This window comes from Pteronotus mesoamericanus, unplaced genomic scaffold (assembly GCF_021234165.1).
Source record: "Pteronotus mesoamericanus isolate MK-2021 breed Mesoamerican mustached bat unplaced genomic scaffold, CSHL_Meso_final contig_169, whole genome shotgun sequence".
NCBI lineage: Eukaryota > Metazoa > Chordata > Mammalia > Chiroptera > Mormoopidae > Pteronotus > Pteronotus mesoamericanus.
Window position 1 is genome coordinate 24,046,879 of NW_026555068.1, and position 144,179 is coordinate 24,191,057.

Sequence of the window (144,179 nt, forward strand, 5' to 3'; positions counted from 1 at the left end):
TTTACAGAATATCTTACTTAGATAGTAGAAGAACACTCTTTACAAGGCTTAATACAATTTGCTTTAAAGGGGCTAAATAATAGCGTGGCTAGACGTGAAACATTATTTACTTGTTTTTTGACAATGCTCTTTTATTTCAAATAAAATGATTTCTCATATTAATTGGCTAGATGGTAGTATAATTATTATTCTGCAATTGTGTATAAAGAATATATCAATTAGTAATTTAATAGGATTATTTTGAAAATAAATGAAATCTAATCAAATTGCTTATTTTGATATATAGTGACCTTTATGAGTATTTTTTTTTAAAAAAGGTGTATGAATCTACTTTCATCAAGAAAAGAGGCATTATAAATAAAAATACAAAAAAGTTCTCTTTGGTAATAAACACAAAATGAACCACTTTTGCACATACCATTTCATCAGTTTTCATGGGCCTCCGATTAGAGGAAAATATACATCTCACCTCTAAAAACACTATTTTCCCAACAGTCCCAATCAGGCTTCACCCCGTGCCCTATGCCCCGGCCTTGACCCCCAAACAGATAATTCCACTCCAGGTGGGCGAACCCTTTGAGAGGCAACAGGGAGCAGAGCTCAGCACAAAATAAGCTCCACGAGATCCATGTAAGGCCTCCTGCCCGCTTGTCACAAAGAGCGAAATGTGAACCCCGCAGTGGCTTGCCGGCGACCTTGGAGTACCCAGGACCTCCGGATGTGGCTCTACGGCTCGGAAATTACCGCCCCCGGGCATTTAGAGCCTTGGGCCGCGTGGGGGGGCGGGGCCGGGGGGGCGGGGAGCAAGGTCGGGGGGGCGGGGCCTCTCAAAAACGCTTGAAGTCCATCACAGGAGGGCGCTGGCGGACCGTGCAACTCGGACCGGCAGGCCTGTGCTTTCTGCTGCCTGTTCCTCTCTCCAAAGGAGGGAAGGGAAAGATCGAGGAAGACAGAGCTGACAGCGGTTTAAAAGAAAACGGCATTGACAAATCATGGGTGTGGGGAAAGCCTCGGCTGTCCCTTCACACACGTTCGCAGCGAGGTAAGGAAACCTCGAAATCACGGACGTCGCCCCTGAGAAGGAACTCGGGTGTGGCTCTGCCTTTCGGGCAGGAGACGCACGGAACTTTGGAAACGGTCCTTTCACACGGAAAACCCCGCTTTACTACGCCTTCACGGGGAGAGCAACGGGTCCGCCCTCTCGATTTAACACCGGCCTCGCGGCCTCGCGGATCCACCTGCTCCTGCCTCGCGGACAAACTCGCACGCTGTGCAAACTGCTCCCCTCTCTCCGTCCCTTCGCTTGGCAGTTACGAAGGAGCGATGTGTCTTCAGGTCCCTGTTACCTGTGGTCTAAGAAAAACAGAAGAAAAAGCTTCCGATGAATTGAATAATGGCTTTTCCACCCAGAGGTTAGACAAGCCAAGGCCTGAGATGTCACTCAGCTCTTCCCATCACGTTGCTTCTCTTGACCCGTATTTACTAGATCGTGGAAAGGCGCCTTTGTGCTGAAGTGCTGGTTTGTGTGTGTCGTATTTAAAGCACAGATAACAGACCCTGAATATCTGTCGCCGACAATGTAAGTCCTTCCTTTCTCTCTTCATAGGGTATGTATGTAATGTATAATATAGATGTAAAATGCTAAAAGCAAGTTTTCACTGACCTCACGCAAACCGCTCATTTCTTCCTCTCTTCTCAGTGCATCATGGACGTTATATCTGTGCTTTAGCAGAATGTCCTGAGTTTTGCACCGCAGCATTGGGAAGGACGCTTTGTTCTTCAGCCCCTGTCCTTTGTAGGCCACCCTTCCTGTGCCCCGATACCCCACAGTCTGTCGGACCCCCCAAAAGCAACCGGCCTGCGGACTGAAACACAGGTCATTTTTCTGGGTGCTGACGTTGATCAGAATTGCACATGAAGAATGTTTTTCTTTTTCTTCCTTATCTTAGAGCAAAATGGCAAAGAGTCGAAATTCTGTAGTAAGACCACGTTTGAGTCCATGTACCACACTTCAGCAGCTATGGTTTCAGACAAGTAACATGACCTCTTGAGGTGATTTTAGCACTGACGCTATTGTGATTGGATGTGATTTCCCATGTAAAGGGCTTAGCACCTGCTTGGCAGATCATAAGAGCTCAAGAAGTATTAGCTTTTATTACTAAGAATATTTCACTGAAGTTTATCCAACTAGGAAATAATCCTCTCGCAAACTTTATTGAGAAATAAGTTTGTCCTTGTTTTCTCTCAGAGCCTAGATTCCCTTATTCATAAATATAGCTCGTGAGAACATAGAATGAAGGAAAACAGAATGCTCTATTAGATTATTAATCCCGATTCCTGTAGAAAGTCTCAAAAGCTAAGTGAGAAGACAGAATGTCTTCACCCTCTGCAGAGAATGTAGCGCCTTTTCTTTTTACAAAACTAATTACTTTTTCAACAACCTGAAACTTTCAGACACAAGTGTGAATATTAGGTAACACAGGATGACAGTTATAATCATGTTCTCAAAACACACAGGAGCAACATGGAGAAGAAATCACTCAGCTGCGTGGGCAACCCTCACGGAGGAGGGGTGTTAGAGCTTGGCCTGGGGGACAGAGCGTGAGCACGTGGCTGCAGTGGGAACAGTGAGAACAGAGAACAGGAGCTGACTGGGAGCAGGACGTGTCCCGGAACGCGCTCCCAGCTGTGAGTCGATCGCGAGCACACGTGGAGGAGGTGGACCCGCACGATGAAGATGAGGATGTACACACACAGCTCGGCCCTGTACGCCCTCAGTTGTATGAAAGCAGACAGGGGCTACCTGAGGAAGAACTTTCCTGCTGTGCCAAAAAGTGTTCTCACAACGGTTAACCCCCAGCCCTCAGTTTCTGTCGGCCGCCCTACCCTTTTCCTTGCCTCCTTTGACAATGGTTTTAAAAAATGATTATTGTTGTCCCTCCCTCTTCTTTGCCTCTCCCCCTCGTGCTCACCAAGGATACCAGCCCTTCCCTCATGTACAGGCCACAGGCACGAGGCTGTGAGTGTGGGCTCAGAAGACAGGCCACCGTGACAAAGGAGCTCGGTGGCCGAAGGCAAGGCACTTAACTTTTCCCTGGCTTTATTTCCTCATATGTGATGGGGCAGTCACAATACCTCCCTAATAGGGTCATTATGAGAGTTATAGACAAAGAAATGATGGCATGTAGCGGATGTTATAGAGCTATTTTGTGAATTATAAAGAGATTACTGTATTTCCTTCTCAGACCAGATTAAGGTAACTAAATCGATTCTGTGAAGACTAACCTGAACCCATTATTTTTACTTTCTTCTGAATGTATGTTCACAGCCTATCATGCGAAATCTTATAAATTTTCTACCTGTGAAATCTCCTCGTTAAGTTTAACTCAATAATTGTGGATAAGTGACTCTGGCTCTTTCATCTGCCTCTTCACTCAGTGAGTGTCTGTGAAAGTCTCCTACACGCGCTAGCCTGAGCGATGCATAGAAAGGGATCCAAAAAGACAGTCCTGGCCGCGATACGGCTGACAAACTTCTCCTTCAGTTTATAAAGCCCCTCCTCTTATATTTACTAAATTGATACTTTCACTATCATAAAGTCAAAAAGGTTATAATAATAATTATTATTATTATCATCATAGTACACAGAGGAGAAAATTGAACCTTTCAACAGTGATTTTCCTCAACTGCACAAATCTATCTTGAGACTTTGGGTTCTTTCACTCCTAATACAAGACTCTTTCCACTGTACTCCTACATGGTCTGTCTGATTTCTACAACTAGTTAGTACGTTCCTGGGGGTTAAAGAAAATACATTCTTCTTGTTGTTAATAATATGTAACATTTAGCACATTACTGAGCACATCCTAAAGTTATATGTAAAATGAACAAATACATCATTGGATCTATTCGGTCAAGCTTGGTAGACGTATATTTGGGTTTCAACACATTCCTCCTACGCTCTGCACATTCACAGGGCTGGAGGCAAGTCCAGATGTGAAGACAAGACAGCAGGGCCCTCGTGTGTACTATGCAGCCAGTCTTCGTCCCTAACGGTGAGCTCTTTCCACGAGTACTACTGATGCAGGTGAGACTAGAGTGCAGGGGAGACACAGGAGGTGACCGATGTGAACAAATGAGCAGCAACAACCACATGATTTATCTTAAGTCAAAGTGTATTTACTGAAGAATCTAAATATGCACTATGTTACACGAATTGCTGCTTTACTGGAACAGGAGGACACCAGGTTGATGAACACATACTATATTCAATATTAATTGATAGATAATTACAAAGTTATCTCATTGATCACCCACCACAACCTTAGGAGGCTGGAATTATTACCCCTATTTTCCCTACGGGTTAAGTAACTTGTCCAAGACGTTATAACTAGTGGCTGACTTCCACAATATAACCACTGCTCATTGAAATCGTCACAGTTAATCCTGTATTACTTAACATGGCACCCAATTAGCCCAACATATGCATCTCCGTATTGCAAAAACAAACGGGGCTAAAGAAGAAGTTTAAAATGGCCGTTTTAAAGTTACAGGTGCAAACTACATTGATCAATTGCATTTTGGAGTGCCACCCATTTAGTGCAATTGTCACTGTCGCGGCATGCAAGGCTTTTCTTTGTCGGTAGCATATGATATTCCTGTGAATCCACGAGCCCTTCAAGCCTCTCAGCACCAAAGGCTACACAAAGCCTGCGGGTCCGCTTCTTTCGACTTTAAGATTCAGAATGCTGATTTTTTTTTTTTTTTTTTTTTTGCATACCATCACCATGTTGGCATTTGTTTCAGAGATTACAGAAAGAGAAATGGAGCACAGCATGGAGACTGGGAAAGGTCCCCCAAAGCAGCTGCTAGCCACTGAGCAGCTGTTGAACAGGGGCCTGAAGTATTGTTCTTCTCCGCTTCGCTGGCAGACACCTTCCCTTGAATAGCAAGTAGCATGGGAGCAGCAGAGGATCTGACAAATATCCCAGGCGCCGGACACAACCCGTCCTGGCTAACAGGGCGTGCACCTCCGAGGGAGGCAGCCAAACAAGGCCAAGCACCCCGGCGCAGGCTTCAGGGTGGATCTTACAACATGTCCGTGCAAAGGCCGCCGGCTGTCTTTGGCAAACATGGGAGAGGAGGTAGATACTCATCTGATTCATATCCTAAAAGGAGGGGGCCTCCGCTCCTTTTATATTTGACCCGCACAAAAGCAGCCAGTGGTATAATGAAGCTAATCACAGGGAACGAGCCTGGCTTTCTGCAAGGCGGCTGATTCGTGTGGTGGCAAATTTTCCATAAAGAGTTACTTACATCTCTCTAACCGCTAGGCTCGCACCTGAGGCTGCCAACGCCTTGCAGCGTTCTTAATGAGTTCACCACTGTTTCCAAAGAAAATGCTGACATTAATAATTGTAATGTTACATTTATTGCAAGGAAAGTACAAACAGGAATGTGCTGCATTAGGAAAGGTCACTGCCATTGAACTCCTTTCGGTGCTAATGCGGCTTGACAGTGTTTGCCAGGCAAGAGGGAGGCCGAGAAAGGGCGTCCCGTGATAGCGAGATCTTCGTGGCCCTGCCTGATCGCAGGGAGGCACCTGCGCAGGCGAGTTTGCCCTCAACAGTGCTTTTCATATTTTCCAAAATGGCACTGGAGTTTCTGTCATCTTCCATCCAGTCGGTCACTAAATTCTATCAACGTTTTTCTCCATATTTCTCAAGCCAGTCCCTCAATTTCCACATCCATGGTCTGGCAGTACCGCGGCCTGGCCTTGCTGCATTAATTACTGCACCTGCCTCCAAGACAGGGAAGCAAATAAGCACAAGTGACCGTCCTTGCAGGGTGTGGTGACTCACCCTGCAAGCCACAAACGATTAGAGAGCACCAGTCAGGTACCGGGCCCAGGGCTTGGTGCCTTGGGAGCTGGCAAGGAATAGCGGACACTTTCTACAAGTTCATACCTCACAAGGAGGTGCTGAAAGTCAAATAGTCGTATTGAGCAAAGGCCATTCTTGGCAGGTATGAAATAAATTGCTTAGATAACACAGGGCACGTGATTTCAAAGCAGAGCAAGGTCATTGCTGGGTTTTTAGGTGAATTGCAAATGTCTTGGCCTTCTCAGCTGTTCATCTCACAGGTTCGCTCAGATACACGCAAACGCACATCTCAGTTTCAGAAAGGAGCCCTCCTCCCCCATCCTGGGCAAGCACCCGCTGCTTATCCCAGCACATGCAGCCCTCCTTGAGTGCGAGCCCCTCCCCCGGCTGGGCTTCCTCACCTGGCGACTGCCGTTCTTCACATCCACTCAGGAACTTCGTGTGTTTTATAGCATTGTCATGCTCCTGCTTACGTCTATTCTAACTAGCTATTAAACTTTGCAATTGTTTTGTTAATTGAACAAAGGTAAGTGTGCCAGCGCTGGGTCTGTGTGTGTCTTGCCTTCGTGCATGAAGCTGGTGCCGCAGGTGGGCAGGAAAGCCTCCATCCATCATGCCCCACCGCCTTTCATAGAGTCGTTCCCCTCTCCCCATGCCCCGCGCACTGTCGCGGGTCCTAACCACCGCGCACGAGTGAGAACGGGAGAGGAGTGCCTGCGGCGTGGAAAGCGGGCTGGTGCAGAAGAGCCCCCTCCACTGCTCCTACTTGGCTACTCCCGCGTCCCCCACAGCCCCTTTTGATGGGAGCATGTGGCCTTCGGCGGAATATTTCTTGAACGGGGCCCTTTTAGAATAACCCAAATCAACATTTTTACTGATAGTATTGCATTCGGTCCCCAGGAATTCCTGTACCTTTGAGCTGATGTGAATGGAAGCAACTCTTTCTCACTGGGCCCTTTGCATTAAGCCACCAGCCACAGTCTCTGACCTTCAGGCTAGACTAGAGGACACAGGCCAAGTTCTCCGAGTGCCCAGAGGTCACCCGGGAGGCTCTTTGTTTTAGGCCAGAAGTGAGGGGTGGCAACCCCTTCCTCCTCCTTTGCTAAGCAGGTTGGACTCTTATCACAGCTACATCTGTCTGCCAAAACATTCTGCATTTTGGTCTGTCTTATGTCTCTTCAGTATCTATTATACCTTTGGTACCTCAATTGAAACTTCCAACCTAGAATCCTGGTGCCACTGCTTCCTGGAAATGGCAATGTGTTTAAACATGATTCAGAGAGCAGCAGGAAGCCATGAACAAAAGCTTAGGAAACGCATACCTGTGTCAAATATGGGCTGAGATAAGGGCGGTCGATGGTTTTAACACAAAGGCTGGGTGAATCTTACAAAGTGCTAGACGCACGCGTATATCCTCTGCATGAATAGCATGAGCAGCCTGAGCAGGTTGGGCAAACACATTGTACACACTGGAATAGAACCCAGCCCCTCCTTTTCCAGGGTGGGAGAGAGGACTGGACAGCACCCTGCAACCCCAGTGAGCGCCCCGGGTTCACCCGGCAAACGTATAAGAGCCCCTCCCCTTGCTCATCACCCCAGGCCTTTACATAACATTTCAGTGGCACAGGGGACAGACAGCTCCTCATCAAAAACCTTCTCTGGGGGCAGCAGTTCTAGTGAAGAGCCTCCACGCCTTCCTTATGGAAAAGTGCAGTTTGGAGTTTTATCTTCTAGTGTGAATAATTCAAACACTTTCCTTATTAAAATAGTGATATCTCAGGACAGAACGAATCAACGTTTGGCAACAACTGATTGGAACCGAGAACTAAGGAAAACTGACACTATCTGCCCAAAATCACGAGCACTGAATAAACATCATTAGCTCTAATAATCCAACAATTCCTACAAACTACTTCAAAGCTGACATGTTTTTTGCCATAATTGGTTTATAGAATGCATGTGTGACATTAATTCCCTCTTTTAATAACTTTTGAAGCTGTTATAGAATAACCATAACCACTGGGTATTAATTTTTAACACGGTATCTATAGTCACCTATTTATCATTTCTAACATGGATGGTAAAAGCGTTATCAAACATTTATTAAGCATTTATAAATAATTTTATTCTACTTCTAGCATGTTATAAATATATTATTAATTCTTTCTAAATTATTGATAAGAAATCATTGAAACTGAATATGAGAGTAACATTTATTAGCAGATGACATTTTGTCACCCTTGAGTCCCCATCTTACGTTAACTAGGCAAACATCAGTGGAAACCGTAAGCGGGGCGAGGAAATAATATTTCTTGTGCAAAAATAAAATATTTAAGTTAGCATTTGACAAGGCAGGCCCATTTAATATACATTTCATTGAACCGGATCTCTTCAAAATTAAAATTCAATTAATTGGCCAGATGCTTTGATACTAACTGGATTCTTTCAGATCACTAAGTAATGCTGCATGAGCCATAGAGATAGTATGGGGGGGACCCTGTTCAAAATGGAATTTATAAAAAAATTTGTATTTATTCTTCCATGTTTAAATTTTGGTCACCTTCGAACACTCTCCATTTGATGCAATACACCTATTGAGGCATTTTTTTTCCGACTGCTCAAAAGTTTTTGAACTCGTCGATTTGGATGCCTTTTAGTACCTCTGCCATTTTTTGTTTCACCTTTTCCACATCAGCAAAAAGTTTCCTTTCGAGGACTTTCTTTTCCAGGGAAACAAAATAAAGTGCCTGGATGAAAAAAGTTCCTCAGGGTGAGAACAGGTAAATAGGGAGGGTGGGGCATGGCAGTTTTGCCATTTGTGGTCAAAAACCGCGGAACACTCAGCGCACAGCGTGAGCAGGTGCGCTCCTAAATCACCCATCGTGAAATGGGCAAATGCGTTGAAAGAGTCTTCAAACACTGGATGCAGTTTTTGCAGCTGGATGCAGCCTCTCACACCAATGCCAGATGGTCCACTGATATGGAGGGGTTCCTAGAGCACCCCCCTTAGTGGAGGAAGTCTGCACTACAACAAGGCTGCCCTCCAGGAGATACTTCTTGTTTTTTGGGGTCCCCCCTCATATAATGCACTGTCTTTATCTATTTTGCTTATTTGCTGCATATGTCATATTCCCACACAAGAGAGAATACCCATCGCACCAAAGCAGATAGTAATGCATGTTAAATCTTCCAAGGTGTATGAGCATTCCTAGTCCATAAAAGAGACAATACACTTTCAGGACATCAATTGAAATACCAAAGACATTTGGGGGAACTGGCTTGGCATTTCTTCTCCTTGGCTATAGAAAGTATCAGAAGGATCACATGAAAAGCCATCATACCTACTGAGATCTAAGCTAACGTGTTCTATTACAAGGTGAGGTTAGAGAAACATGGCCACCAAATTCCCAAACACAAATGTGAGAGTCATCAAATTGAAAATGAAATGGTTGAGTTCTAGGGTAGCTTTTATGATCTCTGACCACTCGAAGCAGCTTCTGACCACGTTTCCTTGCCTGACTCCTGCTCTAGGGTCTCCGGAAAACCATCCGGAGGTTCCCAGGCAGGGAACGTCCCTGTGCTGCCCAGAAACACAAGACATCCTACAGATTTTAGAACCTCACACTGCATATTTACACCAGAGCAAAAGGATTCCTTTTCTGAATCAAGTTTTAAAAGAATGCACTTACTTTCATGACTTTCAAGAAGTGCAACTTCTCAGGAAATTTTAAAATTTTTCTCATTGTTATTGATTTATTTCTGTAAATAATACACTTCAGTTTCTCATTGGTACATTAATGCCTTCAGCCATTTTACACAGAAGCTGTGAGAAGTCTGGGTGGAATGATATAAAGTTGTTGGAGCAAAGGCGGTTAGAGTAACTAATGTGAAGACAGCAAAAAAGTCACCAGCTAATCTCAAGACTAAACAACACTAATTATGCAATACAATAACCTGAAAATTCCGGCAAAAGTTTAGAAATATAGCTCCCTGAAAATATAAATGCCAAAAAGCTACATAGCTCTTTGCTTCCTAGTTGAAGTTCCTTTTTTTTCAATGAAACATTTAATGATATAGTTTACCCAGGTAACAACAAAGGATTAGAAAAACAAACACAAGTTAGCTCTTATCATTGAGAAGACCAAGTTGTCTTATGTAATCCAAGGCCTGATTAAGACATTATAATTTGCTTTCTCAAAAAATGACTCCAAAAGTATTTTTTAGGATACAACCATACTGGTCCTGCTACTCAGTTTTTATCTGCTTGTATCAAGACTTTTTTTTTTTTTTTTTTTTTTAATTTTGGGCTGTGCTAATGGAGTTGAGGACACGCTAAAATTCAGTGCTCTTCCTTACCACTCCACACAACACCTAGAGCAGGACATTTGTGGTAGTGTCACTGTTTGCTGAATAGTGGAGAATATTTGATGAGTTTGAACTAAAAAACTTCCCAAATTCCCACATGAAAGGACTATAATAAGCTTTCTTTCAGTATCCTAACTATACTTATTTTATATCACCGTGAGTATGCCTTTATTCTTTTTCTTGCAAAGCCTGGACGATTTGAGATAGTTCAAAAGATAATTTGAGTGCTATGAAACCATGCAGAGGACTGAGAAAAGCAGAGATTTCAAAGCTATGTGATAGTGTTCTGACATTTCAGAGCCAGAAAAAAAATTAGAATATTTTCATTTTAATTAATCTGATATTGCATTTTCTTTGCAAATTTTTCTCTGTACTGCTTGATATGTAGTAATTGATACTTACAATATTCCCAACATTGTAAAAGCAAGCATACCTTAATAGAAATATATGAAATTCTAGTTTGATGAAGTTAGTATCTTTTTCCCTAGTTGAACAATAAAGGCTAATCTTTGCATCTTATAAGGATAACACGGTCTTGAAGTGCGTGAGGGCAGGTGGGAAAGTAAAGGCAGGGCACCGTTCGTAATTGTGCCAGAGGAGACCCATGGTGCTAATTCATTTGGGGAAGAACGCAGCCAGGTGATAGTTACGGGAAACAAACCTCGGAAAGGCTAGCCGGTAGATGACAAAGGTCTTCCAATCAATGCTGATAAATAATGAACGTCTTTAGAAAAAGCCAAACTGTGACAAGCGAGAGGATGGGCCTGTCATTCAATTTGGGGAATTTAAATATTGAAAAGTCAATTGTTTGGGCATTAAATTTACATGCCTAGTGCGATGAACTATGCGGATGAGAGAAAAATCTATGTGTTCCTCGGCACTGCATGCCAGATTCCCCAGGACCTATATTGCTCTCTAGGAGAAAATTATACATTCTGGTGGGCACATGACCTCTGTCACAGCCTCATGAGTCCAGAAGGAACATCACAGAGAAGGCAGAGCTGCAGCAGCGAACTCACCCCGTGTCCTGCCTCCCGGCTGACAGCAGGGTCAGCGGTTGGGGACAGCCAAGTAGCCGCTATGCGTGAGGCTCACCCTTCCAGGCCGCCTCTGCCTCCCTCATGCCTGGTGGAGGGACTGAGGCAGGAGTTGAAGGATGAATTTCATTGTTTGTAGAAGTATGAAACATACTCTGGTAAAAGCCATCTCCAAAGCAACTGGGTAAAAATGATTAAAACAGGTCATGAGGTATATTCGCATATACAGAGCACCAATGAGGTCTTTCTCTTCTACCACCCAGGGCCCCTGAGCAACAACGAAGCCCTATGTTCCAGCAGGGCGGGCAGGAAGGGAGGGCGGGAGGGCGGGCACAAAAGATGAAAAGGGACGTCTGAGAATTTATAAAGCCTAGAAGAAGGTCATCGCTTCACTTCAAAAAGGGCCCATCAAGGAAAAGCTCTATCTTTCTAAATTTAACAGATTATTATACACTCTTTTCACATTATTGTGAAATGCTTGTAGCCTATCACTGTTGGTCCCAATAGAACTAAAATACTCTAGTCAGCACCCAAAATAAGTGGCCTTCTCGCTTTTGCCCATGGACCTCCTCTGCACCTCCATTCTCCATTCTGCACCTGGTGGGGCGGGAGTTCCTTAGGGAAGAGAACAGAGCTCATGTTAGCCATGTGGGCGGGATGGTCCACACACTGTACAAGCTCCGGGCAAGGAGGCTGTGAGCCTGGGGAATCAGTGGGGAACGTGGGGTCTTTCCTTACCAAAAAGGTGTGAACATGCCCTGGCTGGTGTGGCTCCGTGGATTGAGCGCTGGCCTGCGAACCAAAGGGTCTCTAGTTTGATTCCCAGTCAGGGCACAGGCCTGGGTTGTGGGCCAGGCCCCCGATTAGTGGTGAGCGAGAGGCAACCACACATTGATGCTCCTCTCTCTCTTTCTCCCTCCATTCCCCTCTCTCTAAAGATAAGTAAATAAAATCTTTTTTGAAAAGTTGTGAACATTTTGTTCCTTTTCTGACTTATGCAACTGAACGTTTCTAACGAGTTTTCTCTGGACCAGATTCTCTTGAAAGAATCGGAGTAAAAATACAGCAGCAGCCAAATAAATAAGAATGTTTACATTAGACATCTGCAAAAAAGTTTAATGAGATGTTTACCTATTTGGGCCTGAATTTTATTTTCTTTTATGTCAGGACAATGAAGTGATGAGAAGCAGGAAATACTTTTATTGATTTTTCTCTCTCTGAAGTTCAGATTTGCACTTTGTGTGTCTAAGAAGGTGATAAAGACAGCCTGGAACACGGAGGTCTGCCAAAAAATGCATAAATGGTAGAGAACCACTAAATTCTCTGCCTAGGAATTCTCTGCCTAGAGTCTACACCAACAGTTAAGAAATCAGGATAATTCTAGAAGAAACTTTATAATAACCTACATAAATTATTCATAACCACACTAAAAGTGTAAGAGCAAACAAATGTATCCTTTGAAACATAATTATTCCTGGAAATTCTAATGTAGAAAATATTTTAAATACCTGCATTAAATAATTCACACAATGAGGCTCTCGATGATACTCCAAGAATTATATATGCTCAACTACTCTTGAAATTTTTTGAGACACATTTAAACTTTGTTTATTTTTGTGAGTTTCACATACATTTTAAACAATAAAAATCTCTCAAGTTCTTCATTTTTATATCCTTATAAAAATGTTTTCCTTTTAAATAAAGTTCAGCTGAAGAGCTGTGTGGTAACTAGTCCTCCTGTGTAGAAACATCTGTCCAAGTGTTCCCTCTGAAAATAAAAGCAAACACAAGTGGAAGCTTCTGAGTGTGATGTGCAGAGTGAATGACTTGGTACAGATCTGCCGCCCTGTGAATAAAGGAGACAGGAGCAGTTGGATGCTCAGAATCCTGACCCTGAAGCCTGGAGCTTTCCGTTCTGGAGCCGGCGCCTGAGTAGCCCTCAGCGTGTGCCTACACTACCACCTAGTGGTGCGAAGAACCAGCCTTCTAATAGAGATGGATGACTTCCAGGTCAGTGGCGATGGTGAGAAAGATTTCAAACGAAATGGCTAAAAAGACTTAGTAAGAGGTGTTATCTGTCTTCTTCTATGCTTTCTGTTGCCAAAGCTGCCTTGTTCTCACAAACAAAATCCTCAGGTGTCTTCGGAGGAGTTCTGCAAACTCAGCGCCCAAGGCGCATACGAATGTACACAAGCGCCAATTGTCTTTGAATAATAATATTGTGGTATCTTATTGCTTGAAAGAAGCCTGTCTTTTATAGAGTCTGTTCTCGTTTAAAATCCTTCTTTTCCTTTTCTGGCTGAAAGCCAGAACCCAAAACCAAGTGAACAGAACCCTTCGAGAATGTTTCCAGTGCTTCCTCCTAAAATGACCCACGTGATGATCAACCCAGGAGGCAAACTGTCGAAGGTGCGCCTCCTGACAGGGACATTTCTGTCCCTGGGCAACAATGCCAGGTCACGCCTGCAGAGTCGGGTCATTCGAAGGCTGGGGGATGAAGAAAGCACCCGCGAGGCAACGCCTTCTTCTCTGAGAGGGGGCGCACAGAACGACAGCTATTGACTCATTTGGGGGGCACATCGTTATTACAGCAGGTGCCACCCTGTGGGGAGGAGAAAAGCTGCAAACACAATTTCAAGGAAAATAGCCACAATAAAAAATAAATGGCAGGCGCCGAGTTTACGAGCCTGGTGTGAACCTAAGGGCCGCAGGCTCACACATCCCCCTTCCCGAAGAGGTTCTGAGAGATACCAAGGCCGTTTTGCCTTCTGCAGCGAGTACAGCTCTTTCCTCCAGCAGCACGCGTTAGACTGGCCCGGAACAGGGATTAAAGTTCGAGCTCAGGGAAAGGCTTTACTGACCTGTCAACATATATGGGGGCACGAAATGCCTCGTTAAAAATAAGTTTTCAAAAGACGTTTCCTAAATAGAATAGTGCTTATTCTGATGATAATATCTGGTTGGTACCAGGCATTGATTTCACTCCATATGCATCTTCTCTATTCTCTCATGAAGATGCTCTGTTGAAAATTCCATTTATAGCCATTTAATGTAATTCCTAACTTTATGGATGAGGTGACAAGACCAAAGAAGTACAGGCAGGGCCAGTGGGCAGGGGCAGGCAAGGGTCCAATTCTCTTACGTCCTGGTCACTCAATTCCCATGTATCCTATAGTCTCTTTGTAAAAGTCTCATGTATCTTACGCTTTTCTTACGTCTGGCAGATAATCTCAACAGTCACTACTGCACAGCCTATAGGAGAGGATGGTGTTCCAAGTGCTGGGAAGCTGAAGTATCCGCTATTCTTCAACACTATTTTAATAAATATAAAAAGAATGTTTACTCACTTTGAAGTCATGGCATCTGTGAAGTTAAAGGTTTTCAGAGCAATGAGCAATTAGTTAAATATCACACATAGAAGCAAAACAGCAATTTGTAGACTTGTGTTGCTCAGCGCCTTAATTACTTACATCGCAACCTGTTTCAGACCACGAAAGACGGGGCTGTCTAAAACTCCTCAGGCAATTAAGGACAAAGCATGTTCAGACATGAACAGCCCTTGAAGAAATAAATGGAAAGACCAGGTTTTATCTATAATGTTATTAGGTAGATAAATCACTGAGAAGAACAAACCAGTGGCGGGGGGGGGGGGGGGGGGGAATAAAATACCAACGAAGATTAGTTCTTTAAAAATCTCCTTGGAGATTATGCAATTTTCCTCACAAAATCAATATCAGTTCAACTGAAGATAAATTACAAGAGAAATCAAAAGTGGACACTTCATGAGTAAGTAATGATAGTATCGTTTCCTTCAGTACCTAGTGGGATCTGATCACAAAACAATGGAGGGGAGGGGACTGGTTTATATTTGTTAGCTGTTTGCTCACTAAATGACACTTGATATTGGGGACATTGTTGTCAGATGCTTAGTTGGCACTGGATTGAGGTTTTTTGTTTCCTTTTTTTAAAACAAATCTCTAAATTTCCCATAGCCAAAAAGAGACTAGGTATTTCATTATGTTCTACTTCTCTCCATCTGAAACATGCAGATCGTATGATATTCATATTGAACATTCACAGAACATTAAAATTTGTTAGTGTCTAAATAAAAATATTTAGAAATTTAAAATCTTCTATTTCTTATTTTTAACATATAGCTATTAAAAATAAGCCACCAAACCAATAATCCATGATTCCACCCACCAGACAATGAAATGGCCTCTATGCACGCAAGTACATAAAATAACACCTCTACACAATCAATTTGCCGCTTGTGATAGAAACCAACTTAGAAATGAATCAAAGCAAGATTTAGGTAATATAGATTTTAATATAATCACATATTATATTCTAATACTACCATTAATTGGTCTTTGATACTGTGTTTCTTTCACAGGCACCGTATGATATATTTTGTGTTCTTTCAGCCTGTTAATTGCATCATTCTGAGTAAGTCTTATTAACACGATGTTCCCAAGTGTTAGAAGAAAATGACTGCCAAGCAAATTTTGACTTGAACAGTGAAAAGTACCTATATAGCATTTGGTTGCATGTGTTTTTCAATTATAAATAATGAACCAACGTTTTAGAAATGAGAGCTCATGTCAAGAAACTTAAAATATCTATGGAAATGTCACAATGAATTTATCTTTCCCATTTCCTTTTAATATGTATCAATTTGTAATATCAGAGAAAATATAAAATCAGTCCTAGAAGTGGCCTTTGAGTCTGTGTCATAAACATATGACTTATAATTGAGAAAATGGAGACATGAGGAACATTTATAATAACATTTCTGCAGAAAATCAGAGATGTCTATATTTACCTCCTGGTCTTTGTCTGGATTGACTGTCAACTTGCAAAAAAGAGATCAATATAGCTACCAAGTTTTAGGTATGAAATTGAGAGGACTCATCAAATCGACACAGTATGAACTTTTTTGTGTGTGAACATGGACTAATTAGTAGAGCCTTTTGAATGGAGAACAAAAGAGTATAAAAACACAAAGCTGGATCGAGAAATGAGTGGATCAAGTATGTCTAGGACAGGGCTTCTGGTTTTAAATCTTATAAAAACGATTCTAGTCTTTGAAGAGCTTAGGCTATCCAAACAAGAGGGCACCCCTCAGAGGCAATTTTCGGGCCATGCCCCCCCGGCTATGTGTGGAGGGCGACAGGCTCCTCTGTGTGCACACGGGCAGCCCCAGGTCGCGAGCTGGCATGCTTGATCGGGGAGAGCAAGCCCATATACACATTTTGAAGGGAATGCTGATTAATACACACTTTCCACCATACTATAACAACTACATAATCAAGGAAGTTACACGCTAATATTTATCATTTCTCTTCAGAATCTACATATGTCTTTAGGCCATTGTTCTGTACACACCAGACAGGTAGATAATACATTCGAGGAGGCCTTACACCAATGAAAGTCAAAAAGGTGAAAGAAAAGAAGGCAGAGATTTATAGAGGTCATTCCTGGGCATGTGCAAGCAGGTGAGAGGAAAGAAGAACTAGGGATATCTCTGTGGGGTTCCCTTTTTTTCAGATCTTCAGAAATAGAATAAGAGAAACATCACCAAAACCATGTCTTTTTGGTGAAAAGCAAAATACGGCCCGTTGACTAATGGACAAACTATTGAAAATGTAAGCACTGAAAGTCTTATAAAATATACAGAACCGAGGAGTGGAAAATGCCTCATGGGGATCGAGGAATATTTGGTGTTGACATTAGGCCGAATCCCCTCTGAATAAGGAGAGAAGGAGGAGATGCATGTACGTTCTTTGGCTAATCTCTCTCAGTTCCCTCCTCCCCTCTGAGATCTGTCCATCTGTTCCATGCACCCACGTCGCTGGTCCTATTTTGCTTGTCAGTTTACTTTGTTCATTAGATTCCACACACAAGTGAGACACATGCACAGCCTATGGATGCAGATGACAATGTGGGGAAGGCAAGGGGAAGGGGCAGGGGCCGGGTGGATATGTGCAAAGGTAGGGGGAGGGGGCCTCTGTAATAGTGTCAACAATACAAAAAGAAGATGCACCAGAAAGAAAGAAGAGGAAAGGCGAATGAGAAGGGTTTCGCATCTTTCACTAGTATTCACTGGTCATTCCAAAGCCAAGGACTTGAGAGCCAGGGGATCCAATTTGACAAGAATTGCATCTTCTTTCCAAACATTTTATGCATCCTGTACCTGACTTTCTAAGGCTTCCGGTTGAACTCAAGGAAATCGCCTCCCATGACATCACCCAAATGTGGGGCTGGAATTCCTCAACTAACAAATCCTCCACATGTGAAATCTCTAAGTAATTGAAATCTGGTTGGGACCCTGTTCAGCCCTCTGATTTGAAAGTAGTTCCTGCATAATCCTGAGAAAACGACTCAAGCTGAGAACCCAGGGACCAATGGCCAAGTGTGCACAGAAAATGCTACCAACTTTCCGTGGCTCTGCTGCCACACCAGTAGCCATCTAGAAAAGATACCACTCTCTTGTCAGTCCTTTAGGAATCTGGGCCCATCCATGTACCTCCTTTCATAAACCTCATCCAGTCAATTGCTAAAGCTTGCTCACTGTTCCCTCCCGCTATCTCTGGACACTGCCCACTTGGTACAATGTCAACTACCAATGCCTTAGCCCAGTCTACATCATGCCTTGCAATGACTTTTATAGCAGCCTCCTAACTAGTTGTCTTTAATCACCTGTAATCACCTCTTTACAGTCAGGAAGATTTATTTAAAATACAGATCTTGGTACCTGTTAATACCCTGAGATCCCTCTCTTTTGCTGCTTCTAAACGCCTCCAACCATCCTGCTAGACCTTGCTTGATTTGGCTTGGGCTCATCTCTCTACCAACATCTAGGCCAATTTTCTGTTCCTATTTCAACACCTCAAGCTCACTGGTATTATTTTCATTTTCTGAATCATCATGAACACATTCCTACCTTGTGAAATTAGTTCACAGTGCTCATACTTAGGCAGTTTTCCTAACATTGACTTCCGTTTAATCACTTCTCTGCCAAAGTAAAATACCCTTTTCCCTAGAGTATCATTCCCGGACCCCAAAATCTAGATTGGTTCCCCCAATCAGGCAGAAAAATGTCACTATATACTTGTTCATTGGCTTGATTAGGTTTCTATTTGTCTAAATCTGTATTCCCTCCTTCCTTTTGGACCCTAATGAAGAACACCCCAAGTCTGTTGCTACCGCTCCATCCCTCACACATAGCATATTTCCTGGTCTAGTGAAGGTGCTTAACAAATGGATTTTAAATGGACAAAATTATTAATATCATATGTCATGATGCGAAAATAATATTACATTTTAAAGTGATGTTCATCTTCTGTCCAATTTCTCATAGGAGAGAACAAGCCACCACTAAAAGGCTGGGTGTGGGAGCCTAAGCTTATGGGCTGGGGTAGGATTTCTTCTGTGGTAGTTCTGTGGGACATTGGCAATACATGGCAACATTGATACTTACAAGGATCTTAAAATACATGAAAGAGCCAACACCGGCAGCTTCCACAGTTGCTAGGTGACCTAACATGCATGACAATATTAATTTGCCATGGACATTGTTGAGTAGACTGATAGCACAACATTCAGCCAACTCCTAATGGAACTATGGTTCAGGACTATCTGAGCCTCATGGGTAGGAGGATATCACTAAGTTATTGAGCATGACCAGTCAATACAGCAACCATCATCTGTATTCCAATCAGAACTTGAGACTTTGTGAAGGTGCCAGCAATTCTGTTCAAATAACAAGAGTATAATGGCGTTGGGGAAACAGATGAAATGATTGATATGGAAGAAACTCCCTTACCTGATTATTCTCTTTCTCTGTTTTACATTCCTTCCCAGGGGTTAACATGCGTTTATTTGCTTCCTCTATCCATGGCTACAATGAAGACAATTGTAGTGATGGCTCATTCAGTTCTGTCTCCCCAGTGCCTTGAAAAGTGCTTGCACAAAAGATGTACTGAATAGATAAAAGAAACTGAGTGAATCTGCAAGGAGATGAGTGTTTAATACAGGAAGTGCGGACCCCTCATGCCTCAGTTGTTGGAAAGTTGGGCTGAGATATTTGGAAGGACGTTCCTAAAGCCGACCCATGACGGTGACGAGCAGGAACAATTCAGGGGGCGGGCAACATATATCTCACTATACTCACACTCCGCCACTACCCCCCGAACCACGTGAACCCTCCGTGGTCAGGAGAAGGGGTAGCAGACTGGGTGACGTGAAGCAGGCGAGAAGAAATGAACCAGACTGGCCATTTCACTGGCTCCACGGAAGTTCACTCCATGGTGGCCATCGGAGCCGTTGTGTGGGGTTATACAGAGGATTTGCAGGGTTTGATTTTTTCCCCCCTTTTTCTGGCATAGAATTTTTTTGTTCTCCATTAAGGCTAGACCTATACTAAGGTAAGCAAAGCACTTGTCTTGGACATAAAATGCAACATGTATGTACACACCCACACCCCCCCCCCTTAGTGAACAGGATCCATTATATTTTAGCATAATTTAGAAATTCAAAGTGATGGCACCATTTTTCAATATTTTGTATCCTAGATGTTTTGCATTTATTGTGTTTATGGGAGTCTGCATCATAACATTATTGTAGTGATAGCTGGTGTTCATTTTTTTTTTATCTTTTGGTGCCCTTCGAAGTTCGCACCTCCCTCCGCTGTGGCCCAGGCTGGCTCCGGTGACAGTGCTCCGGGAGCCGGGGAGCCGGTGACAGCAGCTCCCAAAGCACAGCGCTGGGGGAGGCCCCCCTAGACATGATTCTGGGAACACACACACGCATGCGCGCGGTGAGGAGCTCCTATCCATCGTCCGAGCCAGGTGAGATACAGTCCGCTCAACCACCGACTATACGAGCTCACTGAGTGTTTGTAAGCAAAAGGCTGGTGTGAGGCGACTGACTTGGAATCAGCCCAGGTGCACCTGGAATTCCATGGAAATCAAATGAAAGAGTACAACTTGTGGCATTGGTTTGACACATTTATTCTGAAGAAAGTAAACAACATGTTCTCCGTGGTGGCTGATCCCCAGTGAATGAACTCTGTTTTATTAAGTTATAGCCTCACGTTCGCGTATGAACGGTGGGCTTTGCGATCTTCTTCCAGGAATTTTTCTTCCCTTAAATAGGCTGTAATGCAAATATTTGTGCTCCTGTTTGGCTTGGAGCAGCTAGATTTAAGAACTTTGTGGTATGGCACCCTTTCTTGTTTCCAAAATAAAAAAAATGAAAGAAGGGCTTCACCTTTTGCATCCTTCTTTGAAAACACGCCATTTAGTCACATAACCAAGATAATATTCCCCTCCCCTGGAAATCCTAGTAGCGACAGATTATATTGTATGACAGATCATATGAATGTGAGAGAAATAATATTATGCATATAAATTCCTCTAAGCTGCTGTGGAGCTGAACCCAGGAACAAGTACCACAGCAGGCAGATGTCTGCTGATAAAGTGTGGTCACAGAAAATAACTGCTGTTAATAATTCACTAAGAACTATTCCTGCCTCTTTCAGCAAACTTATTCACCACTTCAACCATTCTCATCAGGCTTTATAACTGGATGCGGAGAAAGGGCACACGTGATTTTATGATTATATAACAATGAACATTTGTACAGTGTTATACGCCCTGCGAAGCGGTTTTCATAAACATAATTCACTCCTTGCAGCCACAGGAGTCGTTGGGTGCTATTAAGATCATCTACATTTTACTAATGAGGAGCCAGAGTTGGCAAGAGCATCCATTTGGAACATGGCCCCCTCTGTTGGCCCGGCCAGAGGCCCAGAGAGTGCGGAGGTGGAGTGCAGCCCAGAGTTCGGCAGAGGCCGGTGCTGGCTTACCGTTCAGTCACATCAGCACAAAGTCTCAGAAATTCCTTCTTTTCTGCACGGCTACAGGATGGCTACCTCCCAGCCATAAGGAGGTGGGAGAGAAAGAAAAAGAAGCGATGTTGAATAAGAGACACAAAACCCCGGGCCACGTGGCAGACCTTAGCCAGTCTCATTCAGACAAAGCACCAACTGCTTCAACTAGAAACCGCTGCGTCCTCCTGTGGGGTGAAGAATTAACTTCAGTTACAGAAGGTCTGAGTGTCACCCTCCCTCCGCCCCTGGAGTGCCCTGCCTGGCAGGAGTGTCTTTATTTGCTCTAAGGTTTGGACACAGGTCAGGGCAACGATGTGACTTATAACAGGGGCTCTGGGACATGCCATCTAGGTTCCAACATCTAAAGGAACTGGAGACTCAAGGTGTCAGCTCCAGTCTCCAGGAAGGGCTGGCAGCCAGAGGTCAGCCTTGTAAGCAGCATGAGATGAAGCCCCAGTCAAAACTAAGACGCCGGAGGCTTGGTTCGGCAGTCCCTTCGGCGCCTTGTCACGCCGAGCGGCCTGGAGGGGGCCGTGCCTTCCACAGCTCTGAGGAAAGAGGGCGGGAAGCCAGCTCAGCATCTCAGTCCCTCCCAGGCTTAGCCCTGTGTGACTTTTTCTTTGGATTGATGGTAATTTTTACCCTTTCTCTGTAATAAACCTTCCCATATACACAATGGCTGCAGGGACTTCTGTGAGGCTTTTCAGTGAGTTATCGAATCTGAAGGTGGCCTTGGGGACCGCTGACTTTGCTGCCGCCCACTCCGAAGCCAGGGTGGTCCTCAGAGCCACGGGCCTTCAGGCTGGTGTGGGAAGGAAGGACAGTCTTATGGGGACTTTTGCCTCTGGCTGTGCGGTCTTCCCAACTCATTGCTCATCCCTTTCCATCCCAGGCTCACGGGCTCCATGCTTTAGCCCTGCCTTCGTGCTTGACTGCTTGCCCCTTGTCTGGATTATTTTTGACCATCTTTCTCTTCACATCTGTCCAGCCAAGTTTCTTTTCTTTTCTTTTTTTTTTTTTTTTTAACAAAAGCTATGTTTTTCTCTTTTAGAAAACATGTCTAATTATTTACAGTCACATTGAATTCATGATCAAGCTCCATTGCTCAATTAGTCATTTCAGAAAGTAAGTTATAGAGCCAGTCATGTGAGCAGGTATTGATTAAAAAAAAAAAAATTGACGTGCTAGAACTTAGAAGGCATGGGGAAGTTTTTACAGCCCACCTTAAAACCCACGCCAAAATGAAAACACGTCTCTTTCACAATAGAAACCCCGTTTATAAAAGTAGCCCCTTGCATTGAGGAAGTTCTCTCTTCACGGTGTGTTCTTTAAATTTTCATTTCAAAAATCTGCTACAGAGGTCTGGATTATTGGCTGCTCAAGAGCAATTAACTTGAAAGCTCACCACTGTGTGTGACGGGAAGGCCCCATGCCAGAGAATTTGGTGGCTTGAGAGACATGGCGTGATTGTCGTGGCATGAGACTAGAAATATTGTGTTTGAGAGTAATGTATGTATTTTTTCTGTGCTCCAATAATTGCATTCTTGTCATTTGAAATCCAGTCAATTCTGTAAGAACTCACAAATAATTCAAAATTAAATCAAGAATTGTTGTTAAATCCAAAAAAATGGAGGACTTGGTCTTTTTGAACAACACACAATTTTCACAGAAAGGAAAATACCTCAGAAGGGGGCCTTTTCTCCACCTCCAAGCTGAGCCTGGATTTGGTAACTCTCAATGGCCCCGTGACATTACATATGTCTCCATTTTGTGGGGCGACACTTGGTGTCAAAATCCCATGTGGGCATGCACAAATTCATTTCTGTGGTTCACTCTGGGCCCAAAGTTGGGAATTTGTTTTCCACCCAGGGCGGCGGATGCCCGGAGGAAGATGGATCACAGGCTCACAGGGACAGAGGCGCGGTCCACTCCAGGGTGAAAAAGAGTCCAAGGGGACAGGCCGGCCCTGTGGCCCGTGCAGGCACCTCGGAGCCCAGTCCTGCGGCCGCCTCCGTGACTCCTGCCCTGGGCTTCTTGGAACAGTGTGGTCCATTACTGGCCCAACGCAGTTCTCATTTGAATATTTGTCCTTTAGTTGGTTTGTTTACTGAATAAATGCTTTCATCATTCTCAAACATGTGGCAAACCTCTGTTGCAGTCCGTGGTGGCTGTTGCTTTAGTTAGCACTTTGTAACTGCAGAGGGGAGGGTGTATAAGGGGACTAAATGGTAATGGAAAAAAATACAATAAAGATTAAATTTTTTAAAAGAGAGAGAGAAGACATTTAAGTCAGGGAAATATTTTTTCTGTGTAACATCTTGCCAAACAAGGACAATTTTGTTAATCATTTATCATTACTGCTGTTTAAATATTAGTTATAAAAACATTTGCCTTCAAAAATAATTTTGTCTGTTTACTGTGAAAGTATTTTCCAGAAAGTGTTAGAAAGAAATGTCTTGTTACTGTAGCTGTAACATATTTTTAATTTTAATAGAATATTAGAATAGCAGTGGAATTTTAGTGTAACACATTTTATTCACAGCCCTTTTGGTTAAAAAAGTCTAAATTCTCTACTTCTTCATCTCAGAATAATTCTTGATTTGATTTTGAATTATTTGTGCATTCTTATAGAATTAACTGAATTGCAAATGCCAAGAAAGCAACTGTTGACAAAAAATATAAAACATACAAAATTTTCAAATACAGTATTTCTATAATGATGACAAAATTGATAGTCATTACTCCAGTAGTGCCACATATTGGCAAATATTAGCAAAATTCTAGGCTTTCCTTGTTATTTAAGTCATGAAATTGACATAATATTGACTTGGTATCTGTTCTATTTACTGATATTTATCATCTGTTTTCCATGTTGTTCCTCATGTTCTTATTATATCTGCATCATATCATGACTATGGAAGGAAGAACCTTTTTTCTTTAAATTCAAGTATTCTGGGCCCTGGCCAGTGTGGCTCAGTTGGTTAGAGCGTTGCCCTGTAGCGCTGTGTGTTCGATTCCTGGTCAGGGCACAAACCCAGGTTGTGGGTTCAATCCCTGGTTGAGGCGTGTATGGGGGGCAACAACTGATGTTCCTCTATCTCTCTCTGCCCCCTCTTCTCTCTCTATAAGCAATGAATAAATATCCTTGTGTGATGATTAAAAAATAAATTAAGTATATGGGGCAAATGCTATAGACAATATAGATAATATATAATTAATTTTAATAACACCAATTAATATGTAAACATTTTTGTATCTTCAAAAGTGTGATTACCTCCATCTTATTGATGGGAAACCTATGCAATCTACAAAGATTATAATTTCCCTCTTTTAAACAAAGATGTAACATTTTTCCTCTTTTAGAATTTACCGTGGTGATACTAGTTAACAAAGTTATACAGGGTTCAGGTGTACAATTCTACAGCACATCATCTGCACACTGTATTGTGTGCTCAGCACCCAAGTCAAGTCTCTGTCCATCAGTACTTATCTTCCCTTTACCCTTCTCCACCTCCCCGCCCCCGCCCCCGCCATCACCACGCTATTATCCACGGCTGTAAGCCCTCCTTCCTTCCCTCCCTCCCTCCCTCCCTCCCTCCCTTTTTCTTTCTTGTTTTGCTCAATCCCTCCAATCCCAGCACCCCCTCCACTGACACACACACACACACACAGCTGCCAGCCTGTACTTTTTAAAAAAGCCACAATAGACCCTGGCCAGGTAGCTCCATTGAGTAGAGCATCACCCCGACATGCCAAGGTTGCAGATTTGAGCCCTGGATAGGGCACTTACAAGAACCAGCCAATGAGTGTATCAATAAGTGGGGCAACTAACAATGCATCTCTCCCCGCTTCTTCCCCTGGCTCCCTTCTCTCTCTAAAACTAATAAATTTTAAAAAAAACTATAGGAAGTAGAGAATGCTTATTTTTTTAGCACTTTATCCTCCAAGATCCCTTGGAAAACAAGAAATATGCCCACATGGGAAAGATATCAACAGATTTCACTTATGATTAGAGTGACTTCAAACACCCCAGAATATTCTAACACATAGCATTCACCAATTTATATTAAACACAACTTAAAGTCCAAGTAAAATTATAAAAATAGTTTTAAGCCAATCTTTACTAATTCTTATATTAAGATTAATTTAGATCCCAATTAAAAACCAATTGAATTTTATGATTGCCATTCACAATAATTTATACAACTTAGTAATAATTTTTCATAAACAGTAATATGTTGTGCTTTAAAAAAAGATATTAAAATGGAGTAACTGCCCTGACTGGTGTGGCTCAGTGGATTGAGTACCAGCCTGAGAACCAAAGCGTGGTCAGTTCGGTTCCCACTCAGGGCACATGCCTGGGTTGCAGGCCAGGTCCCCAAGTAAGGGGTGTGTGAGAGGCAACCACACAGTGAGGTTTCTCTCCCTCTCTCTCTCCCTTCCGCTCTCTCTTAAAAATATTTAAAATAAATAAATAAAATCTTTAAAAAATTTTTAAAAATACGTTTTAAAAAAATGGAGTAACAATTACCATTTTTGAAAGGAAGAAGGAACACTTAACTGATTATATACCTTTACCACAAAGAAGTAATATTCTATTGCATGCTTTTCTTCCCCAGAAATTATGTCTGGTCATTTTTACTGTATATACAAAAGCCTAATGTAAATAGTAAAAAAGAAAAGAAAAAAAAATTATGTAAGAATATAGTCTCTTTCCTTTTTCCCACATAAACTGGTATTTATTTCAACACGTTAAAATTTTCTTGTGTTCACAAATAAGCTTAGATTCTTCATCCTTAGTTAATTCAATAAAGAATGCCTAACTCTTCCATCAATCCCCTAATTTATTTGAAAACAAAAACTTCTCGTAAGAAACAAAAATGATTGTATTACACGTGCTTTATTCAGCAGAGGCAATTTTAAACTTAACGCAATTAAAGGTGAAAGAAGAGCGATTTTCCATAAACTCTCTGAGGTGCCTTTCTCAACAGAATTCTGAAACCTCAAACACCTTCATGGTACCTATTTGAACATTTACCACTCACAGGTTTTAAGACGGCATTCTTTCCTTTAATAACCATAATGACTTAATCAAAGATTCTTCTGTCACAGACGTATGGGAAGGTTACGCTTTATATATGAAAGATTTTATATTAAAATTATAAATAAAACTCATTAATTAAAAACTCAAAAGCAATATTCAATATGTGTGTATAACATGTTTTTGTATTTGGTGTGCACCTATCACTAAAAAATTTGAGAAAAAGCTTCCTACATGATTAATTAGTGCTTCCTCTTCAAGACACCTTATAAAGAGAGAGAGAGAGAGAAAGAGGGAGAGAGACAGAATTGTAATGAATATTTGGGATCATAGAGGAGTCGTCAAAAAAAAAGTAAATTGGAAACATGCTGTTTGCTTTAACTAAAATCTAGCTTATTATTGAATAAAGGGTTTTTAAATGGAGAGTCATTACTTCTTGTGATTTTTATTAAAAAACAGTGAATGATAAATGACAATGATGACATGGACCTGCCCAACAGCAGAGGACTGACTTAGTCCTCCCCTCTGGTTCTATTTTCTAAGGTTTCTGAAGTCATAAAATGCACAAAACTCTATGGGACGACTGAACGCTCTGCGACACGCCCAAATGCCCAGGGAGGATTAAAGGCAAATTTGCTCTAATCGTGTGTCTGCATTTATCAGCCTGGAGTCGGGACAACATGCAGCGTTTCTTGACCAGAAAACAAACATGAAAAGCTCGACTACACTCTGTGGCCAGTGATATTTTCTGAGTGGTAATTCTGCTATTTGATGTAGATTCTTTATTCTTTCAAGTAACTTTGATTCTGTGCCAGCCAAGACACAGTCCTGAAAAAAGAAAGGGAAAAAAAAAAAAAAAAAACTTCAAAGCACTAAAAATGCGAAAGAATCTCGAGTGTCAAGTTGAAAAGAAAATTGTGCCCATGTGCCTTAACAGAGAGTTTTTATTTCAGTTCCATGGAAAACAAAGTCACAGTCTCGTTAAACTCGCGAGGGGTACAGTGGTTTGTTGGTGTTTCTGGCTATACATGTACTGCTAATTGATAGCACGTGATTCACTGTCAAAACAATTTTTATGCTCAAATGGATATTAGTCATAGAAAGATCATCCATTGAAATCATGGTTTTCTTTTTTCCAAAATTTATTTAGCTTAAAAATAATTACCCTTGAAATGGAGAAAAAGTCTTTGAAAAGGGTGTAAGAAAAATCATTGTTTTGGTTACATTTTAGAGACAGGTACATTTTATGTATTTAATTGACTCCAGAAGAGATGAGAAATTATTGAGAGAATCCATGTGAAATAAATACTTCAGTTTACTAGTAGTTTCTGGCAAACATATAAGGATCTAAATCTTTTGAAAATTATAGCTCCTATTTTATACTTTTTGAGGCAAAACCTCATGTGAGCTTTAAAATTTGAACTCTGAATGTTGTATGCTATAATCTGTATTATAATTTGGCATCCACTGCCTGACCATTTTAGAATACCTATATAAATAACATGGAATCATTCTTCCAATTGAAATTATTGCAACAGTTTTCTTTAATCTTCAATATACCCATAAAGATATAATCATGGTTCTATAATCTGAACAATTTTACCAATAATTCCTAAAATACAGCATGTCAGGTTATAAAATACACCTTTAAAATGTATTTTTCTCCATAGCTTCTTGTGCTGCTTGGCCAAAGGGTTAATGTTATAACCACAGTCATGCAGGATTGTTGGCCAAATACAATAATTCCGTGATACCATTAGCTGTTAACAATTTCAGTGTGGTTTATGGCCTAGTGTAAGATCAAAGGGGAAAAAAAACGCACGTGCTTGGAGGGAGCTGTGAGCCAGCAAAGGAAAAAGAAGGAGAAAGAGTATGGATCTAATTGTAATCCAGGTTCAACCTGCCCTTTCCTACACCCGCTGCGGCCGGGGTTTGTCCACTGGCTCCGCCCAGCCACCCAAGGCCAGGAGAAGTCCTGCAGCTGAGGCTCCTCCCACCTCGGTACACAGAAGAAACAGGGACAGAATCTTTGACAAGAAGCCAACGCCACTTGGCCTGTCAATGGTTTCTTGTAAGACAGTCTGCTCTACAGGCTCCACGATTCTCTCCTTGGATGACGATAAAGGGATATACAAAAAAAGTGTAGCTTCGAGGTTCTAGTCAAATGATTTGGGATTTGTTCTTTGATTGTGACTTGTTTCTGAAAGGGCCAACGGCAGTGGACAAAGTAGGCACACTTCAAAGTCTGGAGCACCTCGTGACTACAATATTAAAACATAATCCAAAAAAGATGAGAACAAAATAATTCCAGGTGCTTTTTGTTGGCACAGTGTTTCTTGGAAACTATGTGAATCTATGTTAGTATTTCCACTTTGAAGTGCCACGTTCGGCCTTATAAAATGTGGAGTGTGCGCACAGCACTGCCTCTTCCGTTCCTGCCTCACACTCTGATAAAAATGAGGATAAGTATGAAAAAATGACCTTCAAATGGGCCAAGTGCTGTTAGCACTTAAGCACTAAAACAGTCTTCAAATGTATAGCGAGGCTCACTGCCACCCCTCCCCCATCTCAATAGGCTTTTGATGATAAACAAATCATTATTACACTTAGCTCACAAATTTTCACATGTCATCAATTTATGGTAGACTCCACACTAAAAGTAACTCGTAGCCATCCTCTCTAAAACAAATGGCGACATCAATTTCTGCTAATTCTTTGAATTTCTTTGTAAGAAAAACAACAGGGAATGCACAAAGAATACTTTCGGGTGATTCATTAATCCAGGTGCCTACTCTCAAAACGAGCAAAGTCAGCCAAAAACAAAAAGACAAAGAGACTTTTTTGTGCTACTAATATACACCGATGCAAGAAAAAGTTGCAAAATTATTTAAGATAAGCAGTATACGTGTGTTTCCAAAATCTGTGGACAGCTCCTATGTATAATCTATTTCATGATACACATTTCACATATATTCAGGGTCTTTTTATTACTTACTTGAAATAAGTCTGTGTGGTAATCATCATTTAACTGATAATTTAAAAGTTTAAAATAGCTATAAACACTGTTATAAAAGTGTTTATAACAGGTCTAGAGAGTTGCTAAAGCAAGTATAAAAATACTATCAACATTTAGTATTTTATATTTATGCTGATTAAAATTTAGAAGAAAATCTTGTTTTTTTCAATAAAAAAATTCCTATGATTTGGAAGGAATTCAAATCTAGCCTTAATCTTATTTTTATTTAACTCCTTTATTCTAAGGTGGTGTTTTTTTTTCCAATTTCACTTTCTTCATTGTTATGCTATTCCATTACTGACTGAAGAGCTGCAACCAGACAAATTGTACCCAGTGCATAGCAGGGCACTTTCATCCCAAAATATCATATTCAACAACAAAGAAACTGTGTGTCACCCTTCTCTAAAGGTGAACTCTTCAGAGGATCCTGCCGATCTCATGGACTCAGACAGTGTGAGGGTTTACAAAGTTCCCATCCAATCTGGGTACCAAACGCCATGCCCGGCTGCATTTCTGCCGACAGCATGCATACGTGAAAACAAAAAGAGCTCTGTTATTTCAAATTTGAATCCTTCTTACTGAGGATTTAGCAACAGTAATTAATATTTTAATAACAAAATGATCTAGAGATCAAACAAAACACTGCAACTCTATCATTTTATGTTTCAAAGTAATCAGATAGTACTGTTTTAGTTTCCAGAAATCACATATGCTTTCCAACCACTAAGACGTGCTTCATATGTTTTCTAGAAACAACATATCTCAAATGGAATTTGTTAAATTAGTTGCATGCACAGCCTAAAACACCCTACATGTGTTGTAATACATCATACATCTATCTTAAGGTCAAAAATTCTTTATTTAGGGTCTGTCTTCATCAAACGCCATCTCGATGGCCTGAAGACATGGTACAACTTCCAGGTGATAAGAAGAGAACAGACTGTTCTACCTTCCTGACTGATGCGATGTTATAATTTTGCTGTTAACCGAATGGTATGTGTGAGGTTATTCTAAATTCTGCAGCTAAAATTATGGCATCTTTCGCAAAGATTGGAGAACTGTATCTAGTCACAGCCGAGTTATTTGTTCCTCTGCAGCAATGTTAATTTGATCTAGACTCTGCTAATTTCGTATGATAGTTCTCAAAAGTACATTCAGATGGTCTTTCACAGATGAGGAACAATTCCAGGGAATTTATTCATTGCTCAGCACAATTCTAATATTTCTTCTTTAAGATGGAGCTTATTTACTCCATCAATATAACACATTAAGTTGATAGGTCCAGGGGAACTAAATTACATCTTATTATATGTTGGAACTTTTCAGTAACTACTATTGTCAGCTTTAAATATCAGAGAGACATAACGTTTACCTGAAAACATATGTCAAAACTTACATCAGCATTCCTTTAAATAATGTTTAGAGCCTGTGCCCACTAAGCTAAGGGCAAAGCTTTCGGTTCTTTTGGAGATGTGAATCAGAGAACTTGGAAGTAAAAAAAAGAATTGAAAGAAAACCTGAAATTAAGAGAACATGTAGTTTTCCAAATTCACTCTTGCTTTGGGGATCATTTGAAATCTAGTAGCAATAGCTGCACGTTCATAAGTAACAAGGGGCAGAGAAACTGGATGGAAGAAGATGGCAGTAGTTCGGGAAAATTAAAGTTTCCCCCAAACACCTTTTACTTCGTGGGGCCTCGGACCCCCTCCGCTCCCCCACCCAGGAGGCCCAGGTGCAGAGGACAGTACCTCCTCCTCAGGGGCAGCAGGCAGCAATGCAAGAAAACCTTTATAGGAGGAGTGAGTGCAATTTGGGGATTTTACCACAAGATAAAAACCAGTGAGAACACACCCTCACAGATCTGATTTTGAGTTAACCTAGAGCTTCTCAACCAGGAGACTGTGGCCCCCCAAAAGGAAAATATTTATCCCTAGAATACTGTGCTGGTTGAACACATGTCTGGAGCTCCTCTTGGGGAACAGGCTTCAGGGCCCGCTTCAGGGACCCGTGAGCAAAGCGGGTCTCACTATCCTCAGACCCAGCCTCACAGGAGGCAGAAAGTGCGGCCTCATAGGTTCTGTCAGCTTAGACATGAGGCAATGCCCCACAGCACAGAGTGTCCTGGGCCCTGTTTTTCTTGGTCAGAAATTAGCATGTGAAACAACCCTTAGTGGTCAGGTAAGCAAAAACCTCTCCTTCGTCTTACAACCAAGCTTCTAAGCTTCAAATGGAAATGTGATTCCTAACATTTAAAATGTATGGATTTGTACGTCATAATTTTATGCATAAATTGAGCCATGATTAAAAAGTAATCATTTCTAGTTTTAAATAATAAATTATTACATCATGCAAAGAACTTCCCTATTATATTGATGTGAAAATTAGCAATCATTATTTGCAGCTCCATAATTTCACCAAACAGTGGCACGTGCACCGTGTTTTCTTTAGACTGAAACTGTGAATTTCATTCCCAATATAACTTGCTTTAGCTATTTGGGTGGGTGTTTTAATATTCCTTTGCATTGATAAAGTCAAACAATGATTAAAGTATTAGTCTAATCGATAGAGATATTTGAACTTCTCTAAAGTTTTCAACATCAAATTGTAAATTTTAATCATCAGTGGCTGTCTAGTTGTCATCTTTATTTGAATTTTATAACAAGTTTTGAATTTTATACAAGAGTATCTGTACAGTATCAGCAAAAACATGTCAGCCTTTTTTGAAGAGTAATGAACTTGAAAGATTAGTATTTTCTGAGTTGCAATGATACTACATTATCTCTTAATTTACTCAGCATTCATTGACTCATCCAATATTTATCGAACACGTACAGTATGCCACACAGCATGCACAGCTGTGGGAATAAAACTTCGAACCAGACAGACGTGCCCACTGTTACGTGGACCTCGGGAAAGGCAGGCTGGACACCTAATGTTAAGCGGTGGGAGCGCGAGAGTCGACGGGGGAATATAATCGGGGCTTTGCATCAAAAGCCAGCTTCTAGCTGTGACCAGGAAGGACCATGGCACCTGTTCTGCTTCTGAGGTGTTTTGAGAATCACCCAGGAGATGTGATGTCTCTTACACATGAGGCTATTTTTACTTTTCTAACCAGCTGACCTTTGCTCTTTCATTTGTGGGTAGGTTAGAGGTCAAACGCTATAGCTTAACGGCTTCCCACAGTCACTCTATTAATAATCAATGTTGGTGGAGTGCGTTCTCCTGTTCAGACCTCTTCTGTGTATGTTTCTACATTATCAGTCTCACCCTGGAACCAGGAGGTGCATCCTATTTTACTGATGAGGAAACTGAGACTTAGAAAACTTATATGCCAAAGATCAAAGACCTCAACACAACCAGGCAGGATCACTCCACCTTTTTCTTCCTATGCCCCATTAATCATTAAATCAGAGGTCACAAAATTTAGAAAATGAAGCAACATGTACTTCCAGATAAATAAAGGTATGTCAAAGGTCTCCTTAGTCTCAACCCAGTGGCTGGACATAGATTTCAATAGTTTATTTTTACTTCAATAATGCATTAGAAACACCATCTGTAGACAATAGTCATTCATCTTGTGAATTCAACTTAATTTTTTTTCCCTCTATTGCTACTCCACAGAAGTCTTTGGCTGGTTTGTGGCAGCAGGGACAGGCACACACAGGCTCAGTCAACTAGCCCAAAAAGGAGTGAACTGGAAGTTTCCGACCTCACCTGATCCCTACCTTACCTGAAGGTAGGGAGGCTACAGGGTGAGAGGTGAAACCCCTCTACCCACCTCAGCCTTTGTGCTTCTCATTTCTTTCGTTGCATTTTCTCCCTAGTAATTTTGGATAAATAAGCATGGAATCCATTGCTCAAAGGTAGCAGCTAACATCTTCAGAAACTATTTTTAACACATAAATAATGAAGCGTGAAAAGGAGGTAATAACCGGTTTTGGGTCCCTGGATGTGGCTGGAGGCAAGTTGTCTGAACTCACAACTTCAGTATTCTCATTTATAAAATACTGGTGCAAGCAACTACTCCATACATTGTTACGACGATTACAACAGCAATGTGTCAAACAACTATTGAGGCATGTGACATCCAGTGGGCACTCAATAAAGGCTACCTTAACAACTCCATTGCCACGGGCCCCTCCCTTGCCCTGCCCAGAAGTACAGCACCTAACTCCTCGCTTCACTCAAGAGGTTCTTCAAAGCTGACCGTGAAACCAGGAGCTCAGCTGTGTGGAAGGAAGGCCATGCCCACGATTGTGAGAGCCTACAGTGGCTATTGATAGGGAATCATCAAAAATATTTTAAAAATACTGTCAATGCTTATAGGCTAACTCAAATCCTCACTACTTAATTTAGGTGACAGTTCAGTCTTGGGAAAGTCTTCACTGGGAGACGTCTAAGCACATTCTAAGGATGGCGATTGTATCTAACTGTATCTATATATCTATGTCTACATAGATCCGTACATTTTGGACCAAAATATTTTTTAAATTACAGGTGTACTTGACATGTATATTGCCATTCATTTTCCATACATAATCATGTGGAAAATTTTTTGAGAATTAATATAATCATGTCTGATCTTGCCTAGTGTCTGATGTTAGTAAGAGAACCTAATCACACTTTTCCTAAAATGTCTCTTCTGCCATCTCTCTTACTTGCCAACGATATACTCACATATTTAGCATACATAGAGGATGTCAATATTTTACCTAGGTGAATTTCTAGGTTGCCCTGGTGCTCAAGAATGGGCAAAAGCAACCAGGAAATTTAAGTTATTTTTCTCATAATTTGGTGAATTGGGAAGAGATCAACAAAAAGCAATGTCCACCAGAGGGACCTGCCGCGAGCTTTCAGACAGTATCAGGTCAGTGGTCCTTCCAAGGACTACCTGCCTTCACAGTTTCCCAAAGCCTTGACTCCTTCTGGTCCCATTACCTTTATAAAACATTTTGCCGTTCTTTTGTTTCTCTGTTGGACCTGGTGTTACGAGGAGCAAACACTATAGGTGAACACCGAGTGCACACAAGGGCTATCTTAGCGTGTTCTGGCGGCTGTAACATAGTACCACAGATGGGTGGCTTAGGAACAACAGAAGTTCATGTGTTCTGGGGACTGGAAGTTCAAGATGAAGTACCAGCCCAGGAGGACCTCAATGAGAACCATCTTCTGGGTTTTGGAGGCTAGTTTCTCATCCTGTCCTCATGCGGCAGAGAGAGGGAGGCAGAGAGCTCCTGAGGTCCCTAATTATAAAGACGGTAGTCCTATTCGTGAGGGATCCACGGTCCAGACCTAACCACCTCCCAGAGGCCCCGCCTCCAAATGCCATCACATCTGGGGTTAGGACTTCAGCATGATTTCTGGTGGGACACCGCCCTTCACAGGCCTAGAGAGGATGCATCTCTGCAAGCGATACCCAGCCTGCATGCCTGGGGCCAAGAACTGCTGCATCAGGGCCTGCACCCAGCATATCCCTCTTTATCACAGTAGCAGCAACTTACCATCATGGACATGTAGCATTGCCGTATTCAAGGTCTCAGACCACTATTTCTCATTGCCTCCTTCAGTTCCATGATGTCTTTGTCAAGATAAAAGTTGCTTTCTAGTTTATTAATAACCACCTTAGACCTTGCAATATAGATCTTGCACGTAGTATATATATATTTTCTACTTAGAATATGTGTGTGTGTGTGTGTGTGTGTATCCTACTTGATTTAAATTATCCTTAGAGAATTGTCTCACTTCTTTATAGTTTTAATAAATAAATTATGTAAAGCTAGGGTTGCTGCTGTTTTTTGTACCCTTCCAGGGGCAACTTTTTTTTCTTTTACAATTAAAATACTGCTTCTTTCTCCCTCAGTGACAGAGCACTGCAGGACTCAGGGGTTAGGAAAGTACCTAAGTATTAAAATCCAGGAAAATTACACCAAGGATTGCAAAAATAAAATACTTGCTAATACAGCGTGAAAAAGAAAAATGGAGTCTGCGCATAGCCTTGGTTTTGGTTGTGACAAATTTCAGGAAGCTCACTGTTCCGCCGTGGGGAGCGTTTTCCTGAGAAGCTCTGCTGTCTGTTTCTAAATCATCCCCTATGTCAAGATAAGCTTATCTATACATCACAGCACCTCTCTGAAATACAGCTTACTCAGGGGGAAAAAAAAACACATTCTTAATGCATTATGTTATAATTAATCATACACATTTCAGAAAGATGAAGACATTTTTGCAAAACATGGGAAATAAAATAAAGGGGTTAAGATCAAATAATAATTGGTCCTCTGGATGGGTTTAGAGCCTTTGTTTTTCTGTTGCTTCTCGGTCTAGAAGGTTAGAGGACAGTGCTGTAATCACTAAAGGAATTTTATTCTTTTAGAGCTACTAGAGCTCTTTCTCCCCAGCGAAACAATTAGGTGATTAAAGAGGTTTACACAGTGCATCGCGGTGGCCAAATAAGAATTTGTACTTGACATTACCAGTAAATGAAATTCACAGGGGAAAATCTGACTCATATAGGCTTTTATATAAAGGCAAAACAATCAGTCAATTAGTGTGGGGGAGAGGGTAAGAGAAAGAGTGAAGGGGTTGTACCAGATATTGACAAGCCAAATTACCCAGCTGATGGATTTTTTTCCCCCCAATGGTTACTTGACAAACAATCACATGCCTTATTGTCCGAAGAAAATGGACTTTAATCTGCTTCTCAATGGCCCTTCTAATCTCCAGAGGAATAGTAGGCTCCATGAACAGAAACAACCACTACAGTAAAAACCCAAAAACAAACAAAAAAAAAACAAAACAAACCAAAAAACCCTTCAATCTAATGATTTTTCAGGATAACGATTTATATTTATCATACTTAAATTGTATCAATACTTTACAGTCTTAAAGTTGTGTGGGCATTAACTCATTTTACTTCTTCAAAACCTTACAATTCTTTTCTTACCGTTGGCATCACACCTTCCTTTGCAGGCCTACAAAGGGATCATGGCGGCTAATATGAGTGGGGTTCACACCGCCCCCGAGGTCTCATCTCGGCTCAACTCTCACCGACCCTGCTCCTCCCTATTTACTCTGCCCCTCTACTATTGCTCGCATTCAGTATATATAATCATCATTTTCACTTTTCCCTTACACCGTAAAGCTTTGAGGGAACATCTGTAACCACGAGCACGGGTCCTTCGACATACCAGGTACTAGTTGCTTGTTGAAAATAATAAATGAATAGCCTGATTATGCTCAATCAAAAGAGCAAAAGTGGACTTCTCTGTGATGAAAAGCAGGGTTCATTTAGTTGGCATCACTGTCCCTTAATTCTGCGCAACGCGGCAATTTCTAAAGGCTGCCGTTGTTAAGGGCTTGTCATTCAACGTGTACTTCCCAGAATATTCTCCAGGTAGTGTTCCAATTTCCAGTCACACAGCGTATTACTCAGGATGTCATTTGTGCTCCTAGTTAAATGCAATTTGTAACCTAATGAGCTGATATCAGGCATCGCAGTTAATATATTCATCAATATGTTGAGAAGTAAAGAAGTTCCTAATTTATTAACTAAGTTACACATTAAAGAAGGCTGTCAGCTTTTCAACAAATTAAACTAACTTCTGTGTGACACTTCTTGCATTTCAGGTACAGTCGAGCTGGGCATGAGACATCCTGTTGAGTTACAAAAGGTGCCCTGACAAGCTCTAAGACCCTCGGAGACAGTCAGTCCTCCGGCTTCGCGGGGCAGACGCCCGGCTCGCTCCCGGGGCCCTGCATAGTCAGTCCCGCCCCGCAGCGCCTCAGATCCCGGGCTGATGCCGAAATGTGTGGGCTGCGCCGGGAGCAGAGAGCCATGCACCGGAGCCTGCATGCCGTTGTCGGTGTGGGGGGAGGGCAGCGAGTGTACGCGTGGGCTCCGTGGCCCGCCTGCCTCCTGCCGCAGGTGGAGATCACAGGCCCCGCGCCCTCTGTGGATGGCACCCGCGTGCTGGGCAAGTCAGAGGGTGGCGCTGGTGGTGTGGCCGGTTAAAGACGATAGGGGCTTGGGAAGCACTAACGCAGAAGGGAGGGGTGTTCAATCTGCTCTGCAGCTTAAACACGAATTTGGTAACCTAACTCGGCCAGTTAACAAACTGACCCAGGAGTAAGGAGGTTGTATTGGTAGAGGTTACTTGGTTCGACTCAGCTGCCTGGATTCAAATCCCAACTCTGTCCCTTGTGAGCTGTGTGGCCAGAGAAGTCAACCTCTTCACGCAACACTTCTTTGCATCTGTACAGTGGAAACAATAGAACCTGCCTTCTGGCGCTGTTGTGTAAAGTCAGTCAAAATTAACAAACTGCTCAGAAGAATCCCTGGCCTGTTGTGACAGTTACATAAGCCATTTCACCACCATCCCTGCTTTTGCAGGAGCAATGGGAAGAGAGGAGGTCACCGTGAGCATGGTCCAGGTTCCAGGTAAAGGACCCTGACGGCAGCAAACATTTCCAGGTTCCCCACGTGTTAAAACCACGGCCAAGGATTTTCCCAATGCTGTGCCTGGCGCGATTTTTTGGACATCCCCAAAGACATGTGACAAAATCTCTGAGCATCGCTCTGCCCACCTACAGGAAGAAATAGTCGCTGGAGGGGGTTGGAAGGAGAAGCAGGCGCTGATTCACAACAGACCTGGTAGATAAAAGGTTGAATCCAAGGGCACATAGTGCACACGTCCTTCTAATGAGACTTGGGGATCATGCCCGCAGAGCCCCGGGTGACAGGAAATCAGGCCGGCAGCCCATCCCAGGCTCCTCTGGTGGGGTCGCTCCTGGCCCCTCTTGTTCTCCTTCAACCGTGTCTCCTTCTCCTTTCTAGGAGACTCCTTTCAGTACATATTCCCCGGAAAAAAGCTCTCAGAAATATGAACACATTACCATTCAAACCACCACAGTGAACAATTACTGATAGTACCATACATCTAGGGATGTTTTTAAAAATTATATATTTTTAAATGGGAAGCATGAAGTGGCTCCTGACCCTGTGTTCCCTTAAAAGTTACACTTCACCGGGCGACTTATTAAGCTCCTGCTGTTTTCTAATGTGTGGAGGATGTTAGCCTATGTTAAATAATATAAATTATTTGATCAAGTTAACTCATAATCTCCTTGGAAGAAACAGAGAGGGTAGGTCTAAAAGGAGAGCAGTGCAAACAGCACAATCTAATAGCGGCCAGAGAAAGCAAGTGGGCAGGGAGGGAAGAAGCGTGGACGTGTGGCAGAGACGGGCCTGCAGGCGCCCCCGCCCGGCTCAATGACCCGCACAGCTGCGGTGGGGCTGGCCCCAGGAGAGATCCATGGGCCAGAATTGCCGGGGCAACAGGGCAGGGGATTTTATTATGGCTTCTCAGGGGAAAAAATTACAGCAACAAAAATGGTATGTCACCACCAAAGTTTAAACTATATAAATTTTTTTTTAACTAGAGGAGTTATTAGGGAATAAACCAGCATTGCATTATATACAGAATGATGACAGATTAGGTTATTGATATAATTTTGCATATGTGTGTATTTATAAACATTTCCAAGTATTTGTATATGGTATAAACCACAGTATATAAGTATACCTATAAATAGCTATATATTATATACTTATATATTATTATAGAGCTATATATTATATGTTTATATTATAGCAATTATATGTATGTCAGTATTTATATTGAGGTATAACTGACATGTAATATTAGTTTCATGTATACAACATAATGTGTTAGTATATGTAGATATTGTGTCCACCGCCATAATTCTAAGTAACATCTGTCCCCATATGTAGTTACAGAGTAATTCCTACTTGTGATGAGCACATTTAAGATCTACTCTCAGCAGCTTTCAAGTGTGCAGTAAAATATTACTGTGTTTTCCATGCTGTCCCTTACATCCCCATGGCTTTTTCTTTTAATATTTGAAAGTCTGTACCATTTGAGCCCCTTCCCCCATTTCGCCCAGGCAGATATTATGCAGCCATAAGCCACATAGAAATGTTTGTAAATACACACCCAGGTGGCATTAAACACACTTGATTTTGAGATCCATCTTCCTGAATGGCTGAAGGGCCCTCAGCAAGTGACCTCCCCTCACTGGGCCTCGTTCTCACCACTGAAAACATGAACAGTCGCAGCTATTCTACAAGGTGGCTGCTGGGCTGAAGTGAGGAACAAACAAGTGAAGCGCTCGGTTCACTGCCCAGCCTGGTACAAACTGAAAGGCATCTACTCATCACACAACAGCGGCACTATTAGGGGTAGAGGGGTGGTCGTAGGAACCTGCCACTGGGGCCCTCGCAGGAGAGAGCAGTGGGTGAAGCCCGCGGGGAGGGAGAGAGCACACAAATAATGACCAGCTAGACAGAGAAGGCGCTGGGACCTGGGGCAACAGCCTGGCAGGAACAAGGGGATGGGGCCTTTATGTGGGTATCGTCCTTCCATTGGTGCTTACCCTCATGCCTTTAGAGAAAAAAAAATAAGGAAAAGACTGTATAAAAGACTACATGCGACTACATAAAGATATATGTTTAAACAGAATGCCCCATGATGTAGGTTTGGAGGAAAGAGCAGACCAAAGGAAACGGCAGGCATGAGCTTTGTTTACATCGCCCTTCGCTAAAGTCGTCTCCAAAACTAGGTTTGGGAGGAAATGTCACCCAGAGGCGGGGATAGGCGATTAGTTGAGCATGCTCTTTATTTAGGCAAATAGTAATGCAACTGTAAATAACTGACTCAAATAAAACAACTCATGCTTTCCAACTTCAGTCAATCAACCGTCATATGATGCTGTCACAGCGAAACTTATGAAAGGTGGGCCAACGTGAAGTGTTCGTGATTGCAGGGTGGCCCAGTGCAGCTACTTCTTTTTGCTTATAATATTGTTCTTATTTAGAAAAGGGATTCATTTCAAAAAATCTGGACAGCGGGCCATGCAAAAGGATGCTTTTTGCAGAGGTTCCATTTATAACCTGTTAAACTTTCGAGAGAGACCCACATAATAGATGGGAAAATATCATGACCAAGCCTAATAGTTCACTTAAGCTCTGGGACTGGTCTAGGGATCTAGTCCTATCATAGTACCCATAAAGCCAAGCAGTGGGAAGGGAAAACATGCAATGACCTTGAAAAACCTCAGGTAAATTGAGTCTATAATCTTTGATGTCTCCTTCATGGAGATTGCAACACATTCATTATTCTCATTTTTCTTTCTTTTTAATACATGGCCTGAGCTGGGAAGAAACCCAGAAGTGGTGGTTTTATCATACTTTTGAAGGGAGAGTGAATCCTGCAGTGGAAAAAGTTCAACGTAATGCATATAGACTAAATATTAAGTATTAATTTTATGCAAAATGCCTTGCCAAATTAATTACTGGTGAGCTGTTTTGGTGGAAAAATGCCAGGATCCAGATTGTTTTGGGCAGAGTGGTTGCGTAATAAATAGTTAACACTGTGGGATAGTCTGGTTGCCCTGGTCAGTCATTTAGATCCTTTGATCCCTGGACACTAATTTGTGTTTGCCATCAACTGTACCTGATTGCAGACAAGTTGTTGCTGTTATTGTTAACCAAGTGCCTAATGTACATTTTCCCATTTGCTTTTCATCTGATTGTACCTCTACAACAGAGAGCAGTAAGACATAATACTTGTGTTCATTGCCAAGCTGCTATCTGCTAACCATGTAATGCTTTCGATTTTAACCTAATCTGCCTGATGTTTCTGTTTACTTAAAATAAGACATTTCTATAGTGAAAAATCACTTTGCATCTAGTCTAAAAGCAATGCTATGATACTCACATTTCCCCCCATTAACAGCAAAGTTGTTCCATTCAAGTACAGTATTGTATAAACCAGTAACAATTGTTTTCATGAAGTCTTACCCTAAAGTGCTTTTTTCCCCCCACTCACAATCTTGAATTTCAGAGTAATATAAGCTGAATATGTTATGAATTCTAGTATGACTCATAGTTTATCAGTTTAAATAATAATTATTTAAAATATGTATCTATACATAATATTATTAGTTTAGCATGTCATTTTGGGATGTATTTTTAAAATAGAATCCCTATTACAGTGGTCTTTAAGACCAAATAGCAAATCATTTAGAATGTTTTCTTATATATAAAATACCATGAATTATAAAATTATACCACATAATCTACTTCCAAGAACAAATTCAAACTAACTTCAATAATGCTTACAATAATGCATATAAAATGTTTAATTTTTATGAATTAAAATGAAATGAGTATCTTCTAAAGAGAGCTTTCACAGAATCTTGTAGAATTGCATTATCCAGTGGGAGTCACTAGCTCTCTATGGCTACTTAATTTAAAATGTAGATTAATTGAATTAAATAAAAAACCATTCTTTGGTTGTTCTAGTTGCATTTAAATGGTCAACAATCACGTGTGTTGGTTACTGGCCAGGACAGTTTGAATTTAGAGGACATTTCTAACATCACAGAAAGTTCTATGAGACGACCCTGTCCCAGCACACTATTTTGTTTTTCTGGCATTTGAATTTTAATACACACTAATCTGACAAATGTGGATGGCAAAAAGTAAAAATTGCCATTTATTGAGGACATTTCTGCCAAGCACTGTACTCGGTGATAGTACTGATATAAAACTCAAGTTATGGCCAATGTGACAATTCACCTGCTTAAAACCAATACTAAAAAATAAATTTTAAAAAAATCCCATTTTAATACTTTTCTTTGGTAACCTTTATGAAGAATTTATTTTAAAACAGAATTTTCAGTATCAAATAAAGTGATATTATTCTCTTATCCATAAATATATTTAATCCAAATGCTAATAAAAATTTCAGATACCGCAACTAGAAAATAAAAAGAATGGGTTAATAATGAGATGAAGTGATTATAATACCCTCCATGGATAAGTTATATATATATATATATATATATATATATATATATATAAATAATTTATATGTAGCAATATACCATTATAGATAAATTATATATATGATTATATGGTTTTCTGCTGTATTTCAACTTACATTTTTACAAATGTATTCCTTAGAACTAGTTTATTTGCACTTGAGTATTGTTGCATTAAATATTCTTTTCCTTTCCTTTATCTCTACATCTTTCTTGCTCTATGTACCATAAAAACAATAAACATATTGAACAGTATTTTCAAGGCAAAATTATAAATGGTATTAATTCTCATATTTTATTACTCAGAATGTTATAATAAACACCTTATAGTTTCTTAAACATTTAAGTATGTTCAATTTATAAGAATCTATTACTTTTTATGAAAGAGTGTGTATTTTTTAATGTGCTTCTTTAAAAAATTTAATTTCCGTGCAAGAAAGTTAACACTGTTTACTTGATCAGGACCACTGCGTTGCTCACGTTGTCGTTGTGAATGGCACCACCTGGAGACAGGCAATGCATGGCCCTGCCTTGGGAAGCACGCCAGTTTTTCCTTTGATTTTTGTTAGTTGACCCTTTTGGAAGATTCTGGCACACTCTGTACCACGTGTCAGTAACAGAACATGCTCACTAGGGCAGCGATCCCAGTCTTTGGTTCTCATGCTGAAAGTGTTTGACAGATGCAGTTCCATGCCTAGGACCCCACTACTCGTAACTGAATATTCTGGAACATCTAAGAGCAACCTCGTTTATTTCTTCATTAATTTACTCAATTAAAAGGTGTCTGAGTACATATCGTATACCAGGCCTTGGCCCAAGAATATAAAGAATAAAACAGTTCTCTCCTGAAGATTCAGAGTACAGGATAACAAAGATACAGAAAGAGATAATTAAAATGCATTATCACAACTATAACCAAATGGACATGCCCAGGCTAATAAGGAAGCGCAGTGACTGGTTCTCTAAGCATCACTAGAAGTTCCTTAGTGAAATACTGGTACCTTGGAGATATACCAAAGGCAGGGCAGGAATTAGCCAGGTAAAGGGGAACTAATTAAAAGCATTCTGGACAGACACCTAGGAATAGAAATAGAAGGGAAACTCAGCGCTAAGGTCACTCTAGACTATAATAAATTATGACATTATTTATACTTAAGTCTAGCTTGTTTGGCAGAAAGCTCTGGTGTCCCCTCAACGTCCATTTTTCCCTTTCTTTCTTTCAAAATGGAATCCTGGAATTTTTGCTGGCTGCTTGCTTGGCTGTCCACCTAAAGACTGCATTTCCCAGCCCCCCTGCAACCAGGCGTGGGCATGCCGCTGCGTCCAGGCCAGCGGTGCACGAGCGTTAAGTGCAAAGTGTCATCTCCGCGCTACGTTTCAAAGGGGCAGGGCATACCTTCTGTTCCCTTTCTCGCTGTAACGCTGGCTGGAGCCTGGATGGATGGTCGACACCAGAGCAGCTCTCTTAGTAGCACGAGATTAACGGCACAGGCCGAGGACGACGGAGCAGCCAGAGGCCCGATCCTAGGTCCCTCCCCCTGCATCACGCCTGGGCTGTCACGGCAGACAAAACACGAGTTTCCATCTTTTTTGACCCCTGTTATTCTGAGGTCTCTGCTAGAACAGGCTTTCTTGACACCTAATTCATACACTCAAAATATTTTTTCCACATTTTAAACAACATTCTCCATTTATTGGCACCCTATTGCTGTTACTGGACTAGAACTTTGAATGTACCTCTGGACAAGAATCTTTATTAGCAATCACGTGACTTTGGGGATTGTAAAGTGACCCTAAATAAATGTTACTTTTAATGCCAACATGTGATCTTATTTTATAATAAACTTGATAATTATTGATTTCTTCTTGTGTCGATACATCCTTGTGTAATTATACACTATTTACATACATGATATTATTATACTTTTTTCTTAGAAACAATTTAAAATTATTTGGGTCCTGGTAAGTCCATGTTGACTATAAGATATACCTTTTGGACACTGTCCATAGATTGTGGGACATAAAGCAGTTAACTTTATGAATCTTCATAAAAAAATAACTTGGTAGCGGAAATTAATTTAGTGACTTCATTCAGCCATATTTTTATTATATATCTTAAACCTATTTGCATGCATGATCTTGAAATATACTATGGAAACATTTTATAAAGGCACTATTTGATAGAATTTTCTTCCTTTTTGTTGTAAACTTACAAAATTTATATGTTGTCCAATATTCTTGGAAAATGAAAAAGATATATATGTCGCAGATAAAGAATACTGCAGTACAACTAAAAACACTGACTGCAAAGTTAAGCACTTATAATTTATAGTTAATTAGGAATGCAATACATTTTCATGACATAAATGCCTCATTTGCTGTTGCAAATACAATTGTGTCTGATTTATTACTAATTTTGCTGGAATAAATTAAGACAGCAAACTTTATGACTCCATGCAAAACTATGCTGAACATTATACAAAATCAAAATAATTCAATCTAATACATGAACAAATTTAGTTCTTTACTAGAGGCAGAGTTTTTAATAGTCATGATTCAAAAGCAATTAAGTAGCTGTCGGCTTTAAAGAGATGGTGCTGGCCCGGCCTGTAACCCCGGTAGTTAGAGCATCGGCCCAATGCACCCGGGTTGCCTGGTCAGGGCACATACAGGAATCAATCAATGATGCATCAATAAGTGGAAAAACAAATCGATGTTTCTCTCTCGCCCTTCCTCTCTCTCTCTGAAAAATCAATAGTAATAATAATAATATTAATAAAAGACTGTGCCGGCTTTATCATGGAGCAATGGAAAACAAATCACTGTTTTGAATTTTAAATAAGGAGGTGTTCCCTATCCCCTATCGAGAAAACATTGTACTTCAATAAATGGTACTTCTAATACCAAAACTTGGCCTTATTTTACAACAAAATTGATAATAATAGGTTATTTCCTCTTTTATTTTGATACATCCTTACATAATTACACACTTTATACACCCTTATTTTACAACAAAATTGATAATAATAGGTTATTTCCTCTTTTATTTTGATGCATCCTTACATAATTACACACTTTATACACATGACGTTATAAATCTTTTTTCCCTAGAAACAAATATTCTGGTATGTCAACTATCTCACCTTAATCACAGAAGCAAAACTAGGGCCCATTTGGTAAAATATCACCAAATCAGCACAAGCTGTGTTGCTTACACCGGTAAGGGGACCGTACTTTAACGTTAGTGAGACGCCACTTTCCAGATCAAACTGCAATCCTGGATGATGAGAGTTTTGTCTAAATGTAACATATATTTAAATGTTTTTTCCATTTCAATAGTTTTGTGATGAGAGAAAGGGCAAAGAGGGAAAAGCTGATAAGGCTGTTTGGGTCCTAAAAACCTTAATTAAATGGCTGAAATAGTAGGTACTCTCTAACTGATGGCTGAACAATAGAGTAAACTCATTCCTTGAAAGAAGGTCCCAGCCACTCACACAAAGGAAACCTGATCCTCCCCGATGCCCCAGGGGATCCCATTGTACCCACATCTTCCTCCCGAAGTGGAATAATATTCACAGCATCTTTTTATTTATCTTTCCCTACTTGGGGATGTTTCGGAGGTCTGGTGCTGAGCCAAGAGCTATAAATGCAGGACTTGCCAAAGACTTTCTGCATGCTCACTGGATTTTTAAATTCAGAGTCATTTCTAAAGCAAACGCAACCCTGAGCGACGAGCCAAAATGGTCCACTCCTGCCCGTAACAAATTCAGCCTTCCAGCCCAGAAGCCTGTCATGCTGCAGCACAGAAGTTTCACAGTGGCTGTATCTTAAGTAGAGAGGACAGTGTGATACCTAATCAAGCATTCTGGGTGAGCTGCAGGACAACTGTAAACAGGCCGGGCTCCAGAAACGCTATAAAGCACAAATTCAAATATGACATGGCAGAGCTATAAAGTGCTAGCAATCAACCATGGCAGTCAGCCGACTGCTCTCCTGATGAGGGTGGAGATCTCCCAGACAAAGTCACAAACGGTTACGGGTCCTGCAACTCTGGCTGCGGCCGGCCGTGATAAGCATCAAGGAGACGTGGACACCACCGCAAGGCACGTTAGGTCAACCTAACAGCATTTCCAGAAGCAGTCCTTACAAATTGGGAGCAGAGAGAAGAAGAGGCTTGATTTCCTGTGTGAATGTTAAATGATCACTTTGACTTGATACACTGCCAGTGTAATCAATGTGCATCACTGGCTGCTACTTGGAAGCAGAGTGAACTGACGGTTGTCTAAATTGAAATAAATTCCACATTCATACTGCGTCACAGAGACCCTTGGGTCACGGCTGAAAGACGCTTGTTTGTTGAAATCCCCCCTCACCTTGTTTATTAAAGAAAAATAAAATAAAAATATTTCAACAAATGATCCTATAGTGAAGAAATATTAAACCCTTCTGCAACTTCGCAATAGCAATTAGTTTGGCTGTTAAAAATAGTAAGTTAGGCAATGGAAGTCAAGGATTAGGACATATTTTTAAACAGTTAAGAGCCCTTAATTCCGGTCTTGTTCACTAGAGTAAGTGATGTTAGCTTAGTACCTTAACGTAATTCAGTTCAGCACATACTTACTGCGCCACTACTCTTTGCCAGGCATTGCATTAGACACTGGTCATGTGGAGATGGATTATACACTGTGTTAGTTTATTCGAAACATCTTCTGACTCAGTCTAATAACTTAGCATAAACTTTATTTCAGTGTAATTAAAACCCTCCCACAAGTGTATTGAAATATTCAACAATGGAATCAATCCAAAGCTAAGTTACGTGCATATGTATTGGTATACCTGTATAGTTATATTTTTAATTGTATGTTCGTGTGTGTTCACCTAGTTGTAGTCACAGTGCTTTGCAGGATGCGTGAACAGGTGTAAGGATCCTCCTGTCATTTAAACCAAGGCATCTTCCCTGCTCCAAGTATTTTCACCACCCTGTGCTACACTTGAGTTTTTAAGGGGTTATGAGAAATGATATTTGGGTCTCTAGTGTTATAAAAAGAAGGGCTTTCTTAGAGCTGTTTGTGAATGAGGTGTTATAGGCAGACTGCTGTGGAGGGCATCAGGGGGAAAAAGTAAAGAAAACGGGGAGGCTCCCAAGCGAACCCAATTATTCGGGCCTCGTGATCCCCAGACCCCCTCTCTTCCTTCCTCTGTCCCATCCCCGCCTAAGCTCTTCCTGTCCAGGGCCAGAATTGGGTTCTGCTCCACAATTTACTATTTGCACGCTCTTGGGCAATGTCCTGACTTTTCTCACCTTAAGCTGTCTTGTCTTATGTCCTTCTATGTTGGTTTCTCCTACTGGTTTTGCCATGAAAACCCAGGCTACGTTCATGGTCATAAAGCTGTGTTATTTTGTGTTTACTCGGGTATTCATTTCTCTCTGGCAAACTGTGACGGTGCTTTCTATTACTGAGTGAATAAATAAGATGAATGGGGAAAAAAACCCACCTGTGAGACACTACCCATATATTTTCTTCAGAAGTCAGCACACACTTCAGGAGGCAAGCGAGCTCAGCACCCAGCACAGGCTCCACCTGTGCAGCAAACGGTGGGGGAAAACAACAAAATAGATCGGTGAGCCTGCGCAAGCGTGAAGACAGGATTTTGAGGTGGAAGTACTTGTGAGGATGTCAGAGGAAGCCTAGCTCCAGAAATAGCTGAATGGTTTAGCTTGTTTTATTCCTTATGCCTCAGACATTTTATAATGGATCCTTTCATTTGGGTCCTTATGTTGTTCTATAATAGTGAAATGGTCCTTATTTGAGTATAATATTCTCCTGCTGTTCTTTAATGCGAGTAAAAAAGATTTTGCTTACTCATCACTGGGAGCATTATCATACTACACTCGGGCCAATCTTATTTCTCCCGGGATAGAAACATAGAATACACGGGATTCTACTACTTAATAACATGCTAACATTATTTTCTTTCAGCTATCCATTGCTACACACAGGAACGCCTTGCAACTTAAAAATAAAAGCCCCACATAAATTAAAAGTAAAAATTGCATAAAATGTATTGATTAATAAAATTGCTAGTAGAATTTACTTGTTAATATGAACATAAAGGTGTTTATTGCTTTATAATTATTTAACTATGAATTTCTTACCTAAGAGACAACGACCCATTGAGGACAAGGGGTTATCGCATTCGTTTTTTGTCTTATCCTGAGTACCTAACATAGTTCATAGTACAATTCTTAAGATATGTTTAAAATATAAATAAGTATTTAATATATTAAACGTAAAATATGTTGAAAGATATTTTGTGTGTGTGTGTGTGTGTGTGTATATATATATATATAAACAAATGAGTGAAAAAGACACGTGTTTAATGATTAAAAATTAATAGTCCAGGTAAATGACATCCCAGGGACATGTGTAGACTTTATGTTCAGAGAAGAATGAGGCTGGTTCTCTGACGTGCCTGTCCCCCACCTTTGATGCAATGGCTGAATCGCCCACATTAATCACCCTTTGTTTAAGGCATTGAAGGCACAGGTTAAGTGAGATCTGATGGCACGTGAGATCTGATGGTAGTAAATCCCAAACCATCATTAAGTGTTAGAATTTTAATCCCATTAAGTAAATGAATTGATGTAAGAGTGAGCAAGTGACCATGAAAGAATGTTCCCGGCAGCACTGTATCATTAACTAATTACTTACATGGCGTGTACAAATTCTAAAGAAATTAACATTGCTATAAATTGAACTGAGTCCCTCCAAAATTCATATGCTGAAGCTCTAACCCCAAAGTGATGGTGTCTAGAGATGGTGTCCATGGGAACTGATTAAAGTCATGGGAGGGAGCCTTCAGGAAAGGATTAATGTCCTCTTGAGAAGACACACAAAGGCCTGTCTCTTGCTCTGCCACGTGAGGACAAAGCAAGAAGGCAGCTGCCTATAGCCAGAAAGAGGGATTCGCCAGAAATCAAACTGACCCACACCTCGATCTTGGACTTCCCAGCCTCCAGAGATGTGAGAAATAAATGCCTGTTGTCTAAAGCACCCAGTCTACATGATTTTGTTATAATAGCTCAACCTGATTAAGACAGATACGTATGAAAATAGAGAGAGAACGGTTAGCTTCACAGAAGACGCAGTTAGGGAGGTAGGGCCTGGAGGGAGGAAGATGAAGATGACTTTGGTAGGCTCTGAGCTCTGCAATGGAAGAGCGACATGAGATATTAAAGAGGAACTCTGCCTGACTTTAGGAAACAACCTCTCAATCCTGAAGGAGAAAAACTTTATACATAAGGTTAGATTGTATTTGTGTTTGATACAAAAGGAAAAAAGTAAGTTCATAAGGCTGTTAAATAAATGTGGGCTCAGGCTATAAACATATGCACACAGAAAAGAATGATGATAACGGACCTCATAGATTTAAGTACAATGTAGGGAAAAACACAATGTAAAAATTTAACTGGGTATTGGACAGCCCCTTAAAGTATACCATGTCTAATTTTTGGTTTTATAGCCTGATGCCTGAAAATTCACACTTTCCCATGCATAGGAGATATGTGTGACCCATAGACAGTAACGATACACTTTTTTCAAGATGATGACTAAAATATTGAAGATGGTAAGCATTCTGAGCAGAGAATAAGGATCTTATTTTCTTACGTGTTACAAAGACTGGAAAGCCATTATTCGTTTCTTTGTTTTTTGAACCATGGGCTGTCCTTTAAACCATAGATTTTGGAAAATATTGCAGACTTTTAAACTAGAAAATACTTTTATTATTTAGAATACTGGAGCTTCATCTACGTGTACAAGATGCATGTAGCTTCCTATGATGAGGGAGAGAGGGCCATACAAATGCTTTGCCACCTGCAGAAATGTTGGCCTTCAGCCTCTGGAAGAACGTCTTGGGAAGGAGGGAGTTTGGAGAGCTTTGGCCACTTCTCTAACATGAGGCAACCTGGGACCTGAAAGCAAATGATGCACATGCACTTCAAAGCAGAAGGATTTTCCTTTTTTTTTTTTTTAATTAGAAAAATAAAGAATTATTGTCAATAGAAAAATAGTCAAAGAAATAGAGATTCCCAAAGAAAAGTGATTATAAAGTTGAGAGTCTGAAGGTCACATCACAGTATTGTGAACTGTTGAAATATGAAGTTTGTTTTCTTCACCAAATGAAATACTTGCGCATTTAATTTTATTTTCAAGAGTAATTGGGGTGTAAATATAGGTAAACAAAGATGAAGGCAGACTCAGCATCTTAGGGAAATGTCATTTTCACTTGGTTTGACTAATGTCCGGAGTCAAGCGAGAAAAGCATTAATTTTAAACTATCACTATGAAAAAGGACAGGGTGACAATGGGAAAATAAGAGTTGTTCCCACAGTCTCTTTGGAAATGCTTTTTGTAATATAGACGGCAAGTGTGAAATCAGTCCAATGATGTAGAACTCATTGAACAATGGTAAACTCTTAGATTCTGAATTTGAGGAAGATAACATTTTCTCCCATATAAGCATAGGCATATTTTTTTAACATGGGGATTGGAAAAGGGCATTTGCAAATAATTATACAGAGTCTATAATGGCAAACTGTCTTTAGGAAGGAATAAACCAGGTCATATGGAAATAGTTTAGCTAAAATTTAAATGATCTCACATACCCACGCCCCACGCCCCACCCCCGGCCACGCACATAAAGTATTATCACTGCCAAGGTAAAATTTTTTTCAGAAAATTTTCCATAGGAATAGAGTCAACATAGTTGTAGAGAATGTTTATCTTTGTCATGTAGGTGTTCAACATGATTGTAAAGGAAGATAACAGTTATGAGCTGTTTACTGTGGTTTCTTAACTAAATTCATTTTCTCCATCAGTATTACTTAGTATTTATTGGAAAAAAAGAATTAATAAATTCTAGACCATTAACAACTGATTTACACAGCTAGTGTTATTGTTAGAAATAGTGATGAGAAAGCGCTACGTGGTCCTGTGAATGAATCTCCGAAGGTATCTGACTTCTCAGTCCTAGTTCACTCCCTCTACCCTGAAGTCTTACATTACTAAGGAGACATCCTGGTCTCCTACAAGGTTCACGTTTGAACAACATCTACCCAGATCCTTAAAGGGCAAGGTCTTTTTCAGGACAGCCAGGGGCCTCCTCTGATCCAGTGAGTGGGCTATGGGCCTTCTTGATTTACAGCTCACCTCCTTGTCTACCTTCTCAGTAACTGTACCCAAGCAAGCACTGCAACTGTCCTCTCTTCTATTCATTAAGCAAACATTCACTTCACATTGCTGGGAAAACAAAGATGAACGCAGTATGTCCTAGTCTCGAAGGAGATGGCAGTTGGGTAGAGTCAGCTGTGACTATACAGTACACCAGTGGCAGTGACGAATGCTTTCTACTTCGTTCATTTGAAAAACTCGCAGTGACATCATGCAAACTATAAACACCATTCCCTTTTGTATGCCATCCCTAGTCCTCTGCCATCCGTACTTCTACGATGGCCTTCTACCACACACACGACTTGAATTTTGGGCAGGTGGGAGATAGGAGCATGTTATTTTCTAAATCTCTGAAAATACTTCTGACCTTTTCATAACTCTATGGCTTACTGAGATGTAATCATTTCTCAAAATCCAGTTTTATGCCCTCTGGTATCAAAATGCCTTTTTGACTTTTATAGTTAATACCATCAATTACATACTTAATACCATATACAATCCCTGTACATAATACTAAACTCAATTTTTCCTATGTAATAAATAAGGCACATTGCTTAATAGTCTTTCTACCCATCTCCCTTCTGAAGGTAGAAAAAATGATTTGACCTTAATGATTGTTTCTTAATAACCACTTACCCCTTCTTCTGTGTTTGTAGAACATAATTTTCTTCTGTATTCTCCCTCTCAGGAACAGTTACTATAAAACCTAACTCAGGGGAACATCCTGAGTTAATGAATGAATGATCCTAATGAATCAAAAATCTTGATTTTTAACACAGTTCCCAAGAGTGACATGCTGATTTTAGGAAGAGATTAAATTTAACTACATGCTACTGATTAAACAAAAAGGTGACTTTATATGGTATACATTAATTTTTATCAGATAAATATAACTTTAAATGAGACTCATTTTAAGGTAAAATTGCAAAATTATCATTTTTATATTTCCTATTAACTTGTTCCTTTTCTTCTTATTGTTATCAAACAATCCATTGTGCATATATATGAAATGGGATACCTCTAAAAAGTAAACTATTTCAAATTCAATAACTTCCTAAGCCATAAATTAAGTAAAATCCTGCTTACTTGTGAATCCTGAATTTTACTTGTGAAGTGACCTATCAGTGAAGTTAAACACATTTAAATGATTATTTTCTGTACTAGTTTTTTAAAGAATGCAAAATAATACCCATTTAACAATGTATATATAAATTATATATATATTTATTGTGGGAGAAATATAAAATATATATATAATCCCCCCCACAATATCTCTCCCACTTTACACACCCACGGGGAGCCGTCTGCCGGGCCCACGGGGAGCCTGGGGACACATGCTGCCGTGGGCCATCTGCCACACCCTCAGGTGCTGAGGTCCTCCTGGCCAGAGGCCGCTGGGAACAGCAGACACTTCAGCAGCATGGCTGGTAGACTCGCCTTCTTCCCTGGCCCTAGTATCTCTGGATGTCTCTGCTCTGCCGGACTCTGGGTGCAGGGACACTAAAGCCTGTCCTCCTGCAGTACGCTGAAAGGTGGCATCATCTGGTCGCCAACCCTGCTCTTCTGTTCCCAGGGCAAAACTCGCTCACGCTGAGCACTCTGGCCCGTGGGCGGGATCGGGGAGGCAAAACTGAAGCCAGTTCTCCTACCATTGGGGGGTGGTTATTCTCAGTGTTTTTGTTCGTGAACAGCCGACTGTTGATGGTTCTTCATGTGGGGACAGGGGCTGACGCCTCCGACCATGCCATCTTCCAATTATCACTGGTTGGGAGGTTTCCATCTATGTAAATGCACATTTTGAAGTATGACAAAATGAATCACTGGATAGGCAGAGCTTATTCCTTTATTTTTTAATTCTGGAGGGCTGTGAGGACTGATGTTAGTGAACTAGGTGAGGGAGATAACAAACTTTTATTTTTTTAAAGAGAAGCGTCATCATATAAGTTCAGAATTGATTTTTTAAATCTCTTCCCTGTTCTTTGCAGGATAAATTCTATATCAAAGTACAAAATATCTCTTACTCTCTTTAAATGCTGTGCATTTTAAACTACCACCTGAGGTCGCTGCAAAGGATTTGCATACACCAGTTCCCAATGAATGAAGGGCAGGCGACTAGTAGAATTGTCTCTTCCTTCAGGCTTCTGGGCTGGTAGGTAACACTCTATTAGAAGAGAGATTGTCTGCATCTGCCAAGCTCATTGGAGGAGCTGGCTGTGTTTTTGCTACTGGAGGACTCGGTTTTGAAAAAAGGATTACATTTACATGGGGAAACATCAATCAGCACCGTTAGCCGAACAGGGATGGATTAGAAACCCCTTCTATGCCTTACAACTCAGTTCTTTCCAGCCCTTTTGTGTTCGCAGTTTGAAGTGCCTGCCATTTCAATGTCATCTCATTGTGCCCTAGAAAACCTCTGCTTCATCATTTCCTCCTTTCTTCTTTTATGATAATGCGCCTGGAGACAGGAAAGGGTTCTTTTTAAAATGATATTTAATGACATGAGTTCTCAACCTCGGTATCTCAGAAGACAGGGTAACATAATACCTTTTCAAAAATAAAATAAAAGGGATAATTGCAAGAGTAAAAAAGATGTTTCCTATGTAATATAATAGTGAAAACAAAGATCGAATTTTAAAAGCTCATGCACTGAAAGAAGACAGGTAAGTGGTCACAGTGCACCAGGAGGTCTAACCAGTGTTGTAGAAATGCTTCCCACTGAGTGCACATGCACGGCATTCAGGTCCAGGGCAGCCCCCAGGATTCCTGACCTTCCCGGGTCTGGGTTGTCCAAATATGCATCAAGCTCTAGAGACTTTAGTTGGATCCCACTAGGTGAGATCGCCCAGCACATCCAAACATCATAAGCACTCACATTTATTGAGTACTTACCATGACCCAGAGAGTATGTATTCTAAGTATTTACACATGATCATCTCCTTCAATCGTACAGCAACTCCATGAGAGGGTCCTACTCTTGCCCAATTTTACGGATGAGGAAACCGAGGCACAAAAGATACGTGAGTAGACATGCTCACACCCCTAGCTCATGGTAGAGCAAAAGGGCAAACTCAGGCGGTCTGGCTCCTGGGCTCTGGTCTTCCTCATTCCACTCTGCTCCACTCCCTAGGCCAGAGGCTGCCTCTCCCCCTAGGAGGGCAGGTACCCTGCCTGCAGCGGGATAGAGGTCAGGGATTTTTAGCAAGGTCCTCCAGGCGATGCCGCAGGGATCTGACTGTTGCTAGTGGTTACGATGGGTTGGGTGAGCAGGGAGACGGGGACGTGAGTTCTGTCTGGGGTGACTGGGGAGCCAACTCATTCATTCTTTACCAGCATAACAAAGGCTGCTTCTGACACCACTCATAACCCCTTCTGCCAAATTTATGAAGCATCACTATTCAGCTTGGCCAGGGGGGAAAAAAGGAGCCAATTTTGATTGTTTTTGTTTGCTTCCTTAATTGGCAATTTAATCCAAAAATTTTACATACACATACACACACCCCTACTTTAAGTTTTCTCTGCTGTTTTTATAATTATGCATAACTGAAAGTGTAATTTGAGGCAGAGGCAAATTGGTATGTTGTGCAAAGGCAAATAGCGTTAGTTTCTGAATGTGAAAAATGGTTGTGTTCATCTAATTATTTGCTCATACCTATTGAAAGCAGCTTTTGTAGGGAATTTTTGCATTTATTTATTTATTCTGGTCTCTATTTATTTTTGAACTGAGGGAGCTTCCAGTGGGGAAGGGGAATAAAGGATTTCATTGCAGCGTCCATGGTCTAAATGCCAGCAGAGCTATTATTTTGTTTGTTTAGATGTTCTCTCCACATATATTTTGCTATACATGTAGGAAAAATATTTGAAGGCAAATAAGACAACTCAGTTCAGACATAGCTTTATTTTCAAGACCCAGTTCCAATAGCAATGAAAGTACACTGCCCTGAAAATGATGTTTTATATGCAGGCATGATTAGATGGACGATTATAGGACTCATTGGCATTGTTTAATGGATAAGTCAATGTTTTTTTTAACTGACTATGTGAACATGGCACCTGCTTATCCAATACATAGACAAGATTTATAACTACAGCGATTGACAGGACGTATCTTGATGTGATTCCTATACTATTTGATTTTTCCGGTTCTTTTTACTCTTATTTAATAGTAGGTAACTAAATTTAAAATATTTCCCTCCAAAAATAAAATTATTTAGAAGATGGTCCCTTCAGCAAACCTTTGATGATAATATTGATGATGATGATGATGATGATGATGATAGCAGGCAATTATTGAGGTTTGCTATTGTTTTTAGCTACATAGATACTTCCTCCTTCAATCTTCCTAACGACCTTATTGATGAGATATCATCCCTTTTCACAGATGATGAAAATGCAGTTTTCTTCAATGACCAAAGATGGCCCAGGAAAGGGGGTCTGAATGAGGATTTAAATCCAGGTCTTGATGAGCTTAAGCCCTTGCTCTTTATTATCACAAACTACAGTTTATAATTTACAATTTATGACATTAATTTCTCCAAAATAAAGAAAAGTAAAAATCACTGAAATAAAAGATTTATGGCTATTGTGAAAAACCATCTACAGTGTATTCAAATCAGGAAATGGAGATCCCTTAACTTAGTTTCACTGGATTCAACGTTTTCTAATTCTAAATAAAATTTTTTATGAATTATTATCAACTTGTTTATAAGGATCCTTGGGATGTTTTCTACCAAATATTGTACTACAAATATACGCAAATTGCATTTTATCTTTCTATATATAATACAATACCTGTAAAATTTTAAAGTAGAGATTGAATTTTTTGCAAAACTTGAATGCCTTCCAATATGCAAGGTACTAGGTCTGCAAAACAAAGTGTGGAGGCACATTGCTCCTATTATTCTATGTCAAGTGCTCTGAAATCAATTGCTATGGATACTCACAGTTAATGTATGAATCGATCATCAGTTTAAGATTTTATATTATTCATTGAAAATACGTTTGCATTGTTCACAGACAATTTATTCCTTGCAAATGAATTCTTCTTTTCAACAGATATTGTGGTCTATAGGAGGAAGGCTGCGTGTTATTTGCCAACTACAGAAGGACTTGCACCTGCTGCTACAGAAGACTGCTGATGGTTGGCCAAGGTTCTTCAGTGCTTGGGATGCAGATTTCTTAGACTTCACTCAGGCTTGCTGTATGTTTTAGCTGCTGGCAGTGAAGCATATGCATCTTTGCAATTCATTCAATTCTCTCCCCACCTTCAATACATATTGCATAAAGAAAATATTCTAATAAATCCAAGGACTATGCAAAAGAGGGTAATACCAGGTTCATCAGGGCCTGTATCAAATTCAGCATGCAAAATATCCATAATTAATGTAAACAGTACGATTAATTGACAAAAAGTAATTAAAAAAAGTAATATTTTTGACTAGTAATTTTTCTTCTGAAAATTATTTGCTTGAAAAAATATCAATATTTATGAAGAAGAGTTTAAAATTTAAAGAAAAAAGTATTGAATATATGAACTATGGCAATGAATACATATAATGATAAAAAAAGAAAAATTAGTATTTATTTTGATTTCCTTTCTTAATGTCTATTAAATTCTAGAAAGGAACTAAAGACCTTGACCTATGTGAATTACTTTGAACACAAGGACCAATGCTAATCAATAAACAGAGTTCATGTTCCTGTTGTTTTTTTGAGGAAAAAAAAAATGAAATATAAACTAAGTATAAATAAACCAAAATAGGGGACCTAAGCAAGCAGACAGTATGTAATTAATGCATTAAATGGATTATAAAATATAACTAGTATGGAAAACACCAATCCTCACCACAATATTCTCTCCAGAAATCCCCATTTGGCAGTAAAATCAAATGATCCCAAAGTGCAAGGAGGAAAGGTTTCCCATCAGAACCTGATCAGGTTCTCTCTCCTGACTGATGGCCAGATGTTAGGATACTGATCCCTTCAGCGACCGAGTCAGGCCGCCCGCTGGCTGGCATTTCCATAACACAACTCCAGCATCCACTTGCTTTGAATCTCTCTGAGTGTCACCAGTGTTAAGGGTTTTAAAACAAAAAACAAAAGCAATACCTGGCATGGAAAACACTTTACGAAGCTGCTTGCTTCGCAAGCATGCCACATCTCATACTAACTCCCACTCCCGACGATTGTTTCACAGCTCTCTTAAGCGGACTACCTTTTCCTAGTTGTGCATTTGTATGTGTTGTTCCCATTGCCCATTGTTCTAGAGAGATGTTCCCTGCTATTCCCAGGCTCTGGAGACCCAGGGTCATGCCTCTCTTATCACAGGTAGCTCAGGGCTCAAATTATTTGTTTACAAGCATGTGACCCTCGCCTATGAGCCCCGGATTGCAGGACCAGGGTTTCTTGTTGCTAGAGTCCCCGGTGCTGAGGCTAAATAGCGACTCATTGTCATTTTTAATAAAAGATTGGTGAGTAAATCAGGTCAGGGAGAAACAAAAGTGTACCCCCACAAAAGTGACTGCCAACCACAAGGAAGAATATCCGTGCTTCTAAAGGGTTGGGAGCTTGCCTGGACTAATAAATTGTCAAAATATCCCTGCAGATCATTGCAACCATTTATGTTACTCCCTTCCATACAGCACATTGATATCCATGTATCTTCCTTCAGGCTTTAGAAGACTGGAGTTTCTGTGTCTCAAACTTTGTTTTGGGAAAAGTCATCTCCACATCTTAAAGACTTAAATCATACAATGCAAAATATGATTTGAATTGCATTCAAAGAATGCTACCGGTCTTTCTAACTGGTAAATAGTGTGCTTCACTAATGACATGTTAGACCATCTGATCAAAGCAGGGCTATACAGGAAAACAATTTCCCAGGAAATTAGGAAGGACAATTAGGAGGGACACCACTTCTCTTAATATTTTTTGAAAAATCCAGTTAATAACACTATCACTTGCCAAGAAAAAACTAGTTTCTGAAATTTGTCATTCCCAAGTGCAGATTTTGTGTGTGGGTGTACTAATATAATGAGTAAATTCCATGTTGTATCTTGCAGTCGGACAAACATGCAAATCTGACAACACTCTGCACTTTGCATATGAGGCTTAATTTCCTGCCTCTAGGTCAGGAAGATACATGTTTTAAATCCTTATTCCAGAGGTAATGAACGACTTGGACTTTTTCATCTGCTTTTTATTTTATCCTTAGTGGTCCTTTGCATAGATATATATGTTAAATAAAAAATACATTTAGGTCGGTTACTGATCCGTAACACGTCACAGTTTATTCTGAGCACTTATCTCTAACTAGTTAAACGAGTAAGAGAGTGTGATCCTTGACTTAGCATAAAGAATGGAAGTTTTCTCAAGTCTCCCAGAACCATAACTATAAAAGATCTGGGAAAACAAACAATCTGCTCAAATTGAGCAAAGAGCTCATCTCAGCTGATTTGCTTGGATTGGTTGCTAATGGCTCCCTGCTAGGTCCTAACGCCCATGCTCCCTTTATGCCCCAAATCCTTGCCTGCCAGTAACGGAGGTGAGGCCCAGGCACGGGCAAAAATTGTTCTTAATATGTCCCTGGTCACATATTTAAGTTGGGACACTCAATACTTCTCTTAGATGAGGCTAAGGAATTTATCTTTGCCCGGGAGTACATTTGATATACCAGTGTGCCTCTGATGGCATATTTCTGCCAAAATCTTGCACTGACTACAATTCTTTAGATGATATTAATAAAAAAGCAAGTTGATCATAACACTGATCCCTCAAGTGGAGTTAATAGTAGGTTGAAGCCATAATTTATATCATAAGCTACATAGCAGTTGGGCTATGATTAAGGTGCCATCTATACTCTTATAAAAAGAGATGACTTTTCATGCAGAATTACACTAATACATACTAGTACTTGAATACTAAAAATCTACACTCTATACTACTATGTGAATATTATGGGGCGGGAGGAGAAGACCTGATTATTTAGGGTTTTTTCCCACAGGCAAACCTCATAATAAATTTGGAATGAAATTTCCCTTAGTAAATAGTGCAGAATTAGCTCATTTAATTTTTCTTGAGCTGTTTAATGGTTATTATATAATATACATGCCCAATAAAATTTGGTAAGAGCCAGCTAAGGGACCTGTACTTATTTTTTTATTGTGTACAAATAAATACTTAAGTATAAATCTTCATGTCCTTTATATTTACTACTCAGTCATATCTTGATATAAGAACTATTCTACAAGGGCTTAGATAAATTCAGTGAAACTAAACAACCTTTCCGTCTAAGCCAGTAAATTTGCATCTGCATTCCCATGATGATGTTGCATTTTACTCTCTTTCATATTTCAGAGTGAGTATATCACATCCATCAATAGCTGGGAATTACCCTCCCTAAGAAGCAGAGCCCTAACACAAAGAAGTGCCACACTGGTGCGCAAATGAATTGAAAAGAAATGAAGCAAACTCTAATGGACAGGTGAACGTGACTTGTCTTGCACTGACATATCAGTGAGGTGAAAGTCTCCCCCATCAAATGAATAAGGGGAAAATCAGCCTGCCGTCGAACCCTGTAATTTCTCCTTGTCACACCAACCACACACATGGTACCACCATTCTGATGTGTCTGATTTTCACCACTGAAAATAAGATAAAGTATGTTTCTCAACACATTAACTCTTTGAGTTTTGATTGTTGAGAAGACTTTCAGTAGTCAGTAATGACCTTCCAGTTATCAAACCCAAATGCCTTCTTAGAGTTCACACTCATAGCAGCTCTAGTATTTGAACCGTTCCTGTTGGGATATCAGTGAAACTATATTTCTCTTATTCTCTCCACAGATGCTTAACACTTTTAAAAAAATCTTCTATGGTGTTCACTGTGAGGTGAATGCTTGTGTCTCCCCACCCCAAAATTCCTTTGTTTAAGTTGTAACCCTCAAAGTGATGGCATTGGGATGGGGGGTCTTTGGGGGGTAAGCAGGTCATGAGAGCGGGGCCTTCGTGAATGGGTGAGTGCCCTTGTAAGAGCCAGGAGCGCTCCCTCTCTCTGCTGGTCACCTTGTGAGGGCGTCAGGAGAGCACAGCCACCTGCCAAGCAGGGAGCAGACCCTCAGCAGATTCCGCTCTGCTGGGGCCAGAGCTGTGAGAAATATGTGTTCACTGTTTACGTGACCCCGTCCATGGTGTTCCATTACATAGGAGATGGGACTCACAATACAGCATTCTCCCTGCTGCCCCCCGCTCCACTTTTTTCTCACCTGTAAATGAAAGAAATGCTCAACGCTTTTTGCCTTCCACCTTTTTCCATTTTCCCTCTCCCTGCTTTCTTCTCCTTACTTCTCATCGAGCACTTGCAGCATCTCACCAGCAATGTCTAGGCAGCTGGTGGCCAACTATATATTTACAGTTCTATTTCCCTTCCAAGCACCAGTCTTGAATTTGGAACTCCAGGGAGATAAGTATGTGACGGTCCAATGGGCAGTCCAACTCCAGGCCCCAGGCTGGCTTTGTCATCCTTGCTCGTCAATTCCGCAGGCAGTGGTCTGCTCTGATGCAGACTCTCTGTTTGTGGCCTGGACACAAGGATGGATAGGACCCAGCCCCTGTTCTTGTGCAACGCAGGGTTGGAAAACATATGAATAGATACAAATAATGCAACGTGCCAGGTAGGGAAGGAGAGCAGAGATCTGCCGGGACGCAGAACAGTGATGCCTGATAGTCTCCGTACATCTAATCACGTCACCACATTACCATTCCTCCAGACTCATCACATCAAATGTATCCTTTATTCCTCCAGTTGACAATTCCTCTTCCTTGTGGACCTGGTTTGAATAAGCCTTTTATTTTATATTTCGTTGCCTCTCAAGTGTATGCTCTCCTGTAGTATTCCAATAATCTCCCTCGGGGCTCCTTAGCATGCATGAAGGACTCCCATGATTGGACATTGATGCATTTTCTATTCCTCTTTCACGAGCACCGACGCTCGCAATTAAACCAGGCTGCACTGGTTTCCAAAACGGGTCTTTTGGTTAACAATGATTTTCTTTTTCCTGAAACACTCTTGTTTCTGGCTCAAAAAAATTGAATTCTTCTATGTTATCAAGGTTTAGGTCAAACCCCAAATGCCAAGTAACACGTATCAACCCTTCTACCTAAACATATAAGTTCTATGAATTTTAGAGACTTCTGTGTAACTTTCAAATGTATGATATTCTGTAATGCCCTATAGTAACTCACACACACACACATACACACACGGGCATACCTTCTCTTTTCTGTGGAAGGAGTGAGGTTTTGGAATTTGATGGATCTGCCATTTACAGACTATAATAGCTTGATCTAGTTACTTAACCTCTCTGAGTCTTCATTCTCTCCTCCATAAAATTAAGTGTGATAAATAATGTACAGCACCTTGAAGACTGCATGGCATTGTGCAGGTACTCAATAAAGGCTAGCTATAACAAGAATGACTACTATCAGTAAAATGTACTGTGGAAAGGATTCATGCCCTTCTGGTCCGCTAATTTTGACAGGGTCTAACAAAGGCCTGTGCCTGAACTTGACCCTCTAAGAATGCATTTTCTATGAATGAATATATAGATTTGTTACGCTTCCTAACAAGGATATTTTCTTTGTCAGAACACCTCAGTGCTTCCTTAGGCCACAGATTATGTTCTCCAAAAACCACTTTCTACAAACTTTAACTGAAAAACAAAAGTTTATCACATACATGCTTCAACATGTATGTTTTCAGTCATGTTTTGAAAGTAACTTTGGAAATGAAATACTAGTACAATTTTAAATATATACAGGGTTTGCCTTTAAAAATACAGCATATAAATTTAATACATATTTGTATTAGAACAGGTTGAAGATGTCTTCTTCAAGCGGTCTAGCTTTTTTCATCACTAAATGCTGTATCAATATACTAAATATTTTATGTAGTGAAGAATACGTCGAAGTAATACTCAGAACATGGAAGTGGCTATTTTCTCCTGAGCTTTGCAAATATATAATGATGTTTAATATTGCATTTTAAAATATTTTGGCAGAAGAAATATCTTCTTGTCTCTATTCAGTTGACATAGGAGTTTTCAGAAAAGGTACCATCATAGCTCAAATAAGAACTTTGGAGGAAGGAGTGTAAAATTTCTACTAACTTGATTATTGATGGAATTAGTAAGATGTTAAAACTGGCTGAAAGAGCATTTGGCAAACTAGGTATTCATGGGCAATATTTGGATTGGTTTCCTGTGTGAGATACAAAACTTGTTTATATCCAATAGGACCATAAACTATAACCTTAAGGGTTACTTGTTCCATTTTGATAGGATTATCTGCAATTCTGTGGAACAAAAATCTTCAAGTTAACTTCGACCTCTACAGAGCTATGAAGCAGCTCTTACAAAAAAAAAAAAAAAAAAAAAAAGGAAGGAAGGAAGGAAGGATGGAAGGAAGGAAGGAAGAAAAAGAAAGAAAAGTGAAGCTTAGCACTGTTCAGAAAGAATATTCCAGAAATGTCTTTCCTGTTTCCAAGTTTCAAGTAACGTTCCGACATAGCTGTATTTGGTATTAGAGCAATACATGCCAAAATGCATTTGCATATATTTAGTTAACAAGGTATGGACAACACTTAGGACAAAGAAATATTTATGGTTCCCTGAGAATCATCTGTACCTTCATCAGCTGTGTGTGTGTGTTTGTTTAAATAAACTGAGGGCAATGAATGTTCCCACATCAAACTCCCCTGGAGTGATCATTGCTCAAGAAATTCTAGAAATTCTGTAAGAATGAAATATGACTAGAGAGCTGAGAAAAGATAGAACATAATCAAATATATGCATCGAAGTGAATTAAAATGGATCAAATAAAAAATTTACACATAACCCATTACCACCTAATAATTCCTATTATTATTTCTATAAGCCTTTCATCTAAATCTATTGATCTATATATCTATGTCTCTATCACATATCTATATATTAATAATCACAGATTTTTATTTTATGGAAAAAACAGCATCAATAGCACTATATTTTAGCATAAAAGGTGAACAAACATGCAGAAATAGAAAATGTTTGAAAGTAGCTAATGACAGACCTATTCTTATATCTATTCCTTAAGACATTAGGCAAAGAACACCATTGTCCTGTTTATAAACAGCATGCTAAGTGAAATAAGCCAGTCAGAGAAAGACAAATACCATATGATTTCACTCATATGTGGAATCTGATGAACAACCTGAACTAACAAGCAAAACAGAGACGGACTCATAGATACAGAGCGGACTGAGAACTCTGAGGGTGGCGGTGTGGCCTACGGGGTAGAGGGATTGGGCTAAAAAGAAAAGGGGCTCATGACATGGACATCAGTGCAGAGATCACGGGGGTCGGCGGGGGGAAGGGGATGGAGGTGGGAGAGGGTATGAGGGGGGTAAACGGCAATGGAAAAACTACAATAAATAAAAAAATGTATTATTGTCTTATTTTCCACACTTGATTTCCTATACGTCCAACAGCACTTGTCTTCAATAATACACCCACTCAGACATTTAACGGGCATTTCAAACACAGCCCCTCTACAATAATCTTTTGATCCCACTGCATTCTCTGTCTCAACAACAGGCGTGCCCGTTCACCTAGCTGCTTACACCAAAAATCTAGGGATTGTCCTGTAGTCTTTTCTTTTTCCACCCTTCACATTAAATCCACTGGAAAAAGATTTTGGCCGTCCCACCTTTCCTGAGCATGGCCAGAGCTCTCACCTGGTATCACCAGCCATCATGAACTCTTTCCCTGAGTTCCAGAAATGCATCATCCCTATGCAACTATCTACTTAGAAAGCCATGTTGGTGACCATTTTTCTACTCAACAGAGGTGGCAACAAGAACTATTTTCATTAAACTCATTTTATGTTTATTGTTTAAAACATATTAGATGCCCCTATTCACATCCTCCCTTTACCCATCCCCATTGAGCCCTTGCCCCCTTCCCCTCTGTCCCTTTAAAGCCACATTATATCACACCTTGCATTGCACCTTCAAATGATGTCCCATACAATACGGGAAAAAAAAAAAAGGAAACTTTATCTTCACCTAAATGATTCCACGTGATCTGGTCTCTATGTAGCTTCCTGACCTCACCGGGTACTTTGAAGTCCTTCAATCCAGCAGGTCTTGCAGTTTGTCACACATGGTGACTTCTGTCCTCCTGATGGTCTTTCTTCTAGATATTTCATAGATAATCCTTTCACATATTCACATCATTTCTCAGAGAGGCTTTCTTGATTGCCCCAACCAAAGGCATCCCTGATATTTTCTATACTTTCACCAATTTTGTTTTTCATTGTATTGTTAACCACTCAGCAAGTGTTAATGTTTACTAATTTAGTGTCTATTTTTCACTCTAGAATTAAAGTTTCACAAAAGCAAGGCTCCTTCTTTCTTTCTTTTACAGTATTCCTAGTGCCTAGAACAATGACAGGCACTTGGAAGGCATTATATATTTTATATACATATATAAATATATATAAAATATATATAAATATATAGAGTATGAATCTAGAAGTAAATGACTAATAGAAAATATTAACTTAAATATTAATAAAACTTTATTTCTCATATATATAATTAAAAATAAAAATCCTGAAATACAAACTTAATCTGTATACATTTTTTCAAGAATATAATTTCTTTATCTACATTAAACAGAACAATTTTATTCTATTAACACAGAAGGAAACCAATAGTCACTTAAGGGAGCCATCCTACGTTCTGTTAAATGTTGATGATGACGCAAACAATATCTGAGAGGATTTGGAGATACACATTATATTCTATGTCTTTTGTGTATGTGCCATTTGTCAAAATGTAAAGCATAGATGTTTTTCCTTTTCCCCTCTAATTCTATACTTATACTCTCCTGACAATAACACTCTGGTAAAAATAGTCTTAAAGTTTTCCTTCAGCTTTAATATATACACTGACTCTAGTCTAAAACTTCTACGAATATGCCATTTTACGAATATGAATATTTCCTTTTTGATGAGTTTATTTCACTGAACAAATAGCAACAACTTTGGCTATGAAAAAAAAACAGAGCCAGAACTTGTTTATTTCCAGCATTCCCCTAGGTTGGAAGGGCCTGATTACTCAGGTGAGACTGCACCTCCGGTTCATCATCTTTTATAACAAGATGTCTCGCTTGCCAAGGCCATTGTTTTTAATCCTCACCCAAGGACATGCTGATGGATTTTAGAGAGACAGGAAGGGAGAGAGAGAGAGAGGGGAGAGAGAGAAGGCGGTGGTGGTGGGGGGGCGGTGAGAGAGAGACGTCTGTGTGAGAGAGAAACATCAATCAGTTGCCTCCTATCCATGTCCTGCCTGGGGACCGAAACTGCAACCTAGGTATGTGCCCTGACAAGGATCGAACATGCAACTTTTTGGTGTATGGGCCGACGTTCCAACCGATTGAGCCACCTGGCCAGAGCTCACTTGCCATTGTTCACATTGAAACCAAACCATAGGCATAACATACATGGTTACGGGAAATATCACGCGAGCCTGACAGTCTAACAAAGCTATGGTCTCCGTCTGCTTGGTTTTGTCTAACTCCTATTTTGACATCTCGTAACCCTCTTACCTTAATTCTCTGTCAGACACACTTTTATTGAGCTTCCTTCTAATGTACATTCCTCCTGTGATTTCTGCAATGCAATGTTTCAACACTTTTTTATGTTGTCCAATATTTTTACGCAAATCTAATGCAATAAAAATCTTTAAAATTCAGTTTGGTGCAGGGAGTTATCTAATTAAAGAATTGACATATTCTTTTAAGTAATTGATAAATAATCATGTAGCCCATCTTGTTTCAGAAGCCAGGAAAGTCAGTTCTAAATTTAAAAACGAAATACAATATAAACATTTAGCAATGTGGTTATTATATTTGATATCTCTTCCTTTGACATGAATTTAGGTATCCTATTTCCTAAATTCCCTATTTCAGTATATTTTTTTGCACAATTTGATTCAATATAGTTTTAGTTACCTCAAGTAATTTATTTGGAGGCAAAAATTAATCCACAATAATACTGAGATAATCAAATATACTATAAAAGTCATTTTAAACTGTGAACTGTATCTAAAAGTATTAATTTCTTATAATAAGTGATGGTTACCTATAAGTACCTATTATATTCAGGCACTGTACTATATGTGGTTCAGTACTTCTCTCTTATCATCTTTAATATGAAATGAGAATTACATAATCCATTCCATTTCACAAACAAGGATATAATGACTCATGTTGGATGAGTCAACTTGAAGGTCATGTACAATAATTAGTAAATGAATTGAATATAAGTCTATCTAACCTCATCCTGAGTTATATCTACTGCACTCCCAATACCTCTAGAAAAAGAAAAGTTCTCAGTATATGGTAATAGGATGCAAAGGTGAAAAATCCAATTATTTACTAACTGTGCTGCATCTGGCAAGGTACAGGACAGACGCTACCACAGATATATTTCGTACTCCTCTAATTTTCCTAAGGTTGATATGGTGTTACAGCTATTTTCTTTTTGACTAAGTACTGGAAATACTTGTTGAAGGTTTAATGCCTTCATTATTGAGAGGATATTGAGCTATTTTCTTGGAATTTCTAGCAGTAAGCAATGACAAATTCTTAGCAAAATATCAATAGTTAATGAATGCCTAGGATGTGCCCGGTACTGACTTAGAACCTTTGGGATATATTAGAAAACATGCTTATGTAGCTCACTGTCTCACTGGGGGAGACAAGCAAAATTTAATAAACACAATAAATAATGAATTATATAGCATGTTAGTAATAAGTGTATGAAAAAATAGAACAAGGTAAGAGGGATGAGTAGTGTAGGGAAAGAGAAAGGGAGCCAATTATAATTTTAAATACAATTGCCCAGGGAGACTTGGTTAAGAAAGAGACATTTGATCAATGACTGTAAGTGGGGCATTAATTATATGAATACGAGAGAGAAGTCTTGCACCAAAAGAAGCATGAGAACCAAGGCTTTAACCTCAGCACACCTACAGCGGAATAAAGAAAGGGGTGGGGGTTGGGCACTGGGCAGTTATAAGGCTCTCACCTGCCATCCCAAGAACTTTGTCTTTTACAAATGGTGATGAGAGACATTAGGAGTCCTCGAGTGCGGGATGACGTGGTTCAACAATGCCACCATGTGATCATTTTACAGACATCAGCCCTGCTGCTGTACTGAGGATGGGTTTTAGGGGCACGAAGAAACGGAAGTCATGGAGGTAAGTTAGGAGGCCTTTGTGTCATTCCTGGTGACAGATAATGATGTCTCAGGCTAGGGCAGCACAGGTGTTGGTCAGTGTTTCAGGGGGGTGAGTGTGCACGCACACGCGCGTGTGTTACAGCCAATAGAGAGATCTTCCTGACAGATGGCGGGAAAATCTGCAGGAGGACCAGCTCAGACGTGAGGTGGGGTCAGAGAAAAGCAGGAGCTGAGAGTTGGCTGTGTACAGTTTCAGAAACCAACCGGACATCCCGCCTCACTGCTCCTCTGAGCTTATTGGTCATCAGGAGCAACTATGGCACCTTTTCCTTGAACTCAAGTATAGTCACAGTGTCCTCTGCAACAGAGTAGCCCTGACAAACACTACCCCTTGACAAGAGTTGACATCAGATGAGGAAGCTGTTTGCTTTCCATACAAGTTGCTGGTTCTTTAACTCAAACATTTGCCAACGCTCCTACTCACTGATGAATACGTGAGCTTTTGCTTTCATAAGCACTTGCGGTACAGCTTTATTTAGAATGCATTATTTAGATCACTTTGATATTTGGAATATGGTCCCTTTAAAGTTCCGTTTTCTCTAAAAGCACAATGTTTTCTTTTTCACTTGGAGTTGTTAAGAATTTGAGATAATTTTCACAGTTTACAAGCCATAAACTCACAATCACATAACATCACCTTTTGCAACTCCATGTATTGATATTTCTGCATGACTTGTTTAGAAAAAAATCCTTCAAATAATACTTATTTTTGCCTTCCTTTATATTTTATGTAACATTTATAATAAAATGTAATTCTGGGTCAACATGTTATCCTGGTAGCATTTGAAGGTCAACATTAACATGCTTTATTTCTTTCAAATAAAGAGCTATTTCACAGAAAATGTTCTAACTTGACATGTCTATGGTAATAGGGGGAAGAGGTTAAGTGAAGCATCAAGCAGGTGATTCAGTAAATAAGGAAAACGTTCAGAGAGTAGAAAGTGAGAAAACAAGAATTTATCTCTGCTTTTCATTGTCGTAAAAAGCAAGTAAAAATAATTCTACCTATAAGGAAAAATAAGATAAATATAACAGCTAACTGTCTTTAAGCACTGAGGCAATTAATGCACTCAATTTAAATATTAGGATTAAGAAAGATCTTGGCAAATGGAATGATGGGCAAAAACTGAGAAAGATATGTAACAAGGATAGAGTACATTCATAATTTAAGGGCTGTTCATACATGAGTATATAATTTTGTGGAAGAAGTCCAATATCTTAAAGATAAGAAACATCTACTCTTGGTTATAAAAACAAATGACAGTGAGCCCGGACATCTGAGATATGGTTGTAGACCCTTAGAAAACCTTTCCAGTGGCACTGGAAAATCAGTGCAGCCCTGTCTCAATGACTCTCGTAAGGACGGAGGTCCGACTTGACCTCGAGGTCCCTTTCCTTTCACATCTAAAAATTTGTATGAGCTCAGAGACTGACTGATATGAGGCCCGTAAAGTGAGGTAGCTAAACATTTCTTCAGTTTTTATTCACTCTATAAAATGAAAAGTATTACTGTATGTGCCCATAAAATAAGTACATACTGCAGGTAACTTTTAAAAGATAAGTTTTAATGCATGTTTTCTGGGTCTTAGAAAATTTTCCTACACATTGCCAGGCTGTAATTCCATGTGAAGGCAAACACAGGATTATGTTCTTAGAAAACATTGCCTAATATTTACTTAATTATCTTTTTGAAAATCCTATTATAGAAGTCATACAATGTCTACTCTCAGATCACATTGGAATTAAACTAGAAATCAGTAACAGAAAGATAACTGGACAATCCCAAAATACATGGAGATTAAACAGCATGCTTCCAAATAATACGTCAAAATATAAACCTCAAGGGAAATCTTAAAATATATTAAACTAAATGAAAATACAACTTACAAAAATGTGTGGACTGTAGAGAAAGTAGAATTTATAGGGAAACATGTAGCTTAATACATACATATGTTAGAAAAGAAAAAAGATCTTAAATCATTCACTAAAGTTTGACCTTAGGAAACTGGAAAATGAAGAACAAAATAATTACAAAGTAAATGGAAGAAAATAAATAATAAGAACTGGAGCAGAAGTGAATGAAATGGAAAGCAAAGAAATCAATAAAGTCATAATCTGGTTCTTGAAAAAGAACAATAAAATGGACAAGCCTCTAGCCAGGCTAAGTAAGAAAAAAAAACCAGAGAGAAAGAACACAAATTACTAATATAAGACATGAGAGAAGGACATCACTATAGAGCCCATGGAAATTAAAAGGATATTAAAGGAATGCTATGAACAACTCTGTGTCCACAAACTTGGCAACCTTGGTGAGACAGACTATTTCCTTGAAAGATACAGTCTGCCCAAACTCATACAAGAAAAAACATACAGATGATCTAAATGACGCTCCATTTATTTAATAAATCCAATGGGACCACCATGGTATACACATACTGCTGGTGGCTGAAAAATCATCACGCACATGACTGAATAATGATGGATATACTTCATTACACATTTGTCTAAACCCATTGAATATTCGACAACAAAAGTGAAGCTTCAGATAACCCATGGGCTTTGGGTGATTCTAATGTGGAGGCTCATCCTTGTTACAAAAATTGTACCTTTCTGGTGAATGCTGTTGCTAACGGGGGAAGCTTATGCATGTGTGAGGGAGGATGGTATATGGGCAATTTGTGTATCATCCTTGCAATTTTGTGGTAAACCTAAAAAATGCTCTAAAAATAAAGAGTTTTTTAAAAAATCATATTATATCAAACATGTTATGCAATAATTTTCGGGCTGAATTTAAAAAAAAAATTTAAATTTCTCTCCAGGTAAATATTTCATGATTTTTGTTTCTTCAACGTCCTCTTTCTTTCATTAAATTCATGTTTTTATAAGTCGTACCTGTCTTTGGTTTCTGTACTATACCTCACACAGTTTTAGTAAAAATATGTCACATCTGTGAAGGTACCGCAGTCAGTTCAGAGAAGAATTACAAAAACCAAGCTCGCACTGTGGTTCTGTTGAATAGTAAAAAAACCCCAAAGATTCCTTTGGAGAAAATGCTCAACTAAGCAGGCTAGCTCCTGGATGTTACTGGTGAAATTCCCCTGTGTGTGTGAGACCACTGTTCTTTAGAGTCCAGGAAGGCTGTATCAGCTTTCTGTGGACAGCGCAAAGCCAGAATGAGCCATGCCAAGCGAAAGAATCAATTAGCAGCCTTTGGCCTTCTAACCTGAAAAACCCTACCAGAGACCCGCTCAGTTGCTGAATTAAAACATGATCTGCAAGAACCTCTGATGAAGAGGCAGGTAGAAGGTTTCTGTTGTGGTCCTATGTCACATGATCTTAGTATGCTGAACAACGTCCAAGGTTTTAACAACGGATCTAGGATGGAGACCTAAAAAGTCTACTTGACAATGTCTTCAAAGCGCTTTAAAATTTCCCATAATGCATGGCAGAATAAATGTTAGATAAATCTTGATAGATTTTTGGATGAAATTTGAGTGGTTCATTCAACTGGGTCTTAGCAATCTACACGCACATCCCTCGTGACACAACGGTAAAGCTGCCTTATTCAGGATCCAGTTTCTGGCTTCTGCATTTCCCAAGGTGAAAAACAAACAAACAAACAAACAAACACACACTAGAGCAGCCATTTCAAGAAGGCTAACTTTTCCCTATTTGTAGGTGCCCCTTTGGTCAGGTGAGTCTGCATGGAAGAACTTTAATGGTGCCACAGGCAATGGAAAGGGCTTAGAGGAATAAAGGGACCAGACTGGGGCGGGCGGCCAGGTTCTCAGGAACGCTGCTCTGTCCTGGACAGCAGCCCAGCCGCCTCGGAGAGACAGCCTCACATGCTCACTGCCCGGAGTTTCCTCAGTCCTCTGGGACCACAGGGCAGGAGGGCTGGTTTGCGGTAACTGTTTTCACAAGGGAGCCACTTCGGCTGAACACCAGTGTTCCCTCCTCCTTTGCGTCGTCCTGGGTACACACGGCCCCGTCCACAGAGGGCACTGCAGCCGCCGGCCATCAGCCCAGCTAGCCGGCCCACCCCTTTCTGTCCCTCCCTTGAAACAAGCATGTGCTTCCCAATGTTGCTGTAATGCATAGCCAAGTGAAACAATGGGCACTTTCTTCAAGAGAGAGGCTTCACATGTACATTCTGCTACATCATACTTAGAAAGTGGCTTTATGCGATTACTTTATGGAGTATGTTTTTCTTTTAATAAGGTGTTTCAGAGTGTCAGTGTGTTTGTACATATTATTACCCTAATGTCATGACTGTGGGTAATAATGAACATTCCCTGAAAGCCTACACGGCAACTTTTCTTCCTTTAGTGCATATGACATACAAATCAAACATGTATCTTACACTTAGACACATAGAATTTCATGCTTTTCCCCAATGTCAAGTCTATGGCACACTGTCATTGTTTTGGAACACCCTTCCTCTACTTTACCTTAGGGCAATGTATTGACCTTTGCTGCAGGAATTCTCCCCACAGGGTCCAAGAGTATTGTCACGCATTGTACAAGTTAAAAACTCAAACCAACCATCAACAACAACAAAAATCTGTAATATTGACTCCCCCAGCCTACCTGAATAGTCTGTGGATACAAATATTATTTTGTCTTCTATGACCTCCCTTGATTTAAGATTGCATAATTTAATCTCCTTACAGATATTTCATTATTTCAGGATTATTCCCCCACATTCACAGTGTGTTCTTGAATCACTCTGCAAATGCATGTCATCAGACTTTGAAATGTGTTTAATAAACCATGAGAGTTGAGGCTGAGGGGTGTGTCTGAGGTGGACTTACGTTTAAAGAGAACATACAACCTTGATGTAACAGCTCTGTGCATCCTGTCCAGCCTCCTTCATATCAGCTGGAATGCAGATCTTAAACAGGAAAGTCACTCTCAAAATCTGCTGATCTGTGATATACTCACAGCCTTCCCTCTACCTTTATTTTAAACCACTTCCCTTGGGATGGCTCTACCTTTGCTCAGGAAGAGGGAATCATTGCCTCTCTCTACTCAGGTAGTATTTTGTCCTTAAGTCTCTCAGAGCTCATATTGCTCGCTGCATTGCAACTATGCATTTATATTCTGTTTATCCCTCACCAGACAGCGAGTTTCTTGTGGGCATGGAATGTATCCTACTGTATCCTGCGTACTTCATGCTGAACATCCGTATTGACTAAATTACTAAAACAAGTAACCTCTTATATATTTTATTTCAGTGACCACATATATGCAGCTAAATGAGGTCAAGTTGTACTGAATCACAATTCATTTCGAAATTAACATTACACCTGGATCAAACCAGCGGGGAAACCATGGCTGGATGCTTGGGGACAATTAGTAAACGGTCACCAGAACCACCTCTTGTGTTTTAATCTGTGTTTCTGTGGATGCCATCTAAAAAGTCTACATGTTAGGTTTCCAATTCCATCCAATCTCTGAAAGGCTGTTTGGACCAGCCTATCAATAGGTTCAAGTGGAAGCTGGCTCTCACAGAGTATCAGCAGAGGTCTTTTAGATAACGAAAATAGAGCAGGCTTCTTCTACTTTATCCCCAAAAGACAGAACAAAGGGGGAAAGAGAGCTCAGATGCCTGCCTTACCTGTGGTTCCTCACCTCCTCATGCCATTGACCTCTGTATCATCCCCTTGAGGGGTCAGCTCAAATCTGACCGTTTCAACACCACGATCTCTTCTCCCCAGACTTTGCCTTCTTCCCAGAAGAAAAATGTTTATTGCTGTTTCCTACAGAGGAGGCATTGCCCACATTACATGGTACAGTACAGACTCTCCATTCTACGGCTGAGAGGAACACCCGGGGGCCCATCCCTCCCATTTCTGGGCCTTGATGTGCGAGCGATGCATTCGTAACCTGCACTGGGAGTGACCAGACCCTGCAATGGAAAGTCTGGCTTTCAAAGAGACTGTTTCTGAAATAGGCTGCAGAACTTCCCACGGAAAACAAAAGCCGACATCGGTCTTTGCTTCTTCTTTGCAGTTCATCCATCGTAACTCTGGGGACCACTGCCTGAGCTCTCTGACTTCACATGAAAAACATCATTCCAGGAAGGCAAGAGAGCAAATGCTCTTAAATGTACTGAAATTTTCATTGTCGTGGGATTATAACAATAAATCCCAGTCGAGGAGCACCTGTTTTGTGCCCGTGCCAGCTCTTACTCTGCGTGTAACTCACATCTCTAATGACTAGCGTCATGACTGTGAAGGTATGTATTGAGACCCATCTAGCAGGAGGTCACGGGGCTTCCAGGAAGACAATAAATGGCAGCAAATCGTGTTGACTTGCAAAGAATCCCTAGCATGCATCACGTGTTTATGGTTTGCAATGTTTCCTTTGTGTTAAATTTCTGTTGTGGGGCGAGTACTGTCCTCATTATTTTAAGAGTAATACAAAAAAGTTACTCTTTTATTCCAATAAGTCACATTTCAGTTAAGAACATTGAACATACATAAGAAACTTCCAAAACTATGTGTGAAGCAATGTATCAAAAAGTGCAACTAGCTGATATGTTTATATCAAAAATGATGAAATGTTTTCAGTCATCAAAATGACCAATCAAAATTAGAGGATCCATCCAAATTTATTTTCAAGTGGAATTTCGTGAAAGCTATCACAAAATGTCAATACTATTATAATAAAATCTTTCCAATAGTTTTCAAAAAGGGAAATGCATTGCAATGTTAATTATTGAAATGTGATTAATTTTAACATTTCCAAGTTTAAGAACAATTCAGTTATTTAGGATCTGTGGGAACACTATTTTTGTAAAATAGTAAACATATCCCACAGAAGGGAGAAATCCAATGCGGAGCCTTTGGCGAGAACAGTCACTCTGGTGGAGAAGCCCCAACCCTGCCCTTCGTGAGGGCGTGGAGCTTCAGGGGGACCTAACTCTGGCACTTGCCTCTGAGCTTTGTGACCTTGAACCAGTCGCTTCTCCTCTTAGAACATCAGTGAAATAAGAAAACTGAATGGGACGATCTAAAGGTATCTTCCATTTCTTAGCCACATGATTATATTACTTGATACCTTTTTTTCAACACAATGTTTAAGCAAGAAGAGCCTTAGTGTCGATGAGAAAAACTGCAGGAAAATTCAGCTTGGGGCATTTTGTTTAACTGGATACTCAGCTGCTCTCTGGCAGTGGAAAGTCAGAGCCTGAACTTGGTGGTGCATTAAACCTCCGAGCCCCCACAGAATATTGTACTCCCTGACTTCTTTTTTTCTTAAAGGTTTTATTTATTTTTAGAGAGAGGGGAAGGGAGGGAGAAAGAGAGGAAGAGAAACATCAATGTGCGGTTGCCTCTTGGGTGCTCCCCAACTGGGGACCTGGCCCACAACCCAGACCCGTGCCCTGACTGGGAATCGAACCAGCAACCTTTCGGTTTGCAGGCCAGTGCTCAGTGCAGTGAGCCACACCAGCAAGGGCCATACTCCTTGCTTTCAGAGGTGCACCCATTCTTGAGGCAATGGACAGTTGCCCTTGATGTAGCATGACGGAACAGAAGCAGGACGTACCTAATGTATACTTTACTTCAAGTGAAATAAGCCTGTCAGAGAAAGACAAATACCATACGATTTCACTCATGTGTGGAACCTAATGAAGCAAAATAGAGGCAGACTCATAGATAGAGAGCAAGCTGACAGGTACGGGGGGATAGTTAGGGGGTGGAGGGATTGAGAAAAGATGAAAAAGGAGTCATGGACTTGGACAACAGTGTAGGGATTGCAGCGGGGGAGGGGGTGGGTACAAGAGGGCTAATGGTAATGGGGAAAAATACAATAAAACACAAAAAAGAAAGCCATTAAACTTTTATTATAACACCTTTCTTGAAACAACTCAGTGTTCATTGTAATGTGCTTTTCAAATATAGCAATGAAGATCAAAAGCCTGTTTCCCATGCTAAATTTGCGAAATAATGACAGCTAGCACTTAATGACAAACTTCCCTTTGCAAATGTCTGCAGATTCTGAGGCCGTGTCACATCTGTGACTTGAAGGGACGCTCTCTGAAAGGAAGACTGGCCGGGCCACGCCACCTGGTCCAGCGTGGGTTCCCTCACCTGAGCTATTTCTTAAAGAAGGGATCGTTTGGGAAGCAGATGCCTTTAGTTTATTTCTCAGATTCACATCTGTCCTATCCCTAACAGGTAGCCACATGAAACCACAACTTTGCTCTACATGTTGGAAGTTTGAATCAAATCCTTCTCTTTTAAGAAACAGCACAGAAGAGTAGCTGTTCTGCCGAGACCGGAGTCCAGATTGGGGGCTTAGTAGACGTGGGCCAAGTATGGGCGTGCGTTCTGTAAGCGCGGGCTCTCATTCGCCAGACGATGAAAATAGGTTTATGTCCACAGTGCGGCACGTGGAAGACAAGCGCTAGACCTTTAAAAATGCTAAGCTCAGTGATCAGCAAGTAATGAGGGTCAGCCCTTGCCATGTGAGGCAATCTGGCAAAGTCTCTCAAACCAGAGGCGCAAGCCACGCTTTGACAGGTGACCGGCGTCTGCGGGGACAGCTCTGTGTTCCGCGCGTCCCTCTGCTTTGCTCCCTGGACAGCTCCAGCGACCCCTGTGGCTGGCACTGACCCTGAAGTCACACTCTTCCACGTGCATCTCCTCCCGCGTCCTTCTGTCACACAGACCCAGCGGAATGAAGTGCTCCCATTGTGTGGCGAAAAGTAAGTAACAAGCCCCTGCCCTCACAAGCCCTTCTCTCACTCTTCCGGATTATTCCCCAGGTCCCTCATTTGTTCTTTCTGGTGATTATCATCCAAGCAACATATTTTCCTTCTAAAACCTTTTTTTAAACAACGTCTTAAATTTAATTTAGAAAGTCTTTCTGAAATGCCCCCGAAATGTTAAGTCCTTGCTCTTCTTTTCTTTTCTTTTCTTTTCTTTTTTAAAGCTTGAGAATCTTTCATATTTAAAAAAAAAAGAATTTAGGCATTTATTTCCAGAGAGAGAGGAATGGAGGGGGAAAGAAAGGGAGAGAAACACTGATGTGAAAGGGAAACACGGATCGCACACTCCCAACTGGGGACCTGGCCCGCAACTCAGGCACGCGCCCGGAGTGGGAATTGAACTGGAGAGCTTTTGGTCTGCTGCAGGACACCCAGCTTTACCAGCCAGGGCTTGGCTCTTGTTTTCAAGGAGCTTAGAGTGCAAGTAAATAAGAACAGTAGATAGAGAGGAGGCCATCAGAGGTGCTCTGCTGTTCTCTATGATTCCACTGCAGGAGGTGCTAGCACCAGAGTCCACAAGGCAAACCCCCGCAGGTCAACCATGTGGCTCTTTAAGTACAAACTAAAGCAGCAGTTCCCGACCTCTCCTGTCTCATGGCACACATACACTCATTACTAGAACTCTGCGCCATACCAAAAAATACATTACAGTTTTCGCTGATCTGACAAAATAGGTATAATTTTGATTCGTTCACACCCAACGGCTATTGTTGTGTTGGCTGTTGTCATTTTTTTTTAATTGGACAATCTAAGTGAAGAGGTCAGTACCCCTGACTAAATGGTCGGGTATTGCATGTTTTAAAAATTCTTCCGGCACACCGGTTGAAAAGTGCTGAACTAAAGCATCAAGTAAAATTAAAAATGTAGTTCTTTCACCACACCAGCTACATTCCAAGTGCTCCACAGCCACACGCGACAAGTAGCTACTGTGCTGGATGTAGCTGGCACTACATTATTGTAGGGGACGCTTTCATTATCACAGAAGGTGAGCTGCACGTGCCTGATACAGAGGGCTTCACCTTCTGCCCTGGCCTGCGTCAGCGGTGATGCTCTGTTTACTAAATTGGCTTTCCTTCAACAAAACTTCTTTTCACAGTTTCTGAAATAAACTAGAATGCAAACAAATCGAGTGATAATCTGAGCTATATGTGACTAGCCAATGGTAATATAATTCTATAGGGTATTCTAACTGAGGATTGGATTAGGTACGTTTTGAGTGATCTGCAAAGGGGGTTTTGGGGAGTAAGTGATGCTGCATTTGCAGGGAAAAAAAGAAAACTTTCTGTAAACACTATCAGCTTTGGAAATTATTTAAGTGTGCACCAGATAGTACAGAACACACACACAACATATTCTGTGTGTGGTGGGGTGATACTCTCTTATTGGGCACATCAGCACTCTTCACCCAAAAGGATCTAGCTCATGTGTGTCTAACAACAAGATAATAACAACAACAGCAACACAACTAAATCACCATGTACATATCAACAGATTCATTACAACACACTTATGTCTGAATACAAATCAGGAGTTAGCAAAATGCAAGAACAGAGGGAGAAGGGAAAGGAACATTTCAGAATTTTATAATTATTCAGGAAATGAGTAAAATCATCTCATTTTCAAGACTTAAAAATAAAAAGAGGAGCCCTGCCTTTGGCCTGCCCAGAGCTGCCGCCAGTGCCCTGGACACAGCAGACCTTTCCCAGAACGTATACACACGGGAGGCGGCCTCTGGTACCAAGAGGCTGCAAGCACATCCGCTCAGGCGCTGCCCCTGCGCTCAGGCGCGGCACTGCCTGGTGCAGTAATAACACGTCTAATACGATTAAGGAGGGGAGACTGCCGAGTGAGTAAAATCTCCTCAAATTCTGACTTGAACCCGGGACTTATGTTCCCAGGAATGAATAAAACACTATTCAAAAATAGTCTTTTGCCAAATGTTGACCACGCCATTCCAATTCCCCATCCACTCAGGCAGTATTCAATGTCACAAGTTTTCGCAAAACGTTTACTAGTCCATTCGGTCTTGCTGTGCACGTACTTTAGACACTACGGAACCCCTTTGTTTGGAAAGTGTTGGTTAAGAGTCTTAAGTCAATGTTTGGATGCCTCTGTCCTCAAAACCTTGCCATGGATTCTCATTGTCTTCCCAAGCTGAGGGGTGTCGTTTCTCGGGGACTGTCTCAGGACACAAACAGAAGTCACCTCGGCCGTTCTAGCTGGTTTGACTTGTATTCTTTGCTCTAATTGTAGCCAGGTGCAATCTCATTAAACCCACCAGGTGTCTCCCCTCAGGTTAGAGAATCTCCTAGAATCCTTGCTATAAAGAAAATGTGAAACAACTGAATGCCAACTACGTAACAAACTCTTCAAGAAGAGGTTGAAAGGTAGGGTTTTAACATGAATTTTGATGGTTACAAAGGAAGGCATGTGAATAAATTAACTAAAAAGGTATAGGCGGGCAGTGATGTACAAGTTTATTCTGTCATTCTCCTGTACATAAACTTATTTATTACTGCCAAGTTTCTCTTCTTAACCTGACTGAACATGTTATTTGTTCATCATCCTTAATATATCAAAAAAGCTAAAAAGTACCATGAGTGCTTTTTCAAATAGACATATTACTTTACTTTTTCAAGGATGTGTGTGTGTATAAAATTAATAGAATATAATACAAGATATATAATGAAATTAGAATTGTCTTTTACACATAGTCTATTCCTTTTACGAGAAAAGGTAATGTTATAAAGCAATATTCTGAAACTGAATTTAAAAAAAAAAATCCCCAAATCATTCATTAGCCTGCAGCATTTGGAGGCAAGGCATCCTTGACATTAAATAATTTGCAAATTTTGGATAATTTTTATACTTAGTTTGAAAAGATTTAACTCAAGTAACAGAATTTCCAGTCTCTTCAATTTCCAAAAATAATTTAGAAGTATTTTCTACTGTGATCCCCATGTGCTTCCATTGTGTTATCTGTATGTGTGGTTTGATTAGTTTAAACAAATTTTATATACACATGAAATTTACATATAAATGTAAGCAAATTACACATATATGAATATAAAATTAGTATCTTTACATTGTCTAATTGCTGACACTGTAAATTTAGATGACTGGACAGAAGTGAGGCACTCTTTTCAAACTATGCCTTTGAAACAAATCTTTTATTGGAATTGTTAATTCATCTTAAAAAGAATGACTTCTTTTCCAAAATCAGTGACTACATATTAAGTTTTTATCTGATGCATTTAAGTTGTGTATAAATCATTATTAGTTAAATGTTTACTACTCCACATGAAAACTTCAGTGTTGATATATTTATTTATATAACACAGAGTCCATCTCCATCGATGGATACAAATATATGGCTATAATGACCATCAGTCAGAAACCTCAGACTTGATACAATTACTATCTGTAGTTGAATTATTTGGTTATCAATCAATTTACTTTGAACTTTAGTTTAATTCTAAACTATATTATATTTAATCCCTGCTCATAATAAAAATGTTCAATTTATTTTATAATAGAAAACATTATATCTATAGAAATACAATGTACTAATATTATAATGTATTTTTATATGCGAACTAAGTTTTTCCTTTTGGTAATTTTGATGACTGTCTCCAAAATAACAATTTACTTTCTAGATTTAAATTAATTTAATTTAATTAGACAAATTAATTTAATAAAACTTAGAGCAAAAACTGAGCACAAATAGAAAACTCATTCTGTCATTTATAACTTAAACAAAAGAGATTTTTCTATCCATTTTTTATTTAATGCTTTTTTATAAGTTATGATATAAAAATGTGAAAATTCTGACTCTTCCTCCTTGTATCAGCAAAAAAAAAATGGCAAATACAGTTTATTGGTGAAATAATTCTGACATCTAAATCACATTTATTGTCTTATAATTTGTTTTTATTCAAATATGATGATTAAATATTCACCTATGGTATCCATTTTTATTAATGCATTTTATAATGATTTTTTTAGAATTATGTGCAACTCTTCATAGACTCACACTTATGTAAACTAAAGAAGTTTTATAATTAGGAATGCACAATACATTCCATAAGAATAGTCCTATTTTTTTCTCATTTTAGAGTTAATAGCTACGTTTGATTTTATATTTTCAATCCATGTAATTATCGACTTACTGGCATATCTTCAGATACATCTCACAGTTTAATTCTGGAGAGGCGACATTCCACTACGGTAAACGCTAAACATTCCCTTCCATTAGATACTGCTACTTCTCGGATTCGAAGTCGACACATTCCAAAATAGACAATGAAAGGAGGAATAGAAAGGGATCTTTCCCTTTCCTAGCAATTCTTACTGATCAGGCCAGGTTGCGCTTCCGCCATTCCCTCCCTGCACTTGCTCACACACACTTCAAGGCTGCAATAACTAGATTAAAGTCATCGCACGCCAAGTGCAGCCCCAGGCTACAGTCTGAACTGACGTGAGCCATCTTTCACCGGACACTCGCTAGAGTCTGCCGCGCAGGACGGCTTTCCCGGAAAAGCTACTACTTGCCAAACGGGGCTGACATCCATGATACTGTCATAAACCTGCAGCCAGGCCCCGAAGTTTTGGAGAGTTTGTGATAAAATGGGGCCCATGTAGTTAAAATACCTTAATTATGTTTCTAAATCACATCATCTTTAACCAGCCTCCCCTATGATTAAATGCCAGCTAATCTTATTTCCTATAGGCTCCTGAGGATTTTTGGCTGCAGGCTAATTTAGTTCATGTGTTCATTTAAAACAGCAGAACTTGTCTCCAATTTGGAAAAATCAAACTAGTGCATTAAATGCAAAAATGAAGAACACTTAGCATATTTCTTGGGTTATAATAGGCTGTAACAAAGTCTACCTGCATCATAAAACTGTTCAAACTAGATAGAAAAATAGATCTTAGCAAAAAAAGTGGTTGTTAGATTTTTATTGAATTGCTTTTACAAATATGTTAACACAGAGACCTGAATCATTGACCACTACACATCTGTAGAGAAAACAAATTAAAAATCATGTATTGGGTAGGTTTATGATTCTGTTGCTAATACTGAGTCTAGAAAAAACATATAAAGGATGCTTTGACGAGCATGGTGTTGTGAGAGGTTTTGTTATAGGTATTTCTGTTCTACGAAACATACACACTGATTTCCCTCAATCATTAAAAAGAATGAGTCCTAAGTGATGAAAGAATTATAACTAAGGAAAACAGATGCTACTGACAATAGTTTGCCTGCATTTTCTAAAGAAAATAAGGTTAATTCTTAAAAGAGTACCGAAGAAAACAATTTGTGAGAACTTGGCAATTACGACATTGTCTTCTTCCCCCATAGCTGAATTGAAAATATAAAAGCAGCACGGTAACCTGGCTTTAGAACACAGGCGGGTACACCACATTTGAAAACGTTGGCTCTTGTGCAGGGGAATGGGATCCCCACGCGCAGACCAACGCGCATTTCCTTGTTCTCCTTGGAATTACTTGGACCCACGGAAAGCAAAATGCTGGTATCCTGAAGTACCGTAATATCTACAACAGTAAAAATTCCATTTTTAAACATCAAGAACAATGTAAATGTATATATACAAACGCATTATCAGTTGGATAGTCATGCAGTTTCTGAGAATTTACATAGTCATAGAATAGCGATGTGACTCCCTTGTCTTGGGAGGCTGTGTGTGATTTCTCATAAAGCACTGCAACGTAACAGGCCCACTGGTCCGTACGTTTGGGGGTTCACGTCCAGCACTTATTTACACCATGCAAACCCTTGGAGTAATGCATACAAATTAAGCCTAAATTATTTTTAAATGAGCACTGGTATATGCAGTAATAATTATTTATGAAGCATTCCTGAAGAACCCCAGGAGCTACTTCAGAACATGAAACAGCCCTCTTTAAGTGTTTTGACAATGGTCAATGATGTAGGTGATTAAAAGGTATAATGATTTTATGACATAAAATTTTGATGAAATTCTGATTTTTATGAAAAGTATTGGAGCTATAAAATAAATATTAAGCACTTACATCTAGGGAAGGCGTCCCTGATTTCCAGGCTGCTTGTTTTCAATGTTATGTGAATCTGGGCTACTTCTAACACGTGGTGCTAATATCAAAACCACACAGGTAGCAATGCTGTGTGCTCCTAATGTTACCTGGATGAAAATATCAAGTCTACAACCTAGGTAGAGATTGATTATTTACTTTTGAAAAGGGGAGATAATTAGGCTGTATTTCATGGAGAAATAAAATGGGCCAGTTTTTCAGTTCTCTTCATAAGTAGAGTAAGAAATGTTATACTTTAGAAGAGCCCCATACTTATCTCAAGAACAAAGACTAAACCAGTCGCATGATATCTTTTGTTATCATTTATGGCCAGAATGTAAATTAGAAAAGTTGAAGCCAGTGCACCTGTCTTCAGAGTGTTTGGCCATGTCTGATCTGTTAATACCTTAGGATTAATTATGTGTGTGTGTGCATGTATGTGTGTACATATGTGGTGTGCTGTGTATGCATGCCGGTGTGCACACACATGTAGTATTCATGCATGCCGGCTTTGTGTGCACACATGCAGTGTGCACATATGCATGTCTGATGTGTGTGCACACAATGCAGTACATGTGTGTGGCTAGTGTGTGCATGCATGCCCGATATGTGTGCACATGTGCAGTGTGCATGTGTACCTGTCTAATGTGTGTGCACACATGCAATATGTATGTGATGGGTATGTGCCTGTCTGGTGTATGGATTGTGCGTGCTGTATCTAGGTCTATCGCTAATAAGAATGCAGTCTTCTTTGTTTGTTTCTTTGAGGAGGACACTTTCTTAAGGTTTGTCTTCTCTCTGCAATTCTGCAAGTCCAATTAAAGACCCCGGCTAATACAGAATGTACAAAATATCACTAGGTGCTCTTTTTCTCCCTGCAGGTTTTAGGCTCCTTTGTTCACTTGTTCAGACCCAGTTAAAATACAATGACTTGTCTTTGCCCTCTCTGACCTCAAGCTTTTCTCATCCACCCAAATGCTTCTTCTGGTATTGCATTTCTCTTTCTTACATAACTGGTCCTAAGAGCTATCTACTTATCTTATTAAACATTTCACCTGTGCTAAGACCTCTTGGAATATTAAGTGCTGCACAGACTAAAGCATTACATTTGTCACCTTGTGGAAACCTGTGATGGTAACAAAAACTTGAATTGAAAAACCATGGTAAAACATCATGTTCTTGAAACAGTCATTGTCAATATCATTTGCAACTGTATAAAAATGTGACCAGACATTTAATTTATAATATTGTCTTTAAGAAATCACATTAAGGTTACTGAAATAAGTTGTAGATACATTGCTACCGTCTTAGAAAATGGTTTGGCATCATTAGTGTACTGTGGACACACTTGCAATTAGCAAGTCTCAGATTTACCAAGGTTCTTTTTTACAAGTGAATTCTTACCAAATTATAAATATACCAGCAGTAAAATTGAATATGTTTTCTCTTCGCCCCTAAATTCCTCTTTTTTTCTTCTTTGAAACTACATAGTGAAGAATTCTACGTGATCAAATCATCGTGGATTTTAAGCAGTACTAGAAACCAAGAATTTCAGGTTTTTTTAAAAAGCTGTCTTTAGAACCATTGCATACTCAGTATAAGAGCCAGAACCGAATGACTGAAACAGCAGAGCAAAGCATTAAAAAAAAAATTGTACTACAATATGTCTACACTGAATTTCCAGTTTTACTTAGCTGACTTATTTTGAAATATACTTAAATATTATTTCAATTTTTCACATCGGCAATTTAATATAACACTTTTAATGATTTTAAAAATGTTGCCTTGAACATCACCTACCGTTTTGCAGTCCTGAGGGTTGTTTCTTTCCCATTTCCTCCTGTTAAACTGAACTTGATCTTGCCTAAAGGTGCAAGTATCCTTATATGTGCGGGGACTTCAATAATTCATGATTTTGACATCCAGACATTATATGACTTGCTGAATATTCCTAATTAGTTGGAGAAGGAAGCATCTGTATGGACTCACAAATTATTTTAAATATGCTTTTAAATATTTTAAATTAGAGCTTCCAATTAAAATTGTACATGTCACATTGTCTCATTTATTTCCTCTGTTCTTTTTAGGAGGCACAGCCTCAGCTGAGCAGGCCTCATTGATGTGAGCTGAGCTCAATTAGTTTCTGATGTTCTGCCAAATTGCCTCATTACCTGTCAAGCAAACACCACTGACACTTTTAAAGCTGGGCTCTATGCATCCACATTATTCTCTTTAGACCAAAAATAATTATTCTCATTAGAGTAGTAAAAATAAGCAATTTGCTAATAAACAGTAAACCAGTATGTTTGTAATATAAGTGATAGGAATGAGACCAGTGACGGACTGATACGAGCATGCACTCACACACATGCACACGCATGTTGCACACACACATACTCATGCAAGGTTTTTAAGTTATATGAACGGCGGGTCCTTCGTGAGGTCCTGAGAGGTTTGTTACAATTGATTTGTCCACCAGATTCCCAAATTGCTTGCAACATATTGATGATCAGAGAAACAAGGAGCTTCCCAGTCTGCATATATTTGAATTGAAAATGTGCTTCATCTGCTAGGATCATGACAAATACTTCTGAAGCATCCCTCATACATTTTATACACCGGAGACACACAATGGCTTAAAATGCATGCCACATCCTAGAAGAAGAAAAATAAACAACTACTTCCAACAGTCTTTATTTGTAAATCCTTCATTAATGCTGTTTACTACTTATCAAAATATTGACCCACAGGTAAAGATTTATGTGGCTTTAACCCTTGAATCTTTAGTCACACAAATGACTTTTCTTTCTCCCCTGCCCTGCATTCCTCGCCTTTTGCGTGGGGAAAGAGAAGGCCAGAAAGTGCGACTCTAATTAAGAGATAATGTTTTCCAAGGTTAGTCTATAGAAATGACACATATTGAAGCAGAGACCAATTTTTTTTCCCCTTGAATGGATGACAGAAGATCATTACTAGAAGAAAAAAAGCCTTGCATTCCATTAACAACTTCATGATACTGCAAAATGCTCTCGCTGTGAGTGTCTGTCCACCTGTGGTGGTCCGCCCCAGCTGCACTTTGTAAGCACACGGAGAGTGTTTAGTGAATACCTGTGTTCTGGCTCCCCCGCACACCAATGGGTTCCAAGTCTTGGGGGTCGTTCTGGGGACACCAGTGCTCTGCAGGAGTCCCCCCAAGTGACTCTTCTGGGCAGCCAGGGGTGAGACCCATGTGTGAAGGGCATCCATCCTTACAGATTCAACACACTCATGCCCACCAAGGGTAAGTTTATGGCTTTCTCTGGACTTTATGTCTGCTGTTTAAACTTCAAAGGCCTCTTTAAAATTAAAATAAACACGAATATAAGTTTGTCTTGCATTAAATATTGTTTGACACATCTATGTTTTATTAGCAGAGTGTGTATTGACATAGATTTATGAGCTTTATTTAATTTTGTAATGGAATTCAGGCAACCTATGTAACTAGATATTTGTGTAACTAAAAATACATTCTTTTCTTTCTCTCTTCCTGATCTGAGATTAAATGGAAGAAATCTCGCTGTTGCCTTGGATACAAACCTGGGGTAATTATTAGGAGATCGGACCATCTGAATTTCTTTTCCACTCGTGTGTTATGTGGACCTTGCTATACATGCACTGTTATCAGCGTTCTTGGGAAATCGGAATAACTCCGTGTCTGTAAACACAGGACGAGCCTTCCAGGCAAGAAGGTTTTCTCCGGCGCTGTAGGTTTCCTGCCATCAGTGAGTCTTCCCGCACAATTTGCTCTCAGCGCCCTTTCTGCTCAGCAAGGACAATACGCCGACACACACGGAGTTATCGGAATAAACCCCGACTGCCCACCGCTTGACTTGGCATGGCTGCATCCTCCCCTTCCGCACCACTGTGCCGCCGTGGTTCTGCAGGGGGGTATTTCGTCCACCGGGGTCTCTGCAGGCGGCTACGTGCACAAGGAGCAGTGCGTGAGCAAAACGATCCTTCCCCCCATTACTTTCATATGCTGTAGCCTCACTCTTTCGCTTCATGTTAAACTTACGACACATATTTTAGCCTGGCATGATATTCTCCTTTAGTCACAGGGCCAGAGACTAAACTTAAAGATCATTGTTATAAATTAAATAGCCTTAGAATTGACTGCCATCTATAGATTCTCTCAAATAGTTTTCTTTCCGCCGCTCAGCTGCGCGTTTCAGACTTTTGTAAAACAATTCTGTATCACCCAAAGGGGCGGTCAAGAGATCCAGTTCAAAGCAGGGCTAGTACTTCAGAGCAGTTTCTCCTACCGTGGAGCGCACGGTAAAAGCACAGAGCCCCACGCTTTAAGTAGAAACACGGAACTTACGGGCTTTCCCCAGGGACCTTGGCCTGGGCTTATTTGGGGTCCTCATGGGATGGGAACAATGGTGGGGGCACATTTGCACCTTCCTTTCTCGCCCTTCTCTGCGGTGAAGGCTGATGGAATTTCTGAGCCATGCTGCTGCAGAGGCCCTTCCCGAGTGGCCGACGGTAATTTTTGTCTTGCCGACAAGGTGACAATGTCATGCCAGGCCACCGAATGCCTGGCGCCGCCCAGCGCGCCGCTCCACTGATGGCTGCTCCACTTGGGGCACATATCAGGGGGAGGCGGCCTAATACCCGGCCTTTATTTACAAACCACATTAGTATTTTAAATGACTGTGCTGCGTGACTTCCCATGTTTGATCACCTCCTATTTTGAACCCTTCTGTAGGACTCTGATCGCTCTGGACAACCTCTCTACACCACGTCTTATCACCACTTCTTTTCAGGACCAAGGAAAGTCTCAGGGCCCAGGAAAGGCCTGGTCTGGTGACGTGCAGCGTTCCCCGAGCATCTGCGGCTCTGCAGTCCCGGGGGGACTTCAGAAAAGGCACAGGCTTGGTTTCTCTTCCTTGGCCAGACCCTGGTTCCCCAGCTCAGTAGAGCTGGGGGCGCGGTGAGGGGAGTGAGCAGAGGCTCTTTCTGAGCTACTCTTAGATCACTGCTGGTGGTGCTAATTCCTTGACCACACTTTGGGGAGCTACAGGGAGGAAGCTGAGGGGCTCGAAGAGGATGCTCTGGCTGCCTTTTCACCCCCAGGTCCCATGTCATGTTTCAGTGCCTCACCGATGACCCTACCTGTGATGTGCACTGACAGGGGTCCGTTCGTCTGAGGCAGTGCTCTGGGCCAGCTAGGTTTGGAGAAGATTCTCCTTATTCTGGGTTCTTCGACCGTGGCACTCCTCACACTTTGCAAAGAATGATTCTTTATCACGGAGGATCATGTTGTAAACTGTGGGATGCCTGGCAGTATCCACGGTCTCTATCTACCCGACGCTAGTACCACCATCGGAAAAACGAACGCATTTCCAGGTATTACTGACATGCCCTGGGCGGGGCCATTGCACCCCCACCTTCGACTGAAAAGCCACTGTTTCAGTTCAAGTTTGGATATCTTATTAGCTTATTTGATTCCCGTAGCAAACAAAACACTGACAGGAAATCCCATATCTGCAATATTTGTTTGGAAGGCTAAGTCACTCCATGTTTTCAAGATGAAAGTCAAATTATATTCCTAACATTTCCAACGATGAGGGACCGCGGGGGTTAGGCAATGGGCTACAACCTGGTGTGCGTTCCCGAAACGCAGGGTGACGTCCCCTGGTAACACGGGTCTGTGACTAGAGCACTAACCATTCCTCTCCCCGCCCCTGGTTCGCAGCGAGCCACCTCCTACGACGTCAGCAGGTCCGCGGTACCCAGCTCCTCCATGCCAGGCTCTGTCGCCGGACTCTGTTCCAGACCCAGGGATGGCAGAGCAGAGGGATTAGATCGCACATGGCTGCTCCATGTACGGGGCCTCTGAGTGAGGCCACGTGGCTGTGAGGGGTGTTTCATTTCCTAGTCTGAGACTGGCGATGATACGGGATCGCTGCAGAACCTTATAGGCCTCCTCATAAAGACATGCACATTTTATACGTGAAAAGACAGAGGCCTGGGTAATTTAATTGACACATCAATGTCTCTCACGGCAGGTTAGTGTTAGAACCCCGATTAAACATTGCTCAGCCTTCTGATTCAGTCCACTTTCTCTTTGTTGCACTTTACTGCCTTTCCTAGTGCTGTGAAAACCAGAGATATTACCATGATGATTGCTAAAGAAGAGAAAGAAACAAAACACTGACAGGGAATCCCGTACCTGCGTTATTTGTTACTTATGCTAGGCAGTTAAGACATTTTTCCATGATGTTTATATCCATCTCTATTGAAATGTATACACAAAAACGAGCCTTGTGAATTGTGACTTATAGACAGAATGTTGCTTATAAGCTCAATATGCATTCAGATGGTTAACTAAATGCTAAAACACTTCAAATTCTTGCTCAATCTCCTACTGATAGTTTTCAAATTGAATTTTATTTTGCTTTTTGGATAATGGATAATAATGAAATAATTATGATAATGAACTCTTTTTTTTTTTTCCCCCCCAGAAAAGGCTTGCATTAAACTTTGGGGATTTTACAAGGGTCTGGCCATTTTCCGCCTATATGCAACTTAAATGCATAGCTAAACTTCAGAGTTATTATCCACTTGTTAATTAACAACAGCCTCTTCATTTTTCATCCTTATACCCTCTGCGGCCTGTCTTAGGAAAATTTCACTACACCTAAGCACATTTATTAGAGAGCTAGAAGGGGGAGAGAGAAAGAAACATTCAGTAAAGTTCATTTTTCCATTCCAAAGCAGGTCCTACTGATCTCCTGGGATTCGCGCTGCTTTGCACTTCGTCTGTGATCGCTGAGCCTCTCTGTCCCTTGATATCAGCTACATGCCACTTAGTTTTAGGCTAGTTTCAGCAAGTTTCTGTTACATAGTTTTTTGGTGTGTTTTTTTTTTTCCTAGCAAGTGACCGCCTCATTCAGTGCTCTGTCCCATCTCACGCCATTTCTCTCTCTCTCCTCTCTATAAAAAAAATGCATATATGTACATGCATTTGACGGTAAATTATATGTATATTGGCACACACCTTACCCCCAATCTAATGAGATCACTTGAGTCAGGTCACGTAATTCCCCACAACTTGCTAAATTAGTTCAGATCCATATGTGTTTGTAAGTTGACTATTTTTAGCTAAGTATACATGGCCCCATTGAGACAACAGTTCAACTATGGTGAAACAGTTGCTTTTTTGAGGTTAATGAATTAAACATGGCAAATGCCCTTACTGCATACATTAAGAAACAGAGGCCCATGCACATTAAGGGCTCTTCAAGACGAGGTTCAAGTTCTGCCTAACTATGAGAAATGTATAGTAGGCTCTGTGGCATGGGTACCACACGTGAATAAACCAGGTTACATGACTAGGGCATGACCCCTCCCTCCGTGCCTGCCTGAGACTGGGCACCCTGGAAAATAAACCCATGGGAAGCCTGGAACTTCTGCCCTATAAATACTCAAATGCTAGTATCACATTGCAGAAAGTGAATAATCTGGAAGAAAAACAATTCTAAATCAGTAGGATGTGAGCTGCAATAGGCATAAAACAATGAGAGAGAAGCTATTAAAACAAGTGCGGATGGGCAGCACTTGCTGATTTCCATAGGGGTAAATACTCCCAGCAGCCTTGTCGTCAAGTGGCGCTGTTGCCTGTGGCTCTGGGGAGAGATGGCAGAGTCGGCCCCGGTGAGCAGCCTGCGCCCAAGAGGCCGAGGCCGCACAAAGGCTTAGGAAGAGCTATGCGGGCCTCTGCCCAGGGCTCTGCATCAGAAGTGGACAGTCACAGTAAACCCAACAGAGCCCAGGTCTCCTCGGCCTTGCGATTGGCATCCTTTGAGGATCAGGACCTTGGCCTTGCTGGGGGCTGAATGTTCACGCACCCCCCGCCCCCAAATTTGTATGTTGAGATTATAAGCCCCTTGTGATGCTATTAGGAGCTGCAGCAGCTGGGAAGTGATTAGCTTGAGGTTGGGGGGGGTGTGCAGAGATGGGATTAGAGTCCTTATGAAAGAGATGCCAGAGCTCCCTGGCTCCTTCCACCCTGCGAGGACACGAGAGGACGACAGCCATCGATGGACCAGGAGGTGAGCCCGCACCAGACACCACATCTTCCAGTGCCTTGAACTTGGACTCACCAGCCTTCAGAGCTGTGAGGAATACATGTCCACTGTTTAAGGCAGCCAGTCTATGGCACGTTTTTTATAGCCGTCTGGACAGACTAAGGCATGCCCCATCTACACATTTGTTATCAAAGTAAAATCTTAGTCATTTTCCCAGCCTAAATTAAGACCTGCATTTTCCAAGGTTTCTGGGTGAATCACATTAAATGTTGAGACTCATTGGCCTAGAGTCACCCCCATTCCAACATATCCAGAACTTCTGCAATGGGATGTTTGGTCTCAACAATTGGCCCATATTCTACTTCTGATTGTCACTTGGCAACATAGCACAGGACTCACTGTGGCAAAAGGGGTTGTGTCCTTACCCCTATTCTCAAGCCAACACGTCTATCTCTGGGCGAGTGAATTTGCCGGCCGGCAGAACAATTTAGAAATGAAGGCTCCAACCTTTTGGGTGAGAAATTTCTTCTTTATTTGGGATGCCCTGGGGAAATGAGAGGTTCTCAGTGAGTGATTTTCCCCTTTGTACATTTTATTCTCCTTTACCAATCAGCCAGTTGTTTTGTTTTGTTTGTTTTTTCCCACAGCCAGGGGCAGCGCGCATAGAAAAGTCAAGCGCCACGGACCTGGTGTTAACCAGGAGGCGTGGGCGACGCCCCCAGCAGCAGGGGAGCGGGGGCAGTGCCGGGCACTCCAGGTGTGGCGGAAAGGAAGGACTTGCCTGGCGGTGAGGAGGGAAGGCGGAGAGCAGGTGGGTTAGACCGGCTTCCCTTTCTCTGTCCCCAGGGGCAGCTCTTGTCCTGCGCCGTCATTGCGGTCGCTTCTCTCTCAGATCTCGCGGGTCTTATTATTCAATACTCCCTCGGGGGGCCAAGGTGATATTGCTGAAAACACTTCATTGGATTTAGGCCAACTGTAAGTTCATCTCAGTCCTGATACTTACTAGCTGGATGCCGTTAGGTGATTTCTTTACCTCTCTGAGGTCGTCATCGCTGAAATGGGTCTGATACAGTAGAGCCAAAAGAATCCATGAGATGACAATCTTCAAGCTTTGAGCAGTGTCTGCCTGGTATGTGGTTAGGGCTGGAACACAGTAGCTCTTTTTATTCTTATACCATATCATTTAGGACATGTTAAACCCTGTACCAGAACTGCTCTCGATCACCAGGCACCTGGAATTGGTCAAGTCCATTGGGCTCTTTCCCAGACTAGAGTTGATGCGAAGCACTTTATTCTTACGCTCCATTTTCCAGACAGACAACTTTCCTATTTCACAGTTATCACTGTTGATTACGCATTATACCTGCAATGTTCGCCAAAAGCTTCTGTTCCTTTCAGCGAGCTTCACGAAGGCAGCTCAAACCAAAAGAGCCTTGCCCCTTCTCACATGGAGGCAGCACTGCGCCTGCTCCCTGCTCAGAGCTCCGGGAGGGACCGGGCAGACTGCAAATAACCGTGTCAGGAAAGTCCTGCCGCTCATGGCCTGGAATCTCGGCCAGGACACTTGACCTCCCTGAGCTTCAGCTTTTTGAACAATACTCATGTGGAAGAATCATGAAGTTTAAAGTAAAATATGTATAGATACTCAGCATATGGCCAATATTCAATACATAGTATTTCTCCTTTCCTGTGTTATAAATCATGTATTAATTATTTTCACTGTCAGAGATAATTAAAAACCTAAATTCTACTAAGCTTGCATTCTTAATTTTTATTCTGTAATGATCCATTTTGTCACTTATTTATGCCACATTTAACCATGCATCATTGTTCCTAATGACAAATACCTGCCTTGTGATTTCATTACACTTAACATTGGAAAACAAAATTTGTATCCCCAGCTACTACCTATTACTTTTATAATTGTATTATGTCTCTTCATTAAAACTGCGTAAGGTATTATACTTTGAGAAAATGCATTTGCTGGTAACATGCCTTCTGAAAAGTTAGCCTTTAGGAAGAGTATGTAAAAAAAATAGTTATTCTTTGAAAGGAAGCACTTCAATAGATAATGGAGAATATCAAAACTCAAAATTATTTCATTTTGGTCTTGAGTAGCACACTGTGCAAATTCCCTTCAAATCAGATCTACAAAATCATCTGAGAAGAACCCTACATTATTCTGAAATTGAAATCATCTGAGAACTCTACGGTATTCTAAAATTGAAGTATTTAATTATGCCTAAATGTTTTATCTAATTTTGATGGTAAAGTCCAGCTCTTTTGATGTATTTACTTTGAGGTGCTAGTTAAACAAAACTCTCTCTCTCTCTCTGTTTTTTGTTTTGTAAAAGCATTCTGTGTTTAGATGTGAAAGAAATCACCGGCTTTATTTTCTTAACAAGACCATTTGCTAGCAAGCTGTTTTCCTAGAGTCTGTGCCTCACCCTGAGACGCGGAGCTCCGTAGAGCTGCCACAGAAAGACTCGAACTGGAGAGCTGGCTAGAAAGGTAGGACTCGGCAGTGAAGAATTTACCATTATTTTCCATGCATTCATTGTCTCAGCCAAAAATGTGCTTTCATGCCAGGGTCTGTGCTCAGTCCTGGGGGTATCAAAATGAGAAGATATGCCCCCTGTCTTCCAAAAATTCACATCACACAGTCCAAGGCCAAAATCACCAAGCAAAAGATTTGCACTTCAGATGGACTCTGTCCATGATCTGGGAGCGGTGAGGATAAGGATTTTTTCATGTGTGGCTATCTCAACCTCATACAGCAGAAAATCAATGCATCAGGTAGGTGTTGATGCATTAGGTAGGTGTTGATTAAGTTGTGATAAGTGGGTATTTGCTGACATCTCATTTTAGATTGGGAAGTGGAGATAAAAGTGGCTCTCAAATGTTGTCTATGACCCTGCAGTTAATAAGAGATAATTTGGGGACAAAACACGAAAGGCCTGACCAATTCATTAAACAACGCTCTGCATTCTCATCGCACCTTGGAATGATTTGAGGAACAGAACTTCAATATGCCCGAGTGTCTGCAGCTGCAATTGAAAATGCGCCACACAAATCTAATGGCATTAAAGAATGCATGATCACTCCTAAAAAAGGCAGTGGGTGTGTGAGTGAGCCATGCATAAGAAGTAGCTTTTAGGTTGGAGAAGTGAAAATAGCCTGCTTGGGTTATCTTATTAAAACCGTGTGGGGTGGATGGAGCACACAATAGGTATTGGGAAGGAGGCCCTAAAGGTTATATTCAAAATCAACCACCACATATATTTCATAAGCTTCAGAAGTGAATCCCAGACCAGGCGTTTTCATGCTTTAGAACTTGATGGATCAATATAAATTAAAATACCATTTGCAGATCAATGGACACAACCTATTTGTGGGGTGAGGGGCAGGCAATTAAGAAATTTGAAAACCAAATCTACACATCTACACTATTAGCACCACTGTTAAAAAATGTGCAAAGTCTGCAACACACAAGAGTAGGAAGTAAATAATCTCAAGATAAAGGAGCTTTTATAAAACGGCTTCATTCCATAAAGATCTTATTAATACATCTTTATTCTTGATGGGTACCTATACTCGTCCAGGAAGTAGCCCTAGGAAACTCTCAGATCATTCACAGTTGGGACTGACACCTCCTCTGCGAGAACGTGGGGACATTACCCTTTTGGGGAATGCCTGCTCTTGGCCTCGAGCCTGACCTGCTATCCATGGGCCCCTTTGTGAGCCTCGGCTGCCAGGCTGCCAAGGTAGGAAGGAGAGCATTTCCTGCAGCCTGCGGCAGTCACTCCAAGCCAATCATTATAACTACCATTCGCTTTGGTGAGCAACGCTGCTTCCGGGCATGCTTAAAAAACCACCATGCATGGGGGCAAGGGGCAAGTTAAGAAGCTAAAGGAATCAGGGGCTGGAGAGGTGCTTTTTCTCTTTAGACCTTAAGAACTATCATGATCTGTCTCAGAAAAGGATTTTGTTGATCTCTGCCTAAAATGCTTACATAAAGCCATTCAATAAAATATACTTTCAATAGTCTTTGAGAAAGGATGGGAAACATTTACTTGAATGAAAATGGAAACACTTTTTGAAACCTGCTCATTACATGGCTTTAGCGCAATACCTCTATGAGCACGCAAAACACAATACTACAGACACCAGAGTGCGTCTCTGGAAGCTCTTACATGGTCAGTGATGACTTCGTAGCCTGTAGATTTTTGAGAACGAGAAGTCATCGGAGGCCAAGTGGCCCATCTCTTATGCATCATTGATCCCTTTAAATGTAGTTTTTCTCTTGAGGTGGGTGGCTGTAAACTTCTCAGGGGTCACTGAAGTAATGCTGAGAATCGTCAGAATCCCAAGCAAGCTGCTCTGACGTCGCTTCGGCCCCTACCAGGCAGGCCCCCCGTTTCACCGCTCTGTGCCCAGGGCAGGCTGGCTGCCCGCGCGCAGCACACCCCCTTTCAGCGCGCCGCAGTCACGGGGCCCCAGAAGAGGAAGCCAACATGGGACAGAGCAGGGTGCTGAGAAATCCTTCCCCAGTGCCATGGGAACCGCAACCTAGACCCAAGGGAAAAAACTAAGCGAGCAATGCAAGTGAAACAATCGAAGCAACTGCGCGAATGTGAACATGGGAAAGAGTAGATGCGTGGAGGACTTGGATCAAAGCAATGGGGCTGCACCAAGGTCAAAAAGACGGTAGTGAGAGATGAGGATGGGGGGCCGAGCAGGAGCGAAATGCAGGGGACCTAGCGGGACCGACGGACAGTCCACATGTCACTTCCTCTCCTTCAGGGGAGCCCAGTCCCTGCCACGGGTCTGCAAACAAGGGAGGCTGCCCCGGAGCCCACACCACGGCGAGGAAACCGAAGGAAAGCAGTCACTTCTCTCCCACTCCCACCAGAAACAGAGACAGAAGTCGTCTGCTGTGTCTCGGAGTCTCAGGCCACCGCCCTAAGGGCGGCCGTGTCTTCCTTTGTTCTGTTTCTGAACACAGAGCGCGTTTGTTAGGGTTCATGTTATACAGCGAAGTCGTGGAAGCGGGTGTCCTCCCATCGTCCTGCTCACTGATGGGGATCGTGTTGCTTGCTCTCCAGCAGCCATCCCTGCGGCTCGTTGATCTACGTGGGCATCTTCGGTTCCTGCTGTCGGCGCGCTGGCCGGATACTTAAGCCTTTTCTGATAAGCAGATGCTGCATCTGCCACGTGCCCCTGCGAGCCGGGCCGTCCTTTGTTTTGAGAAAGATGATATTAAATTAAAATGCGTAATGAAAGTAAAAATAGCCTATATATAGCTCTGTATGCTGACAAATAATTTAGTACCAAGGACTGTTCAAAGATGTCAGCAGAGTTCAACACATACTTGGGTTAATGAATGCACAGAACTGACTAAAAGACATCTGTCCCTTTAAGCTTTCACAGCGTATTTTAGTCAATTCTACTTGCTGTGGGGCTAGGGAATCATGATGCTTTAAATAATTGTTTTTAGCTCTTTTAATGTCAGAAAACATAATTTTGAGGAATTACCTGAAAAATTATAAACATGACCCAATATTATATTTTATAGTCATCTTGGATTTCTTTCATGAATAACTGATATATATATTTTCTAGGCCATTTTGGGTTGTTTAAATGCCTCTTTTAGAAACGCAAATGCTCCAAATGTTTCAAATGGTACCTGAGGGATTCCCTCTTTAGATTTGGGGAGAATTCAAAATGACGTTGAATAAATCTCCTTGGTTGTATCTGAAGCACAAATATTTTTATTTTTTTAGCATGCCTCAGTACATTCAAAATGTAAATCCTTTTGCATTTCAAATGTATAACTGATGGAAACACTCATTAGTGTACTAAGTCCCAAACTCTGACCTCAATCAACGTGTGAAAACTTGCATGGCCCAAGGATTCTTAAATCCTCTGAAATGTTACCTTGGTCACCAGACACAAGCAAAGTACAGCACATTAGCTTTGTGTTTAAAACATGTATGACTTTCCTATAATTAGGCAAACGTGGTACATTGCAAACAGTGTAAAGTGTTCTAAAGATGGAAGGAAGGTTTTTAAAGGAGTCCGTATTTTAAACACAAATATTCGTAATCCTGCATGTATATGAGAGGGGTTTAGGACATGGATCTCTCTGAAAGTCCTTCAAATTTGTCTTTTTTTAAAGGGTTATAGAGTAATATACTTTGTTTAAAATATTAATGACCACTTATTTAGAAAAATATCCCAATTTACAACTAACGCTGTCATTTAAATTAATGTGTCTTAAAATGCAACTGACCTTTATTCAATAAATCATGAATGAGTTCATAACAACTGAAATCTGTTATCCTGGCAACAGGGCCAATGTCTGGCATATAATCAGAAACAAGTATGGCTCTCTAATCCCAAAACATATTTCACCATGAAGAAAAAGATTTGTGAGTTCTGTTCATGTTTAAAATTTCCTCCTCCCATTCTCAGACTCCAAAAGAGATGGGAAAAATATACTGCATGTTAGCCCTTATACGGGGAATGATTTTTTCCAGAACGTTCTCTATCATCCCCTGAGAAAGAGACAAATCATACAAATGTTTTATCTGATAATCCAGTATGTTAAGCGTTACTGACAGAGGACTGCCAATGAGCAACGGCCACTAGGCCATCATCCCTCTTGTGTGTATAGCACCTGGTCAGAGCACCTGATGCAGATTAGAAAAGTGCCAAATCACTTGCAAATAAATTCATAAATACTGAATACTGAACGGACAATAAATACCAGATAATAAGAATGTTTTGGCTCTTGATATTTATTAAACTAGAGGTTCCTAATTAGGTCAATGCAACTAAGCTCATTATAGTTAAGTCCTCCACATTTTGAAGTGGTCCTCAGGGGAAAGCCACTGAGCCATGATTCCCTCCCTCTGGCTTAGCACAGAGGAAGGGGGGTGTCTCTGTTTTAGAGAGTAGGGGGAGGGCTGGGAGACGGTGGAGGGCGTCATCAGTAGAGGATCCCTGGATGTCCAGGCACAAGGGCCAAGGTTAATGCATCTTCTGGTGCCATGATGCCACGAGAGCCAACAGAAAGCCCCCCCGCCCGTTTTTTCCTACCACAGGCTTGCAGGGTTCCAGGGTAGGTAAAAAATGTTTAAGATTCCTTCCCTTTCTCATAAATGTTACCAGCTTCTCCATTCCCAAAGCAATTAACCCTTTGTTCACGTAGAATGTGCGCATACTCCGTAAGAACACTAATGAGTAAATATTCATGTTGACCCTGTTAATCTAAGAACACAAAAGAGTACAATTAAACAATTTCTCTGGCAGTTGTTCTGACTGTGAGACTCACTGTAGATTGTTCCCCCCACCCAATAAGGGCTAGGATGTGAGCTTCCTAACCATCCCTCAGCTTAAACCCAACTTTCTCCAAGGCGTGCATGTTCCTTCACCCTAATTGGTGGTGTTTCTCTTCATTAATGGCACGATCACAACATTCTTGATGCCCGTGGATTCCATGAGAAGCAAATGTGAGGAGAGGGGGCTTTCAACTGTCTGAGAGAAGGGGAGACAGGTAGTAAACCCAACATGCAAAATTAATTAGAAAGCAATTCAGGAAGAGAATATAACTCCGGTTTTATTGCCATCTTCAAAGCAGATTGTGAGAGGGTAAAATTCCCTTTGACTCGCCGAGTGAAACAGTCAAAAATAAGTTTTAGTAATTATTTTCTTTCACTTAAAAAAAAAAGGTCCTCATTTTAATAGACAGGGACTTGCAGAACAAATAGCAAGTATAATAAACTTCTAATTATGTGTTAAAGCAGGAGATGTGGTCTGGATAAAACAAAGGGATCAGCAGAAACTTTCACCCCTTTGTTCAGCCATCAGCAGCCTTAGCTTAGGGTCATCCTTGGCTTATTGGCACAGAGCAGGTGCAGGCGGGCCGGCCCTGCACCCAAGTTCCACCTTCCATCCACCCAGCCCACGGCCCTCTGCCTGGCCTTCACCCAGAAAAGAAAGTATGTCACGATGAAAGGCATTTAAAAACATTGAAGCAAAAAAAAATGTTGAAACATACACAAAAATCTTCCTTTACCATTTTTCGGGATCTGTCTTATTTTTTTTTTTCTATGACAGCTTTTTAAAAAACCTCCTCAATTTGGATGACAAACAAACACACGTTTTTATTTTTATTTTTTGAGTTAAAAAAGAAGAACAGCATTCAGAGTGGAAATCATTCTACATTGCCAAAATCATAAATGTTATGTCATGGGAAACTATAAATGTCAAAAGACTTGTGGTGGGGGTGGCTCTCCATAAACCAAAAATTCAAAACAAATGATCCATTGTTTTAATGCAAACACAGAAGAAAATGAGATGCTATAGAAAGACAGGCAGATAGACAGACAGACAGACAGACAGATATAGATACACACACACGCACCATTATTTACACGGGCAGAGATATTCTAAAGACATATTCAGGATCAGAAGCCATTCCTGACCTTCATGCCGGTTACTTGCAATTCTGGGGCTGTCTCTATTGATCTTGCTCTCTTCACTGTCAAACTAGAACCTTCATTCAAATCCCGAAAGTTCTCCAAGTACTAACTGAAGACTTAATTTCTCTACAGAATGTCCTTTGATTAATTTCACTTTAAGAAAATTTTTCTCTGGCTTTGACTCTTCCAGAAAATATGTAGCATGGCCTTTGCCAGGATATCTAATACCACTGAAAAGACAGCTGCATATTATTGATATGTATGAGTTTAGGCATACATCGCTAATCCCCAAAATTAGTCTGATAGTTGGAATGGCATGTTTTTCCAAATACTAAACAAGGTTGTTTATATTTTCTTCTCTCTGTCGGGATGATCCTGGTCCCTTTTTGGCCCAGAATATTCCCATTCCCTTGTAAGAGCCAGCTCAAATAGAGCCGCCTGTTGAAGTCCTTCCCGCCTTTCCGGCGTGGAGCATCCCTACCCTCCCCGAGCAAGCCCAGACCTGTTTATCTTGACAAGACAGCACTGTGCATTCCATGTCACGCCGATCTGTTCCCCTGTCTACCCATCAGTCCCCACTGAGATCCTCCAAAGCATGATCATTTATTTACCTTTGACTCCTCAGAAGCTACCCCAGTGCTCGCCGGGTAATGGAGGCAAACACTGTTACCTGAAGCAAGTGTTATGAGAAGGAGGCTGGTGAAAATGTGAACCCCTGTGTAATGCTTCCCGCAGTCAATCTTACAAAGAGCGTTCATGGGTTCCTCCTGTTTCTGGCCCTCCTTCAGTAAAAATATGTAGTCGATCTAGTTAATTTAAATGGACTTAATGTCATTAAGGCTCGAGATGAAGGAAGGACCAAGAAGAAACTGAAGAGACGTGCTTCAGAAGGAGAATTAAATAGGTTACTCATGGCACAGATTCCATCATTAGTGAAAACTTGTGAAATGTTTCCATTGACAATGCTCTGAACAGGCTCATGGAAACACTTACCCAGCCTACTGTTGGTCTATAGGAATGTACTGTTTTCCCAGTATGGCACACAAGGCATATTTAATGCCTTGAAAAGCAATATAACAATAAGAATTAAGTCAATATAGGATTTATTCCCCAAGACACAGAGAACACAGATGGGTGTATGATGGTAATCAATCATCTATATTATAGCTTTCAGGATGAATGATAAGAGAGTAACAATTTTTTTAAGATGATGCAATTACAGATTTTAACACTTTGGGCAATTTACACATTCTACTGCTAGGTTACGGTAAGATAAAAAGTCTTTAAATCTAACAATATGGTAGGAAATATTCTTTTGGTGGCTTGGGTTATTGTGATATTTATATGCAGGATTAATTTGAGATAAATTTTAGAGTAGTGTCCCTATATTTGTTCCCCAGACCAGCAACAACAGCATCATCTGTTATTAGAAATGCAAAATGAGAGGCCTCCCCAAGACCTACTGAGTCAAAAACCATGAGGGCAACAGATGTGTTTTAACAAACTCTACAGATAATTCCAGTGCATATTAACATTGGAGAATCCTTCTTGGGCTTATTTTGAGTAGTAACATCATTAATATTTTGCTCTATTAGAACTCTTCGCTGAAGCTTTGCTCAGCCATTTAGGTTCATGACACCCTCATCATTTCTCCCTTTTTTTAGTTTTTTCCTTCTTTCTCTCTCTCTCTCTAACATGTTTATAGTACTTTGTCCCTTTTGATTCCTACAGTTTGCTTCTGTTGAGATAGCTGACAAGTTTACTGATTCAGAGTTCAAGGCACCTTACACAAATAGAATTTGTCAGGAAGAAAACTGTTAGAGAACTTGTTAGTGGAGCTAAGGGGAGTACAGTTCCCTTATTCAAGGTGGATGGGATCGAGATCCTGGAGAGCAAAGTGAAGTTTAAAGCCTACACACGTCAGGCTCTTAAAGTAACAGGCAAGATGGGAACAGGGTTGGCATTCCATCTCCTACTTCAGCACCAGTTCAAGTGACTCGGTGGGGCTGGCTGGAAGGCTAGGTTGTTGGAGAGTCTCAAGCTGAGTCTATGCACAAGAGGAAAGATTGCTCAGATAATTAGGTCATGGTCATGCTATATCTCAAGATTTGAGTGCAAATGGAAGATTAGCCACACTGAGGATTTTTATGTTGCGTCCCAGACAATGCACATTAGGAGAAACCCAAAAGGTACCTCATTAGTATGATTTTCTTCATTACCGTGCACACAAGTTTCCCCTGATTTGTTCAATCTAATTATCCAAGTTTGAAACTGAATTTGTAACATTAAATCATTGCTAATATTTTAAATGCCTATCTCTTCAATCTCATTTACCTAAAGAATGATCAGTGTAATGTCATTTCCTATATCCCTATCCAGATAAAAATCACAATTTCACTTTCCCCAAAAGTTACCTTTCCATGTTCTTTGGTTGGCTCAAGTGACAGGTACTTAAGGAAACTTCTACATGGGGCTTCTTCTTCCTTCTACAGAAGGAAACTTTCTGAAGGAAGCATTTTAACAAATTCTTTAATAAGCTACCAAGGAGTCTGGAATCTATGACTGTATTATTAGTGAAGCATAGATTGTTTGAAAAGTAGAAACATATCAAATGGCCAACTGATATCTACACATAAGACAAGACATAAAACTTCCCTCTCAGTTTTTTTTGGTACTGACCCTTAATATAAAAATAGACTGTTGCACATGCTAATTTAATATAATTGCTTACAATTAGGTAATCCTTCAATATAAATTGAAAGTACGAATAATTATCCCCAAATTTCTAACATAGCCTGACACATCTTTAGTAAAAATAGCAAAGTTCAATTTTTGATGAATGAGTTGAGCCTAAAATTTTTAAGCAGAAATAAAAGAAACGTATGTTATATTTTAGTTTTCTAGTAATATGATATTTAAAATATTTTATAATCTAGAAAATATCTCTCTCTATAGGAGATAGTTTTGTGCAACTTTGAAAACCACTAAAATAATGTGACTAAGGATGAAAAATCTCCTTGCCAAGGACACACAATTTCAAAAACGTAGGTTTGAATAGAATGATACTCACAGTGGAATTCTGATGCTTAAATAAGTCAAACAGATGTTGTGCGTAAAAGCATTGTAAGTTTCAGATTTTTAGCGAATACTTTCAGGTTACTTATTTGCAAGCCAATGATACCAATAATTTCCTAAAAGTTTGAGCTGAGTGATTTGTGTGCACTGATCTCCCATTATTTATTCTAATTGGCTCCATCTCACAGTGGCACAGGCAGAGATCCGTTACCATAGAGATGCATTCGAGGTACCAGGAGGAAGCCACGTTGGTTTAATCTCTGTGCATTACTTTTGTAACATAGCAGTGTCATTAGAAAATAATTAAATTAATTATGCGGGCCAAACAACACATGGTGTTCTTGTACCAAAGAGAAAAAGCTAATCTTGTATTTGTGCTTACAAGACCCACAGTAGTAGTTTGTCGTGCTTGACATGAATCTATTTTTCTATATGTAAAAGAAAATTCCAAAGACAGATAATCTTTTCTAAAACAGATTCTACCAAAGCCCAAATCAATACTCTGTAAATTGATCATTATTCATAGGTACCGGGATGCAGACTTGATTAGGAGGCATATTCTGTTTCCAACCTCAGAGATGGCAACGGATCAAATAAAAAGGGAGATGAGACCAGGTAGGGGCTAGAGCAGACACTGACACCTGCAGACTGAGGAGGGCTTCTGAGGAACCAGAACCATGAGGCTACGGAAGGCACTGTGTGCAAGTCCCCTGAAGGCAGGAAATGGTGTCTTAATACAATACTCTTGGCCCATGGAATGGGTTCAATCTCTGTGTGTTGAGTCTATGGCAGAGAGAGACACATGATCAGATCAATGACTGGACAAAGGCTCTGCCCACTCCGAAGGGGTGGGGTAGTAGGAAAGTCACAGTTCACAAGTCATTGTCCCCTAACCCCAGTATTAGTCACAACAAAGGATGGTACCTCTTGTTGTTATGAGAATGTTAGAACACCTGACCCATCTCTCTAACCTTGGCCATAACATCCAATCTTCCTGACATACACAAAGAAATTATTCAAGTGACACATAGTCCAGTACACACTTTAGAGGCAATTTGGCTACGATTTATGTGGACAAACCTCTACTTGGCATTCTTTGCTGTGAAGATTCATACAAATAGCAATAAATAACAAGCCAAATATATGCAACAAAACATCATTATTATTTAACTAACAGGGACATCTTTTCATTTACAAATTATTGCAGCAGAGGTCATGGTTCGCCCAAAATGAACAAATTTAATATACTCCAAATTACCATTTTTCCCTTGCATGAATATTTGTTTACTCCCTCCCCACCTGTTTTTATATGCCGGCTACTTAGTCATGGGTGATAACGCCCTCACTGCAACAATATTGACCACATCTCTCAAGGGCCTAAAAAATAACCCCCCACTAGCGATGGACTGCGATTATGCCTCCTTAGATCACCATGATGGAGTTACCAACCACGGTGGCCGACAATCAAATAAATACTCAGTTGCTTTTATAGCCTGCAAGAATGAAGTAATATCTTTAAATGAGGACATACTGTGCTTAAGGCATTAAATGATGGGCTATAAACCATGCATTCCTGTCATTTATTCCTCCTACATTTTGTGATTCCTAGAATTACTCTTGATGCATGGGATGGTTTGATGGTTACTATTGATTCATTTGATTCTAGCAGTGAAGCCACCAGATAGATAGAGTTAAGGCCTGAAAATTATAGTTTTTTGAGCTACATTTAAACTTCAAGCAGAAGGATGTTCAAAGAAGCACGGGAGCAATAACACAGGCCTTTTCTCACGGGTAGAGTGTGCTTTGAGGGGACTACGTCTGAAGCTGTTAGACTGCAGAGCTGGAGAGCGAACTGTGGGGGCCTACTCTTCACCGAGTGCAAGGGCGGGGAAGCCTGCAGCTGTGATTCCCTGGCACAATCCAGGACAGCCTTCTAGGAGACTCTTCGAAGGTGTTTTTATTTTTCCTGGTTGCAAGGCACTAAAACAAAAAGAGGCAAAAACAAGTGATGCCAGAGCAACCTGCCATGGGTTCGGTTTGAGAGACACAGGGTGACCTGAAGTGGCACCTGGGCAGGAGGACAGGTAGTGGCATGTGCACAGGTTCCATCTCTGGGCTGCGGGAGGTCTCAGTTCCAGCGGGGGAACCATGGGAAGTATCAATACTTATTCAAAACACGGGGGATTCCTAGTGTGGCTTCAACCCTGATATTTCAAGGGCTTGGAATAATCATGGACGACCCTCTGGGAACAACTCCCCGACGTGCTCAGCGACGTGATCCCTGCTTCGCCCCAACAGGGCCCTGCTGCGGCCTTCTGTCCCACTGCCCGGTTTTGCCAAAGAAAGAGAGCTTGACCCATAAAGAAACAGAGGACTTCTGCTCAGCCAAGGAAGCCAACAACAAAATGGAAAGGCCACCAACAGAATGGGAAAAATATTTACAAACTCAATATCAAAGAAAAAAAAAATAGATCAATGGAAAAAATAGGCAAAGAATCTTCATAGAAAGTTTACCAGAGAAGATATAGGAATGGCTCGGTGCTCAAGAACATCACGAATCATCAATGAAACGCAAGTCAAAACGACAATGGGGTAGCACTTCAGGTCTGTTGGAGTGACTGGCATCCAAACGACAACAGAGGGCAAATGCCGACAAGGATGCGGAGGACAGGGAGCCCTGGCTCAGCGCCGATGGGAATGGGAACCGGTGCTCCCAGGACGAGAGATCAGATTCGTGTCTGGGAGAGGCTGGTGTGGGGAATGGGGCGGGCGGTCAGAGGTGCACACTCCCTGTTATGGTATAAAGAATCACCGGTGATGTAGCATGCCGCATGATGCCTCTAGCTCGCTGCTGACAAAAATAAAAATAAAAAGCAGAGAAATGGATGAATCCTGTTTCTACCCTGAAGCTTGTAGCCGGGAAAGGATAGTCCTCCCAAGTCTGTTCAGATTCCTGCCGAATAGGCTCCCCACGCCCACCTGGGTCGACAGCCAGAGTTTATCTTCTGCCAATTAATTAAATGTTCTCTCTTATAACACTTACCATTGCCACTTCCTCTCGCTTCATGCTCCAGATGAAAAATGTTTAATTAGTTGCCAGTCCCTGTATATTGCTACTCTGGTTTCTCCAACTTCTTGAGCGAGCCCTAACTTTTATTTTAGTTTATTTTTCTAAACGTGTTTTACTGAGGTATACTTGACAAAAAAACATGTAAGATATTTAAAGTGTACCTTGTGGCAATTGTATGTATGTGTACATTTTGAAAGGATTCCCCCATCTAGTTAAATAACACATCTATCGATGAACACAAGTTCTACTCTTAACAAAGTTTAATGATACAGTAGCGTTATCAGTGATAGTCACCGTGTTTTGCATTACATCTTCAGATATTATCCATTTTAAAATTATGCTCCTTACTAGGCACCTGGAAATAAATAATTCTCTGTGTCTTTATTTTCTCTATCTATTCTTTCAGATTAAAAAAGAAAGTGTATTTATGAAGTTGCAGAGGCAGTAGAAGTGAGCCAGCTGAGCTGTGCAGGCTCAGGAAGCAAGGGAAGAGGCAGAAGAAGGGCCCTCGGAGCTTAAAGAGAGAGACGGCAAGGCGGGAGGGAAGGCATGGGCAAGCTTCTAGGAGGGAGAGAGCTAACGGCTCTGTATCGTTAGAGCTTGAATGAAACGGACACACAAAATCACATGCTTTGGATCATTAGGGTATCATCGACAGTAATGCATTTTAATTCTACACACTTGCTAGGGCTATACAAGATGCTGTGAATTAGAAGCCAAAGTATAGGATTGATCACATAGAATACTACTGTTCTAAAGTACAGAATACTGAAGTACAGAATACTAGGAGATAGTGTTGGTCGCAGCACATGTAAAGGGGTCAAGCAGGACACTTGTCGAAGCTCCTGTCCTCAACAGGGATGATGGGAGAATTAAGGACCTCAGCTATACAGGTGCTAAGGCCTTTCCCAGGTGAGGGAAGTCCTTAACACATCCGTGAGTTGGCCACACAGACTGTGTCCTGCAGGGCCCACGACACCTGCTGGGAATCCCCAGTTTCACTCAACTCCACTCCTCCATGTGTCCCCTGCCCCATCTTGCTGGGGAGCTTGGCTGAAACCACGAAACAGGCGCCAGATAGAAGAGGCCGTCACCTAGCGGGTAGGAGTGTCTGCAGGAGGTAGTGTCTGCTTGGCCAGAATGCTACGGAATAAAGTGTTCTTAGGTATCCTGATCAAGAAGTGAATATTTGAAAATGTCAAAATCATAGAGAAAGAGAGAGCAGAAAAGCGGTTGCCCGGGGCTGGGTCTAAGATGAACGAGGTCAGAGGATCAGACATACAACATGGTGAGTAGAGTTGATAACACTGTATTGTGTAATTGAAATGTGCTAATAGAATTTAAGTGTACTCAAAAAAAAAAAAAAAAGACACACAGAGAACTATGTGTGGTGATGAATGTGTTAAATATCTAGCTGGGAGACACCCTTGACAAGGTATACATATATGAAATTGCCATACATACACTTCCAATGTTTTACAATGTTATATGTCAATTATACATCAGTAAAGATGTAAAAAAGTTGATTTTACCAGTCAGGAAAGAATGAATATGGTTTTCTCATGGCAATACCTTCCCTACTATAAAAAACAGTTGTGCACCACAGTCCGATATCAATGACTCATCAGCAAAATGAGAGCAAATAGAAGTCTGGTGAGCGAGGGGGTCCATGGAGCCCAGCAAGAAAAGTAAAACTTTATGTTTATTTTTTAGTCCCACCCTGAAATTTTTATAACACACATGCTACCTTAGTATAAAATACATGTAAGGGAATTACAAAAATATACATGCATATCTTGGGCACATGTTCTTAAAACATTTTTCCTAACAGTGTTCCAGGAAAGCTTGGTGACCACTGCTGGCATGTGTACAGATGGACTGCGGTTTTCATACGCAACGTTAACCAGCCCCATGGACAGGCTGAAAAATCTACGCACCACCTATAACAGGGACTATGGGAACAGCGTATGTAAATAACTCATTAGAATTTCAACCTAACTATGAACTCCTGTTATTGGCCAATGGGAATATTAGGCACTCAGAAGGCTTAATAAGGAAAAAAAAAATTAAAGTTCTTACTCACAGTCTCTAACTCTTGCTCTTTTTGTTGTCCCAGATCAGCCACCTGCCGTCACTCGCCCGGTGGTTGGGCCTGTCCCTACGGGCTAACTCACACATTATTTCACAAGGGCTAGCCAGGAAATGTGGGCTCCTTTCCAGTGATCCGCGTAAGGCTTATACTTCACATTCACACATCACCTGGCAGTGTACACAGCATTTTCATATTGATTATCTCATAAAATATATTGATCACAAGCCTCTGGCTTCCTGGGATTTCTATTACCCAGCTCTCTCAGCAGGAAGTTCAGAGCACTGCACTTTGCACTAATTTGTTGGGTTTTCTTATATCTTCCCTTCCTTGGTGGGTTTTACATTCCTGCAGAATTATGACTATCCTCTCTAATCTGAACTATTTCTCTGTCCTCCACGAAGCACTGGGACCTGCTCAGAGCAGGCAGCGATCTAGGCTGCTGCAGGTTTGCTTCTCGCTCTCCAAACCTGACTTCCTTCCTGTCAGGCAAGCCCTGGGCTTGCAGAGAGCTGTTCTCTTTCTTGTAGAACTTTCTTACCTACATGAAAGGCCTCCTGATACCACATACATATTTTTCCCACTCTTTCCTCCTTGTTCTCCTACTGCCTCTTTGTGGTTTTCACTTTCTACAACAGGGAATTGTGTGTGTGTGTGTTTTTAAAAAATATGTGTATTTACTGCACATACCTCATGCACATCCACCTAGCCAGCTTTCCTGAAAATGTTTGTCTGCATCGCTGAGGAACAGTTAATTTAAAAGGCCATCACAGAATTTCTAAGTCCATGGTTTCCATTGGTAGCGAATTCTATTTGGCAATAATTATTCATTCATTCAACCAATATGTATCGTGGATTTAACAACAGCAGCAAGCGAGATGGTGCAGAGCTTAGGAAGTTGGGGGTTACACTGTAGGAAACATTATACCCTAACTTTAACACCAAGTACACTGAGTGAAATGTCATAAAAGATACCTTTGTTTTCAAGTTCAAAGAGAGAAAGGGTACATTTAACTAAAGCTGACAAGTTCAATAACAATCAAAATGATTAATAATGTTCCTACCTGTGCACAATACTTATTAAAAATTAAATTAATAAAAACATAAAAATCACCCCCTGCATTTTTATGAGCATATAATTTTTAATAAAAATATTTAGGGCATAAAGAAGAATGAACATTCAACACAAATGCAAATTAAATATTAAAAGTAGCAGCAGAGGAGTGAGAGTGATGAAAATTTCATATTTCTCGAGCTGCCCCTCATCACTTAAAGTGATTTAGACATGTGAATGCTGCAATAACCCAGTGCAGTTGACAGTTGTAAAACACACACACACACACACACACACACACACACACACACAAAACCCCAGGAATATGGGAAAAGCCTATTGCATTGAAGTAGCCCTAGCATTTTGTCCAAGGAGATGGTAGGGCTTTGAAACAACGCCTACGGTTCCCTTTAGCAAGATGTGCCTTCAATATTGATCATTCAACTTACCCATTCATTCAGTTACAGCGGTTCTGCAAAGAGGTGTGGCAAACACGTTCTCCACAGGAAAGCACAATGACAACAGAGAGGATGTTCTTAAAAAAAAAAAAATGCTTGTCGGGTTTCAACACTCTGCCCCAAAGACCACTTCAGGAACCGTGTTATTTTCATTTTAACTGCTCTCCCAGCCCCAATTCCTCAAAATTTAGGAGACTAAGGTAATTAGCACACGATCCTCTCTACTTCAACTATTTAACTTAAGATAGTTAACCAGAATGTATACCTCATTAACATTTCATGATTGCCTAGAAATGCCTATTATAGTTCCCAACCACCGGTGAGCCTTTGACAAATGAGTTCTCGGACGGATGCAGACACCAGTGCGCTTAACAAACGTGCAGCGGAGAAAAAAAAAAATCTTAAGTGCATGGGAATTGAAATGCTCTGGTAGACAATATTTATGCCTCTAGGGTACAGAAAACTTGGCCAAAAGCCAGCTTCTAAATAAATATTCATTGTATCTACCCTCAGGCACTTCCATCATATTTTACTAATAAGGACGGTGTTTAGAGGCGGCGCTATAAAGGTCAGAGCCTAATGAAATAGCACTTCTCTCTTTGAATTCTCCTGAAGAAGTGAGACATTAAGAATGTGCACTTTGTTGCCTAAATGAATTGAAAGAGTCCCCAACGTGTCAAAACAAATAAATATATGTTAATTAGTCTACGGTCGAATTGTAAGAATGCTGATGGAAGCTTGCGATTTTCTGGGGCTCAGTCTAATTACAAAGGCCAACGTCCCTTTGAGTGTATTTTCACATCTATGCAAATGATCTGTTTAAAATGCTATTGTACGATTAACTCATAAACTCTTTCTTGAAAATTTGTATTTGAAGAAAAGCATTTCAAACTGTCGCTCTTTCAAAGCTTCTGAACTAATTACATGTAAAGCTTATTATTGTTCTAGCCCATTTCTAGCACAAAGCTGTTCTCATGCAGGTAGATGATCCTGTAGCAGGTCAGCCTCCGGGGTCCCTGCTTCCACTGCGTTTACGCCAGGAGGAGAGTTATGAGTGTGACACATGGAAGGGAAGCTCATTGAAACTATATGCACAGTGCCACCTACCTTGCTGTTCCCCAACACCTGGCACATCCAAGACCCTCTGCAGCCAAGGTCACAATGGTCTGGACAGAGGAGCAGACTTTCCTGAATTTTGAAGCCTGACATCATAGTAAACGACCATACTCTCCTGTAAGAATTGCCCTTTTCACCACCATCAAAGGTGATATTCGGGACGGACGGGGTGGCTGACTGAACTACAGATCTCAATCTACCTGACGTTTCCCACATTTTCAAACAATACACAGATGCAAGGCCTGGATACTTTTCCTGGACCTGTGAAAGGTGTTGCCTGAGACAAAGAGAATAATATATTCTGTCAAGATTTTGTTAAGTGTTTTGTAAAACACATACAAAGTTTTCTTGATTTCCTTCTATTCAATACATATAATAAGACAAATGGTACTAAGAAAGTTAGTTGTATTAATGATTATATATTTTTTGTATACACACAGTCACTTTTAGTTTTGCAAAATATCCTTTCCACATTTGTACATTTCATACTAATTGTAATGGGGAGGATTTGGTAAATTAGGTATGGAGCTCAAGAGTTCTCAGTTCTTAAGAGAGTTGCTTACAAAAAGGAACACCCATATTCTAATTTCATGCAGTGAATTTAGGACTCTAGGCTCCTAACCTTGAACCAAAACATTTTGTTGTGGTTGTTTAATTTTTTCCCCATGGGATCAGTGGTTTTATGTCAGAATATCATTATAGGGCATATGACTAATGCAACAGCTCAATCAATTCATTGATTAAATATCACAAATATAAAACCAAATTTAAGACACTAATTCAGCAAAAGTATAATCGAATGCTATGAGAGGGTTAAAACCATTCTAGGTACTACACGAAATGAAACTCCACCCCCCAGAAATATATTGTCTAATTAGAGAAATATGGGCACCATTAATGCCAAATGCTAGAAAATACAACTGATGAAGAATGAGTGATCCGAACAGGATCTAAAATGAGGGTACAGAGGCAGGGAACGTACTGAGCGACTGCACATAAGATGAATCATCACAGGCTGGCTGCAGTCAGCCGGGCGGGTGTGCCGAGCGTGCGCGTGTGCCGTGCGTGCGCGTGTGAGCGCGGGCGTCCGCGCAGGGCGCCCTTTCTGGAGCCGAGGGTCATGCTGTGGGGAAGGGGATTCAAGTCCGGAAAAGCAGGCAGAGCAGGAGGAGCACTGAGCAATAATGTAAGATGTTCGGGCATAAAAATAACAGAAGATTCCTGAGCAAGTGAAAAATATGTTTGGCAAGATTATTTTGGCACTGGCAAGTAGATTGGAGGCTGCAGGCGAAATGCTTAGAAATATATGGCGTTGCTGATGTACAAAGTGGCAAGTGAAGAATCACACTTGATAAACTCCGGTCTCAGTTTGCTCAGGGATTTAATCATCATCCAGATCCTTCATGATTCCCAGTGGGGTGACGTGTTGGTTCATTTGATTTCTTATGTTCTCTGTAAAGTGACTTCAGATTTCTAGACCCTGTTCACTATTTATGTGTCATTGAGAAATAGGGGTATATACCAGAACCGAAACTCACATTTTCTGCAGAGATTACTGAGTTATTTTTAGAGAGACTACAATTTAACTCCACAGTTAATGGCTAACTGAACACAGAGGAGAAGTAGAAGAGGGGAAAAGAATTCTGGTCACGATGGTAAGAGAGTAAGCAATAGTGTTTCTAAAAATGTAGTAACAACTGTATCATATGTCAAGTGGAATTTTCTCACCAATGCCAAATTTTCATTAAAATTACTTTTACTTTACTATTACTTATGTATCTATAAACTAAATTAGTACTTATACCTGACTTAAAAAAAGTATAATAAAACTGTAAAGCCTATAAAAATTCAAATTAGCAGTCTGAATATATTATCATATATTATAATATATTATAAGATGGTTAATCAGGATCTCATTAATATTAAGATATTTACATTTTAAAAGATTATTGTAGAATGAAAACTTATAAACACAGACTTTACCATAAAAATCTCATAGGAAACTCTTGGATGCCCGAAAAAGGATTTGAGGGTGTCCAATTTCTGGAGAAACCAACTTTGTAACATATGCATAGAACACTGAAACCCGTAGAAGAAAGATGTTTTAATTGTTTTTGTTTTGTAGGAACAATAATTACTTTTCTTCCAGCTAATCAGAGGTAGAAACAATGTGAGAATATTTTCAAGAAAATGATCTATATGAAAATTTTACACCAGGATTTAGTATGAGTTGCTACCTCCAATACACATTTTCCTCAGTGAGAGCAGTGTTTATATTATTTATAAAACACTCCAGATTTTCATTCTGTAAATCTATTTTTTCTGGGCTTTTAGCCAACACATAGACACATGCTGCTAACTCTGGTGACAACTGCTGTATCATGGAGGTCACCATCATAGTCACAAACTGAGTGTCAGAGGTGTATGAAATTTAAAATTCTGTAATTTTAACGAAAAGAAAAACAAAAGCCTGGATGTTGGTTTGTTTGTGTTTCAGCTCTTTGTTATCTGAGAGTATAAAAGCATATTTAAGTGGCTGAAGCAACAGTTTACATTCCGCGGGGTGGTGAGTGGGGAAAAATTCAAGGGAACCACTCGACTCTGAAGTGAAGCTGGATGTACAAAGGGCGCTGCTTGGTTGAACAGTTCCGGGAGCCATTCACTGTGGTCCCCAGCTTTGTCCCCAAGTGTTGGCGGGTGCATTGGACTCGCGCAGCTCCTCGGGCCCTGCTTCCGGCGCGCGGCCTTCAGGTCCTGAGCAGGAGGCCTGGAAGCAGGGGCGAGTGAAGCAAGCAGAGGGGGTCCCGCACTCCGCCCTTCACGGCCCTCTGGCTGCGGGGCTTGGGGCCGCGTCCCCCGCCGCGGCCGCCTGGTCTACAAGAGGGCCGCCCTGTTGCTAATGGAGTGCGGTGAGCAAACAAAACTTAAACCACGTCCCTCCGGAACTCTACAGCCCCCAGATCTGCTATCTCATGTGTTCAAGCAACAGCACCTGCTGACCTGCTGGGGGTCCACAGAGAGGGCGCAGACAAAGAATGATCAAAGGAGAGGAGTCCTTCGACAACCCACCTGCAGCACTAACAGTCAAGTGCCCCCTGGAATCGACTTCGGTTAGTCCACGGCTGGGACCCCTCGGCAGGAAACAGCTGCCCCGCCCCTTGCCCGGAGCCGCAGCGGACAGGTGAGCTCGCGGCCTGTCGGCGCAGCCCGCAGCTGTTAGGGGGCAGTGATGTGACACTGAACGGCGTGCCCGCATGTTCGAGGCGCTTCTTGCAATATTAAAAAGAAGGCAATGCAACTATTTGAGTCAGCGTCCCAACGAGAAACAGATGGCGCGCTCAAATTAAGGTAAGTCTCAGATGGTTTAAGAAAGGCACCGCTGACAAAGACGCAGGGGGGGTATTCGCAGAGCCCGCGGGGGGCTCCAAAGGAGAGCTCTTACCACCCGGCCCCCCCCCCTTCCCCGCCAGGGCAGCAACGAGGGGAGGAGTGGTTCCTGGGACCCAGAGGAGCTGTCTAGGGGGGGTGTCTGGGAAAGGGACTGAGAGCCATGGTCAAGGTGCTTGAGGCAACCTTGGAACGAGGGAAATCAATACAGGATCTCTCTCTGCTCTTTTCCTCGGGGGTCTTCGAGGCCCTCCCCACTGAACCGCTAGAAGCCAGAGGGCTGGGGAGCCTGATGCTTCTTGGGACAGAGAACAGGGTGGGAAAGCGAGCGGCTAAGAAAGGGGATTAGCGGACGTGCGCCGCATTTGAGGTTTTATGTCTCAGTGAATTGATGGAAAAGGTCTAGTGGAACACACGGAAATGTCATGGGCTGGTCTGCTTGACACCGTTCCTATTCACTACGGAAAAGGAAGCTTGCCATGTTCATGTTAGTATACAATTCAAGTTGCAACATCTATACTTGTTTTCAATAAGGACATTTTATACTGGTTGCATGTGTCTAAATTTAAAAAAAACAAACAAATAAAAACTTAAACCTTGGGAGTTCTGAGGAGAGAAAGGTGGCAAATGCACTCGCCTAATTCACTCTCTACTTTTCATGGAGACAAACTTATATTTAGTTCATGGTAAATGCATAAAAGCAAATGGCAATACGTAGGAGAAAAGAATGCCTGTGGGAGTTTTAGTCCACACAGAACGAAACTCACTGAAATAAAAGAAAACATAGCTGCCTTTTTCAGACATTTTATAGTTACTGAAAATGACTGAGCATAACGATCAAAAATAAAAGGGAGAGTCACCTTTGAACATGCAAGGAAACCAATAGTGTATGATGCATGTTTTAAGGAATGTGTGTAAGAGAGAACATTCTAGATGTAATGAAAATAACGTTCTGGGTTTTTCAGTCTTCAGAAAAAAAATTGCATGATGAAAATAAATTATTTAGAAAGGTTCCCTTTAGATTTGAGAGCTTCTCATATAGTCACTATCTCCATGATAAACAGACCTAACTTCTAACCTATAATCCTAGAATAAACTCATTGCATGGATAATCTCAAGAAAGGTTTTACTGTTACGATCATTAAGCCTCACTATCTGAGTTTATAAAAATTAATATGGAATCATCATTAAAAACAATTAAGGAACAAATAGAAACCAAAACATTCATTTGCCTGGTTAAAGGGAAAAAAATTGTTCCATAATGAAGATAGTTGGTAATTTTAACACAAAAAGAATGAAGCAAATGATTGTAATTCTACACACATGTAGACAAAAGGACTGAGATAGAGGAAGGAATTTTCCAGAAGTACAACCAAGTAGTCACTTTTCAGTAAAAAATAGAAAATAAATTAGCACACAATTTTGAGATAAAAATCAATGTTTTTCAATCCTTGGAAGGACACTTAAAACTCAATTAAAATTTTCTCAGGGGGACCCACTGTCTTCATTTTTTCTTCCCAGAATTAGCTAACTGTGTCCAGCAAAATGTAGCATGTAGGGTCTCCTACTATTTTCTCAAGAACTATTCCCATATTCAAGCACAGAGTGCTAGTTAAAAATGAATATTTCATTTACTATTTGTGAACTATTTTCATTTTTGGCTTGTGCTATAGTTTGTTTGTTTTAAAACAAGCTTCTTGTGAACACGGAGTCACCCTGGCAAGTAGCTGACTGAGTGTGGCTTCTCAGAGAACCGAGTCACAGTACCATGTGCACTACGTTTTGCTTGGTTTTCTTCTTTCTCCTATTCCGATATGTATGAATAAACCCATAAAGGAAATAGCGTGTAAGTTGCTTTTACGTGACAATGTTATCTGCACACCTGGACTGGCTCAGGTGTCTGAACGCCCCGTGTTCACCCATCTGTGCTTTTCTGACTCCAGCAGGGCACCTCCTCCTCAGGTTCCTGATCAGAAACACAAATGTAATATTACCTTTAACAGAATCATGTGTCTAAGATGTGTGAAAGTTGGTGACAAGTAAGACAGTACTAAAAATGCAAATTATACTAAATTTTTGAAAGAAAATAATGAAATATAAGGGATGGGAGAACAGCAAAAAGTAAATGTAAAGTAGACACAGAGGAAAATGTGTTTAAATTTTTCAGAAGAGGCCTGGGTATCAATTTATGTCTGGCTGAAGTTTTTTTTATAGGCGGTGAGAGATGTGGGAAGAGAGAAACAGAATGTGAATGAGAGTCCTGTAGGCCTGTATAAGTTTTATAGGAAGAACAGAGAGGAAGCAGCCCTACTTTTTATAGTTTATAGGGCTGCCTGGGAAAGACTTTTGGCCTCAAATATCCCCCATGCCACAGAGATAGATCATTGTATTCCCCTGAACTTAGGCTAAGCCATTGCATTCCCCTGAACTTAGGCTAAGCCATTGCAAAGGCTCATTAAAGTGTAAATATTACCAGGAAGGCTACTGAACCATTTTCGGCTATTTTACTATCCAATTACCCAGCCGCATTCTAAAAGGAAGCACTGCAAAAAGGTGTTTTCCGAAATGAAGGAATAAAAGGGGCAAGACAGGGCTCCGGTTCCACGCTTCAGTAGCGAGTGAGGAGGGGCAGGCCTCTGAACAGCAAGGAGTCCAAAAAGCAGCACCGAAGGAAAGACAAAGGGATGAAATATTTAGACACGTGAACATTGAGAGCCACCCGAAGGAGAATTGTGTGGGTTCACAGACGCCTGTAGCGCATTCCCCCAGGGGTCCCCACGGCCACCACCTACTGTATCTATAACCCCTTCACAGAGAAATTAGCAGGAGGCTATGGCTTCATTTTCAAGCGTCAACAGCCTACCAGGTCAGCGCACCCGAGACAGACCCGAAGTAAACAACAGCTACAGAAAAGGGGCACGCCCAAGTGTTACAGTTTTGTCAGAGCAGGGAGGAATTGTGGGGCTGCGTGTCCACGTAAGAGATTTGCTCCTAGAAGGAAGTGAGGAGGTGACAAGCCCCTTTTTAGCATCTTTACGGCTGTCTCGCAACATAGGAACAGTAGCCGCCCTGCCTCAGCCATAGTTTCTCTTTCCCAAGGATTCAGTTCCCTCCAGTCACATCCTGTCCAAAAATATTAAATGGAAAAGTCCAGAAACAAATAGTGCATACATTCCAAACTGCACCCTTGCTGAGCAGTGTGATGAACCCTCATGCCTCCCTACGCCCTGCCCATCCATCGACTGGTACCTCTCTGCTCCCAGACCTTCCATCTCATGTACTGGGGTGCGCTGGTGCCCGGAACCCCTCCAGAGGCCGGGCAGAGGTGACAGCGCCCTCCCTCATCTCATGGCATGTCCTCGCCTGTCCTGTCAGCAGCCCAACAAGCAAGAGCACCGCGCCGTGAGGATGCTTTGAGAAACCAGGCTCGCGTAACTTTTATCGCACTGCATTTTTATGTGTTCTATTTTACGACGAGTTATTATCATTAATAGCTTGCTGTGCATCATGTACAAGTTAAACTTGATCATAGGTGTGTACAGGAAAAACACAGTGCATGTAGGGTTCAGAAATATCCGTGGGTCCATGCGGGCACCGGGGGTCTTAGAATGTATCTTCTGTGTAGAAGGGGGGCTACTGTATTATGGGACACAGTTTGAAGAGCGAGGGAAACATGGCAGGGAGGCCAGGGCTCTTGCCTGAGGGCCCACAGACAGCGAGAGCGGGAGCTAGGTTTCCAAGCGAATTCCAGTGGCCCCCAAGCCTGTGGGTGTTCCACCACGTCTGCAGGAGGTGGACGAAGAACTGGGAAAAGTTTGAAAACTTGACCTCCCTCAGTCGTTTTTGTGAATTGTACTCTGAACACTGATTAGGGTAACTTCTCTATCCTAAGTTTATATAGTTAAGATTAAACTTATAAAAAAAAAAAAAACGTTGTGGTAAACTTCATCATGGTTATCTCCACTCTGACATGGGAGAATATGTGAATTGTGCTTTTAAAACATACTCCCTGGTCACTTACTTAACATTTTATGGGTGCCTACACAACAGTGCAGGGATTTAAAAAGTAAGTTTTCTGTTTTCCCCAAAGTGCATTTCTTTACTAACTAAATAACTTGATATAATGGTATGTATGTTGCAAATCAGGCTCATGAGCCAACTTCACCTGATCATAGAAATACAGAGTAGGTAGTAAAACAACCCTTAGATGAAAAAGCTACAACTTATGAATTTACCGATCTCAACAACATAATTAAACATTCGGGTACTCTGTTTTTATAACCCACAGAAAGGGTTCGCATGCCCCAAAGACAGTGAATTTCTCGTACTACAACATCCACAAGGGTAAAAGTAACAACTGGAGAACAAGTGAGAACAGGGAACAAGAGCAGTAATAGAGATGGATGTTTGCCAGGAAGCTGCTGAAGGCATCCTGGGAAGACAGAAACCATGGCTTCTTTCGAGAAACAAAGTCTCTATGCCAGGTACACAATAAATAATAACCCCATCATGTTTGAACTGTCTGACCGATGCTGAGAAATAAAACCACAAACTGGCCATTTCTTGTTACATAATAAAGTATAATATACACTATATTTAAACATTTACTTTACCTTTAAACCTCTTAGGGTTCTTGAAAATTTAAATGCTAGGTTGAATCAGCAATAAAACTTAACTCATGATTAAATGGAATATATTACTAAATGTTATAATGTGGATGTATTAAGTAAAGAATATATATAGTCTTACCGGCAAATACGTTTGTGAAAATACTACCATTTTTAACTTTCAAAATGACTATAGCATTGTCTCATCCTAACCAACCAAACAGCAAAGGAAGACCCTTAACAGAAAGTGACAGCCAGCCCCAAGTGGCTGGTAATGTCCATGACAATTGTTCGAAGCCACCCAGAACTGAAACATAAGTGATCCAACCGAACTGTGTTCTTCGTGTTTTACTTCAACAGGGGTGTCTTTTAAAATCACCAGGTTAATTGGTTATTCTTATAGAAAGAGAAAAATGTGCCAGCCTGTCCTTGATACATAATGCGTGCATCATGAAAAATAATTAGAGCTTAAGATAATTAATACTATATATCCTTGCCTTTGAACAACACAGCAGCCAGCCACAGGGCTTGAAAATTTAATAGGCTCTTCAAAGCCGTAAATCAGGAACCATGATCATTTTATATATTTCTTAAAAGGCACTTACCTTTTGGAAGAGAAAGACACTTCTCGCAGCAAATTGCCTGTTAAAATAAAACATTTTGTTTATTGGTATGCAGTAAATAATATGAAGGATGCTACATGGTTATACTTAGCACAATCATGGGGCAACTTTCAAAACTTTCCCTGATTTCATTTATTTTCTTTTTTCCTAAAAATTAAAATCACCGTCTTGGTTGTAATAATCAAACACCTCCCTGTTGACTGCCTGAGCACTGTAGCCACAAAAGCTAATGAGCTTCATGTCTGAGAGCAAAAGCAGAAATTACAGGGCACGCTAACCAGGTCATGGGGGTCGATTCGGGCATATTCCACACACTGACTATAATGAGAAGCACATGAATTAGTGTCTATACCATACGTTTTTAGCGTTAGGTGTCATAGGGAATTTCATTTCCACTAAATTAAAATAAAATACCACCAGGTAGAAGTTATTAATATGAGATGAACTCTTTTCAAGTATTAGTTATTTGAATATCCTATATATTTTTCACTGAACTGCATTAAAGTGTGAGAGACTTTTACTTACTCTACCTCACAAATATCCCCAAGATGAGATAAATACATGGCTTCATACAATATGCAGCAAGGAGTGAACTTGAAACAAACCGGCTCGAAACAATATAATATTTTATCCTAAACAGAGGCAGAGAAGTAATAGCCTGGGACACAGCAGGAGAACCAGCCACAGAAGGGACCCTTCTGATTATACTTTCTTTCCGCCAAGACCCGAATCAGGTCTCTCTGAACTGAAAGCCGAAAACATTAGGAAGATTGTCCTTAGGGCTTCTGCTTACTTGCACATGCACGGTTCCAGGGAGGCATTTTTTCAAACTGTCTGTATATGACCCAAATGCTAACATTCTGGAGCCTAGAGCTACAGAAAAATTCATCTTAACTGAGTCTCATTGTATCTTCAAAGCAAGTAACATCTGAAGGCCCGCAAAATTAACCGCGTTTGGACACCTTGCTTATCAACAGAGGTAACGCCCGCTCTTGGAGCCCATTCCTCTCTCTCCTCTTGTCTGACCAGTGCGGACATCCCGCCAGCTCCCCTCTCTGAAGGGCCCTCCAGCCATTAAGGGCAAAACGAATTAAGAGAAACAAAACAATTAATGGAAATAGTCACCTGTCCACAGGTGTCTCTTTGCTGTGATAGCACAGAAGCATTCAGGGCAAATACATTTTTTTTTCAATCTTAGGCGTGTTAATTCTTGAACCACCAAACTCCGTTCTCCCCCAGCCACTGCCGGAGCTCATTTCTCTTCCCTCCTGCTGGCTGTCACCTCAGCGCACGAAGGAGACCCCGCGATGTCCCGGCTGCCTGTGTTCCTACACCCAACCCCAATCCGGTAGCCACAGCGCAGCCAGAGTGATTCCTTTTTTTTTCTTTTTCAATATGAAGCAGACATAATCAAGCTTCAACACTATTTAATTATTGTAATATTTACGCTACCGCTCATAGAATGGGTTTGAAATAGCAGGACAAGTATTCCGAGGCGTGTTGTCCTGAACCTTGCTGCCTTTTCACGTCTATTCTCTCACAACGACCTCCTCCCTCATGCGTAGCAGACATTGGCTTTTGTCCTTCAATCGGCCACCCTCTGTCTGGGCGTAGGGCCCGCACCTCAGCACACATGAAAGCCCAGAAACCCATTCCATCGAGTAACTGTTGACCTGACTTAGAGATGTCAAACATTCTTTCCTCTGAAAGGCTTCTCTTAATTCCTAACCTGGTTCCCTGCTGCCATCTAGTAATTGTGTTTTTCTCCGTTTTCTCTTTTGGAGCCCTGCAGAGAGACATTTCAAGCTCTGCTCCGGTCCCCTAGGGACAGAGTGGATGTACCTTTATTGTCTAAACCGGAAGACTTTGAGTCTGAAAGAAGGCGTCCAGCCACCAAGATGCTGGGACAGAACATGTGATCCAGGAACGGTCAAAGCAAACCTGGGCACGTGGTCCAACTCCCTGGGGCAAAGTTAGCATTCGTGTGGATGCTGACACGCGTAAAGCTGCCCAACTTTAACTGAGAGGACAACGTGTAAGCAGCTGACGAGCTTCAAAAGCTGATGGCCACTCTCATTACATGTTTCAGGAACAAACGTAAAGTGTGAAATATCCTCAGCGTTCTCTTCCTGCACTAAACGGCCCTAATGAAAGTTTTTCCCAAACACCATAAAGTGACATCAAAATAGTAAACAATGAACTCGTAAGGTTTTCAACAGCTGGACCCCTGCCCAAATCACAGCCATCAGTTACGCACTCTGTGGGCTAATTGCCGGGCCAGCCAGGAGCTGCTGTTTCTCAGCCTCCTCATCAGCTTCCCTCCCTGCTGTCCCCACATTCGCATCTATCAGCGTGTTTCCCGCCAGCCAGCTGAGGACTGCAGCAACCCCCATCCTCCTCCCCCCGAAGGCGTAACCGCGGTCTGGGTATGAAGAGGACAGGAGAGAGGCAGACACGCAGTCCCTCTGAGCGCTTCCCGCCGTCGTGGTCAGCAGGTCAACATGATGCCGTCTTCAACAACATCTTCGTGGGAGCCACGAGCACAAGTTCAGTGCGAGGAAGAGGAGCAGACTTCCCTTCAGACAATCGGCTTTCCAGTGAACTCTCCACAAGACGGGTGGAGAAGAAGTGAATATATGAACATCAGGGTCCTTGAAATAGGTTGCCTTTCATTCTCTAATCTGGTTAAGCCCAGGTCCCTTCATGAGTGTGTGAGAGTGACTGTGTGTGTTGCTCATGCGCTATAAGATGAGCCAGGTAACTGAATTTTCCTTCTTTTGAGACTGAAGTGAAAAAAACTAACAGCCTTGAGTATTGCTAGTGGATCACGTTGGCTGAAGCTTTTGGAGGAAGATGGGAAATAAGGCGATGGGTCCAGGTCATATGCTGTATAACAATGTTTTCACTTTTTTAACTGAAGGGGATAGGGGCTCTTAAAGGAAGCCTGATGACACGTTTTTGATGTTGCTAATCAGGTTAGCAGTATGGTAGATAGTTGCAGTGGATGAAGCAAGCCTGCTGAGAGACCTCTGCAGTAATCCACAAGGGAGGGAAGACATTCCCAAGGTATGTAGGAGGTGCAATGGATACAGAGTTTTGACCATATGAAAGAGTTATAGACTCTCTCCCCAGTTTTGGACACAAGTGACTAAGTCACCAGTTACCAGATCAGGGATCCCGAGAGAATTAACAACAGTGAAGAATGACAGAAGGAGAAGCTATGAGTTTGATTTCAAATACTTGAAGTGGGAGAGTTTTGAAGTTCAGCAGAAAACTCAGTAGACGGGGCTCAACACTTTGATGTGCAGTACTGTGATTTCACAATTAAGGAAAATAAAACTAAGGGACAATCTATGTTCTGTCTCAAGGCCACACAGCTATTATGTGGTAGAAGAATCTTATTTCAATGTCCTTGACTCCAAATTCCATTCTCATTATAGAACTGGCCCCCTGACTTTGGAAATTCATGCCTAAATACCACCATTTCTTCATCTGTAATGTAATGATGGTCCTCATCCCTTTGATGTTCTGAGGTGCATGTTGTAAAATTAAGATTTAGTAAATAAAAGGGAAAATCTCTCAAATAAACATTGTTTCCATGGTGCAAGATGTTTTAAAAACTTAATTATTGATGGGAAACTACCTTTAAAGAAAAAAGCTAATGGTTCTGTAGTGCTGCCCTATCATTCCTCATTGATTCCACCTAATTAGGGGATCAAACACCGCATCCACATCTGTCTCGGTGAGGACAGTGGATATGGGGCAAGGAACGAGACCCGATGGCTCTTACCGCTGAATCAGCTACCTAGCAAGACATTTACTCTGAATTCTCTTCCTTTCTCTTATTGCAGGCTGGCCCCTAATATGCTTTTAATGTAGATTTTTTTATTTGTGCATTTCATGGTTGTTATGTGAATCTGTTGCTGATGAATATGTTTAACATTAAGTCTTTTGTGAAAATTAGTATGGTTCTTTGTGGTTATACATAACAAATATATTTTCCTTGATAGAAAGGACACTGAAAGGGCTTTTTGTTATCTTTTTATTCTTAACTTTGTTCTTATTGAAGTATGTGGCTTGTTAATCATCACTAACATAAAAGATTATTTCAAGAGCATGTCAGGTAGTATCTATTTTGCTCTTTGCCAGAAATGGACCATTACACTACCAAGATATATTGTTAGAGTAATTTATTTGCTGGTTTTCACCCTCCCCCATTCTACTGTGCAGAGACATGTTAGTGTTTTCATCTCAAGTCTTGCATTTTCATAGAGGGGAAAAAAGAATTTTTCATGCCTATCATAAAGCAGAAATGTTATTTATCACTGAATTTAGTGAAGGGCTGAGACAGACATGTTTAATTGTGTAGTGTATATGGCAATAAATCCACTCAGAGAATATTAAAAAGTTGCATTAGAAAGGATTAAGTTCCTTAAAGGTATAATGCTCTTTAAAAAGTTAATTACATAGAATTTACCAAAAATAAATAGAAAGGAGTAATGGGCATTGGCTTGGGAGTCACATCACCTGGGTTCAAGGGACACCTCAATACTGATTACTGTGTGACCTTTGGCAAATTGCTTATCTCTGTCACTATTTTTTCAATAAAAAGGAGAAAAATAATCGCTATTACATAGAGTTATCATGAAGATTAAATGAGTTAATTTATGTACAGCACTTAGAATATGGCTTGGCACATAACTAGACCTTAATATATGTTAGCTTTTATAATGATTTGAGTGAATCTATTGTGCTATTTTTTGGTATAGTAATCACCAAAGGATATTTACTATATAAGCTTAGACTTTGCTAATTATGAATACCGTAATGCCTCAATTATCCTGAACTCAGCAGAAAATAAGCTAGCAAGAAAAAATATGAGCAGTGCGTGTGTGTGCATGCACATGCACTACTCAGGGTATGTCAGCAAATCTGAAGTATGTTTGGCCATACAGAAGAAACGCAGCTGGTTTTGGTCTGGCACTATGCTAAAAGTGATACAGAGATAAACATGAGTCTTTACCCTTAAGCAACTTGTAATCTAGTTGGAAAGTAAATAAGAATAAATGCAAAATGGTATAACATAGTAATATTGCTATGAGAAGATAAGACGTAGTCATGTAATTTTTGGCATAAAGTCAAACTTCTGGAAAGAACTTCTATGCTATATCATCTTATGTGGAATATATTATGCTTTGGCAATCTTTTTATTCAATTCTAGAGTTATGAGCTCTTGCCTCTCTAATAAGCTTTAGTATCAGGCTTTCTAATAGTTAATGTTTTATTTCTAATTACTTGTATTTCTAAAAATCACCATTAAGTAACTAATATTTATTGAGCACCAACTAAGGGGAAACACAGTAAGATGACATTGTGGAGTCTTTATTGGAGTGCCCTGAAATGATAATAAGATAAACAAACCAAAAAAAAAACCACAAACAAACAAACAGAAGAGCCAAAGCTGGAGGCATGTGTTCTAATTTCAAACTATACTACAAAGCTATAATAATCAAAATGGTATGGTAATGCCATAAAAACAGACACATGGATCAGTGAAACAGAATAGAGAGCCCAGAAATGAACCAATGCATATATGGTCAACTAATTTACAATAAAGCAGCTAACAATATACAATGGGGAGATAATCTCTTCAATAAATAGTATTAGGAAAAATGGAAAGCCACGTGCAAAGAATGAAACTTACACCATAAATAAAAAAATACCCCAAAATGATTCAAAGATTTGAATGCATGACCTTAAATCATAAAACTCTTAGATGGAAACATAGACAGTAGCTCTTTGTCAGAGGTCTTTAAGATTATTTTGGATTTGACACCAAAAGAAGAGGCAACAAAAGCAAAAAATAAACAAGTAGAAATATACCAAACTAAAAACCTCTGCACACTGAAGGAAACCATCAACAACATGAAAAGGTTACCAGTTGAATGGGAGAAAATATTTGGAAATAATGTATCTTAAAAAGAGTTAATATCCCACTATATAAAGCACCAATACACCTCAATAGGAAAATAACAAACAATCCAATTAGAAAATGGGCAGCGAATCCGAAGGCATTTTTCCAAAGAAGACATACAGATGGCCAACAGATACCTGAAAATATTCTCAACATTACTAATCACGAGAGAAATGTCAATGACATCCAAAATGAGATATAACTTCACACCTGTTATAACAGATAATACCAAAGAGACAAGAAATAACAAGTGCTGGCGAGGACGTGGAGAAAAGAGAACCCTTGTGCACTGTAGGCGGAGACAGAAACTGGTGCAAACATTGTGAGAAACAGTATGAAGTTTCTTTAAGAAATTTTAAAAATAGAGATGCCATATGATCAATTAATGCCTGTTCTGGATATTTGTCTGAAGAAAGAAGAGCCCCGGAATCTGAGACGACGTGGATGGCCGTTAGGGCATTACACTAAGAGAAGTCAGTCTCTCAGAGAAATGCCGTGTGATGCTCCTTATATGTAGAATCCAAAAGAAAGCAACAAAACCTAACCAAAAATAGTTTTAAAGCAACCAAGCTTGTGGATACACAGAACAGACTGGTGGCCACCAGAGGTGAGAGGGAGCGGTATGGGGGTGGTGGGCAAAATCGGCGAAGGGGGTCACAGATTACACGTTTCAAGCTATAAAATATATGTCATGGAAACATGATATACAGCATGGTGACTATAGTTAATAATACTATATTTTGCATAAGAAAGCTGCGATGAGAGTAGATCTGAAAAGTTTTCATCAGAAGGAAATAATTTGTAACAGGGTATGCTGATGGATGTTAATAAAACTTATTGTAGTTATCATTTCCTGATATATGTATATGACAAATCATTATATATATCATTATATATTTTATATATATATATATATTTAAAGACTTTATTTTTAGAGAGAGGGGAGGGGAGGGAGAAGGAGAATGAGAGAAACGTCAGTGTGTGGCTGCCTCTTGCACGTCCACTACTGGCAACCTGCCCCACAACCCAGGCACGTGCCCTGACTGGGAATTGAACTGGAGACCCTTTGGTTCACAGGCCAGCACTCAATCCACTGAGAAACACCAGCCAGGACTAGTGTAATGTTATTATACATCAAATTATACCTACTATGAATGCTATTAAAAATTAACAGAGCTGCCCCAAGTACTGTGACTAAAACAGGGCGACCTGCAATGTCAGTGGGTGGGACGGGCCGTTTTATTTTTCATGGCCCCAAAAGTGCATTCAGAAAACATGACACTTGATCTAAGAATGAATGACAAGAGCAACTATTCTAGGAGGGTCTTGCAGAACATTCCAGAAAGAAAGAAGCACAACAAGGAGTCCTATAGGGAGATAAAAATGTGATCTATGAAGCGAAATCCTCTCAGAGTGAGGAGTCTCATGAATAAGGGCTAGGAGATGGGGAAGGGATCAGACCATGACTTAAGGGCCATTTTCGAAGTGCTAAGGGACAACATTGAGGTTTGGGAGGAGGAGGAGAGATATGATCTATTTGCTTCTAAAGAATTCCATAGCTGGGGTGGGAATGGATAGCAGAGGTCAAGAGTGGAGGTCAAGAGGGCAGTAAGGGGCTACTTCAGTAGACCACGCAAGAGGTGACAGGCTCCTACCATGGAGATGGAGAGGGACAGATAATGTCGGAATGAAGTCTGGAGTAGCGCTCACAGGATTTGTTGAGGAACTGGGTGTGCATGAGAAAAAGACAAAAATTAAATCCAACTCTTAGGTTTCAAGGAGGCCACATAGATTATGCTGCCATTTACCAAGAGAGGGAAATCAAAACATGTGACGAAAATAAAGGTAATATTTTAGCCATATTCTAGGTGAGGACCGCACTGACATTTCAGGGGTAAGCTTGTATACGTGATTCTAGAACAGGGCATGTTACAGAGCTTTCACGCTCCACGCTATTCACTTTTAGGCTGGGCACTGGTTGTTGGGGTTACACTGTGCGTGCACGCACTACATGATGGTTCACAGAGTCCCCTGCCTCTGTTTCCTGGACAACTGTACCTCCTCCCGTGGTTGCAATAAATGAAAGGGTCTCAGATGCTACGGGACGGGTTGAGCGGCAAAACGGCTCCAGACGGAGAGGCACTGGGCTCGGGATACACTGTTAGAGAGAAAAATAATGACTGGATGTGACCCCCAGAATATGGCTGATCTCATTACGGAGAAAGGGGGAACGCCTATAGAGGACTCACCTCAAGGGATGTCAAAATTAGAAACTGAGCAGAAAAGAGAATGCCGCAAAAAAGACAACTTGGCAGGAATGAACGCTGATGAAGAGGATGGGTTGAAATCCCGGAGAGGAAGTTTCTGCCAGCAGGAGAGCGTAAGGGTACGTGGCCAAGGTGCGTGAGTGTGGTTAGGCGCTCAAGCGCAGGAACACGATCACTTCCAGATCTGTGTGCGCAGAGAGCTGGTCTATGGAAGCCATGGGGCAGCCTAAGTATGAACATTTCAATAATCTTAAATTATTTCAGCAGGAGGTTGTGCTTGGACTAGAGTCTAACAAGAGTTGGGAGTTGGCTGGTCAGCAGCCTTTTCTCAATGTAATTAGACGCATCTGAGGCTTGGTACTCCAGGGGTGGGAAGCAGGTGAGGCTGGGTGCTAATACCCCTCCTACCGATCTGCACCAGGAGTGGGGAGACCTCCAGGAGACCCTGTCCTCCCGCTGGCCCTTCCCCGTACCACTGAATTATAATGCTGCAGGAACATGTCGCACGTCTCGATGCTGCTGGCTGAGGCCAGGCTGAGGACAAGGCTGCGTGTCTGAGGGGTTACCGTGAGAAAGGAAGGTGTCTTGACCAGTACACTGGTCTCTAAGGGCAGGTCAGAGGGGAGAGCCAGCCAGGACCCAGGATATTTCTGACACTGGAAACTTTCTCATCTGCCACTTGGACCTTGTGCGCATCTGGGGAGGAGTTCTTATATACGTATATGAATTGGATGGGCCGCATTTCCAAAAAGCTGTAATGTCCCCATTTGGGAAGGGACAGAGAAAGCCTTGCCATATTCCTCCCCAAACCACAGTGCTCTATATTCACATGTGGCACAAGGACAGTGGGAGGGGAAGGCATTTGGAGACTGTGACTACCAGGTGGTGGCAATGGCGACTTAGCCAGTAGTGAGGGCAGCAAGTTCAGACCACCACGCCCACCAAGAGAAGTGGCGATCCGGATTTTCCGCTCCATCAGGACTTACTCAACTGCGCAACTTGGGGGAGGGGGCACTGCGCAACTTGGGGGAGGGGGCACAGGTGAGGAGGACATGTACATGTCGTCGTGGAAGACAGCTGGGGGGTGAGAAATCACAGAGGTTGAAGAACCCAGCCACAGAGGAACTTAGGAGTTCATATACATACATTTTTTTTTCCTGTAGTTATATGTTCATGGTCAAAGGATAGGGTTAGGGTTCGGGTTAAGGTCTAGGACTTAGGATTTCAACAGCTATTGGCAGTGTAGAATTTTAAAAATTGTAGTAGTTCATAACCTAATGAATTAGTAATGCTGAGTTCCCTAAATTGTCATCATGTCTAGATGTGAATGCTCTTTAATTTTGACAATCCGATGGGAGAAAATGCTGTCTCATTTTTGTTCCAATCTGTATTTCATGTCCACTATTGAAGGCAAACTTCTTTTTTATAACCCTCCCCCGCTACACACAGTTTTCCCTTTTCTAGAAGTTGCCTATTCATAATCTTTGCTTATTTTTCTGATAGACTTTTAGTCTGTTTCATATGCAGTTGCAGAAAATCTTTTATATTTGTGACATTAATCTTTGTCATATTCCAAAAGACCATCTCATTTACTATGGATGCATTTCTGCAAAGAACAATTCATCTCTCCCCAGGAATGACTGATGTGTACCTGGTATCACCTCCTGAAAGACTGAAAACGTAGATACCTCCCTGGCAAAAACTTTAGAACACAGCCTCCAGAAAAGACTGATATTCCTGTCACTAAGTCAGGTAGGGGTCCAAATTATTAAGATGTAGGCTATTAACATGATCATTTTTTTTAAACAGCATTGGTTAAAAACACTAACAAACTAGTTGCTTTAGGATAAGGATCTAGGCTCACCATTCCTCTGCTTTGAAAGGCACCTGAATCTTTCTAAACTACCATCACAAGTTCCTTCATTTAAGGTAGATTTCCCAAACAAAATGTTTTTCTGGGAGTGCCACAGTGTGTGAAGGTGGAAAAAAGTCGGGAGCCAAATATATTTGGAAATGATTTTGTATGAAGTGTTTCTATTGAAGGATTTCACAGACACTCTTAAATGCTAACATTTATTATAAAACTCTAAGTAACACTTAAATGGGCAGAATTCCCTGAATTATTGGACCGCAGCCCTGTGAGATCTCTTTCTGAAAGTAAACCACCAGAGCTCGGAGTCAAGAAATGGGAAATTGTATAAAGGCAGACAGGAAAATATCTACATGCTTGCTTGCAAATGAATGACTTTTCCTGTGCATTTCTCTGAGCTCTGCCGTGTTGGCTCCACAGATCACTGAAAGACAACAGCAAATATAAAATAACCAGTGAAAAATTTTTGACAAGATTCATAAGTTCAGCATGCTTTTGAGCTGGAAGAACTTAAATATAGTTGGAAGTTGTAGGGTGGTTGTGTGCTGTGTGTGCTGTATGTGTGTGTATGTGTGTGTATGTTGTGTGTGTATGCATACCATTATCTCCATGAAGGTTATGAAAAGAGCGCACTCTTTTAACTGAAAGAATATATGAATATGAGCACAAAGATGGTAATTTATTGAGCAGCCTAAATAGGTAGACCTAAAACAGAATTATAATCTTTCAAAATATATTTGGTATTACTTTGTTTATATTTCTTTTCTTTCTTTTAGATTTACTTATTTATTTTTAGAGAGAAGGGAAGGGAGGGAGAAAGAGGAAGAGAAACGCCAATGTGCTGCTGGCTCTCCTGCAGCCCCCTGTTGGGGAACCTGATTCACAACCCAGGCATGTGCCCTGACTGGGAATTGAACCAGTAACCCTTTGGTTCACAGGCTGGCTCTCAATCCACTGAGCCACACCAGCCAAGGTAACTTTGCTCATATTTCTGATGGATTTTATTTTCATTTAAAAACCTATAGACCTTTTCTTTTTCCAAATTTATTTGCTGTAACTTTCAGGACCTACCCTGCAGTCATGTGCTGATTCTAAATATAATTATAAAGTTAGTTTAACTTTTGCTCAATTAAATTCACATTTATGAAGAGATGAGGTAAAGTCGTAAGACACTAGGGTGATGGAGAGAATTATCCCAAATCACCTGGGAGGACATGACTTGTTCACTCTCCATTTAAGTAGCAGTTTTTATTGATTAAAGTACATCACGGATGTTTGTTTACTTCTGGGCACCTAGGCCTGCAGTTTCACCTGTAGCTTTCGGTCACTGCTGGCTCCTTGACAATCCGGCACATGGGACTATTTCTTCAAATAAGCAGGATTATGCATTGCCTATTAGAGTTATTGCCAGCATCTCAGAGACTGAAGTAAATGCTTTCACAAAAGCATTTCCAATGAATAATGCTGAAATCTAACTTTTTCTTTTCTTTTTTTATTGCAAATGCCTCAAATAGTTGGCTCCTCTCCAATCGGCTACTTTGTGACTGGGAATATGACAGCATGTCGGTGAGTCGCAGGTGCCAGAATGTGACGAGTGGAGCAAATCCGCGCTCCAGATGTGATAAGGTGAGGAAGCAGCAGTCTCGGCCCCAGGTGATTTCGATGAAGACACCTGCGTACGGGGGGGCTCCCTATCTGTGCCGTGCAGCCGCCAACTCTAATAACCTGAGCAGGAGGGGAACACCCCTAAAAATGCAAATGGATGAAAAAATATAACTGGATTGCATAGCAACATCTTAAGCAGATTTCAGAGCTCCGTGTGGGAAAATCATAAACTTCAGCCTTGAAGAATGGTTTTGTTGTTGTTGCTATATTGACCACATGTTGGGCTAGGCTCAGAAAAATGTATCAAAAATATGAACGCTCTAAACAATTTCTTTACCAACCCAGCGGCCTCATAAACATTGTACTACTAACGGCTTGTTTCTTGTTTGTACCATCATTGTTAGAAACTTATTTTAAATGCACATGTGCTCCATAGATTAGGGGCTATAGTTATATCACGAGAACAGAGAAGATAGATAGTGAACTTGCATCTTAAAAAGATCAGCTGTACCTTCATATAAACCACTGCTCAGTCCTGAACTACAGCACCCAGGAATAAGAGAATCACAGACCACACGAGGCTGTGGCACCCACATGTGTTCCCATAATCCCATTCCTACATTCCAATTCCTGCCAAACCTGGTTGTCAGTGTAACTCATGTGAACTATTTTATAGCCAGAGTTTATACTTCGCTGTGTTCCCTGTCGAATCCAGAATAGGTTTTTATTAGACATAATACAGATGAATATCAGTTTTACCAGGATGATAAAATTGAAGGTATTTTTATGTCAAACTATGTATCAAACATAGTGTTCAAAATTATTCGTAAATAAAAAGGTAACATTACCTTTGATTCGTAGGTTATTGGCCCTACTTGAATATACGCACACACTTTAAACGCTGGTGTGTTAACAAATTATTCAGTACAGGAAAAAGAGAATTTTACCATAGATGTTTTCCTAAGTGGTTTTTAAGAGATGTTCCATGCCAGTTTTTACGGCGAGCTATAGATGGAAAAGTTGTTTAGAGACGGTGAGGAAGGAGCCGCGTTTGCTCGCCGCTGTGTTCTAAGACTTAGCACAGTGCCAAATACACAGGATGTGTTTAACTAGTATTTGTGGGATTAAGTAATGAATAAAGGAATAATGGAAGCTGGCCCTGGCCAGTATGGCTCAGTTGGTTGGGCATCACGTCCCAAGGCAAACTGTGCCTGGGTTGCGGGCTGGGTCCCTGGTGAGGGCAAATAAGGGAGGTGACTGATGGATGTTTCCCTCTTACTTCAATCTCTCTCCCCCTCTCTTTCTCCCTCCCTTCCCCTCCCTCTAAAAATAAATAAATGGCATAGTTTATAAAAACTCTTAAATAACAGAAACCAATTTTTAAAAAAAGAAATGGGACCTAATCCAGCAATTGTGCAAAATATCCAAGTTGAGCAATTAATAAATATAAACTACCATATGCTTAATTATATCAATTACCTTAAAAATGGGAAATTTTTCCAAAGAAATTACTCAAAATATTTCTTCATCATTTTTTCTCTTCTTAGGATGGTGCACAGGGGGGAAAGGCCCCTCTACCACATAGAAATTATACTTCCAAAAGCAGTTTCAAAAATACTGCAATTTTAAAATACAATGCTGCTTATTCACAGCAATTCTATGAAGGAAGGCTTGTTTGCTACCCAACTTTCTCTCTTCTCAGCCAATGTGGAGCCCAGACCTGAGACAAGGGTCACGTGATTATCACAGTACAATTTTCAATTAAACATTCAGCCGCATGCTCTATGTTCATGCATACATTGATGACATGCATACATTGTTGTTACTGTTTACCATACTCAAAGCACACGCCAAGTTCTGTACATGTATAATCTCACTGAAATAAGCACCGTTGTTTTCCTCACTACACAGAGAAGAAAATGTCGAGTCAGGGAGGTAAGGAAGTCACCCAAGGTCAAGCACTAAGAAAATGGTGGAACTGGGCTGGAAATGAACAGGCTGAGCTAACACAATTCAGTCAGTGTCTCTCACCCGTGTGGTAGAAGAACCATTATAAGGGAGCATACCAGAAATCAAAGGAAGAGAGAAACGTCAAGAGAAATCAAGAAACGTAGAGACTAAAAGAGTGTTTTCAGGGTTTCTGGATTAGGAGTGAGAAACAGTGTCTGAGGGGTATGGGAGGAAGCCAGGTAGGTGTGCACGGAGAAGTTAATGATGCATCACAAGGTAGAGATCACAGTTGATAGTTGACCTAGGGTCCTAAGGAAAGGAGGAGACAAAATGATTACAGGTTGAGGGGAAAGAGAGAAATAGTGTTGATAGCCAGAAGAATGACATAGGTATGATTTTAGCCTGAGAAGGAACGGTCACTAGCAAGCGAGCCACGGATTTAGGAAACACAGGCTTCCTAGGGCTGGGGGAGGGAGTAGTCTGTACGTGTAGACTCAGTTGAATGCCCGCTATCAACTCAAAATAAATAAGGGTGCCAAGTAGATTTCCATACTGTTTTCATGTAAACATATCTGTACCAGTGGCATTCATTCCACAGTAGTTGTGTCTCATCATTGTACACATGTTTATTATAACACACAAGACTGCTAAGATTTATGGACAATTTATCCAGTCCCGTGCAGAGAAAACGCATTGTTCTTGTGGCGGACCCTGAGAGAAAAGCCTCAGGCCCAGCCTCAGAACCTCAGGTCGGGCAGACAAGGCGGGTGAGGTCGCTTCTGTCCGAGCTGAACTCAGTGCTCCGAGTTCATGTACACGGGAGACCTGAGCTGGCAGGCGGAGAGGAGGGAAGGCTTTCAAAAGAAGTGCCAGGACACTGAGCATTGAAGATGAATTTTAATACTTAAACATATGTTTATTAGGGTATATGTATACTTCGCTCGTATTTGTCTCTTATCCGTATTGTGCTTTGAACAAGGGTCTCTCACGATCTAAGTGATGGGAACATTGATAAAATATAAAGGTTGCTTCATTTTGAATCTCTCTAGACATTGATTTGTTGGATATTTTCTTTTTCAAATACAATGACTTAGAAATGACTATGCATCTCAAAATCATAATGCTGACTATCTGGTTTGCATTTTTATTTTTAAGAATCAAATTTACTAGGTTTAAATTTCAATGCACACATGATGAAATTAGGGTCTGCTGGGGCAAATGTTTTCACTGGATAAATGTAAAACAGTAACAGCAGAGCCCGTGTAACGAGTATTCCTCAGAATAGCTCTGAGTTTTTTACAGATGAAGAAACTGAGGCACAAAGAAGTTGGTAAGCTGGCCTTTTCGCCCCCAATTGAAGTCACAGTGACACCTCTGTAATCAGGACAAGCCTGAGGCTGGACCGTCACAAAACTGTAAGGTTAGGAAGGGGTTATAAAACGTCAATGGAGGACAAAAAGAAATCATACTAGTAATGAGATCAAAATTTTAAAATGACAAAAAAAAAAGGCATTAATTCAGCTAATTCCAGACACGGACAAAGCTGTAAAAGCAATTAATCATCACAGATCATAATGAAGGGACAAAAGTATTCAAGGTAACACAGAACCCGGGTCCGTACCGTGCCGAAAGGGCTTTTGGCGTGTTTGTTGAGTTTGAGGTATTGATTGTCATTATGATCTGCATCACCTCATAAGATACAAACTTTTAACATTAATAACTTTATTAATTTACTGTAGCGAAGGGATATTATTAACATGTGAAACCATTCCGATTTAACATGCCAACAGAAGCTATTATGCCAAAGTGTCCCACAGGCTGAAAGGACAGTACAGGAGAGAAATGAAGTCTATGTCCAAAATAACACTTCACCAAAACCTCTCGTTATAATTAGACTCTGCAGTATAATTACTTTGCAAGTACATAAACGCATCCGTTTGTCTCTTTCTTTCCCTCCCTCCATCTTTTACTTGGTCTCTCTCCTCCTCTCTTTTCCCATAAGGGTATGAGCAACTTAAATAAGGCAAAAAATATGCATGAAATATTGAAAACTTTTGGATACTCCTTCATATTAAAAACTGCTCCTAAGGGATCCTTCTGTTAAGTTTCCCCTTTGGCTACTTTTGCACAATCGAATATTAACAGCACCACAATGAGCAGACATACAGAGAGGGAGGCCAGTGTCCTGTGCTGGAGGATCCTTGAATACCAGTCTAGGAATTTCTACTCTATTCAAACGCAGTGGGAAACCACGGAAAGTTTCTAAGCCGGGTGACAATGGCTGATGTCAAGTGTCAGGAAAAAACAGTCTTACAGCAGTGCTTGAATCCTTCCGGAAAAAGACACTCCAGGAACTGGGTTCTATTTTTGAAGCCCATTACATTGTGCACAAAACAGTACGTATGTTTATTGTAACTGATTGAATTTAGATTTCAGGCTTTTACACTGTTTTGAAAATTAATCATTTTAAAATTCTGCTTAATATCACAGGCCATGATATTAGGCATTAAGTATGCTTTATATGCCATGTAACTATCTGAATTAAAGATTTTTTAAAGAGTAATGCTGCTGAAACATATTTTGAACAAAAATACGCTTGAGAGGGAGAGGGAGAGAGGAGATGTGTAAAGAGAGAGGGAGCAAGAAGGAAGAAAGGGAGAAGCGGGGAGAGAAGAGGAAGGGAGGGAGGGAGAGAGGGAGAAACTGTCAGAATCCTGAGAAAACTTGTCTGCTGCACTGAGAAATTACCCTCCAGTGAACTGCCTTCAGGCTGCCTTTTCAGAAATTATATTCTAGTAGTGGTCAATATTTCAACCCGAAGGGTGATATTTCTCTCCATAAAATTGATCCCCAGTCCATGTTTCTAATGCAGTATATAATCTAAGTATGTCCCAGTTAAAAACAAGCAAGGTCCCCATGGCTCATTAGTGCGTAGTTTCTGTAATTGCCAGCCTCATAAGGGGAGCGCTGGAATGTCGCTGCTGGGCTGAGTATGTCACAGACCCGTTGTCACTCTCTCCTCTCAGACAGTTTCAGCAAATAAACAGCGAAGCCACTCTGTACTGTCCCCGCCCCCAGTTCTATTCCTATTCAAAGAGGGGAAGGTGTTCATTGCTTCTGCAAGGAGACAGGATGGGGTTCCTTGTACAAGTCAATATATGCCAGAATTAGAGTGAAGTTGATTGGATACAGGTGCATGCTCAAGATGCGAGTGGCTAAGTTGAGGTTCATTCCAAATATATATTTATTGACTATTTCGTGAGATTATTTCCCCAATGTTTAAAAAACCTGCATACTCGTTTTTTCCTCTATGACAGTTGTAACTGGCTCAAGCTGGAATCTAGCACACACCTCTGTAGCATGGATGGAGGGCACTGAAATTGCTGGGGAAGACGGGTATCAGAGAGCAGCCTGTTCTCACCTTGATTACTCCCTTGTTCAACTCCTGAGCAGTCTCTCATTCAACTGACTTCAATCACTGATACTCTGCTACAGGAAACAGCCTGCGAGTCTTCTGTCCTTCCTTTTCATCTAAGTTCTCCGCAAGTTAATACAAAGTTTTTAAGTTGTTGGCACCACTTTGAAATCAAACTTTTGTCTATGACTGAATTCATTATGTTCCCCTACAAACAGCTGCTTGCTCATCGCAGCCCATTAATCACTGCACTTACTGATGTCGAGAAACTTTGACTCACTTGAGACTCTGCTCTTTTTATCACCACCCAAGTCCAGGACGCCATTTTGCGCGTCTCCCTGTGTAGGTTCTCTTTGATTTGCTTTTTCCTTCCTTCCCATTTTAACAGCAGAGTCCTTCGCCCCAAACAATGGCAAGGGCCTTCTCGCCATCTTCTCGGCCTCCTTGCCTGCCCACCCCGAGTGCTGCCGCCCCTTGAGCCACCTGAGGGTGCTGAATTTATCACAGCCTCCCTGCTCTACAACCTAGCACGCCTGCCTTTGTCCCTGCCTAGTTGTCACCAGCACACGTGAAGGATCTCACTCAGGGAAAGAGATCTGTGTGAATCTGCAATGTTAAATGGTCTATGAATTTCAATTTGTCGTTGTTACTGCTGTCTTGATTTAAAGATTACTGGTTTTTTTTTTTTCCATTACCACTTAGTCCTCTTATACCCCCCACCCCCTTTGGGTTCAAATAGAAAATAATACTAATGGGCATATGGTGTCCCATTTCCCTGCCAGGCATGAACTTCTCGAGGAAAGGGCTTTGCCTACTAGTCCTTAAGGTCAAAGACATAGTCTAAGACTTTCCTAGCAACCAGTCAATCATTGTTGACATGAACTAATTACACTTCCTGAATTAGGATACAAAACACCTCTTCTTATAGGCAGGGATAGAATACCCTCTAGGTTAAAATAATATAGTTTAAATAATATTTTATTAAATTATATTTCAAAAGACTGGATTCACAGAATACCAAAAACTGCATTTGGAAGGGAAGCTGGCTGCTTTCTCTCTTAGAGGCAGGGTGGCCGCCTGCCCACAGACGCATGCGGCCTGTGACACTGGAACTGTCACCGAAACCATCGCATGCCGCCTTTGCTTCACACGTAAAATAGGGCTGGCGGTGGTAAAACGGTCGCATAGGCTTCATATGGAAATTAAATCAATCAATACCTAGAAAAGCACCTATTTCAGTGCCTGACATACTATTCACACTAAATACATATTAGCCACTATCATTACTTATACACAACTGATGACGGTTTTCAAACATTTTTGTCTCCTATGTGTCCATTTAGATCTGTCAGTTCTTAAAACTTGTGATAACCACAAAGAGCCATTATTACCTACAACTATTGATTCTATCTATTGTATTTCCCATATTAGAAAAACAGAACATTTAATATTCATTAGTCTAATAATATTAATGAGCCAATACATATTGATATAAATGTTTAGGAAATAACTACTTTTTTTCCCAACACAAAACATAGTGAGGAGAATGCCATTATTTTATATTTTTTCGAGTCAATTTCTACTTTGTGATATCATGCATAATGTAGCCTCTGGAAAATTCATTGTATGCCACTGAATGAAAAAGGCAAATCTTGTTGTAATATCATTACTAGATGTAGTTTTGAGTTAGAGACTCCCTTAAACAAGATCAAGGGATCCTAGGGTTTTCCAGGCAACATCCTGAGAAGCGATGGTTTGTAAAAAGCTTCTGTATGTGGGCTGATTCTCTAGAATTCAATTGTAAAGTTTGCATAAATCTCATTATTTTTTTACACTGATGCTTACTGCCAAGTTCTTATCAGTATGTATCCAATTTTGCATTCTCCAAGGGTTTTGGATGTAATATTGTTTACCTTGGGAAGAAAAGATGTTTTCTAGCCATACGGTTTAGAAAGTTCTAAGGTAAGCAAACTTTTCCTCCAGCTGCTGCGCTAGCCTCGAAAGTGGCTTTGGACTGCTTCACTCGCTGATGTGCTTGGGGTCAGGTCTGAAGGCGTGAAGTTTCAAAGTAAATGGAAGAAAGATTTCCATTTACCTAGTTTTCTAGAAAGCACTCACAGGAGATACGCAGTCACATAAACATGAGGGAGGGAGGGATGGAGGGAGGCTCTTTTATATAGGATGTAGTTTGGAAAATGTTAAGCATAAAAAACTGGTGATACAAAGTAAAATAGATTAAAGTTTTTAATAAAAATAACTGTTTCAGGAAATTGTTTTTAACTTACAATTTTAAAGGAAGAGAAAAACATTTTGATACCTTAGCTAAACTCAGGTAAACTGGTCCACTCTTTACATTCTTTTGCTCCAGATGAGAGTACTATTTAGTCCATCAAACAGGAAAATAATTCCATATTTTAAACTCTAAATATAAATTCTAAATATAAATATCTTAATATAAACTCATTATATTTTTTAATTTACAAGAGAAATGACGTATGAGCTCTCCAGTGCTGAACACAGCTGATGTGTTAACAAAAATGTCTCTGCCCTGGCTGGTGTGGCTCTGTGGGTCGAGTGCCGGCCTGCGAATCCAAGGGTCGTCGGTTCGATTCCCAGTCAGGGCGCGGGCCTGGGCTGTGGCCCAGGTCCCCAGTAGGAATGCGCAAGAAGCAACCACACATTGCTGTTTCTCTCCCTCTCTCTCCCCCTTCCCCTCTGTGTAAAAATAAATACATTTAAAAAAAAAAAGTTCCATGGCCTGATAGAATTGTGTTTATCTTTTATCTTTGTGTTCAAAACTCCTAAGTGAGGATTTAGCACAGTAGCAACAATAATGTTACTGAGATTTATTAGTGATCACTCTGTGCCAGACACTGTCCCGAGCACATTATGCACATTTACCAATTTGTTCCTTATAATAACACTTTATGGTAGGTGTTACTAACCTCATTAAACAGTCACATTAACTGAATAGCAGAGAAGTTAAGTATTTTTCCAAAATTACAAAGACCATAAGTTTGGCACCAGATTTGAGGCCAGACAGCCTCTATTGAGAACTGTTCTTTCTACCACCAGACCGTGTTGCCAAACTTGGAAAAAAGCAAATGCACACATGAGGGAATTGAGTTCATGTTTTTTTGTCCTTAAAATTTTAATGTACCCTTGTTTTCTCTGTGCAATGTCTGCAAGAAAACAGTTGATTCAGTATCAGTAATTAGAACTGACCAACAGGAAGAGGCCAAAGTGAAATTGTAGAGCGAGCATACGGAGGGGCCCGACAACATGAACCGAGGGCCAGCACATGACCTGTGTCTGTCCCCAGCCACGGAGCCACAAGTCGGTGATATGGCTTTACACACAATCTCAGAGCAAATTCTCCCAAACTTCTCTCTCATTCCCTTTCATTGTCCAGTATATAGGACGTAACAAAAAAAAAGGTATAACCAAAACATAGGTTGTAACCAAAGACTGCCTTGATAGCATGAGTATCTCTAATTAGGTCAAACAGTAATTCGACAGTGTTATTTATTTTTGCAACCATTTAAATTTAAAGAGTTTTAAAGTCATTGAAATTTGAACAATATATGTGTCCTGATTGCTCAACTAGACAGCTCCACTTGACCACTGAAAACTTTTTTTTTTCTTTCAAATTTCCACAACAGAATCAATCATTTTGTTCACCAACTCCCCTCCCCCTTTCTCGATGCCGGTCTCCAAGAGCAGCGCCGGCTTCAGAAGAGATGGTCTGGCCAGAAACTCAGATCTCCCGAGACGTGCTTCGACCCCTCATCGCCGGGTGTTAGCTGCCGAGTCCTTATTCCACCTGTTACCAGCTGTCGCTGGCAGGCCTGCGGCACCCTCTGCCTCCACCCGGCCCGCCCCGCCCCCTGCCAAGCCGCCTCTCAGCAGGCACCCCGCTCGGGCCCTGGCTTCCTTCCAGCACTTCTGCAGGCTGCGCTGGCCGTCACCAGAGGTGAGCTTTGCAAATGACACATCTGATCGTACCCCGCCCGCTGCAAAATCTTGTGAATTTCCACTCGCCCAGGCCGAAAGGACAACTCTGTAACATCACACACAACGCCAAAGGCCGTCTGTGCCACTCTCCCTTTTCAGCGTTAACACCTCTTCTCCCCCAAACTTTTAAACTCTTTGCTGGTCATTCTGAAGGTTGGAAAGTGCAATGGGTGCCCCGCGTGCCACCTTGTACATCCTGGGGTTTTCATTCAGGTGCCTCTCCCAGATCCTGTTCATTCTTCCCAACACAGCTGCTGTCAGGAGCTTTCTAGAATCTTCCATTCCACTGCCTTTGTTCCTCCTCCCAGCTGGCATTAGGGGCGGCAGACAGTGCTAACTTTGACGCAGGGCGTGTTGATTGGTTTTTTTGTCTGTTTTCTCCTTCTCATGGAAGCGATGGTCACATACTCATCTTTGTATCTCCAGCGCCTAGTACGGTACCTGGCCTATGATAGGTGTCCAATGATTGTGTGTTTAATGGAAGTTAACATTATAAAGACATTTATATTACCATTATTTTCCTTTCCCTTTGCTATGTTTCAAAAAAAATAAACCTTTATATTGCATAAATAGTATTGGGTTTTATTAGCTTAGTGACTGACTTCTTAAAGAGATGTAAGTAAGAACTATTTGAATAAAAAAAAATCAACCATGTTGGATAAGTTAAAATATTACTTTTAAATAGTAGCTTCATTGTAATAAACTAAAAAGTAATAAAGTAGAATCTCCTTTTTCAGTTTAAATAAAGTTGGACCCTCTGCTCCCTTAACAGAATTCTCCGATCATTCATTCATAAACTAATCTGAAAAGAAAAAAGTTTGTCCTGAAAAGGTTGAAAACTGTTTGAAACAGCATGTGTTGATGTCTTATAAAACCTGCCTGCAGCGATTTGAGGGCTCTTAGAAAGCGTCAACTCCTCTGCCCAGGCAGTGTGACATTGCAGCTCAGGTCACAGCTGCAGAGTTATCCTTGCCTGGGTTAAAACTTTAATTCTCTGTGCCTTCCTACTTGCACTTTGGGGGGCAGTCACTGAACCTCACGAAGCCTGGCTGGTTGGTTTGTTGTTAGCTATCAAACTGTAGCCCGTTCTACTTCGGTCGTTGGTAGACTGAGACCAGACTAAGCATAAGCAGAACTAAACACACACCAGACATAATGAGGCTCTGCGCGTGGTACTTCCTGTGCATTTTATTACAGCTTTGATGCTATTTTGAAAACTGACACTCCCTTGGAACGTACTCCGTGAAGTTGTGCCGTATTCATACCTCACGTGTGGCTGGCAGCTCTCCTGAGCTGCAGCGTGATCCGCCACGTCGGAAGAGGCAGGGGAGTATTTACAGCATCTGGCTCTTCAAAACCAGCTGGCCCAGCTCGTAATCCCCGCCGCCTGTTGTCCAAATTTCCCAAGTCAGCATGAAACTCATAGGGGATTCAAGGAGACGACGCTGCTGGCACTGAGTAAACAATAGTTTATGATTCTACAGGGTCGCCAGTCATTGCCTTTCTCAAGATGGCAAACCCTTGATTTAACAATAACTGCTTTTCCCTAAATTGCTCTATCAAGACGTTCAGAGATGAGTTCTGTAGTTAATACTGGTGTACAGGCATATGGCTAGCAGCGCCTGCACAAGCAATGAATTGACTTATTTGGGGGATAAGGGCATGCAAATAGCCTGGAAAAGGTCCAGCGCGGAATAACGATGCAGACTGTCAGCCAGGCACATTGTGACTAGATTCACACATACTCTTGATTCCCAATCGCCCGTGTCAGAGCCAAAGACAAGGACTAAAAGAACATCAAATAGAGGGGAGACACTTTGTTATTCTGTAACTCTTGACACTTCTCACTGTCTCTATCACATTTCTCCTTCAACTATTTGTGCAACTCTTTTATCAACTTACTTGGTTATGAATTCCATAAAAGCAGGTTTTATGTCCAATGTGGCGATGTTTGTGAGGTTCTATTTTTCTATTTACTCTAAGAATTCTGACAGAATAAGGACGATGGATAAGTCAAGAACTAATACAATGTCCACATTAAAAACACATCTTAAAATAGAATGTTAAATTCTGATCTAGGCATTAGATATTAGACAGTAACCAAAATATGAATGTCACCAACAAACAGGTGAAGCCATTTCAATAATAAAGAAGACTATCACAATTTATTTCTGATATTTAAGTAAGAGGAAGAAGTAGTTAAAAGTCATGTTCTGGTGTAATTATCAGTCCTTTTCAGTATTTAATCAGAGTAGGGGGATGCAGTCCCTTGAATGGATTTGTAACTGAGCATGTTCCCAAGAATCCATACAAGACATTAGATGGGATATGGTGTGATCAAATTGAGATAAAATATGAAATAAAATAGGAGGCAAGAGAGAAATATATTTGCAGATAAGTCACTGCAGCTGACGAGCATGCATGAAAAACTTTGTGGACCAGGTACCTGATTTTTGTTTGTTTGTTTTGTTTGTTTGGGGTTCTTTGTTTTTGGTTTTGTTTTGGTAGCATTGATTGACTGGGTATCTCTAGAGAATAAAAGAGAGGAGTGAGAAATGTGAGAAATGTAATGAGGTCTACAAAATCCCTAAAGACTAACTGGCTTTATAATCTAAATCAAATTATAAGGTCTACACTCAATGGAGAATTCAATTAGGCAAGATCAATTATAACAACTGTGTATTTCCATCAAGTTAAAAAAGAGGGACAAAAGTATATTACATCTATATTACATGTAACTAGAATTAATTTATATTTTGTGACAAGATGCCTGGGAACAGTAAAAAACTGACAACAGTTAAGAATTAATTTTGGAGTTCCTAATAGACATTTATCCATATAAAAATATAGAGCTAAATTATAATTAATTCTTTCAGCTTAGGACAGCTACATATGAGAGCTGGAAAATTGTTTGGCTTGGTTAATCATGTTTTTATGCTTTGCTGAAAAAAATTAATGGGAATTACATCTTTTTAACAGGCAGAAAAGTGCCTTTCAATTTATTTCTTATTCTCTATATAAGTACTAATCTCTAATATACAGAAACCCCTAAAGACTCCACAGAAAACCTACTAGAAGCAATAAACAGATACAATTAAGTTGCAGGATACAAAATCAGTGTTCAAAAACACACTGCCTTCCTGTATACTAATAATAAAATTTCAAAAAAAGAAAAGAAGAAAATTACTTTTGCAATTGCAACAAAAAGAATACATCACCTACAAATAAATTTAACAAAGGATGTGAAGGACCTATATACTGAAAACTACAAAGCATTCTTAAAAGAGATTGAAAAACACAATAAAATGGAAAGGTATTTTGCGTTCATGAGATGGAAGAATCAACAGTTAAAATGGCCATTTTACCCAAAGCAATAATACAGATTTAATGCAACTCCTATCAAAATCCCAATGTCATATTTTAGAGTAATAGAATAAACAATCATCATATCTCTATGGAACCACAAAAGACCCTGAATAACAAAAGCAATCCTGAGGGGGGAAAACAAAGCAAGACCAAAAACACAAAAGAAAACACACAAAGCCAGAGTTATCATACTACCTGACTTTAAATTATACTACAGAATGACAATAATCAAAACAGCATAATATTGGCAGAAAAACAGACACAGACCAAAGGAACAAAATTGATAGTCCAGAAATAAAACCGTGTAATTTTGAGCATATAAATTTTGACAAAGGAGCCAAAAATATAAAATGGAGAAAAGAACACCTCTTCAATAAACAGTGCTAGGAAAAATGTAAAGTCACATGCAAAAGAATGAAACTAGACTATAGTCTGCCCCATGTATAAAAAAAAAATAATTCAAAATGGATCAAAGTCCTAAATGTAAGATCTGAAACAACAGATTACATAGAAGAAAACATAGGAACTGAACTCATGGGCCTTGGGCTTACAGAAAATTTTATGAATTTGACCCCATAGGCAAGGGAATTAAAGGCAAAAAATAAATGAATGGGACTATATCAAATTAAAAGCTGCACAGCAAAAGAAATTGACAACAAAACAAAAACCAGCTGAATTGGAGATGATACTTGCAAGCAACAATTCCAAAGTGGGATTAATATCCAAAACATATATAAAAACTCAGACACCTCAATACCAAACAAGCAATCCAATTAAAAAATGGGCAGAGGACCTGAACATACATTTCTACAAAAAAGATATATAAATGTCCAACTGATATATGGAAAGATGCTCAATTTCAGAGCTATTAGGGAAATGTAAATCAAAATTACAATGAGATACCGTCTCACACCTGTTAGAATGATTACTAGCAACAAGACAAATAATAACAAGTGATGAAGAGGTTGTGGAGAAAAAAGAATCCTCATTCACTGCCGGTGGTAATGTAAACTGGTTCAGCCACTATGGAAAACAGTATGGAGGCTCCTCAAAAAATTAAGAATACAGCTACAACATCAGTCAGAAACTCCTCTTCTGGGTATCTACCTGAAAAAATCTCA